Genomic DNA, 144,179 nt, shown 5'->3' with positions numbered 1-144,179 from the left:
TAATTGTCTTTCTACTAATTTTCCCAGCACCAGGATGAGTATTCCACTGGGCAGGGGAATGGGGAAAAAGAAAATAGAAATAAAATTGTAAGCACAGTTGCAGTCACATGATTTTCCACTTAGAGGATGCATCACTTAGCAACTATCCCAATCGTGATCACTAAACAAGGGTTGTAAGTCCCTGCTTCAGTTCATCCTATTATTCAAGATGTGTAAAGGAGTATGCCAGTTATCTTGAAGGAGGAATTCAACAATGGTTATGGAAACATCAACTTAACCTGAATAGATAGAAGGGGTGAGGATTTTATGTAAGAAGGGTGAAAGAGAATTTCTGACAGGCTTTCTAGATTCTATTATTATTCTCTGTGACAATAGAGTAGTTTTTGCAGTATCTGGTCTATCTCAAAAGGCTGACAAATAGTAGTTATTCTGACTGGGGGAAAAATGTAGGAATGATGGGCTATCCTCCAACTCATTGATCTTTGTCTTCCAAGCTTTCAGCAGCTGACATATTGTCAAGGTGAAATCTGCTTTATCTTTGAAAAATGGATGAACATAGTCCATCTATTGCAGGTGAGTGCCAGGACCCTATATCCTATATTTCCTATATAGGGGAGGGAAGCAGGTAGATTTGTTAAATTTCACATGCCATTACAGAAAAGTTTATTTGGTCCAGGAGATGGGGAAAAACTTGTCAAACAAACTCAGATTCCACCTTAATTATGCTAGGTATAAGTTGATCAGCAGAACTGTTTTGGCAGGCTTTCTAGATCCTGTTGCACTAGCCCACTAGCAATAAAGATCATTCTAAAAATCCAAGTGGTTCTTGTTCCCGTTTGTGCAAGTCTCAAATGACTTAATATCAGCAGGCATTTGGCAGCTGGCTTGAAATGGTCAGAAGTCCAACTACTCTAGAAGTGACTTCTTTTCCCTTCCCCATATATGCTAGAATACCCCTGTAAATATATAATACATCAATTGGTCCTCAGATCTTGTTTTTTTTTTTAAAAGACAGAAGTCATGGCATACACAAAAATGTTTTACTAGTTCTGTAAAAGAAAGAATATTTTGCATCTGATGAATGCAGTGTGAATACAACCTGTATCCCAAATATTTAGTACTGTAGCTAGTATTATCATAGCCAAAGCTATACGGTTTTCCAGTACACAGTTTAATGTGCACCTTTGAAAAAGCTCTCGGGATCAACAAATTGCAGTTCACTATGCCTTGAAATTGCCAAGCATATCCCATATTAATGATATAACTGGACAAGAAAGCTTAACCTTGCAAAGGGATTAATAGTAGTGAAGAAGATCAGCAGGATGTGGAGATTTCTAAACTAGATTTCCCTTGCCTATATTTGAAAAAATACTTTTTAAATAAGAAATGCCACAGATAAGAGTACATGAAGATGCCAAAGCATCCAAACCAATGAGTTTTATTGAAAGATTGGGGAGTTCGTGTCTGAATTCTGAAGGAGGCAGACTGTCTAGTTATGTGAACATAATTCATGAAAGATGCTGAAGCCAAAGTGCCAAATAGTAATTAGCCAAGCAATCATTAAAATTGGAGCTAAGTTGAAATTAGTGATTATATTTACATCCTGTCCCTTTCTCTAGAAATTCATAATGCTACAGTACATATTAAGAGCTCTCCTTTTTTAGTGTCAAAATAAACATGTAAAAGAGATAGTATTTACTGAATAAGCTCAGTAGTCAAGTGGAATTTGAACCTAGGTTCCCAGTTTTACATTTTAATTACACCGGCTTCTTTTTTAACAAAGCTTTATGTAGCAACTAAGCATTTTCCCCAATCTTATGCTTTCATCCTTCTAAGTATAGTACTAGAATATTTTAGTAGCACATATGAACTAGAGACCAGAACACATATATTGGTTTTATAGACAGTGCTGGAGATAAACATAGGTCTAGTGTTATAGACTCTCTTTATAGATCTATATGAATTAGAATTTGCATATGATTACACAGATCAAGTCGGCATTTCATTGGGTATAATACATCATGTGCCTAGTGAAATCAGTGAGGCCATTAGGATGTAACTACAGATGATCCTTACTTAATAACAGTAATTGAGACTGGAATTTCTGTTGCTAACCAATGAAGTAATAAATTGTGACATCACATCACCATACCATTTAAAGATGGTAATCCTGGCAGTCCCCATTACCATTGTTAAACAAGGATTGGGGTTGTTAAGCAAAGACCTCATGTGACCCTCATTTGTGACTTCCTGCTGGCTTCCCACAAGCAAAGTCAATAGGGAAGCAGGTAGGAAGTTGCCAGTTCCAGATAACTTGCAAGCAGGCCAGAGAGTCAGTGAATATTAAGCAGTGGGGTGGGGGGCGGGGGGGGGGAGATGTTGCAACAAGTGTGTTCTGTCTGGAGAGAGATTTTTGCACCACACCATGAGAGTGCAGATAGTCTGAAAAGGTTTTGCTGTGAAGTCAGAAGAGTGCATGTAGACTGGGGAAGGAATGTATGCAGATTTGAGTGCCCTGTGGAGCCATCAGGAAGTTGCACATCCTGGATAATTTGCAAGTGGGCCAGAAGGTTGGTAAATACTATCCAGTGAAGGGGGATGCTGCAGCGAGTGCATGCAGGCTGGGGACATTCTGCAGAGCCACACAGACTTGAGAAGGGGTGCTATGAAGCTGCATGTGTGCAGGTTGGGGAAAGGATGACGTGGTGCAATTGAATGCTACTAAAGATGAGATCCCTGAAATTCCTGGGATCACATACTCCTTAGCAGGACTCCTTGGGAGAACAAGCAGTGGGAGCAACTTGCAACATTTCCTGCAGGCTTCCCTATTGACATTGCTAGTGAGAAGCCACACAAAGGATGCATTGTAATCAGGAGATTATGAGGCAGTGCAACCATTTTAAGTACAAGCCGGTTGTAATCACATAGCCACAGGGATGTTGCCTATATGAGACAATGGAGCACCAGGTCATCAAAGATAATAGGGCTTTGAAAGAAGAAAGGCAGGATTTCATGAACATTGTGTCTTTCTAGGAACAAATTTTCTTCTACTTTCCCAGAGTCTTGCTTGTCTCCAATATATCAGGGTTCCCCCATCCACAGGCCATGGGCTGGTACTGAGCCTCAGGCCATTTGGAACCAGGCTGTGCAAGCAGTGGGCAAGTGCACTTGCACATGCAGCTCCACTTGTGGGAATGGTGGATGTGTGCGCTTACACGTGAAGCTCCATTTATGCAAGCAGCGGGTACGTGCACCTGCCACTTGCACACATGGAGCTGTGCAGGCAAGCGCATATGCCCGCTGCTCATGTAGAGCCATCCCCTCTGCCCCACCACCACCACCAATGCCACTGGGACTGCCTAGCTGGAAAGGTTGGGGGCCGCTACAGTATATTTTCCCAGCTTACACTATCAGCATTCCTTGGCCTTGGAAATGTTTTATGACTAAGCTGAAAGTATTAGCTTTCCTGAGAAGCTGTATATCGAGTAGGGGCTTTTAACTTGGCTCAACTTCTTATTTAGTTTCTTACACATTCTCCTTGAAATGTGTCAAATAATATATAAATACTTTTGAAATAAGGGTAAAAGGAAAAACAATAATAGGTCTGAGTACAGAAAAAGCCAAGGTGTTCCTTCAGTAATGACTACATTACAGGTATCTTAAGTCTGTTTTTAAAAAAAACCTGACAACAGTAACACAATTACATTTCTAAAGCCAAGTGAGATAGAAACAAATAATATCCTTTTTGAGCTCCTCAGATCTCAATATGGACTATCAGTTTTGTTCTCAAAGTGCCAGGTATACTGATCACACAGCAAGAAATATATTGTTTTATTTTATGATAATGAACATACTTTGATTAATTGTTCAGCTGAAGTTGTCTATTAAGATTCTTTCCATGTTTATTGAGACAAACAAAACTTTGCCTGTGGTAATTATATAAGTAAATGTCATGTAACTCTGTCCAAAGCAAAACACTATAGGTACTATGAAAAAGGGAGGGGTGGGATCAGCCGACTTTAAGTATTTTTTCAACTTTTTCTCTGAATTTGATCTGATTTCAACCCTTCAAAACAACAAAAGCACTGACTTCCTTTATGAGTTTTCCACACTAATCAATAACAGGCATAAATTAGACAACTTTTGATTTGAACCTAATTTTTTTTTTCTTATGTGCTAAAGAAGGCCCAAACCTGTGGCAAATGTATAAGCTTACTCGCTTTCATAGAGAAAAAAATAAAAATGAAACCTGAAAAACCATTTTTCCTTCATAGAAATTCACCTTTGAGATGAAGCAATCAGCTCTGAAAATAAGATTTATCCTCCAGCTTTTGCACATTTCCATGCAAAGCTCCCAAAAAGGGAAGCTGCATAGTGATCAACGAACTTGAGTGTAAGGTAAGGCCACCCAATAATTGCTTTGGCATAGATTCACTGTTCACTGCACCATTCAACCTGCAATTCTAAAAAGGTCATAAATCAGATCAAATATATATTTTTTCCTTGGGACTGTTCAATCATCAAGATAAACTGTAAACTCACATTATGTTCTCTCCTCCTCCAATGCAACCACAGAAAAGCAGAAGTTTCCCTTTAAAAAAAATCAACGGCACATTCTAGTTTTAACTTCAAACATTTTGTTGTTAGCTGCGAAGTCATGTCCGACCCATCGCGACCCTATGGACAACATTCCTCCAGGCCTTCCTGTCCTCTACCATCTTCTGGAGTCCATTTAAGCTCACGCTTACTGCTTCAGTGACTCCATCCAGCCACCTCATTCTCTGTCGTCCCCTTCTTCTATTGCCCTCGATCTTTCCCAGCATTAGGCTCTTCTCCAGTGAGTCCTTCCTTCTCATTAGGTGGCCAAAGTATTTGAGTTTTAGCTTCAGGATCTGGCCTTCTAAAGAGCAGTCGGGATTGATCTCCTCTAGGACTGACCGGTTTGATCGCCTTGCAGTCCAAGGGACTCGCAGGAGTCTTCTCCAGCACCATAGTTCAAAGGCCTCAATTCTTTGGCGCTCAGCCTTTCTTATGGTCCAACTTTCACTGCCATACATTGCAGCTGGGAAGACCATAGCCTTGACTATACGCACTTTTGTTGACAGGGTGATGTCTCTGCTTTTTAGTGTGCTGTCTAGATTTGCCATGGCTTTTCTCCCGAGGAGCAAGCATCTTTTAATTTCTTGGCTACAGTCCCCATCTGCAGTGATCTTGGAGCCCAGGAAAATAAAATCTGTCACTACCTCCATTTCTTCCCCATCTATTTGCCAGGAATTGAGAGGGCCGGATGCCATGATCTTGGTTTTCTTAATGTTAAGTTTCAAGCCCACTTTTGCACTCTCCTTCTTCACCCGCATCAAGAGGCTCTTTAGTTCTTCTTCACTTTCTGCCATTAGAGTGGTATCATCTGCATATCTTAGGTTGTTGATATTTCTTCCGGCAATCTTAATTCCAACTTTTGATTCATCTAGCCCTGCCTTTCTCATGATGTGCTCTGCATATAAGTTAAATAGGCAGGGTGACAGTATACAGCCTTGCCGGACTCCTTTCCCAATTTTGAACCAATCAGTGGTTCCGTGTCCAGTTCTCACTGTTGCTTCTTGGCCCACATATAGGTTTCTCAAGAGACAAATAAGATGGTCTGGTACTCCCATCTCTTTAAGAACTTGCCACAGTTTGTTGTGATCCACACAATCAAAGGCTTTAGCATAGTCAATGAAGCAGAAGTAGATGTTTTTCTGGAACTCCCTAGCTTTCTCCATGATCCAGCGTATGTTGGCAATTTGATCTCTAGTTCTTCTGCCTCTTCGAAATCCTGCCTGTACTTCTGGTAGTTCTCGATCCACATACTGCTGAAGTCTAGCTTGTAGGATTTTAAGCATAACTTTACTAGCATGAGAAATGAGTGCAATGATGCGATAGTTTGAACATTCTTTGGCACTGCCTTTCTTTGGAATTGGAATGTAAACTGATCTTTTCCAATCCTGTGGCCACTGTTGAGTTTTCCAAATTTGCTGGCAAATTGAGTGTAGCACTTTTACTGCATTGTCTTTTAAGATTTTGAATAGCTCAGCTGGAATACTGTCACCTCCACTAGCTTTATTGTTGCTCAGCTTTTCTAAGGCCCACTTCACTTCACATTCTAGGATGTCTGGCTCGAGGTCAGTGACCACCTCATTGTGATTATCAGGGACATTAAGCTCATACTTGTATAGTTCCTCTGTGTAATTTTGCCAAATCTCTTCTGCCTCTGTTAGGTCCCTGCCATTTTGGTCCTTTATCATGCCCATTTTTGCATTAAACATTCCCTTCACCTCTCCTTTTTCTTGAAAAGATCTCTGGTCCTCCCTATTCTATTGTTTTCTTCTATTTCTTTGCACTGTTCATTTAAGAAGGCATTCTTATCTCTTCTAGCTATTCTCTTGAATTCAATTGGGTGTATCTTTCTTTTTCTCCCTTGCCTTTCGCTTCCCTCCTGTCCTCAGCTATTTGCAAAGCTTCCTCAGACAGCCCTTTTGCTTTCTTGCATTTCTTTTTCTTTGGGATGGTTTTGGTTGCTACCTGTTGTACAATGTTGCAAACCTCTGTCCATAGTTCTTCAGGCACTCTATCAGATCTAATTCCTTAAATCTATTTGTCACCTCTACTGTATATTCAACAGGGATATCATTTAATTCATACCTGAGTGGCCTAGTGCTTTTCCCTACTTTCTTCAATTTAAGCCTAAACTTTGCAATGAGAAGCTCATGGTCTGAGCCATAGTCAGCTCCTGGTCTTGTTTTTACTGACTGTATAGAGCTTCTCCATCTTTGGCTGCAGAGCATATAGTCAATCTGATTTCTGTGCTGACCATCTGGTGATGTCCATGTGTAGAGCTGTCTCTTGGTTTGTTGGAAAAGAGTGTTTGCTATGACCATCGTATTCTCTTGACAGAATTCTATCAGACTGTGCCCTGCTTCATTTTGCACTCCAAGGCCAAACTTGCCTGTTATTCCGGTTATCTTTTGGCTTCCTACTTTAGCATTCCAATCCCCCATGATGATAAGGACATCATTTTTTGGTGTTAGTTCTATAAGGTGCTGTAGGGCTTCATAGAACCGGTCAATTTCATCCTCTTCAGCACTGGTGGTTGGGACATAGACTTGGACTACTGTGATATTGAATGGTTTGCCTTGGATTTGAACTGAGATCATTCTGTCATTTTGAGGATTGTATCCCAGTATTGCTTTTCCTACTCTTTTATTGACTATGAAGGCTACTCCATTTCTTCTGAGGGATTCTTGCCCGCAGTAGTATACCTGATGGTCATCTGAATTAAATTCACCCATTCCTGTCCATTTTAGTTCGCTGATTCCTAAGATGTTCATGTTCAGTCTTGTCATCTCTTTTTTGACTATGTCCAGCTTTCCTTGATTCATGGATCTTACATTCCAGGTTCCTATGGTGAATAAATCTTTACAGCATCGGACTTTCCTTTCACCACCAGATGCATCCACAACTGAGCATCCTTTTGGCTTTGGCCCAGTCACTTCATTCTTTCGGGCACTACTAGTAGTAGCCCTCTGCTCTTCCCCAGTAGCATATTGGACACCTTCTGACCTGAGGGGCTCATCTTCCAGCGTCATATCGTTTTGCCTTTTGGAACTGTCCATAGGGTTTTTATGGCAAAGATACTGGAGTGGGTTGCCATTTCCTTCTCCAGTGGATCACGTTTTGTCAGAACTCTCGGCTATGACCTGTCCGTCTTGGGTGGCCCTGCACGGCATAGCTCATAGCTTCATTGAATTACACAAGCCCCTTCGCCACGACAAGGCAGTAATCCATGAAGGGAGTTCAAACATTAAATGCTGGCAAATTATAGATTTTCAAATATACATCACCATTATTGAGAAAGTGCTGATAAGATGAGAAGTTGCATGGTCAAGATAACTAGCTAAAATTAACATCTCACGCAAACGCAAATATTTGATAGCTTCAAACAAGCCAATTTTTAAAAAAAACATAACCCCCTATTATGTTTGATTATAGTTTGCCTTCTTGCGAAATGATAAGCTATTATTTACTTTAAAAAGGAGCGAAATGTTCCCTTCTATTCCTTGTTGCCAAGATTACTTATAATTGGTCACTTAATGACCATTTGAAGTTCCAATAGACCTACCTAGGAGATATTTACAACCTGCATTTGAAGTTACAACAGCCACCCCTATAGTCACATGATCACTCTTCGTGTGCTTGGCAACCAGGCCATATTTACAGCCATTTGAAGTGTTCCACAATCACTTTATGTCAGTTTTCCTGAACACTGTCTTACTCCCAGTTTCTGGTAAAACCACACCCACAGCAAACCATTGGCTCATTTAACAACTGCAGATTTGCTTAACAACTGCTGATTCGCTTAACAAACACTGCAAGAAAGGTCATAAAACTGACTGGGAATTAGTGCCACAAATTATGACCATGGTGGGCAGGCTCTCTTTGATTCATAACTCATAACTGTATTCTTTAATATACACGTATAGCAAACCTCATCAAATAGGAACAGTTGGCCCATAAATTTGTCGAAAACAAAGCTAGGCATAGCACTTTTCTTTGCCTCACCCCTTTCTCCCTTATTTTTGGGGAGGGAGGAAGGGTAGTTAACAAGATGCTATTTCTGTGTAAATAATGCAAGTAGAATACAATACTAAGAGACAGCAAATACTGCTGAATAAGTTGTTTTGCTTGCATCCCATATTTATGTAATCTATCTATATACTATTAAAATTCTCCTCATGACCTTTAACTGGACAAAACATTGCATGATAGGGCAACAATTTTTGAATGAACCAACTCAAATAGGACAACTTACAGAATGTGTCCAAAATCTGGAACCCATGACTTCTAAGAGAATGTAATTTGGCAAAACCAAGTCTTCAGTACCTTTCTAAAGAGTGTCAAGGTGGGGGCCAATCTTTTTTCTGCAGGGATTATTTCCCACAGGGAGGGAACCACCATGGAAAAGGCCCGTCTTCTTGCTCCCACTGGATGGGTCTCCTTAAGAGAGGGAACACATAACATTCCATCTCCCCTCTCCAGTGCATCAGTGGATGTAACTGGAAAATTTTCTGCCAGATTCCCAACTGTCTTTCCACAAGCGAAGCAAATGGGGAAGCTGACAAGAATTGCAGGCAGGCAAGAATTTTAATAATTGCCAGGCTATTCACTATTGACAGAGTTCACACATAACACCAAGCTATAATGTACTACATTCATTTTTGGGTTAGCATGGGAAATGATTCCACTCTTTATAAAATAGCAGGTTGTGCAAATAAGATGAATATTTTTTTTGAATCACCTAGAAATTAAATGTTCTCTGAAACATTATCTTTTAACAGACATGTCTAGGAGTAAATAAAGTATTTGCTAGTCCTACTAACTAACCAGACTAGAGCTCAGAGTAGATTAAAGGTGGAGAGAAAGCAGATGAAAATCTACTGATAGAAATTTGGAAGGATTTCCACACTAGCGATTTATAATGTCATCCAAGCATCTCCATGATAACAAATCACTAATGCAGACAGGCTTTATATCACCATAGCGATGGAGGTGACGTTATAAATCACAAGTCAAGTAACAATTCTAGAGATTTGAAGCAGATCAGCAAGGATGTCTCACTCCCAATTATTTAACATGAGCAAAGGCAAAATTAATATTTTCTAAATATATACACAGAAGAAAGCTTGTAGCAATTAAAATTTCTATAGAACCGAGTTCTGCATTTTTTTCCTATGAGTTCTCATTCATTTTAATGAATGAATACTGTATACTATAGAAATTAATTCAAAAGAGAAGATAATTTTGCAGAAATACTTATACACGTGATTCTTGTTCTTTTATAACTATTAGGTAGTCAATCAGCAAATAGGAATGTTTTCTAAATCAAGTAATTTTCCATTAAACTGGATCCTCCCTGTCTTCCAACACTTTAAGCATACCCAAATAAAAAACATAAAATGATACTATGCCTCCTGTGTTTTTCACCCCCGGTAATGATACTCAGCGGTGGGATTCAAATAATTTAACAACGGGTTCTCTGCCCTGATGACCGTTTTAAGTATTAAAAAATATATATACCAAAAGGTAATTTGTTTGTTTGTTTGTTTATTTGTTTATTTATTTAGTTAGTTAGTTAGTTAGTTAGTTAGTTAGTTTATTTAGTTCGAGTCCCACCAGGCTCAAGGTTGACTCAGCCTTCCATCCTTCCGAGGTAGGTAAAATGAGGACCCAGATTGTTGGGGGCAATTAAGCTGACTTTGTAATAATGCCGCTTGGGGTGTGTGTGAAAGCCCTAATAAGCAGGCATATACATAGAATGAAGGCTACTGCTAAGCTTGTAAGTCGCCCTGAGTCTTCAGAGAAAGGCGGGATATAAATGGAATTAAAATAAAAATAAAAATAAAAATATTATTTCATGCAGTTAATACTTAAATAAGAACAATACAAGAGGTACACAAAAGTAGATTGTGTTGTAAGAAAGAGTTTTAAAATATTAATGAAAAAATATTAAATAATACCTGACAAAAAACAATAAAACTGTGATTTAAGATATTTCCATATTACTTCTTGATTGGCGTCCTCATTTGCAATTTTCTTTGCTTTTATCTGAGCATCATCAGCTGTGTGATTTATCCTTAACCATCTTTTCACTGTAGGAATACGATCCTGGTTGCGGTAGGAAGCCGCAAGGCTTGTTGCACTGATCGTGTCGGTGCCGCTGCTCACTGCAGGAGGCTGCACAGTGCATCATGGCAATCACACTGCTGCTCTCGTAGCAGGATGCCATGCAGTGCATCACACTGGTTGCACTGGTGCTGCTGCTCGTGGTAGGAAGCCGCACAGCGTATCACACCGATTGCACTGCTTCCACTACTTGTGGCAGGAGGCTGTGCGGTGCATCCCACCGATCACGCCAGTGCCACTGTTCATGCCAATCAGCACAACAAGCCTTGCGGCCTCCTGCAATGAACAAGAGCACCAGCACAATTGGTGCAAAGAGCCACATGGCATCCTGCCCAAGCACTAGCAGTAGTGCAATCAGCACAAATAGCAATGCGACGTCCTGGCATGAGCGGCAGCAGCAGCACAATGTGCCACATGGCATGTGGCCACAAGCTGCCACAGAAGAACTCAGATTTATCACAACCGGTTCACCTAACTCAACCAAAACTTAGGTATTGGTTCTGCTGAACCAGTATGAACCAGCTGAATCCCATCACTGATGATACTGTTTTCTAAGTTATCCTGGAAAAGTTGCTGAAGTTCTCTTTCCCATTGAAAAAATTAAGATAATTTTTTGATTTATTTTTTCTGGCCATGAATTTGGTAGAGAATGTTGAAAGCTCAATAAAAAACAAGTCAATGGGCTCAGATTACATGAATTCTAATTCAATTGCATCCAATTTTAATAATTAATTGATTATACAATCTAAAGTCTGTTCAGGCACAGACCCAATTTTAAAGAGGGATTTAAATAATTTCATTTCTTTAACTATGAGATGAATTTGAAAACAAGGTATTCTTTATTCTTTTTTTCTTTTCTTTCATTTTTGTTCCTTCAAATCACTATTGACTCTTGGCAACTGCCTGGACAAGTCCCTAGTTTCCTTGTTCAAGATTTTGGAAGTGGTTTATCCTTGCCTGATTCCCCAGACTGAGAAAGAGTGACTTGCTCAAGGTCATCCACCTGTCATTATGTGTAAGGTGAGACTAGAATTCATGGTCTCCCAGTTTCTAGCCAGATTCACCACACCAAACTGGCTCTCATTGCATGTTAGGAAATTTAACATCCCAGAGTAAACTATTAATAATAATAAAATAAAATTGAACAGTGGTTGTAGCTAGCCAACTTTGACTCCTCCTAAACCGAAAAATTAATCAGGTTTTGGCCTGTTTAGTACTTGAATAGGGGAACCACTTGGGAATGCCAGAGTGAAGGCTATATTGGTGAAATAAGAGGAGAGGAGAGGAGAGGAAATGAAAAGAAACTATATATCTACCCATACACCTATGTAACACACATGTACACATACTATATATACTGGTATTATACATGTGTGTATACACAGAGACATATGTATATTACTAGTATCTCCATACATACATACATATATATATATATAAAGGTAAAAGTTCCCCCGCACATGTGTGCTAGTCGTTTCCAACTCTAGGGGCCGGTGCTCATCTCCGTTTCAAAGCCGAAGAGCCAGCGCTTGTCCGAGGACTTCTCCGTGGTCATGTGGCCGGCATGACTAGACGCCAAAGGTGCACGGAACACTGTTACCTTCCCACCATAGTGGTCCCTATTTTTCTACTTGCATTTTTACGTGCTTTTGAACTGCTAGGTTGGCAGAAGCTGGGACGAGTAACAGGCGCTCACTCTGTTACGCGGCACTTGGGATTCGACCCACCAAACTGCCGACCTTCTGATCGACAGGCTCAGCGTCCTAACCCACTGAGCCACCGCATCCCTTATGCAGTATATGTATGTATATATGTATATATATATATATATATATATATATATATATATATATATATATATATATATATATATATATATATATAATATATATATATATATATATATATATAAATATATATATATATATATATATATATATATATATATATATATATATATATATATATATATATATATATAATAAAGTAAGAAAAAATCTTAGCAGAAAACAATAGCATAACAGTGATAAGAAAATATGCATAAATACAGCCCTGAAGAGGTGACGAAGAAGAAGGGGCCCTCCGATGATCATGGAATGACGGCAGTCGATCCATTTGATCTGGGGGAAGCCTTCCAATTCAACAGGAAAAAGGCTAGCTGCACTCTGGTGACTAGCCCAAGCTACTGGCATCTGAAGTCCAAAAGCACCAACTAAGAACAACTGTGAACAGCGTGTTGGGGCTGGGTGAGAATATTGATCTTCTTTTCTCTATTTTGAAACTGATTTCCTGGAAAAGATCCCCAAGAAGCAAAAAATCCTCCGAAAGTGAGAAGGAAGGGGAATATAACCCCACCCTTCCATAGATGGAATCAGCAATTTAATTTTTATGGGGGACAGAAATACATTAAAATGGACTAATGTAAAGCTATAATTTGGATAAAACTGAAAATTATGCAAATTGTTAAGATTTTCTACTTAAAACAATATTGACAGAATTACAAGAAAATAATGTTTTCATTTTCAAAGCTGGAAAATACACAGTGTTCCACACTGGCATCTAGTGGTGCAACAGAGTATAGACTTATAGCTGTCCTGCCTCAGAAATTGGCAAGATGCCTCCTAGAAGCAGAGTGCTTTTATCCCTTTGATCCTCAAGGACTACTAGCTAAACAGAGAACAGCTGGGAACAGAAGAAAGAAAACACACTGGGCTATCTATTGCAGAATGAGAAATATAATTGTTTATGAAAACAGCTGATCTTCTTGGATTGTAATTACTTACTGAGCTGTGATATTTAAGTTTAAGAATAGTCTGTAAAGAAAGAAAAAATTTGACCTTTTGGCTATTCTTCTAGGGGGGAAATTACTGGATTGTTTTTAAATGACTGAACATTTTGGATTGTTTATAAAGATACGAGATGTATAAGACTATAGTGCTTGGAATTTAAGACTGGTTGGTTTGATGAAAATGGAGGTTGCATATACAACTAAAAGTGGTAAGAAACAACATGCAATATTCTTTTCTAAAATCCCTAGTCTGGAACATCAGAGATCTGTAGGAGAAATACTTCAAGATAAGACAAATATTTTCCAGGAGGAAATGTATGCTATGATGCAACTAATTCAATCGACAATGGATTTAAATCATAATGAGATTAAAAATAAATAAACACATTTTTGACCTAAGCTTACAATTAAAAAATTCTGAGAAAATGGTGATAAAGAATTAACAAACAAATCAGAAAGTAGAATAAAAACTAGAGGAAAGTGATTCAAAGATGGAGGCTACAAATGAAGAAAACCACAACTTAACACAAAGAAAAATTTACAAGATTTTTCTATAATATTGGAAATGGAAAAGATATTTCATTTTTTCAGAACAACAAAACAAACCTGAAGACAAGAAAGAAGATTTGATAAAGTGGATAACAGAGCTGTCAGAATTACTAGAGTTTGCGAGACAAAAAATGGAAGGAGACACTGAGGGAGAAGAAAAGTGGAAGCTTCTTAATGAGTATAAATGGGTGAAACTCCCCCTCAAAAGCATCTGACTCAATTTGTTTTTCCCCTTCCTAACAACACCTATAAAAATACAGGAAGAATCATATGGCAAGCTAAGTACACTGACTTGGAAAGCTGCTAGAGAAGAAGGCGAGAGCCAAGAGAGATGATTTGACTTACCAGATGGAGTACTACATGACTAAACACTTGTTTGAATATTGTTAAAAGAACAGTTAAATTTGGGATACAAATGGGTTATATAGTAAGAGAGATGTGATTTATAAGTAGTGTAGTGTATAAGTGTGCAGTGGGGTGCCCCAGGGCTCTGTTCTGGGCCCAGTGCTCTTCAACATCTTCATCAACGATTTGGATGAGGGATAGATGGGGAACTCATCAAATTTGCAGACGACACCAAGCTGGCAGGAATAGCCAACACTCCAGAAGATAGGCTTAAGGTACAGGAGGATCTGGACAGACTCGAACACTGGGCACTATCTAACAAAATGAAATTCAATGGTGAAAAAAGTAAAGTTCTACATTTAGGCAGGGAAAATCAAATGCACAGGTATAGCATAGGTGGTACCTTGCTCAATAGTAGTAACTGTGAGAGGGATCTTGGAGTCCTAGTAGACAATCACTTCAATATGAGCCAGCAGTGTGCTGCAGCTGCCAAAAAAGCCAACACAGTGCTAGGCTGCATTAACAGAGGGACAGAATCAAGATCAAGTGAAGTACTAATACCACTTTACAATGCCTTGGTAAGGCCACACCTAGAATACTGCATCCAGTTTTGGTCACCACGATGTAAAAAAGATGTTGAGACTCTGGAAAGGGTACAGAGAAGAGCAACAAAGATGACTGGGGGACTGGAGGCTAAAACATATAGGGAACGGTTGCTGGAATTGGGTATGTGTAGTTTAACAAAGAGAAGGGTGAGGGATGACATGATAGCAGTGTTCCAATATCTCAGGGGCTGTCACAAAGAAGAGGGAGTCAAGCTATTCTCTAAAGCACCTGAAAGCAGGACAAGAAGCAACGGATGGAAACTAGTCAAGGAGAGAAGCAACCTAGAACTAAGGAGAAACTTCCTGACAGTTAGAACAATTAACCAGTGGAACAACCTGCCTCCAGAAGTGGTGAATGCTCCAACACTGGAGGTTTTTAAGACGAGACTGGACAGCCATTTGCCTGAAATGTTATAGGGTTTCCTGCCTGAGCAGGGGGTTGGACTAGATGACCTCCAAGGTCCCTTCCAACTTTATTAGTATTGTTGTTGTTGTTGTTGTTGTTGTTGTTGTTGTTGTTGTTGTTGTATAGTATTGCTTTGTGATATGGGAAATGTAAAAACAATGAGATGATTTAAACGAATGAAATGTTTGGATATTCAAATGTAATCAACTTGGAGAAACTTATAACTGATAAGAAATATTTTGAATACTGAAGGGAACCTAAGCTTTAACAAGAACAGATGAGAACCAGACTTAAGAGAGATGACTTGACATACCAGGTGGAATATCATATGACCAAGCACTTGTCTAATTATGGTTAAAAGAATAGTTAAATTTGGTAAATGGTTTTACAGTAAGAGAAATGTGATTTATAAGTAGTATAGTATTTTTTTTCTTTCTCTTTTCTTTCTTTTTTATGATATGGGAAATATAAAAATATTGGGATGATTTAAATATATGAAATATTTTTGATATTTAAATGTAATCAATTTTGAGAAACCATAACTGACAAGAAATGTTTTGATTGCTGAAGGGAAACTAAGCTTAAATAAGAGTTCTGAAAACAGGACCTATAGTGATTTACATAAGATGATTTTTTTGCAAATGCAACTGTAAAATAAGCTGATTAGAAAAGACATTACATACTGATGTTATTGTGAAATATTAGAAAAATGTTTATATTTAAATTTGTATGTATTGATAGTATTAAGAATTGTATTTGCTTAAAGTTGGTAAAAGGAGAACACTATTGGAAGAAGAGAGGACCAAGAAAAAGTATTTCTAGTTAATATGTTGATTATGAAAATACAAAAATTAACTACTATTGATTGTTGTTAAATATTGAACCCAGACAACACATTGTTTACTAAGCCCTAAGGATTATTATTCTAAAAAACTCAATAAAATATACTATAAAAAGGACGCATCATGGTCTATCATATAATTTAAGCTAATATTCTCTTTTCTATTTCTAAGAACACAAATTCCAAATGTAGTGAAGGAAACACAAAATTAAAGATTTATTTTTTTAATTCCATTTATATCCCGCCCTTCTCCGAAGACTCAGGGCGGCTTACAAGCTTAGCAGTAGCCTTCATTCTATGTATATGCCTGCTTATTAGGGCTTTCGGGGGGGCCCCTAAGCGGCATTATTACAAAGTCAGCTTAATTGCCCCCAACAATCTGGGTCCTCGTTTTACCTACCGCGGAAGGATGGAAGGCTGAGTCAACCTTGAGCCTGGTGGGATGCGAACCTGGACTAATTGCAGGCAGCTGGTGTTACTTAAGGAGGCATTAGACCCCTGCTCCACCAAGGCTCATAAAGAATGTCTCTGTTTGGGACTGGGTGGATAGCAGGAGGAAGGGAGAGGGAGGGCAGAGTGGAGTCACTGGCTTAAACACTGCTGGAATCATCCCCACGCCCCCCCCATCTCCAAGCCCGCCCCTGGACCACGACAACCATCGCAGCCATCCAGGGGGGGCCGGAAGCTCTGCTCTGCCCCGGCCCCCTGACCGGCTCCCGGGCGACGGCGGCAACATCTCTGCCCTGCCCCAACCCCCCCACCTGTTCGACTCCGGCGGCGTCCCCAAGCGACCAACGGAGGCGCTGCGGACCAGCTGGGTAGCGGAGGCGGCAGCATCGTCGGCAGCGGCGACGGCGAGTACCCCGCGGGGCCCTAGCCTGTCATCTCCCCACGGGCCCGAACACCGGCGGGGGCAGTGGCGATGGGGCGCCTCTAACCCGCCCCCAAGCCGCTGCAACTGCTACAGCCATCCGGAGTGGGGCCGGTGCCTCCACCCTCGGCTCCCTATTATGCCTCCCTGGGCAACAGCGTCGCCAGGGATGATCAGGAAAGACCCCGCGGGCACCACTAGATGCGGCGTGGCGTTCCCGGCCCGCACCCTAGGTGCCGACGGTATCTCCGCGCCGATCAACACCCCTAAAGACGCCAGGACGCAGCTGACCGTTGGAGATGACGGCGACTAGACCACCGAGGCCATCAACATCTGGCCTCCACCAGCTCCGAACCCCCCTGCCCTCCCTCGCCCCACAGGACATGATGGGCCTGGGTGCAAGCCACGGTGGCAGAGTGGCCTGTCCTACACCTGCAGCCCCATAGAGGTGAGAGCTCTATGGGGTATGCTTCACCCAGAGTGGGTCCTGGACCACCCCCAGAAGCAGAATCACAACTCATCGTGAGAGGATGGGGTGTGGCCTGCTTCTGGGGTTCACCCAACCAAGTGGCAGTGACTGGGTGACGGTCCAGATACCCACCTACCCAACTAGACCCTCCTTCTAATGCTCCACCCAGGGGACCGCCTTCCCAATGCTCCCCAATGCTCCCTATGCGTCTTCAATATTCTTGCATAGATCTACTCGCCCTCAGGAGTTCCCCCCTCTCCTGGGTTCGTCCTGCCTTCAATACATCAAACCTCGATGAGGGGCCCGACCATTGGGCCTCTGAGAGATGGCCAGGCAGGGTCAGGGGCCTCCATCACAAGACCAACAAGAGGCCCCTGGTTAAGTTTCTTGTTAAGTTTTTTGTCGGGTTAGGGAGGGGGGCGGGAAAAGAGTATGGCTGCTCGGGGAAGGCAGGCCTTCCGGGTACCATAACGCAGGCCAGGCCTACGACCATTCGCGATGGTGAGAAACGAGGACCAGTCGCCGACAATAACCAATGGCGTACTGACGAACATCCTATTCCCAGGATGGTGGGGAACGGCAGAAGGTGCACAAACAGAGGGCCGTATCGTCACCGGGAGTGTCATCTCCGCTCTGTACAAGCGGTGAGACGCTCCGACCCTCTGTACTTCCCCGGAGGACCCGGGAGCGAAGGTGTGCAGCCTCCTATGCTAAGGCTGGTCTACCTGAATGCCAGGTCCGTAGCTAACAAGGCACACCTTGTTCGTGACCTAGTGGAGAGCGAGCACGCGGACCTGGCTTGCATCACGGAAACCTGGCTGGGCCAAGAGGGTGGTGTCCCTCTGGTTGACCTCTGCCCGCCAGGTTTCCAGGTGCTGCACCAGCCTCGGACCCATGGGAGGGGCGGGGGAGTGGCAGTTATCATCAGGGAATCCCTTAGCCCGCGAGAGATCACCGTCCCTCAGATGGTCGGGTGTGAGTCTCTCCTACTGAGATACGGTCCGGGGGCGCAGTTGGGCCTGCTGCTGGCATACCTACCACCTAATCGTGCAGCGGCAGCCCTGCCCGAGCTACTCGATGTCCTCTCAGGGTTGGTGGTTGAATTCCCAAGACTCATGGTCTTGGGCGACTTTAACCTACCGTCCCTGGGAGGATCGTCCGATCTGGCTCGGGAGTTCATGGCTTCCATGGCGGCCATGGACCTGTCGCAAATAATTTCTGGACCGACTCATGAGAGAGGCCACACCCCAGACTTGGTGTTCTTGTCTGGACGGTGGCGCGATGATATCGGTGGGGGTGCCACGACTGTTATGCCCCTGCCATGGACCGATCATCACCTCGTGCGGCTAGACTTCCCCTTTGCCACCCCCCGCCGTGGGTGCGCGGTGCCAACCAGATGGTACCGCCCTAGGCACCTAATGGACCCTGATAGGTTCCAGGCAGCGCTTGGGGACGCACATGCACTCCCTGCTCACAGCTCGGCGGATGCCTTAGTGGAAGCCTGGGAAAAGGCAGCCACGGAGGCTCTGGACCGAGTTGTACCCTTGCGGCCTCTGACCCGGCGCAGATCCCAGCGAGCCCCATGGTTCACCGCGGAGCTCCGGGAGATGAAGCGTCGGAGACGGGGCCTAGAGAGCCGTTGGAGATCCAGTCGATCCGAATCCGACCGATTGCGATTAAGAATCCTCACCAGGTCTTATCTCGCTGCGATAAGGGTGGCAAAATCCAACTACTTTTTCACCCTCATCGCGTCCGCAGATAATCGCCCGGCTGCCTTGTTCAGGGTGACTCGCTCCCTACTGAACCAAGAGGTGAGGGAGGAACCCTTGCAGGGTCGAGCCGAGGAATTCGGTCAATATCTGCTGGATAAAATTGCTCGGATCCGAACCGGCCTGGACTCCAACTGGGCTGAGCTGGAAGAACAAGGCATGAACAGTCTTGTCGACGTCATCTGGGAGGAATTTGATCCTGTGACTCCTAAGGAAGTGGACAGGATTATGAGGAGGTTGAGCTCCTCCACATGCTTACTGGACCCGTGCCCTTCCTGGCTGGCATATGCAGCTCGAGAGGGGACACGAGGCTGGTTCCTGGCGGTCATCTCCGCTTCTCTGAGTGAGGGTCACTTCCCCACCGCCTTGAAGGAGGCGGTGGTGAGACCTCTCCTCAAGAAGCCCACCTTGGACCCATCCTCACTGAATAACTTTCGTCCAGTCTCCAATCTTCGCTTCCTTGCGAAGGTTGTTGAGAGCGTGGTGGCGCACCAACTCCCTCAGATCCTGGATGAAGCGGTTTATCTAGACCCGTACCAATCGGGCTTCAGGCCGGGCTACAGCACGGAGACGGCATTGGTCGCTCTGATAAATGATCTCTGGAGAGCCCAGGACAGGGGCCATTCCTCTGTCCTAGTCTTATTAGACCTCTCGGCGGCTTTCGATACCATCGACCATGGTATCTTACTGCGACGCCTCAGGGGACTGGGAGTGGGAGGCACGGTTCTGCGTTGGTTCTCCTCCTTTCTCCAGGGTCGCTCGCAGTCGGTGTTGGCAGGGGGACAGAGGTCGACCCTGAGGCCTCTCGCTTGCGGAGTCCCTCAGGGGTCGGTCCTCTCGCCTCTCCTGTTCAACATCTACATGAAACCGCTGGGCGAGATCATTCGCAGCTTTGGAGTAGGGTACCATCAGTATGCTGATGACACCCAGCTTTTCATCTCAACTCCAAACAACATCAGTGATGCCCTCGACGTGATGTCCCGCTGCCTGAAAGCGGTCCGGGAATGGATGGGGAGGAACAGGCTTCAACTGAACCCGGACAAGACTGAATGGCTGTACGTACCGGCAAGCCAGGACACTCAGAACATCCCATCCCTTAACATCGGAGACAAGTTACTACCCCCTGTTGATAGGGCCCGCAACCTGGGTGTCCTCCTTGACTCGCAGCTCTCCCTGGAAGATCACATAGGAGCTGTGACCAAGGGGGCCGTCTCCCGGGTTCGACTAGTTCGCCAATTACGGCCTTATCTGGACCTGGATGCCTTACGTACAGTCACCCATGCTCTTGTGACCTCTCGCCTAGACTATTGTAACGCTGTCTACATGGGGCTGCCCTTGAGATCCACTCGGAAGCTTCAACTGGTGCAAAGTGCAGCGGCACGGACACTCTTGGGAGCCTCCCGATACTCCCATATCACACCTCTCCTCCGTGCGCTGCACTGGCTTCCAGTTGCCTTCCGTGTGAAGTTCAAGGTGCTAACAATGACATACAAAGCCCTACATGGCATGGGTCCGGACTACCTACGGGAGCACCTTCTGCCAATGTCAGCACCCCACCGTCCTGTGCGCTCCCACAGAGAGGGCCTCCTCAGGGTGCCACCGCTCAAGGAATGTCGGCTGGTGGCCCCCAGGGGGAGGGCATTCTCAGTGGGTGCGCCAGCCCTCTGGAACAGCTTACCAACTGAAATCCGGATGGCCCCCGACCTCCGCACCTTCCGGCGCGAATTAAAAACTTACCTGTTCCAGCAATCCGGCCTGGCCTGATAGCTCTAATTGGGGTCCCAGTTTGTATTTTACTATTGTTTTTTTCACTATTGTTCATTCTGTATGCCTACCTTATTCTGTACACCGCCCCGAGTCCCTCGGGAGAAGGGCGGTTTATAAAAACAAATAAATAAATAAATAAATAAATAATTGCAGGCAGCTGGTGTTACTTAAGGAGGCATTAGCCCACTGCTCCACCAAGGCTCTGTTGAAATTCATATCACATAATGCTGTATTGCCATTACCGTACCCTTATATTTTATCTTTTTAAATTCATGCTACTTTGCTTTTGTGTATAATCATTCCTGAAAGCTAAGTATACCTGTATTAGATCATATGATTAAGTCAATAGCATGGGAAAAGAAAAATGCAACACACAATCAAAGAGCTAATTCCTACAATCATTTTCATAGCAATAAATGACAAGAATGTTAACATTTCATCTACCAAAAATAAATGGTTTCTGTTTCACTTTACTATTTTTAATAGCTTGTGTATGCCAATGTCTGGGTGTATAATCATTGTATTTCCGTTCTTACATTTCTGTTTTGTTTTTTGTTTTTTTGGTTTTTTTTAAAGAAACTTTTAGCTTGAAAAAAATACTGATGCCATGCTCTCAAGCCTTAAGGCTAAAATCACTTATACCACACTCTCATCTACTATGCAGGTCAACTCATGCTTTGTAAGTAATGCTTTAACATGGTTCTTATTATTGCTCATTGGTTTAACTCTAAGGAGACAAGTGTTTAAAATATGCGAAAATGGCTGGAAAATACCACCAAAAAAGTTGTACTGTCATGTTTGTCTTGATAAATGTGTTTGTTTGGTTTGTATATCTGGTTTAATCCACATTCGGGGTTCTTACAAATATACTGGACATGTCTGGATGTAACATTATACCACTGTTTAATCATGTTTTACTGAATAAACCAAGATCTGTTTTTTTTATTGAAAAGTTTTATCATACATTTTATCTTTGACAGTCCCCCCTACCCCTCCCCTATCCCTCCCTCCTTACCCCTCCCCCCTCCCCACCCCCCCCCCCGACTTCCCAGAGCTGAGTACAAGGTATAAAAAAGAAAAAAAGAATCATAAACAACCATATGCTAACAACCATAGACTCTAAAATCTATCACTCTCTAGCTCACATAGGATAACTACAAACACTATTAATATAGAATATATAAAAAAACAAAAAAAAATTCTCCTTATTCTCCTTATAAATCTCTAGCCAAACTGGGCTATGATCAGAAAACCAAGATCTGTTTTTCAAATGGTAGACTCTCATATGTGAAATAATTTGTTTCATAACAAGGTTGATGTAACCTTCACTCTCTCTCTCACGGCCTTCTCTGTACATACAAACCTTTGGCAATAGCCAGGGAGTTGTCACATTACATACTGTCTGGACACTCATCAGCTACAAAAATGAAAGAAGATGAATGCTTTGTTCCTCAGACTACCTTGGCTAATCTTGACACTGTTAAGCAATTGGGTGGTGGGTGGGGGGAAGGAGCAGTTTGAGAAAATGTTGCACATTAAATACTGAGGAAATTATTGCCGTTTGGGTCAGAAAGTACCAATACAGTATATACAAAATAACTTAAGTTAACATGTAACCTTTCAAATATTATTTATAAATTCTGGCTCTGCAGAAGCTGAAGAATTAGTTAGGGACCACAAAATATGTAACTGGAATGGTCCATGCATTTGGATTTTTGATGCTAACATTAAGTTGATTGTTATTAATTATATGTGTATTATACCAGCATCCTATAGAAGGAGGCAAAGAAATAGAGGTGTAAACTAATTTTTCTTCCTTCCACGGAAGTAAGCATCTTATCTCTCCCACATCTAGAGATTAAAATAAGTGAATTTTCGTGAACGACGGCAGAGAAAAGCATTTCTTCATGCCATTCTTCAAAAAAAAACTTAAGAACATTCATGTATGGAAGAGATTACCTTTTTTTTCAAGGTAGGTATCTACATAGGCTATCTGCCAAATTGTCAGTCATTTATGTTGAAAAGAACGAGGGTCATTTTAAAGAACAATAGAGAACACAGGCATTTTGTGTTTTCTTCTTTTTGTCTCATGTTATTACAGAACTACTACTTTGACAAAACACATAAGGAAAATGTACTGTGCTGTCATTTTAACCAATAAAGAAACTTATCAGATAGCAAAAATTTTCTGGTTAGCACTAGACCTCTGCCATTGGGAGGAAAAGGTTGAATTGTTCTCCTATAAAAATAAGTCTGGGCTCTGAATTTTAAATTGTTTAAGACAAAAAATACTATCAGGAAGGGTTAAGTGAGAAATCTGTCAGTTTGAGTGATTTATTCAAGATGAATAAACCATAGGCAACTTACTTAGAATTAGTTGTAACCACTTGTGATAATAGATTATATTTTTGACTGAGCCCTCCACTCATCCTAACATTACGTGTTTTAGTTTGCTCTGTTGTTCTTGTTAGAACAAACTTCAGGAAAATGTTACAAAAGGAACCATAGCCCATTCTAGAAAGGGTGCCAATGTAATTTACAAATATGACAGATATCAGGAGTAATCTGTTAGTACCTTTTCAGACTAACAAATGTTATTTTAAGGCATAACTTTTGTAAGTTATAGTTCACATCACCTAACACACCTTTATCAATCTATACTTTTTGATATCATTTGTTAGCTTAAAAAGCTGCTGCAAGACTTCCTTTTTGGGAACCAGAGGAATTGTTTAAGAAGTATAAAAATACTTCTAATTACTGTGGGAAATATGAAAAGCATGAAGGGACATTTGCTATACATGCTGGACTTGAGAACCCCCCCCCCAAAAAAAAAACAAAAATTGGATGAAAATATATGAAGTAAGATGATGAAGAGAATCATAAAATATTCAGCTGATACCAAACCTGCCTTTTTATTATAACCTTTGTACAGTCAACTAGAAAAGATTCATGAATTAGTTTTATATATAGAAACTGAAACAAGGCTACTAGTATATGCACAAAGATGGAAATTCACAGAATACCCAATGAAGGAGTGGATGTAAAGTTGAAAGAACTTGCTTAAATGACTAAAATGATTTGTCTGATTAAGGCAGGAACAGTGTTTGCTTTCAGAAAAGACTGGAAAATATTTATCAAATTTTTGTTGAAAATGAGTTGGTGGTCCCAGGATTTACTGATTCAAAATGGTTTGGGAAGATTCATATAGGAAGATGAATTTCCACTCATCAACGCATATTAATAGCTGTCATACGTTAAATAGGATACAGGAATAACCGGTGTTTTCTTTCATGTCTTATAATAATGCATTTTGTTCATTGGTTTTTCTGGTCAATTTCATTTTATTCTCATTTTCCCAAAAATAAAGCAGAAGTAAACAGTCTCAGGTTAATATCAGTCCATAGATTCAAAGTATCCCTGGTTTGCTTGTTAATTTTGATCTGAAGCAGTTACCTCTGTGAAAGGAAAAAAAAGTTCTTCCACATTATAAACATTATTCTGACAGTTATTTCACTCACTCTTTCTTTTTCGGATCTCTGGTAGGCCACCTTCCAAACCATTGTGTTCATATTGATTCATTTTGTTTTTCTATTTATCATGTCCAGCTTGTTAAAATCAGAGAGTAATGTACTACGAAATCAATGGATCTGGCTGCAATTATTCATGCCCTGATAACATCTAAACTATGCTACTGCAGTTGCACTCGATATAAAAGCTTCCTTTTAAAGAAATTTCAGAAGTTTCCATCAGTACAAAACACATCCGTCTGGATGCTTCTAGGGGCCCATTCTGTATAAACCACATGTTATTTTCAGTAGAAAGAGTTTATATTGAATTGGAAAGCATCAAGGACTGAGTTCAGGTTATCGAAAAGTTTATGTATACCTGTAAGAACCTACTCAGGTGTTATATTCAGCTAAAGTGACCCTGGGAAGTCAGTTCCATGTAATGGTTAAGACATCAAATTAAAAATCAAGAGACCTCAAGTTCTAGTCCTGCTTTAGGCCCAAAGCCCGCTGGGTGACCTTGAGCCAGTTATGGTTTCTCAGACCTAGGAAGTCAACACTGACCTGAAGGGGCATGCGCACACGCACATGTAGACATACACACACACACCACACAGGTGAAACCACATACACACACTTTCTATTATGATAAATTATATTACTATTCAAAAAAGCAAACCTCCTGGTCCATTATTAGTTTTTATTATCTCAATGCCTTTTTTGTACTGAAATAATGAGCTTGATTTTCTATTATTTCTGGATGCTTTTCATGGTAATATAATTTTTATTATCAGTATAATAAAATATATGACATATAATATGATATATGATTCTACTTCAAAATATGTTTTAAGATATTGGACCTGAATGGGAGTAGTGCAATTTTCTTTGTTCTTTTAGACCTTTCAGCAACTTTTGATACCATCAATCATGTATACTCAATGTGGGAGAAGTTAAACCAGCCACCAGACCTATTACAGAGGTCATTCCTCAACCCTCTGCTTTTTAACGTCTATATGAAACCACTAAGGGAAGCACAATTCTGGTATGCTGATAATACCCAACTATTCACTGGTATCCCTTACTAGTGGGAAAAAGCTGTTACATACCATGCCAATGCTGGAGGCTACATATGAGTTTTCTGTCCTGGCATGCTGACTGCCAGCCAAAGAGAAAGTAAGTTGGATGCCTGCCACAGTCCAGTAAAATGAAAGCTCTGGAAGAACTTTCAGAAGGAAAGAGTCTATTTTGCCTATATCTAAAAACAGCAACTGTAAACATAGTCAAAGGCTTGGCCCAGACTGAGACCAGGAATCCAATAAAACAAGCGACAAATCCAAGGGAAAACACAAGAATCTCAGTGGGCTGGAATCCAAAGCTCAAAGTGTGGCACGGCCAGGTAAACATGACAGGCTGAAGTTTGAAAAGTCTCTCAGTGTTTTCTTTCAGCCTAATAAGTAAGCCAAGCTGTGCTGAGGTGCACTACTCCTTAGGTCTACTGTTCTGCTGGCCTGCTTTTTGGTTGATCTATCTGACCTGCAGGACTCAACCTCTGCTGTTAGATTTTTATTTATTTTATTTATTTATTTTATTTTTATTACATTTATATCCCGCCCTTCTCTGAAGACTCAGGGCGGCTTACAAGCTTAGCAGTAGCCTTCATTCTATGTATATGCCTGCTTGTTAGGGCTTTCTCACACACCCCAAGCGGCATTATTACAAAGTCAGCTTAATTGCCCCCAACAATCTGGGTCCTCATTTTACCTACCTCGGAAGGATGGAAGGCTGAGTCAACCTTGAGCCTGGTGGGATGCGAACCTGCACTAATTGCAGGCAGCTGGTGTTACTTAAGGAGACATTAGCCCCCTGCTCCACCAAGGCTCATAAAGAATGTCTCTGTTTGGGACTGGGTGGATAGCAGGAGGAAGGGAGAGGGAGGGCAGAGTGGAGTCACTGGCTTAAACACTGCTGGAATCATCCCCACGCCCCCCCACACAGGACTATTATCCCTAGATGCAGTTGGCTCTATTTCTTCCTCCTTCTCCTCACAGAAAACAAGACCAGCAGGGTCGATGGAGATTCTCAGCCATCCAGCTTATGGTTGTCCCAAGGATGCTTTTTCAAAAAAGCAGCTGGGTTTTGTTTTTCCTTGAAGACCTTTTGCTTCTCTTCCAAAGGATGAACTGAACCGAAGAAGCTTCTTGGATCAGAAGCAAAACATCTTCATGGGAAAAACAAACTCCAGCTGCCTTTTGGGAAAAAAAAACATCTTTGGAGCAAGTCCAGCAGGGTCATTACAGTGAAGGTCTGTAGGGGTGAGAACAGGATCAAATTAAAACCAAGCAAGATGGAATTGCTGTTAATACATTGGGGTCCTCCTTTAGTCGGTATTATCCTTAGACAAGCACTACCACGGCAAGAGGAGGTTCATTATTTCGGGATCCTTCTGGACCTGTGGTTTGAACCACTGGAGGGGAAGAGGTGGCCAGCTTCAGCAATTGCACCTATTGCATCTTTATCTGAGGCAGGAAAATCTAGTGAATGTAATGCTCTCATCACCACCCACGTAAACTTCTGCATCTGTTTTCCATAGGGCTGCCTTTAAACTACCCAGAAAGTACAATTAATCCAGAATGTGGTGGATCGTGCATTAAGTAGCTCAGGCTGCTGAAGTTGCAAGCATATTACATCTGAATACAATAATAAAATATTGGGATGGGGTAACTAAATGGGAAAATTTGGATATTTAGATGACTAATATATGAAGAAATCGTGACTGATAAGAAATGGATTGAATATAAGGGAAATTAAGCTTAAACAAAAATTACAAAAATAGGATGCATGGTGAACTAATGAGATGATGGTTATAAGAATAACATAAGCTGGAAAAAAATGCTATACATAGAGATTATTATTATTTGTAGAAATATAAAAAATGCCTATATTTAATCATTTATATATTGAAAATATTAAGAATTACATTTTGTTCAAGGTTGAAGAAGGACAATATAAATGGGAGAAGGGAAGATCAAAGAAATATATTATTAATTAATATATTATGGAATTATCAACTTCAATCATTACTGACCTTCTCTGTGGGAGCGCCAGCCCTATGGAACCAACTTCCCCTTGAGCTCCGGATGGCCCCAGATTTCTGGTCCTTTCGCCACGGCCTTAAAACATTCCTTTTCCATCAGGCTGACCTGGACTGACGACAGGGATTTTAAAATGTTTTTTAATTTTTTATTTTAATTTTAATTTATTTTATTGGGGCTGTTAATTTAATTCTTTTTAACTTTTATATTGCTGTATTTTATTGTTGTTAGCCGCCCTGAGTCCTTCAGTAGATAGGGCGGCATATAAGTCCCAAAAATAAATAAATAAATAAATAAATAAATAAATAAATAAATAAATAAATAAATAAATAAATAAATAAATAAATAAATACTGATTATTAATTAATTATTGTTTTTTCTTATTAAAATATGCTGTACATCAGGCATTGGAGATTGTTATAGTTAGAAACCAATACAATATTTTTTTTAAAAAAATAACAGAGTGGAAGGGACCTCGGAGATCTTCTAGTCCAACCCCCTGCTCAGGCAGGAGGCCCTATACCATTTCAGACTAGTAGCTGTCCAGTCTCGTCTTAAAAACCTCCAATTTTGCAGTATTCAGAACTTCTGGAGGCAGGTTGTTCCACTGATTAATTGTTGTAACTGTCAGGAAATTTCTCCTTGGTTCTAGGTTGCTTCTCTCCTTGATTAGTTTCCAATTATAGCCCCTACCCTGGTTTCTGGTTCAGCTGTAAGAACAATTTAAAATGCTGGTACTAAGCTATAAACCCCTTCATGGCTTGGCATTTCAGAATGCCAAGAACTGTCTCCCCTAACTGGATTCAACCTAGCCTGTGATCATCATGTAGGAAAGAGGCTCCTTGTTGTCTCACATTTCTGGGATGTCAGCAGAACCAAATCAAGATGGCATTACTTCTTTGCAGCAGTGCTAACACTATGAAACAGGTTCCTCGACGAGATCAGATTGCCTTCCTCCCTAATAATTAACTATTCCTAATAATTAGGAATGTATTAAAATGGAGATTTTTTTTTCAAAAAACCTTTCACCTGCAACTATTGTTATTACTTTGCTCTCTACTTTCTACTGCTTCTACTGTCACTAACCAGATGGTACACTGTTCCAATTTGATTGTTGTTTTCATTAATATCTAATGGCAACAGGATAAAAATCAAATCAATAAATGGAAAGCATTCTTAAAATGAGTAGGGGAGGAGTAAACAACCTATAATAATTTAAGTATTTAACTTGTACTTTCCTATAGAATTCAGATCCTAAGTGCCTCCTGCTTCAGGATCACCACTACTCAGCTTAAGGAAACTTGTTTTGAAAGGTAGCATCAAGTCTCAGAAATAAAGAGCGGCTCATTTTTTTTCAGTCATTTGATGGATTTAAATGTTTCTGATTGCAACAGATTGATAAGGTGCCAGTGTTTTTTTCCTGAAATGGAAATATAAAGAAAAGGAAAATGTAGAAAACAGAAAATATTCGTAGATAGAATAAGAAATATTTAGGACAAACTATGAACACTGCATCCCATTCTCTTGTGATAGCTAAAAATAACCGTTTTCATAAAAACTTTATCTTTAAAAACTCTCCCCGAAACAGTGTCCAGCCTTCAGCCAAATGATGACAAGAAAATCTGACAGATTCCTATTCATATGCACCACAAAAATGGATTTATTATTCCAGTCAGAGAGCAAGAAAGATAATAAATACCATATGGCCGCTCACTAATAAAGAGACTGCAGAAGAGAAACTTCACAAGAGTACAGGTTCCTTTTATACTCATGGGATACTTCCTCCACAAAGAAACTGAACCCATATAACACAAATGACAGGGAGATTTAGGATTTAATGAGTACCTTCATTCAAAATATTCCAACAGCAGGGCATTTTAACAGAAATGATTACTGCTCCCATCCTGTCACTAACAAGTGCCAGTGGTGCTTTATATTATAATAGCTAAGCACCTAAAATATCTATGATTCAAAAAATCCCCATACATGGTTCTTTTAAGGCAGGACGTGGGATCTATTGCCCTTATGTCGTTGGACTCCAGTTCTAGCCTCATGGCTAGTTCTAAGTTAGCAACTGACAGCAAGTTTTCTAGCCTCTTTTTAATGCCTTCTGTCCACCTCAAAAACAACAAAAAAGACATAGCTTTTATATAATATTCAGATTTTTAAAATTTCACAGAGCAAACTCAAAATTCAATATTCTACAAAGTATTATATTCCATAACAACTTGTATATTATTACTATTAAATATTCTGGAAGAATATTTAAACTAAACAACAGGGACAGTGAGTTAATTGATACAGAACATCACTGTCCCCGGCAATCTAAGAAAATAGGGGAACTCAGGCACCACACAAGTTATGTAGCAAGTAAACACAGGGTCAGTCATAAAGGACTCAATTGTCTATACACCAATGTGCAGAGTATGAACAGTAAGCAGGGTGAACTAGAAATTCAGGTAAATAAGGGCGGATATGATATTGTTGCCATTACAGAAACATGGTGGGACGAAACCCACAAATAGAACACACAGCTAGAGGGATTTAAATTATTTAAAAGAAACAGACTAAACAAAAGAGGAGGTGGAGTTGCTCTATATATAAGAAATAACTTTATCTCTACAGAATAGAGCACAACAATGATGAAAACTGTAAACTTGAATGCATTTGGGTCAATATAAAAGGGGGGAAAATGACATTGCCATAGGTGTATACTATAGACTGCCCAACCAAGCAGAGGAAATAGATGAACTTTTTGCTAGTCAGCTAACTAAGGTATGTAGGAAGCACATCACAATAGTAATGGGGGACTTTAATTACCCTGATATCAACTGGGAGACAAACTCTAACAGATTCCTGACAAACCTAGCAGACAACTTTCTCTCCCACAAAGTAGAGAAGGGAACTAGGGGATTAAGCCATATTGGATCTAATTCTCACTAACAGAGATGAAATGATAGGTGTCGAAGCCACAGGAACCTTGGGGGGAAGTGATCATGCAATATTGGAATTCAACATTCTGGAAGCACAAGCAATAGAACACAGTCAAAGTAGAGTCTTGGACTTTAAAAGAGCTAATTTCAATAAACTTAGAGAGATCGTGGGAAGAATTCCATGGATGAGAAACCTAAAGGGGAAAACAACTCAAGAAGCTTGGGAAATTTTGAAAAGTGAGATAATAAAGGCCCAAGCTAGCACAATACCAACAAAGAAGAAAAATAACAGCTCTCAAAAGAAACCAGCATGGCTGCATAAAGAACTCTCTGATAAATTGAAAGATAAAAAGGACAAATATAAGAAGTGGAAAGAGGGGCACATAACTAAGGCAGAATATCAGCAAACAGCCCGTGCCTGCAAACATGAAGTGAGGGAAGTTAAGGCTCAAAATGAACTAAGGCTTGCGGCCAAAGTCAAAAATAAAAAAGCTTCTTTCAACATATAAAAACAAGCAAAAAGTTAAGGAAATGATTGGTCCATTAGTGGGGGAAAGTGGTAAGAAGGTGACAAGCAACAGGGAGAAAGCAGAACTATTTAACTCGTTTTTTTGCATCTGTCTTTACACAAAGGGAAAAAACAGTCCAACCTAACAAAACCAGTGCCATAAAAAACAGAATAGAAACGCAAGTTAAGATAGGCAAGAAAATGGTAAGTGAGCACCTGTCCAACCTAGACGAGTTCAAATCACCAGGACCAGATGGATTACACCCCAAGGTCCTCAATGAACTGGCAGGCGTGATCTCAGAACCACTTAACTATATTTTTTCAAAGATCCTGGAGCACTGGGGAACTACCAATGAGTGGAAGAGAGCTGATGTAGTTCCCATCTTCAAAAAAGGGGAAAAAACAGATCCAGGAAACTACAGACCTATCAGCCTGACATCAATACCTGGCAAGATTCTGGAAAAGATAATCAAACAACAAATCAGTGAACACCTTGATGCAAACAAAGTTATCACTAAAAGCCAACATGGGTTTGTCAAAAACAGATCATGCCAGACAATTATTATTGCATTCTTTGACCAAGTGACAAAATTAGTGGACCAGAGGAATGCTGTAGATATAATTTACTTGGACTTCAGTAAGGCATTTGACAAAGTAGATCACAACCTACTACTTGATAAGATAGAAAAATGTGGCTTAGATAGCATTACCACCAGATGGATTCGTAGCTGGCTGACAGGCCATACTCAGCGTGTGGTCCTCAATGGAACTGCATCTACATGGAAGGAAGTGTGTAGTGGGGTGCCCCAGGGCTCTGTTCTGGGCCCAGTGCTCTTCAACATCTTCATCAATGATTTGGATGAGGGGATAGATGAGGAACTCATCAAATTTGCAGACGACACCAAGCTGGCAGGGCCTTGGTGGAGCAGTGGGCTAATGCCTCCTTAAGTAACACCAGCTGCCTGCAATTAGTGCAGGTTCGCATCCCCCCAGGCTCAAGGTTGACTCAGCCTTCCATCCTTCCGAGGTAGGTAAAATGAGGACCCAGATTGTTGGGGGCAATAAGCTGACTTTGTAATAATGCCGCTTGGGGGGGGCGAAAGCCCTAATAAGCAGGCATATACATAGAATGAAGGCTATTGCTAAGCACATTGATTTGTGCTTAGATTGTAAGCCGCCCTGAGTCTTCGGAGAAGGGCGGGATATAAATGGGATTAAAAAAAATAGCCAATACTCCAGAAGATAGGCTTAAGATACAGGAGGATCTGGACAGACTCGAACACTGGGCACTATCTAACAAAATGAAATTCAATTGTGAAAAAAGTAAGGTTGTACATTTAGGCAGGAAAAATCAAATGCACAGGTATAGCATAGGTGGTACCTTGCTCAATAGTAGTAACTGTGAGAGGGATCTCGGAGTCCTAGTTGACAATCACTTCAATATGAGCCAGCAGTGTGCTGCAGCTGCCAAAAAAGCCAACACAGTGCTAGGCTGCATTAACAGAGGGATAGAATCAAGATCACATGAAGTACTAATGCCACTTTACAATGCCTTGGTAAGGCCACACCTGGAATACTGCATCCAGTTTTGATCACCAAGATGTAAAAAAGATGTTGAGACTCTAGAAAGAGTACAGAGAAGAGCAACAAAGATGATTGGGGGACTGGAGGCTAAAACATATAGGGAACGGTTGCTGGAATTGGGTATGTGTAGTTTAACAAAGAGAAGGGTGAGGGGTGACATGATAGCAGTGTTCCAATATCTCAGGGGCTGCCACAAAGAAGAGGGAGTCAAGCTATTCTCCAAAGCACCTGAAGGCAGGACAAGAAGCAACGGATGGAAACTAGTCAAGGAGAGAAGCAACCTAGAACTAAGGAGAAACTTCCTGACAGTTAGAACAATTAATCAGTGGAACAACCTGCCTCCAGAAGTAGTGAATGCTCTAACACTGGAAGTTTTTAAGAAGAGACTGGCCAGCCATTTGTCTGAAATGGTATAGGGTTTCCTGCCTGAGCAGGGAGTTGGACTAGATGACTTCCAAGGTCCCTTCCAACTACTACTACTACTTCTTCTTCTTCTTCTTCTTCTTCTTCTTCTTATTATTATTATTATTATTATTATTATTATTATTATTATTATTATTATTATTATTTGTCATTAAGTCGGTATCAATATGTAGTGACACAAAGATAGGTTTTCTCCAGGAGGCTCTGTCATTAACCTCTTCCTTCAGGGCTTACAAGGGAGTACCTATCACCACTAGAATTGAGCCCTTCTACATTAATACTAAACATTCTCTTCTTCTTTTTCCTTTTGCCTCTCACAACATTAGAGACTTCTCCAGAGAACAAGGTTTTGTATAATATGTCCGAAATAAGATAATTTGAGTCTGGTCATCTGTGCCTTGAGTGACAACACCAGACAGATTACTTTCACAATCCATTTGTTTGTTTTCCTGAGTAGTCATATATGTTCAACATCAAAGATCAAAAGCGTCAGTTTTTTTATCTTGCTTCTTCAAAGTTCAACCTTTGTTCCCAGGGACTGCTGCAAGGAAAAGCTTTTCCTGCACAATTTTGATCGTTGTATGAATAATCATGTCATGGCATCTGAATCTCTTTTCCAAAATCTTTATCACCGACCTACCAAGCTCTAATATGTGGCACATGTATTCAACTGCTGGTTCTTTTACTGGTAATAGTCAATCATAAAAGGCATGAGCTATCCACCTCTTCAATATCTTCATTGTTTCAAAGGGTGGTTTTTGTACTCGTCATTAATTTGGAGTTGTTATAGCTAGCTTTAGTGTCATTTTTTTTCCACTATGCTCCTTATTTTTAATTTTTACTGCTTGCAGGTCACTTGCATTTTCAACTATTAGAGTGGTATTATCAACATTACACAAGTTATTGATATTTTTTCCTTCAATTTTAAAACCATGCTCAACTTCTAATGCAGCCTCCCTCAATATATATTCAGCATATACAGGATTAATAAATAAGGAGAAAGTATACAGCATTTTTACCTCATTCCTTTGTTCACCTGGGATCAATCTGTTTTGCTATGTTCTGTCCTCACTGTAGCTTCCTTATCTCTATATAGATTTTGTATGAGAACAATTTGATGTTCTGGAATTCTCATTTTTCTAAGCATATTCCACAACTTGACATAGTAAGCACAATCAAAGGCTTTTCTATATCCAATGAAGTGCACATTTTTTTTGTTGCTCTTTGGCTTTTTCAAATACTGTATCCAGGGTCCATCAGTTTTAACATCACTTTTTTATTCTTTATTTTTTCTAAAATCAGCTTGAACATCTGGCATCTCCCTTCCCATTCAGGGCTTTAATCTCCATTAGATGATCCTAAGCATTATTGTGATAGCACATGAAATTAAAGATATTGTATATAGCTTGCGCAATCTGTTAAGTCCCTTTGGTATTGGTGTATTGGTTGACCTCTTCCAATCTATTGGTCACTGTGCAGTTCTCCAGACTTGCTGGCATAATTTGGTTAGAACAGTTACAGATTCTTCTTCTGCTGTATGCCTTATTTCTATGGATATTCCATCAACTCCTCTAGTCCTCTGACTTGGAAATGGCTTCATCTTCTACTATTAAGAGATTCTTTTAGATAGGGAATATCTTCAAAGGTATTGTGGATATTAACTTCACTGTACAGAACATCAGTATATTCCTTCCATCTTTCTTTGATCTTTTTTTAACCTGTTACCTTCTCTTTATTAGTATTCTCTAGCATGCCAAGGCTAAGATGTCCTTCTGAATTTGATCATCTTTTGGAAAACATTCATTTATTTCTGTTTCTATTTCCAGCTTTAATGTCTTTACAGATATCCTGAGTAGTAAACAGTATGATCTTCTGACTGCTGGGAGTAAAGTATATGCAGATAGACCTTGACTTACAGCAGTTTGTTTAGTGACCATTGAAAGTTACAATGGCACTGAAAAAAGTGACTTATGATTGTTTTTCCATACTTACAACCATTGCCGCATCTCCATGGTCACATGATGAAAATTTGGATGCTTGATAACTGGCATGTATTTATGACGGTTGCAGTATCCCATAGTTTTTGCGACCTTCTGATAAGCAAAGTCAATGGAAAATCCAGATTCATTTAACAACCACATTATTAACTTAACTATGGCAAGAAAGGGCAAAATTCCTTTAACTGTCTTGCTTAGCAATGTATATTTTGGGCTCAACTGTGATAATAAGTTGAGGTCTATCTGTACTCTTGGCAAACATTGCCACCATTTTTCATTCATCTCTTTCACGAACACCTCTTCCTTCAACAAATTGAGGTTGCCTGTATGCCTCTTTGAAGCTTCTCTTGTTTTCTGCTTGCACTGATTTTTAATTACAGTTATGTATTTTGTTTTCATGCTCGCATGTTCCCAAAGAATTGTTTTACAGGTGCAGCCTGTGGTACAACAATGGGTGATGAGTACATTGAAAATTTTATCTGTATATTTATAATATAAAATAATTCTTGGTTCCTGCAATAATTTTGGAAAAATGAAAGTGTCTCTTTTTTCAAATTACTTTTAAAATCCCCAGAAATAAGTGTTCCAACTGGAAATTATAGTTTGAGGTTTTCTTAGCAGAAGAACTGACTTCAGGAAAACCTAGTTCAGTTTTCTAGAAATAAGCATGTTGTTTTTTAAACCAGAAAACTATGGATTCAAAGAAATGTGTTGTCTTCTAATTTTCATTAATGTGTTCTTTTAAAGTGATTTTCTATTACAACTTTGTGATTCCCTCCCCAAAATAGCTATTTTGCAATGGCTCTCATAGCATTTTCTCAAGCATCCAAACATGTCCTCAGTCTCAAAAATACTAGAGATACTTTATGTTGAAGTTTTCTGATTCAAATTATCCAAAGGAAGAAAATATGTGCTCTTCATTTCTCATTATCTATCACATTCTGCTCCTCCATTTTTTTAAAAAAAAATCCCTCTGTACTCCACTTACATTCACATTTAGATGATCATGTACCTCATAATTGATTTCTGGTTATAGATGAAGGAAAGTGCAAATTAATTTGCACTTCTCAAATAAATGCATGAATCAGGCTACACTTCTTCATACTGTATACATCTAAGAATTCTGCTATACAGTATAATTCTTTAACATCAAAACTAATAGTTTCTTGATAATCTTTTCTGCCCTCCTCCCCAATCACTTTAAATTAATCTTATTCATTTTTCCTGAATTTGTCAAGAGATTCTCTTGGTTTTATTGGTGGAGATTAATATGTCTACTGTGCTTGTCAAAGATATTCAAAAAACCTTTGGATTCAGAAAAAGAAATAATCTATGCAGCTGGTTTTTTGTTGATTTTGTTTAGAAAGACACAAGTATTCATAATGCCTTATCAGACACATCCCAGTTACATTAATCAACCAGTGGCAAGTCTACTCCTTAACAACTACCATCTCATAAGTGAATTGCACTACCTAGATTTTACAGGGCTACTAGACTGAAAATGGCAGAACTGACTTGAACATCAGAAGTCACTAGATCACTGTTCAAAATTACTTTCAAAAGAACGTTCTTTCTTTCCAAAAGAAAAAGTTAAAGGCATACAAATGACCTCCTTGGCAGCAATAGCAGACATATAGTGTAAGTTCTTCAAAAGTACATGGCTCTTTTCTCTATTATTGTTCTTGTTGTCTGTGAGTAAGGTACAAGAGATAAAAGAAATAAAAAAGATACTAATTAGATAGAGGTGTTTCTTCCTCCATGAAAAAATACTTTCAGAAACTTAGCTTATCCTTGAGTATTGTTTGACTGACGTACTTACACTTCCCTAAGTTAGAGAATAAAATATTCTTGCCTATTATCAAAAAAGAGAGTTAATCATATTTCATTATAGAGGTAAATTAGATAGCTTTCATTTTCATACAACTAAGAAAAGAATGGCTTGATCTGACGTTATGCTAGAGCAGTGGTGGCGAACCTATGGCACACATGCCAGAGGTGGCGCTCAGAGCCCTCTCTGTTGGCACGCACGCTGCCGCCAACAGCAGGTCTATCAAGCCACCACCGCCCAGAGCAGGAGCCTTGCCCAGCACAAAGGAGGCGAAGCGGCCAAATAGCAAGCTCGAGTAGAGCAGAGGTCACCAACCATTGTTGATTGGCAAACTGGAAGAAAAGGGACGGGGAAGCATTTTAAATGCGTGCGTGAATGCACGGGGCGGTGAGCATGCACGTGCTGCAAATGTGGTGGGGCTAGTGCCTGCGTGATACTCACTAGCCCTGCCTCATTCTTGCGTGGTGCAGCGCCTTGTATCTGCACCCCACAGCGCTGCGGCAGCCGTATTTGCGCCTTGCAGCATGGTGGCCCATTTTTGCACCCCTGGTTTTTGCATGCCAGGGGTAGCACTCTCCCTGCCCACCCCTTGAAGGCACCACAATGCTGATGCGCCCCCTGGCATTTTGTGATAAATAAGTGGGGTTTGGGTTGCAGTTTGGGCACTCGGTCTCTAAAAGGTTCAGCATCACTGTGCTAGAGAATAGTTAACTAAAGTTGACAGAATTTGCATGACATATTGATCTACAAAGCACAATAGACGGGGTTAAAAAACAGTTGAGCCAAACCCAATAAACCACATTATGACAGTGCATAAGGCAAAATAAGACAGTGAGTTATGACATGCTCAACACTAATCTGATGAAAGCTTAAATTCAATAAAAAATATTCCCAAGAATGCAGTCACAGTCTGTCTGAGATAGAAACTGCAGGGGTGTTAAGACATATGGGACAGCTTTGGTTGAAAACTGTCTTTCAGGCATGCTGGTGCCAAATCACGAAAACATCAAAAACATTTCAGATTTGGCTCAAATACAGAATGGAAACCAGCACAGTCTGGGTTCTCATATTACGGTATGTTAAGTCATAAGGGGATTTGTTTGAATTTTATTTAATACATTATATGAAATTGCCCATTACATTTTAATCAACAAATCATGGTTGAACAATAGTTTAAATACCCAGGCCAGGTATTTAAATAAAGGATTTACATGCTTTCAGAAACAGCCTTGTTGGGAAGTTGCAGCGCTACTAAGATAAAGCAGTAGGACTGGAATTCATTTTCTCATACCTATTCCATTAACTATAGATCATATTCATTAAAAAAAAACATTCTATTTTTTTCACAGATAAATGCCCAGGATAGTTTATAACATTTAAACACAAAATAATAATGTATAATAAAAACAATGGGGAAAAAGCTTTCCCCCACTCCATATACAGATAATTTCCAAACTTAACAAATCACACTAAAATGATGCTTGAATAAGAATTTTTAAGCATTAATACATGACAAAAGAGAAGCAAATAGAGTATAATGAATTTCTTTTAGAAGAGTTTCGTAGTTTTTATGGATCCACTGGGAAGTATCCCTTAAGTATAGTGACTCACTACATAGACAGGAAGAAAACAATCTCTCACTGATCAAGCAATATTTATTTATTTACTTACTCAAGTTGCTATTTTAAACCACAATCAAGAAAAAAGGCAAGAAAAAATAAAAGAAAAAAACATACAAACAGTGTAGGATTGAATAAAAGTTTTAAAGTGATACTAATTTAATGTTGTACATTAAAATATCTTGTATTAAATTAAGATTTTAGAATCATTATTATTATTAACATCAATGCTTAGTAACTGACTAATGCAGTCAGCATAATATGAATGATTAGGAATAAAGTACAGAGATTTCTATCTTAATCCAAAAATTCTATCCTATTTAATAAATTAAATTTAAGCTAATATATTAAAACCTTGTGTTAGGAGAAATATAATAACCACGGAATTTAATTAAGAACACATTCTGGAAACTATCTGGAAAGAAAAATAGCCAAGAATTAGGTGTTCAGGGAATTTTTTGGCTAAATGAAAGAGAAAAATGGATCATAACAACTGAATGAAGAAACTGAAAAATTTGCAAGACATGGATATAAAATTATGTAAATACAATTTTCACAAAGCAAGCATGAAGTAACATGAAGATATTTGGAAATAATAATAATAATAATAATAATAATAATAATAATAATAATAATAATAATAATAATAATAATAATAATAATGTAGTAGTAGTAGTTGGAAGGGACCTTAAGCATATTGCAGTCTTAGATTGTTCTGATGATTACCAGAATGCTTATAGAAAACCCCAAATAAATAATATCAGAAAGTGCTAAAGGCTTACCAAACCAAACCACAACTAGGCATACTGAATTAAAACAAATTGTAACTAGAATATACTTTTTTCTTTCTTTCTGGATTAGGATTTTGTGTAAACTCAGGCACTGTAGGTTTGTCAATAGTATTTTAATATTTAGTGTGCTGTACAAATTCAGCTATTGTAGCTTATTCAATAAACAAATATTAAGCAATGAAACAAACCAGGACTTTGTATGCATTTTTAAATGCTTAACCAAGAACAGTATCTCAGAGAGGACAGCCGTGCATAAGCAGAGAATGCTTACTCTTCCTTTCATTTCAGATTCATATACTGCTCTATCAAAACACCAGAAACTGAGCTCAACGTAGAGGAGACTGTTCCTTTTTAATCTTAACATAAGGAAGCTGGTGGTAAAACACACACACACACACACACACACACACACACACAGAGAGAGAGAGAGAGATCTATAATACAAAAAAAATCATTATCAAAGAGAATATAACCATTATTAATTTGAAAAGTTATGTTAGGAGCTAAGAGCTCTATTGTCTCTTAGTAAAATTCTACCCACAAAGCAACAGCTCAGAAATCTTGATCTCCCTTTAAAATGGGGAGAAAAATAGGGTTACTGTGTTATTGAGTTTGCTTTGCTTTCCTCTTCGCATACTACTTTGAACATGTGATTGAAATATAGCAGCAGGAAGTCGCACATGTTCTGAAGTTACTGGACCTTAAATGTGGTTTAGTGTCAAAGACTTCAAAGGTTACAAATTGTTGGATAAACAGTTCAGTAGCAAAGCAAAAAAAAAAACACAAGGAAATTCTCATTGAAAGGTTGAATTAGAAATAAAATTCACCGAATTAAAAAGTTCACACTCTAAAAGCCTGGAGAAAGCCCCATTCACTAGTAATCACTTGTTACATCTGTTGCCAGCTAAGTAGGGTAAAGTGGAACAGGAGTTTCCTAGAAAATAAAGAGAAAAATTGATGCCCCTGAACATTTTAATTCCTTCTAACAGTTTTCTCCTGTGCATCTATTTCTTGGTTCACAAAACTCAAAAACTAGCAACATTTCTTATATCAAAAATCAGCATCCTTACTCCTCTGCTTACCAAATGCCTCTCCCATCATCACCTTTAAGCCAGGAAAAATGCCTGACTATGGAATACATTAAGCAGCACTTCCTCTAAACATTTGTAAATTTGCTCATAGAGCTATACTCTAAAGCACTGCCTCATTTTCTAAGATTGCTGAAGGGCAAATTTAGTAATACATAGATCAGCCCAAGCAGCAATTGTACTTGTGCACAGAAAGAAAAATTTTAGTCTGGTTACACTTTATGTTTTAACTACAAAGCTATATAGCTATTTCTATGTTGTATCTCAAGCATGCTACCTAACAACTTCGGAAATCTTTCTCTGAACAATCACTTAAGCTATTAAGTTTCTGAGAAGTGGAGTACTTTCCTATTTTAGCAAATGAAAATAAATTATGATGCAAAGGAGGACAATGAAGGATTAGCATATTTTTACCTGCCCCAAATTTTTGAAATAGATCAGGCTGAAAATAAACAAGGAGAGACCTAAACTCTGTTATGTTAATGAAGAGAGTTGGGCAATTCAAATTGTCAGTGATGTAATACAAATAAGAAAAAACTGTTTCCATGTATCCTGTTGCTACATATGTAATGAAGCCTCAGCTATGTTGGGGAATTCTAGGAGTTGAAGTCCACAAATCTTAAAAGTTGCTAAGGGTAAGAAACACTGGTATATACAGTCCACCTTCCCTTAAGCTTCAAGGCAACTATTATATTGTTATGCCGTCACATACAAGGTTCTATTATTTCCATTACTAGCTCTTGGACCATCACCACGTAAAATAGAGAAGTTCCCCTTTCCAAGCCACTGAAAGTATGAAGGTCTCTGAGTTCAATTTCTAATAGAGGATTTGAACCTTCCACATCTGGAGAATCCCTATAAAAAACAAAAATTGGTCACAAAGTACTTCCTGGTAGTCAATGTAATTGAACGAAATATTACAAGAGTCTCACCCTCCTCTTCCAATCTTCCTTTTGCCCTATTCTTTGATACCATCTACAATTCAACCTTTATACACAACTTATTGCTGTTCCCAGAGCATTGTAAACCCATTCTGCCTTTCCTTTGTTGTTACTGACAGGTCACAAATACTTCCAGAACCTCATTGAGTATGTGCAAAGGTAAGCAATGAGCAGTCTGTCTTTCCAACAAAAAAAGAAAGCACCACGACAGATATCTACGAATGTATTTTTCACCAATGCGAGAGCATAGAAGGAAGAAAAAAAGCTGGGTTTCCCCAAACTACAGAGAGTTGGTAGTTTTTAGTTTTTCTTGCTTTCAAAGTACCCTACTAGCATCCATCTAGTGCTGCATGATTGATAAGAACATGTTCTTAAGCAGACATGAGTGTAATTCTTCTGTGGTAAACCTCAATGACTTGCAATGAAAGCTAGTAGAAGGCTGCATATCAGATGCAGAATAAAAATGCAATTTATAGATCTGGATAAGACTGACAGCTTGCACAATACAATGCTTATTCAACGTAAGTAAGATGAAATACAGTACAGGTAGTCCTCAACTTATAACAGTTCATTTAGTGATCAAAGTTACAACAGCACTGAAAAAAGTGACTTAGGACCATTTTCCACAGTTACAGTAATGGCCAAAATTGTGGAAACCTTTTGGGAAAAGTGTATTTTTGAGGTTTGATGGCTAATAACATCAATTTTTTTGGAGTAGTACCATAAAATTATATATCAATGGAAAGATAATTTAATCAAGAATGTAATGCAACAAAGTTTGTTCAATTTATCTGTATTGTATTCTATGAAAATTTATAGCCAAATAACCAGAAAAAGGAAGCACACAACTTGCTTAGGTTGATATCAGGTAGCTTTCCTTCATCTGATTGTAGCCAATAAGCATGAGTGTTTAGAGCCAATCAGGTGCCATCTTGTTTTGGCAATGAGCCAATCAGATCACAGCAGGATCAATTATTGATGTCATGTATTGAAGCTGAGAGGAGGACATTTGTCAGTGTGTTTTGTGATCACTATCAAGTTGGGGGTTTTTGTGTTCTTTCATTTAGTGAGCTTGTAAAACGTAATTAAATTAATGTAATGGTGCAAAGAGTTGAGTGGTTGCCCAGAAAGTGATGTAAAATAGTATTATTAAGTGAACAAGGCTACAGTTATAAAGAAATTAGAGGAAAAATTAGTGGAAACTTAACCAAAGGTGGCATTTCTACTGTATACTTTTCCCAAGTTTTCCACAATTTTGGCCACTACCCTATGCCTGTTGCAGCATCTCCAAGATCATGTGATCAAAATTCAGATGCATGGCAACTGGTTCATATTTATGATGGTTGCAGGGTCCTGGGGTCATCATGTGGTGCATCTTTTGCAACCTTCTGACAAGAAAAGTCAATGGGACAGCCAGATTCACTTAACAACTGTACTTAACTGCAATGATTCACTTAACAACTGTGGCAAGAAAGATCATAAAACAGTGCAAAACTCACTTAACAACTGTCTCAGCAACATCAATTTTGGGCTCCGTTGTGTTTGTAACTTGAGGACTACCTGTATAAGAAAAAGGAGAGCAGGGAAAGTGAGATTTGCTAGGTTTATATTCTGCCTTTCAAAACTTCAAGGCACAATGCAGCAAACTGCATTTTATCCTATCAATTTGCCGGGATAAATTAAGACGAAAATGAGTGATTGCCTAAAGTCACCAGTGAATTTCCACAGCTGAGGGTGGAACTTGTAGCTGGATTTCCCATCCAGTCCTTTAACCACTATTCCTCATAGCAAGGTTCTCCAAAGTGGTCAATATAGATTCCCCCCCCACCAGGGGTAGGCAACCTTGGCTCTTTTGTGATTTGTGGATTTCATCTCCCAGAATTCCTGAGCCAGCCATGCTGGCTCAGGAATTCTGGGAGTTGAAGTCCACGAGTCATAAAAGAGCCAAGGTTGCCTACCCCTGCCCCCTCCCCACCCCAACAATTGATGGGACTATAGAGCTGTGGTGGCACAGTGGTTACAGTATTGCAGGCTAATTCTGCTGACTGCCAAAGTTTGATTCCCACCTACTCAAGGTTGACTCAGCCTTCCATCCTTCTGAGTTTGGTAAAACGAGGCCCCAGATTGTTGGGGACAATAGGCTGATTCTGTAAACTGCTTAGAGACCGCTCCAAAGCACTCTGAAGCAGTATATAAATCTAAGTGCTTTTGCTGCCCAAGGAGTCGACATTATTTGTAGTGCTGTTAATTAAGTAGCATTCTTTACATTATTTCATCTTATGATTTATGATGAATGTATTTTTGTGATGATTATGATCATGATTTATCACTTGTTGCTTGTATGTACACTGAGAGCTTATGCACCGGAGACAAATTCCTTGTGTGTCCAATCACACTTAGCCAATAAAGAATTCTATAAAATAAACGTTTGTGAGTCAATAAGCAGAAGACTTTGAGGCACCCTATTTTATAGCAAAGATAAAGAATCCCAGTTTTATAAAGTAGCTCTAATGTGCTTCATTGAGAATTCACCCCAGTAGGAGGAGATGCAGATTCCATGCATATTTACACAGCAGCGAAAGAAATAACTCAATATTTCACTTCCTGGCACACAACCTGCATCTTAACAACTCGTTTAGCGTTAGTACCCTTTTTTTTATAAGTGCCACGATGTTGCTAAAATAAAAGAGGTAAAACTTCGTGACCCTCCCATCCCGTGCATAAAACAGAAAGGAAAAGTCTTAAGCCTTTCCGTTCCCAAATACCAAGGTTTTCCCCCGAGTTTTGCGCGGTTAAACAAACGGCATTTGCGTATGAAAGGTTTCTCCACGGAGCACCGACAAAATTCGCCCGAATTAAGGAACGGGGAATGCCTCTGGCGTGACGGGCAACCCTGGGCAACACGAGGACTGTAGCGGCACCCTCAGTTCGCACGTTCCGATCCGGTGAAAGCGCCCGGAGCCTCCTCCGTTATTTCTAACGGAACGTCCCCACGCCCACGTCCCGCCCGCCTCGCCTTTTAAACCCCGCCCCCTTTTTTTTCCCCGTAACGTTTCCCTGCTCCGCCTGCTCTGTGATTGGCCCAGCTTTGCTCCTTCCCCGCCAAAGGGGCGCCTCGCCTTCTTTCCTCGGAGCTCTCTCGCCTGCTGCGCTGCTGCTCTCAGTTCCGCACTCCGTGAGCGGGCAAGCGATTCTTCTGGTCGGCGCGGGTCAGGCGGTGCCTCGGCGGGAGCCAAGGCTCTCCCTTCCTACGGTCGAGCGAGCGGGGCGCCTCCGGGGACCGCCTGCCCCGTCCTCTCGTCGGGGACCTGACAGCCAAGCCTTGGAGGCGCCAGCATGGCCAGTCCTAGAGAGAGCAACGGCGGCGGCTGCAGTAGCCGCCCCAGGAGCTGACGAGAGTTTGCCCTCCCATCACCCGTTCGCCGTCGGCCGCTTAACCACGGGTCGCCGTCGCCTGCCTCCATTCAGCCCGGGGCTCCAGCCGAGCGGGAGTCGTGGTTTTTGCGAAGAGGCGGCGGCCGTGGCGGCGGCAAGGGACTCGAGGAAACTTCCTGTCGCTGGGGAAGGACGACGAAGTCACCCCCGGCAGCGGCTGCCCGAGACGACGGGCGCGGGCTAGTCCCGCTCCTAGCCCGCTCTGAGTGGGGCGGCGGCGGCGGCGGGGGCGGCTGCTGCTGCCGCAGGGGAGCCTTGCGAACGGGGCCGCCCCGTGGTTTGTCCCGCGGCCGTCGTCCTCCTCTAGCCGGAACTTAGCAGCGGGGCTGTCATGCCAGCCGTCAGCCTGCTGCCGCTCTTCGGCAGCCCCGCCAGCCCGGGCGCTTTGGGGGGCTCCTTAGGCGGGGGGGCCTTGGGGGGCCCCGGCGGGCGAAAAGTGCCCGGCCCCAGCGGGGCGTTCCGGCTGACGGAAAAGTTCGTGCTGCTGTTGGTCTTCAGCGCCTTCATCACGCTTTGCTTCGGGGCCATCTTCTTCCTGCCGGACTCCCCCAAACTCTTCAGCAACGTCTTCTTCCACTCGACCACCCTCCAGCAGCCGCCGCCGCCGCCGCCTCCGCCGCCCGCCCAGGGCGATGCGCACCTCCCGCCGCCGGCGGGTGCGGGGAGTAGCAGCAGTTTCGGGGCCGGCGCGGCGGCGGAGGAAGCGGCGGAGAACTTGGCCAAGATCCGTGAGGATCACGAGCGCGCTTTGCGAGAGGCGAAAGAGACGCTGCAAAAGCTGCCCGACGAGATCCGCAGGGAGATCCACCAGGACAAAGTGAAGCTGCTCCTGCAGGGCAAGTTGGGCAGAGGAGAGACGGGGGCTCCCGGATTGCCCGACCTGCCTTTCCGCAAACCTATCGGGGCCGTGGGAACGGAACCCAGCGATCCCGCCGTCCAGCAGAAAAGAGAAAAGATCAGAGAGGTGAGTAACTTACTGCAGCGTTTCCCAACCTTAGGAACTTGAAGATGCGTGGACTTCAACTCCCAGAATTCCCCAGCCAGCTATGCTGGCTGGGGAATTCTGGGAGTTGAAGTCCACGCATCTTCAAGTTCCTAAGGTTGGGAAACGCTGACTTACTGCAAGCACTGAAATATAACAGCCCTTTGTGATTTCCACCACCACCCCTTCCCGACCTCTGGAGCGGTCGGTCACTTTTCTTTTTTCCCCCAAGGGTAAGTTGGTTTGTTTAGTTGCCCTCTTCTTAAAACCTTTCTCTTGCTATTCGCGACCTTCAAGACCTGCTTCCGCCCCTTGTTTGCAAGCGATTTAGCAGCTATTGTGCTTGGGCGCGGTCCTGTGATGGGCACCGGACATCTTTTGACGTGAGCAGGAACTTCTGATGGGGAATAGATGGGACACGTGTCGCTCTTGTAAAATTGACAACGTGGACAGTCTTTGGAGAAAGCAAATGGTACCAACCCTATTTCTCAAGCCCTTGGTCCAAAGCTGAAACATGGCGACAACTTACACTGATTTAGCTTTAATCTCTACAGTTGAGAAGCCAAGGCTAGAGAAGGTGTGGTGAGGAGAATGGTGTCAAAGCCAGAAGAAGGGAAAGAAAGAAAATGGCTTGTGTTTTTACGTTAATTTTGCTATGAGAAACAACTACTGCTAGAAAGTTGTGGGGGGTTTTTTTGGGGGGGAGGAAACAATACAATACAGTATAATATGACAAAATATTTCTGTGATCAATTGTCACTCAAGATTTCAATCCACAACTGTAACATTTAATGGATAATATGGGGGGGATTGTTGAAAAACATAGGAGCTTTACAAACTAATTACATTTGCATACCAGTCTCAGAACCAAATTTAATATTCCAAGACAAAATTAAAGAACTTAAACCTTAACTACATATTTTGAATTAACAGACTCATCCGTAACATGTTAACTGGTGGATATCATTAGCTAAGAAGGTAAATATTGCTAAAAATACAGTACTATTTGACAACTGGTAGTGTCCATTTTCTAATGCTGTAAACTTTAGAGCACTGTCCTCGTCACACCTTGGGATTCTTGGATGTCTTTCCCATAACTAATATGTTCCTATCTGAAATAAAGGAGGAGTGTGATATTGTTGGCCACCTTGAGTGAATTAGCTTGCTGGGGAAACAATGGTAGAATAGTCTTTTAAAATATTATTGGGAATTATACTGTACAGGTAGATCTCATGTTTGTTTATTGAGAGGGTACTAAAACCTTTAAAACTATAAAGAGTTTTTAGAAAGCCTTTATATGGAATAAAACACCTGCAAGTAAAGCAAGTTACGTAGCAGTGAATATGAAAAGAACAGGTAAGTGTTTACAGGCAAGAGTGATGAATACTGTAGAAATTATTTAGTGTGTCGTGTAGCCCACAAAAAGACTATCCTGCACTTTCAACAAGGTCTGTTTAGTGCAAGAGGATCTAGTTCTCACGATACATTAAGCAATATATTCCATAAAATATTTGTGCAATTAAGTACCACTTTATTCATGCTAGGAGTCAAAGGTGCTGAAACAGAAGAATTGGATGAGCTCCCAAAAAGGTATATCTAGGATCTAGAACAAATTGCCATGCAGAGTCTAGCTTGTGCTATCTATAAAGCTACGTCATATGTGACGATTCAAGGTATACTGTAGGGCATTTGACCTCTGATTTATAAGATACCTATTTTCTGAACTTTGGAATAGTAAATAGATCTGATAAAAATGTTCCAAAGGTTGCATGTAACATTAATGATGGATTACATGCATGCCTGCTCAGGTTTTCATTATTATTTTTTTAATTTGGGAAATTCAAGATAGTTAATCTGTACAGTTGGTTACATTTATGAGATTAAATTGTCCATTAAATCTGGAAAGTTTCAAATAAAAACTGCTACTGTTATCAGTGACTGTTCCATGAATCTGATATTATAGAATTGTAATACTATGCCTTGTGCTGCATATTTATATGATAAAAATAGCATTTTTCAGGCATTTCCTTCACCATCGGTGAAAGATGTTAAAGCTGCCTTCAAAGCTTTTAGAGACATTTTCAAAGAAGTTGATGAAATTGTATATACTTTATGTTCAACAATTTCTGCCTAGAACTTTTTATCTCTTGGAACAGATTTTCAGAGTAGTGTAGACTTCTTCATTTAGCTCTTTATCTCAGGAATAGGCAGTGTGCCAGTACTACATTGTACATTCTAAAATGCTACTATCATACTCTGTAGACATGCGGCCACTGTGAAGTTTACAAAAAGTAAAAAACATAAAAAGATGCAGCTGCTCTGTGGATGTGCATTTTAATTAAAGGTGAAAATACTGCATATTGACTTATGATATCGTCTAGAATCCTATCTGTAAAACTACAGTAGCAGGAGATTCCCCAAGTGTAAGAAAACAGTTCATTTGTTAGTTGTTATCTGGTAAGAAGCACAACTTATAAACAGAAGTATGCATAATTTGAGCCCTCATTGAATTTCATGAGGTCTCTTAATGAAGGTGGAAGAAGATATTATGTGACTTGTGGGGCAGTAAATTTTTTTTTGTTGCTCTAGGGACAGGCCAAAAAAAAAATTGCCTGAAGAAAATCCGTGCAGACTGTTGAAGGAATAAAAACATATTTAAAACAAATCAGAAACATTGTGTTGCCATTTCAGCTGGTTTTGTGGTCCTTCTACTGTTCATCAGGGGTTCCCAACCAGGGGTTCGAGACGATATTCCAGGGGGTGCAAAAACTTGGCTTTTCAAAACTATAGTCAGTGTATATGCATAATTCATTGCCGTTATTTCAAACGTTTGTAAGGGGTGCAGAAGCGTTCTAGGGGTGCGGGGTATAGAAAAGGTTGGGAACCTACTGGAGTAGATGAACACAAATGTAGATCTTCATGCATGTGCTGTCATCTACTGCAGAACGTTTTGCTTGTTCAACAAGTTCAACATTTTGTCATGAAGGCTTTCATTTTCTTGCCATCAGCATATTTTCCACTGGAAAAATGTAAACTGTATTTAAGCAGTTATCTAGCTTGAGTTCTCTTTAAGTGAAATCTCATGCAAAATCCTGAATAAGTGAACAAAAAGATAACCTCAACTTCAGCATTTTTGATGTCTATGTCCCTGAAGTTTCCTTTACTTTTTTGTCAGTTTTAGGGAAGTAATTTACACTGCTTTCTTTGGCATGGGGGATGGAGTTTTTTATAATCCGGAGTTGACTGTTGTAGAAGTTGTAGAAGTCCAAGGTATTCCCCATAGACTGTAAAGGTCTATACAATTTCCAGATCAAAGAAAAATACTTTTACATGTCCATCAATCTAAAGTCACTTTGTTACAATATGATTGCTATTTGAATAACAATGAAAACTAGTTTTAATGGATTAATTGGAAAGAGGGTTTGTCCATTATTCTCCACAGGGCTGGTCAATTGAAAAGCATGTCATTACAGCAATCCAGGTAGCTTCATTTGTGTCTGCATGATATCAACATATGTCAAGAATATCATTTCCATAATGCAATTATATAAAATGATGTAAACTGCTGCAGAATTTCATTCATTGCATTGACATCTGGAAAATGGACATTGCAGTGATTTTCTTTGGCCAGATTATCCTGTGTGTAATTGATCTATAGATTTAGTAGCATAATTGGATAAGTGATTTTGCAACAGTTAGAGTATAAAGCATTCAGGTTATAAAAAGGCTTCCCCACTGGTTTATGTATTTGACATAAAATTTTTCTTCCTGTGTAAATTACTACTTTATTTAAAAGTTGCCTTAAGTTCTGGGATCAGTGTAGTATTCTGCAGACAAAAGTATCTTATATTGAAATCTAGAACTAAGTATTTAGCTTTAGGACATTATCTAAAGAGGGGATATTCCATTAATATAGGCTCCTTTAACTTTCAGCTTTCTACCATGGCAGGGTTTTTTATGATTCAGTGGTAAAAGTAACTTTTTTCCAGATTTTGAATACATTTCACTAGTACTGCTTCCTTGCTGGGTTTTTTTCATGTAATTTTTGGTAACGTCTTTTTGAAATATATAATACAAGCATATGAATGCTCCAACACTGGAAGTTTTTAAGAAGAGACTGGACAGCCATTTGTCTGAAATGGTATAGGGTTTCCTGCCTTAGCAGGGGGTTGGACTAGATGACCTCCAAGGTCCCTTCCAACTTCTTCTTCTTCTTCTTCTTCTTCTTCTTCTTCTTCTTCTTCTTCTTCTTCTTCTTCTTCTTCTTCTTCTTATAATTATTATTATTATTATTATTATTATTATTATTATTATTATTATTATTATTATTATTATTATTCCATATTGCAATCTTGAACCCAATCATAATAAAGCTATATGATACAGTCTTATTCTGCTCATGTAAACTTTGAAAGTCTCACTTGTTCAACAAAACTTTTTAGAAAGGATGCATTGAATATACAGTAATTGAAGAATATTTTAGAGTACACTTCTTGAAGTATAGACTAGTAGTGCTAGCTGAGACAAAAAATATTTTGGGGCATTTCTTCAAGAACATAAAATTTTATTTTGATGTGCAGTCATACCAGAATTGTTAACTTATTAAAGCTGATAGTTCTTTTTTAATTATAAAAACAAAATAAAACTTCTTAAGTTTGCTTTCTAAAGGTTATTGTTTGGGCTACAGTTTTATAAGGTTGCTAAGGCTATGAAATTAATAGGGCTGCGCAGAACTAGGGGGGACACTTAAGTCATGGCAAGACTGCAGGTGAAAGGGGTTACTTTTCAAAACTTTGTGGCAGATCTCTGAATGAAAATTCGGAGCAGCCTTATGGAAAAACCTTCCAGCCCAGGTTATCTGTTTGTGTAACAGTTTACCAAATAAATTGTTGTTGTTAGTTACGAAGTTGTGTCCAACCCATTGCAACCCCATGGACAATGTTCCTTCAGACCTTCCTGTCCTCTACCATCTTCTGGAGTCCATTTAAGCTCACACGTACTGCTTCAGTGACTCCATCCATCCACCTCATTCTCTGTCGTCCCCACCAAATAAATAAATAAATAAATAAATATGGGCAAGTGCAATGAACGTCGCTGCTGAGGCTGCCAGTTTCTCCCTGAGGTGAAACAGCTTACCTCATCGCAGTCCCAGCCAATTCTCCCAAAGATTTGTACAGCCGTAGCATAAATGCCATAGCATTTGGAATCTTTAAAAAGAAGCTAATCTAATCTTGACAAAATAATAGTAAAAATAATTTAAGCTCTAGTAACAGAGTAATTTAAATTTCAAAATAGGATGTTTTATCATCAGAGCAAAATGAATTCTACATGTTTTGACCTGATTTGATATTGGCATGTGATAATGTAATTTACATTTCCATTTGACTAAGCCACCCCTCCCCCCCAAAAACCCATTAAAAATAATGTAGATACTTGACCCTCATTTTTAACTATGTGAATCTCTAGAAACAGTAGCGTAGCATCAAATACTTCATCACTCTAATAGTTCTTTGTTATATATATATATATATATATATATATATATATATATATATATATATATTCAAAACACACTCCCACCCAATCAGAACACAGCTAACCCCCCACCCAATCAGAGCACACCTCCACCCACAGAACACAACAGAACACACCCCCTCTGGCAGTTTAAAAAAGAGGAACAAACAGCCACTACCACACACTTCTCCCAGAAGAACGAAGCTGAAGCCACCAGCCTGAGGATGGAAAGATATTTGGAAAGTGGCATGCCATTGCCTTCTTTCTAGGGCAGAGAGAGTAGGAATGGCCTAAAGTCATCCAGCTGGCTTCTTGTCTAAGGCAGGACTAGAACTCATAGTCTCCCCATTTCTAGCTTGGTGCCTTAACTATCAGAGTGAGTCTCATAATACAGTTTAGGATGATGTTTTTTTAGGAGCTAGGTAAAATTACTTCTAAGCATATTTTAGACAAGAGTTTTACTCTACATTGAACCAAGTAAACCCCTTAATTATTAGAAATAAAATATCACAAGGTTATTGACAATGACATAATATTTCATTGACTAAACTTCATCTGCAGACATGTTTAAGTATTTTATAATATATTTCATTAGCTCTGGCTTTGCTAACTGCTGAACAATTATTAAAATACAGCTTTTCCAGAGCTGCTGTATAAAAGGAAGAGTTAGGCTTGCTTACATGGTTCTTGTTCTCCACCCATCTGCAGCTTTGAGAAATGCAGTGCATGTATAAGTTTACAAGATTAAAAGTAAAATATCAACATTATTATCACTGTTAAGCAATCGTTAACACATTTATAATGGAGGTTTATCTATGAAATTTATATATTTTGTATAATATTAAGACTCAAATTGCTAAAATAATTGGGTAACTTTAAAGTCTTGCTTAATTATAACAGTTTGCAGGAAAGGTTAAAACCATAACTAAATAATCCAAAAAATCAAATTCATAAAGTACTTCTTTACCAAGCACAAGAACCTTAGTTTTCATTCAGAAATGACAACTTTAGTTCATTGCTACATTATATTTTTCCAGCTGTAGGGTAGTTTCAATGTTCTATCCCTTGCTGTCAGTGTATTAATATCTTTATACGTCAAGAAAAATCATCTTACTTACTTCCTTTTCTTGACAATGCAACAGCTGATGTACCCAAGTCAGCAACTACCCATAGTTTACACATATTTGTTTCCACAAAATATTTCTATATAAATCATCCTTGAGTTGGTATTGACTTTGGATACCTATCAGTCATAACTGTATGTACTTGTCATACTATTCTTTTCCAAGATAATCAACACAATACACAGCCCAGAAAAAGAATAAAATAGGAGGCAACATTATTCAGTATACTTACCTGCATCATTTTTCCAAATTTTGCTCATTATTGTCATTTTTCAGATTACTGCTATGTACCTTTCCAGATGAAACCTCTAAACTAATCTGCCTGTGGTTTTTGTATCTAATCTTTTTCTATGATAATAATAGCATTGTTGGGAGAGAAGCAGTCTTCATAAATATGTTTAACATCATAAGTATAAGGAACCCACATTTGTATTTTAATATTTCTCCTGAGATGCCAACTACACCTGCAACTTTTTCTACATTCATGACTTCAGTTTTTTTCTTGGACATTATAATTTATAGAATATGCTTCAGTTCCATTCTTCAACATATATTTATTAGTCATATGCAGGTCTCTAAAATATACCTCCAGTATACCTTACGTAAGCTTCATTTCAAATAATTTAACCATTTTTGTTTTAATTCTCTTTATTTTGCCTTATTAACCCACTTTCAAAATCCCTTTTTCCCATCAAATTCTGCATTTTTGTGTCTTAATTTTAATCATTTTGTACTTGTCTATAGCCATATGTTTCTGTAGTTAATAAAACATTTATTTACATGGGTTTTTTTCCTAATCCTTAGTCTGTATATTCTTTTGTTAGCTGCGAAGTCGTGTCCGACTCATCGCGACCCTATGGACAACATTCCTCCAGGCCTTCCTGTCTTCTACCATCTTCTGGAGTCCATTTAAGCTCACGCCTACTGCTTCAGTGACTCCATCCAGCCACCTCATTCTCTGTCGTCCCCTACTTCTATTGCCCTCGATCTTTCCCAGCATTAGGCTCTTCTCCAGTGAGTCCTTCCTTCTCATTAGGTGGCCAAAGTATTTGAGTTTTAGCTTCAGGATCTGGCCTTCTAAAGAGCAGTCGGGATTGATCTCCTCTAGGACTGACCGGTTTGATCGCCTTGCAGTCCAAGGGACTCGCAGGAGTCTTCTCCAGCACCATAGTTCAAAGGCCTCAATTCTTTGGCGCTCAGCCTTTCTTATGGTCCAACTTTCACTGCCATACATTGCAACTGGGAAGACCATAGCCTTGACTATACGCACTTTTGTTGACAGGGTGATGTCTCTGCTTTTTAGTGTGCTGTCTAGATTTGCCATGGCTTTCCTTCCCAGGAGCAAGCGTCTTTTAATTTCTTGGCTACAGTCCCCATCTGCAGTGATCTTGGAGCCCAGGAAAACAAAATCTGTCACTACCTCCATTTCTTCCCTATCTATTTGCCAGGAATTGAGAGGGCCAGATGCCATGATCTTGGTTTTCTTAATGTTAAGTTTCAACCCAAGTTTTGCACTCTCCTTCTTCACCCGCAACAAGAGGCTCTTTAGTTCTTCTTCACTTTCTGCCATTAGAGTGGTATCATCTGCGTATCTTAGGTTGTTGATATTTCTTCCAGCAATCTTAATTCCAACTTTTGATTCATCTAGCCCTGCCTTTCTCATGATGTGCTCTGCATATAAGTTAAATAGGCAGGGCGACAGTATACAGCCTTGCCGGACTCCTTTCCCAATTTTGAACCAATCAGTGGTTCCGTGTCCAGTTCTCACTGTTGCTTCTTGACCCGCATATAGGTTTCTCAAGAGACAAATAAGATGGTCTGGTATGCCCATCTCTTTAAGGACTTGCCACAGTTTGTTATGATCCACACAATCAAAGGCTTTAGCATAGTCAATGAAGCAGAAGTAGATGTTTTTCTGGAACTCCCTAGCTTTCTCCATGATCCAGCGTATGTTAGCAATTTGATCTCTAGTTCCTCTGCCTCTTCGAAATCCTGCCTGTACTTCTGGTAGTTCTGGATCCACATACTGCGGGAGTCTAGCTTGTAGGATTTTAAGCATGACTTTACTAGCATGAGAAATGAGTGCAATGGTGCGATAGTTTGAACATTCTTTGGCACTGCCTTTCTTTGGAATTGGAATGTAAACTGATCTTTTCCAATCCTGTGGCCACTGTTGAGTTTTCCAAATTTGCTGGCAAATTGAGTGTAGCACTTTTACTGCACTGTCTTTTAAGATTTTGAATAGCTCAGCTGGAATACTGTCACCTCCACTAGCTTTGTTGTTGCTCAGCTTTTCTAAGGCCCACTTCACTTCACATTCTAGGATGTCTGGCTCGAGGTCAGTGACCACCTCATTGTGATTATCTGGGACGTTAAGCTCATTCTTGTATAGTTCTTCTGTGTAATTTTGCCACCTCTTCTTAATCTCTTCTGCCTCTGTTAGGTCCCTGCCATTTTGGTCCTTCATCATGCCCATTTTTGCATTAAACGTTCCCTTCATCTCTCCAATTTTCTTGAAAAGATCTCTGGTCCTCCCTATTCTATTGTTTTCTTCTATTTCTTTGCACTGTTCATTTAAGAAGGCATTCTTATCTCTTCTAGCTATTCTCTGGAATTCTGTATTCAATTGGGCATATCTATGTTTTTCTTCCTTGCCTTTCGCTTCCCTCCTTTCCTCAGCTATTTGCAAAGCTTCCTCAGACAGCCATTTTGCTTTCTTGCATTTCTTTTTCTTTGGGATGGTTTTGGTTGCTACCTGTTGTACAATGTCGCGAACCTCTGTCCATAGTTCTTCAGGCACTCTGTCTATCAGATCTAATTCCTTAAATCTATTTGTCACCTCTACTGTATATTCAACAGGGATATGATTTAATTCATACCTGAGTGGCCTAGTGCTTTTGCCTACTTTCTTCAGTTTAAGCCTAAACTTTGCAAGGAGAAGCTCATGGTCTGAGCCACAGTCAGCTCCTGGTCTTGTTTTTACCGACTGTATAGAGCTTCTCCATCTTTGGCTGCAGAGCATATAGTCAATCTGATTTCTGTGTTGACCGTCTGGTGATGTCCATGTGTAGAGCCGTCTCTTGGGTTGTTGGAAAAGAGTGTTTGCTATGACCATCGTATTCTCTTGACAAAATTCTATCAGCCTGTGCCCTGCTTCATTTTGTACTCCAAGGCCAAACTTGCCTGTTATTCCAGTTATCTTTTGGCTTCCTACTTTAGCATTCCAATCCCCCATGATGATAAGGACATCATTTTTTGGTGTTACTTCTATAAGGTGCTGTAGGGCTTCATAGAACCGGTCAATTTCATCCTCTTCAGCACTGGTGGTTGGGGCATAGACTTGGACTACTGTGATATTGAATGGTTTGCCTTGGATTTGAACTGAGATCATTCTGTCATTTTGAGGATTGTATCCCAGTATTGCTTTTCCTACTCTTTTATTGACTATGAAGGCTACTCCATTTCTTCTGAGGGATTCTTGCCCGCAGTAGTATACCTGATGGTCATCTGAATTAAATTCACCCATTCCTGTCCATTTTAGTTCGCTGATACCTAAGATGTCGATGTTCAGTCTTGTCATCTCTTGTTTGACCACGTCCAGCTTTCCTTGATTCATGGATCTTACATTCCAGGTTCCTATGGAGAAAAAATCTTTACAGCATCGGACTTTCCTTTCACCACCAGACACATCCACAGCTGAGCGTCCTTTCGGCTTTGGCCCAGTCGCTTCATTCTTTCTGGCGCTACTAGTACTAGCCCTCTGCTCTTCCCCAGTAGCATATTGGACGCCTTCCGACCTGAGGGGCTCATCTTCCAGCATCATATCGTTTTGCCTTTTGGTACTGTCCATAGGGTTTTCATGGCAAAGATACTGGAGTGGGTTGCCATTTCCTTCTCCAGTGGATCACGTTTTGTCAGAACTCTCAGCTATGACCTGTCCGTCTTGGGTGGCCCTGCACGGCATAGCTCATAGCTTCATTGAATTACGCAAGCCCCTTCGCCACGACAAGGCAGTAATCCATGAAGGGGCTGTATATTCTACTTTTACTCATTTCCTTTACTTTTTTATAAGTAGGGGAAACTTGTAAAAAGCCTTCCCAGTTATCCGAGATGCGTTGTAATGTGTGTAAAGCTATTTTTCTTTCTCATTTTATAAATCCATGTTCTTTACTACACACACCTTATACATTCCCAGCCTCATTCTTTATATGCCATGGTCATCAACAGATGGCCCTACGAATATTAACCTCCACTATCCGTCATTCCTCTGGTCAGCCAAGATTTTGACATATTTCTTCTCTCAACTCTTCCACACAGGAGGAGGAAAGCTAAGAAAACTAAATAGCATCATGCAGTTGTCACTTTTGTTATTGTTATTCTGCACCCACAGTCTCCTTTGTTTCTCTGTAAATAATTCTGAACCACTGTTATTGGTTCTCCACTTTGGTCCTAACTTGTTAAAAGAAGCAAATCTCAGTAGTGATAATAAACAAACCATGACCAGTGCCATCTGGGTTAATTACTCATAACCCACTGGGAAGCAGAGTCGAGTGAGACTGATTGAGTAGTATATAACAGCATACACTTTATTCCTGGGTAATCTAGAATCCTGTTTGACTTTTTGTGGAAACACTACCATTATCACCCCCTTGTTAATAAACATGAAATAGTATTATATGGTTGTATGTTAATAAATGTGATATAGCATTATATGATGGTACACGTACATTTTAAATCCAAAATGTTTTCTATTACTTATTTTGGAGTATTAGGTTAATTGTATTCTTCTATAGGGAATATGCAAAACCTAGCATGGATTAAAATTTACCTTCTTCCATTCCATACAATGCGTGTTACTGAGATATTTTTTGGGTGCCCAGACTCGGGAATCCTAACTACACATGTATAATTGGGCCTTTAGTTTTGATAGTACATACACTGCTATCTGCTATAAGAATGGAACAAGAAAGAAAAAAACAAAAAAAATTGATTTTTATGATATTTATTCATATGGATTTTTACATTTTATATCCATGGTTTTTTAATATTGCTCTTTCATCTCATTGTGCCCTACCCCAAGTTGCTTTTGGTGTTATAGATGGCTGTATAAATTTGAATAATAAATAGGTTAACCCAAGCTGTCCTTCTGCTCTATACCAATTATAAGGCAAAGGGCCTTTTCAGCACATTTTTGCTGCGTGCATTAAAAAAAAAGAGTTAATCCCTTTATTGCTATATTGATTAGGTCAGGACCCTGCGGCACAAATGAACAGAGTGTTATAAAAAGTTGGATTGTTACTAGATGGGATTCTTTGCCGTTGCCAGGAAAAGATCAGATATGGATAACCAGATAAAGTGTTCCTCTATTGATTTCCTTAAACTATTGGCCTTTGTGCTATTTAACAGCTGATGAATTATATTAGCTTTACCTCTTTGGATCACTGAGGACAATAATGTTAGAAAGTCATTTGATCCATTTTTTTTCTAATGGCACATATCTAGTATGCACACATGCACACAGTTTGATTTGAGTACAGTGTACTCAAGTACACTGAGTACTTGATAAAACAAAACAGTAACTTGTAAATAAAAGTAAAACTTGTCTCCATTGATCTTTATGCCACAACAGCCACAGTATAACAGTGCTGAGATATCATGGGGTAGGTTTCCTGAGAATTTCTGAACTTTCAGCAAGTTCAATGGATTGGCTTTCGATTTTTATCTTCCTTTACAACAGAGGTCTTCAAACTTGGCCCTTTTATGACTTGTGGACTTCAACTCCCAGAATTCCTCAGCCAGGCACACTGGCTGAGGAATTCTGGGAGTTGAAGTCCACAAGTCATAAAAAGGCCAAGTTTGAAGACCCCTGCTTTACAACTTCCACCAGATGAAATGGCCGCTGTTTGTTGGCTATTGAGGGAACAGCCTGTTGGGCTTAGTTTTTTCTTTTCTTTTCTTTTGCTTTTTTGGCAGTACTTGTAGAATGTTCCTGCCTCCTTTCCCATCATTTTCTACCCTTCAATGGCTGAAATTTAATCCCTGCAGCAAGAGGAGATCTGGGAAAAAGAAGTAGATGACTTTGCTTCAGGTTGTCTTTAAGAAATAAGGAAATGTTTTAGACAGAAACTGCATTTACATTTTAATTTCTTTGGTCTGTTCTTGTACTATGATGATGCCCTTGCACTTCTAACCATCTGCTGAGTCTCCTGATTAGAGCAGCATATAAACCACATCAAGTAAGCAGGTAAATAATAAACAAGTCAATGATATTATATATACTTTAGTCTTTTATGCACATGTGAGGTTTGCGTGAAGACACTTTTTTTGCTTCCAAATCACTTGTAACAATTTTTCCTGAGAAATTCTTAGAGGTCAGTAAAACTCAGAACCTGTGGTAGAAAGTGCAGTTGGAGAAGGAGTTAGGGGCAATCTCAGCAATCACACTGTGGTTTCCCAGGAAGGAGACAGCATGCATTCAAGAGAACAGTCCAGGATAAGAGAGGAGGAGAAGGCTCATAGTAGTCACACCCTAGAACAGATATGTCAAACTCACGACGTCACGTGACGTTTTGCCATTGCTAGCAATGGGGTGGGCGTGGCTTCCGCATGACACATCTGGCCCGCGGGCCAGCAGTTTGACACCCCTGCAGAATCTCCCAGGGTATATCTATTAAAGTTAGAGAGCTATAGCTTTAGCCTGACAAGATTCTATTAGGTGTAAAAAAAAATAAAGAATAGGGCTTAATTGGATTTGGGCTTAGGCCTGACAGAAACTGATGGAATTGAAACAGCCCAGTGCTACCTTATGATCTTTGGATTTTTGTTCTTATTGTTAAGCCAATTTTCCAGCTGCTGTATATTGTAAATTGGTTCAGCTCTATATTTTCGGTCCTGCATATTTACAACTGTGTAAGTTTTAAAAGTTTTTTTCCTAGTAAAGTGTGATCTTGCCTGCCTGCTTGTGAGATTGGGAGTGGGACAAAAGCTGATATCTCTACTTTGCACTTCTCAATGCTACATGATAAGGAGGCAATGCTGTAGCAACTATTTCATTATTTCTCTCTTATCTTCCAACTAATCAGAAAAACACTGGTTAATAGAGAAGACACTAGGGAGTGTCCTCTTGGAAGATAGGTGATAAAATGGCTGCCGAGCTGCTACTTCTAAGAAGGAGGCAGGACCACAATAATGAGAATCCCTCAGAGAGTTGATTTGTATTCTTATTTTCATGCATTTTTTTAAAAAGTCTATTTCAGATAAGTTTAATTTGGATCCCAGGAGGATGCCATTAATAACTTAAACAATGTTATTTATTAGAGCAACAAACAAAACTTAGAAAAAGCAGAGTAAATAACCACACATCCACACAGATACTTCATAATTTTAGCATCTGGCAAAGCAATAAAGGCACACATCTGCAATATATTTAAGTGTTCTGGAGATTACTGCCTGCACGAAGAATGAGCAGTGATAATATGCCTGCAGCTTGTTTAATGTTGGCAAATCCTCCTTCCTTTTTTCCTAATCTCCATTTAGCTGTGGTTTATTCTTCATTGTGAAAAAGACAAAAGCTGTGTTTGTGTTATTAGAGCCAAGCTGAAATGTGCCTCCTTTACAGCTAGTTCACCTGTGAAAAGCAGCCTGACAATTATTCAAAAAGCCACAAAGTTTTGTAGAATGCTGTACCTCTACCTACACACACACACACACACAGACACACAAACATCTCTACCTCCCACAGAACGTTTGGGTGGCAATAACAATCCATGATGCTTGCCTTCATTTGTAGGATTGACTGTTGCTACTGTTACATTATTATTAAAAAGTATCTCCCTTGAGGAAGGGATATAGGAGTTAATGTCATTAAGCACAAGTAAAGATAGTTCAGAGATAAGAAAATGCTTTCTATTTTGATTAAAAAGTATTCTGCTCGCCTTTGATTAACTTCTGTGATGTCATTATACAGTCACAATTTGGTATGATGCTTTGCTGACATTAATGATGCTATAATTTTGTTGTTGTTGTTGTTGTGAAGTCGTGCCCGACCCATCGCAACCCCATGGACAACGTTCCCCCAAGCCTTCCTGTCCTCTACCATCTTCTGGAGTCCATTTAAGCTCACACCTACTGCTTCAGTGACTCCATCCAGCCACCTCATTCTCTGTCGTCCCCTCTTACCCTCAGCCTTTCCCAGCATTAGGCTCTTCTCCAGTGAGTCCTTCCTTCTCATTAGGTGGCCAAAGTATTTGAGTTTCAGCTTCAGGATCTGGCCTTCTAAAGAGCAGTCAGGGTAGATCTCTTCTAGGACTGACCGGTTTGATCGCCTTGCAGTCCAAGGGACTCGCAGGAGTCTTCTCCAGCACCATAGTTCAAAGGCCTCAATTCTTTGGCGCTCAGACTTTCTTATGGTCCAACTTTCACAGCCATACATTGCAACTGGGAAGACCATAGCCTTGACTATATGCACTTTTGTTGACAGGGTGATGTCTCTGCTTTTTAGTGTGCTGTCTAGATTTCCCATGGCTTTCCTCCCCAGGAGCAAGCGTCTTTTAATTTCTTGGCTACAGTCCCCATCTGCAGTGATCTTGGAGCCCAGGAAAATAAAATCTGTCACTACCTCCATTTCTTCCCCATCTATTTGCCAGGAATTGAGAGGGCCAAATGCCATGATCTTGGTTTTGTAATTGATCTTGTAATTTTAGTATATCTTTATTACAAAGGTTCTTCAGATTTGGAAAAATTCTTTTTTAATAGCATAAATATTTATCTTCAAATATTTAGTGTAGATTGATTATGTTGCCTCAAGTGTTCTGGGTTTTTTGGGGGAGGGGGGTTCTGCTTTATTTTTGCCAACTTATTTTGAACTTAATTTTTACAACTAACGATGATGAATTTCAGTGTTAGCATTTCAGATATAATACATTCACCATTTGCCATACTTATTTTGGGGTGTAGTGCCTTTAATATTTTGTGCAGTCCTTAATAGCCCATGTGGCATCATTTAACAGACCTTGATTGTTCTAAAATAGCTGAGCAGGTTTAGTACTTACTTGGGAGACTATCAGGGAATCACAGGTTGGTAAGATAGACCGGAAGGCAAAAAAGCATCCCAGAAATAATAACATCTGCAGTCACCTGGAGATAGTATATAATTAAGAAACTTGACTTTCCCTTATTCCATAATCATTCATGAAAGGAAGAGTAATATATCTCTTCAAAAACTTTTGTATATTCTGTGAAAGACATTCTTATTGAAATAAGATAATAGGTGGAATTCAGCGATATATTGCTTTTAATCAGCAGAACAAAAGAAAGGCAACTCTCCCTGCCCAAATCCTGTTCTAAAAAAGAATTCCAACCTCTTTGGTAGGATTTTAATATTTCATTGGATAATGATTGTAGAGGGAAAAAGCATCCCATTAAATGTAGTCTTTATTTAGAGGCTGCTTCGTTTAGCAGCTGTCCCATGTAACAACTGTTTGCAGTTATGACAATGATGGAAAAGTAATTTTATGAACAATCCTCACATTTACAACCTTTGCAGGCCTCTGAAGCAAAAGAAACTAGAAATAAGATCATAAGCACAGATGGCTTTCACTTAACAACTGCTTTATTTAATGACAAAGTTTTCAGTCCCAATTGTGGTCACTAAATGAGAACTGCTTGTATAGCTACAGTTAGATGGACTCCAACATTGATCCATAGCTGGAGTCCATCTAAAGTACTCTACAATTGTTTCTTCTCCTGCTACAACATAGCGAACTCTCACAAAATAAGTCTGATATCATAACCAAATCTTCAACTTCTTGCTGCCTCATATCCTTCACGTATGTTGGTTATGCTTCTCACACTTAAGACAATTTTTCAATAACATATAAGCTACCAGTATGCCCTACCTTGTTCTATCTCTTGTTTGAGGAAAAAATGGAAGCTGTAGCTGATCTGGTGCCTTCCCCATTGGGGAAAGTTGCCGTAATGTGTTATCCTTTATGACAGTGGTTCTTAACTACAGAGCCTGGTGGGGTGGCACGATGTCATCACATGGGGTCCGCAAAGGTTTGGAAAAAAATTATTTTAATCCTGAGAAGTCTTGGGAGTCCATGACCACAAAAGGTATTTAAAGGGGTTCTTGATGAAGAAACTACTGCCTTATGACATTGTAAGATATGACTGGTGGGAATTGCACAATGTGATGTAAGGGATATGAGAGTTCAAGAGTTCTACAAGATTTATTCTGGTTCCAAACACTTACATTATGTTAGAAACACAAATCATTTGTCTAAAACCTCACTAGAAACAGTGGAGATATGGTTCTTGTCAGTCTGAAATAAATCCTTTATCAGCTCTTCTTGCCACTACTACTATTGAGTGGCAAGCAAGGAAAGGCCATAAATTTGCAGTTTTAAGTATGGAGAAGACATTGGACTTGGCACTTACTGAGATAATTGCAGTGGCTTGTTTGGTCTGTAAGACTCTTTTCTGTTCATTAGAACAGACAATAAAATAACTTTTTGGTTCTCTTGAAAGCTACTACTTGATGGCACGTAATCAGTCAATAGACTAAAATTGCAAATAATGTTATGCACAAAACCTCAGTGAAAGGCAGAATAATTCAACAGACTAAAGAAATGCACAGTAAATAACCAGCTATAAAAGCAGTACAAAAGAGAGATTTTGGTTCTTGTTTTCTGAACAGTTAATTAAGATTGAATCCATTTGCATTTTTAAATCAAGTGGAAAGGAGAAAATTAGCTTATAGTTCACAATTTTAAATGGACGATCTCCTCAAAGGTCATCTCCAGAATAGTTGCTGGGGTGTGACCAGACAGCTTCAAATTGTCTTTGGCAGGCTGTGTAAGCATAGATTGTAAAGGAATATAAGCTAGGTTCTAGGAAATGAGCCACTGAGCCTGTAAATGGGAAAGTAAATGGGAATTGCAGGTCAACTTCAGCAGGCAAGTTTAAAGGGAATAGTACAAATGTAGAATTGAAAATGACCAGAAGGATCACCTTAAACCAGCTTCCAGCAGTTTGCACACAAGCCAATTAAAATATTCACAAGAAGTGATTAGCCTCTTTTAAAAGCCTGCAGAATTGGAAAATCCACAATCTCCTTAAGTAGACTGCCTATTGTGGCACAAATCATTGATTGTCAGGACATTTTGGCTTATAATTCAACTAAATTTTGATAATTGCTGCTTATACCCAGTATTTCTGGTTCTAGTTGCTGTGGGCTCTTGAAAACATGAATTGGAGCTGGAATTCTGAGTTGAAAACAAGACAAAATAAAAGCTGGCTGCTCTTGATTGCTTGAGGGGAGGGGGGGAGGGGAGGGGAAAAAATGAACGGAACCTGTGGTTACACCTGCAAGCCAGTATGTTTGGGTTTCCGCCTGAGAACATCCTGGTATATATAAATAGCAATTATACAATTGTGACACTCATTCCAAAAAAAAATATAACAGGGGAGTGGAGCAACAAGCAACCATACCTCAAAAAACCAACAGTGAAAAGAACAGTAAGGCAAAGAAGCAAGCCCGGCGAATAAGAACAATACAGTAATGGATACAAGAGATGTAGAAGATATTCTGCCACACAGGAACCCAGAAACAGAAGAAAATACTGTAAAACCTTGTGAAGGTACTTTGCTCTCCAAGGACCTGCACATGTCATAGTATAGTGTAATAAATATATATAGAACTTACTTTATTACAAAACACATCTTCCCCAAATTACAGGGTTATCTCCACACTTCTAGGCTTTACAAGGTGATGTTGTCACATGAATATGTCTTCGGTCCTTTAATACTTAGTCTTTTAATACTCAGTTCAAACTAAAGTCTCAAAGTCTTTAAAGTAACATACAGCTTTTTGCCTTTCTCCAAACGGTCTTGTACGATTTGGGATGAGGTGCTGTTTCACTGTTGTTGCTCTTTTTCTTACTGCTGGAAAGCTCCAGGCACGACTTCTACCAGGATAGGCTGTTCAGCATAGCTTATGGGCCCAGCAGGTCCCTCTTGCCTGCTTGCCTCTGGCCAATCTATAGACATCGCCTCCATTTCCTTGTCTAGGCTGTGTGTGTTTACCTTTCTTGCTACACACACCTTTCTCTCCACTCTTATCTTAGCATTTGCTCTGGTATGCTCAAACGACCGAGTAGGGAAAGCTGCCCTTGGAGGGTCTGCACGTCCTTGAAAACACCAGGGCATAAGTGTATGAGTGCATGTCTGAATGGATGAGGGAAGTGCAGGGAAAGTGTTTCTGCCTGGCTGCAGCTGCTTTTTCCAAAACATAGGCAGCAATCCCAACTTCACTCCCTCCCTGTCCTAAGCCTTCTGAGCAGAAAGGAAAAAAAAACACTGCAGAACAGGAGACAAATTAACAAATCCATAAGTGGCAGAAAGGATGCAATTGTTCCTTGCAAAATGGGTAGGAAAATAGGTATGCAAGATGGTGACTCACTAGCACAAATGTGTTCAAAGTGAAACCAGAGGCTTAATATATATTCTCAGGTAGGAGCAAAGGTTATACAGCAATTTAATGCAATGGTTAAGGCATCAAGCTAGAGACCAGGAGACCAAAGGCATGAAGCCAGGTGGTGGGTGACTTTGGGCCACTCTCTCTTTCAGCCCTAGGAAGGAACAACGGCAAAACATTTCTTAAAATCTTGCCAAGAAAACAACAGAGATACGTCCAGGAAGTTGCCAGCAGCCAGCACCGACTTTTGACCTTAACCTGTATTAGCATTGTAGTCTCCTGGCTAACATGACATTGCCGTGTGCTAAATAAATAAGCACTGACTTGAAGGCATTAAAAAAGGACCAAGGATCAGGGATGTCTGAACCCCTCCTAAAACATGCCAAAGCCACTGATGATTTTTCAAATGTGCAGCATTAGGGGAAAAAAGTGTTTCAAAGTGCATGGGAACATGAACAAAGCATCTCTTATCAGATTGCTAAAGCAGCCATGTCTTTTCAGAAGCGAATGTGCTCTGAAAGCTGTTCCCAGATGTTTTGTATTTACTTTGTTAAGAGAAAAAGGAAGATACATGGTCCATAGACTAGCCAGCCTGCCCTCAATACAAAAGAAAGTGATTCTTATTTCTGGTGAAAAGATTCTTTTGGTCAAAGCTTTTTTCCTCCCCACCCTCACCCCCAACCTCAATTATAGTGCCTTTTTTGAGCTCTGCAATTTAAGATTCAGGGAAACTTAAACCAGGTTGAAAGAAATTGGGTCTGTCTACCATTGAAAAAAAGAAAACTGAAACACCATATTTATTTATTTTGTTTATTTTATTAGATTTATATACCGCCCTTTCCCGAAGGACTCAGGGTGGTTTACAGGGTATTTAAAACAACCAGTAGAAAAGTTAAAAACAAATTTAAAAAGATTAAATCATCCCTAAAATTAAAAAAACCCAGTTAAAAATTCTCAGCCTGGGCCGGAGAGCTCAAAGAGCCAGGTCTTCAGGTCCCGGCGAAATGTGCGAAGGTCGGGGGCAGTCCTAAGCTCCACGGGCAGCTGGTTCCAGAGGGCAGGCGCACCCACAGAGAAGGCCCTCCCCCTGGGTGTTATCCGCCGACAGTCTTTTATCGGCGGCACCCTGAGAAGACCCTCCCTGTGGGAGCGCACTGGACGAAGGGAGCTTGATGCCGGCAGCAGGTGTTCCCTCAGATATCCTGGACCCATCCATTCAGGGCTTTATAGGTCATCACCAGCACCTTGAATCTCACCCGGAGGGCAACCGGAAGCCAATGCAGCTCGTGGAGTAGAGGTGTTACATGGGAGTATCGGGAAACACCCATCACAACTCGCGCGGCTGACACTATTCAAATATGCAAATGGGTATAACCCCAAAGACTGTTCTGTATCATCCCAGAATACAAGACAGAAAAAAATGGATCCTCACTATCAGAACATTAAAAAAAACCTCCTAATTTGACAGGAGGATCCATTATACACCAAAATGATTGTCTGCCTTTCATTAGTACATGAGTATATTCATGTAGAGGCTAGGCAGACATCTGATCTAGATAATCAGATGTTCGGATTGGTTTAATTTGAATTTCTGTACTCAGCAGGACAGTCAAGTTTAATATTCTAGCTGAATATTTCTGATTCTGTCACTCTAGATAATTAGTTCTTCAGTCAAACACTTCACTTAGATGTTTCATTCAAATACATTTCCTAAATGAGACGTTGCGGAGTATTCTTGAAATCCAGCAACAGTATAATATTTCTGACTAGCTGATTTTGTACTGGAATATTTTATCTGAATCCAAACTTTTACTGCAGAATGACTTAACAGAGTGTATACATTGCCAGTTTCAAATATAATATGCATACCATTTTCCCTCCAAATTCAAGCAGAAGCAGGAAATTATATATATATGAGTTCAAAATAGCCAAACCTTCTCTGAAACACAGTTTAATAGACTTTAAGAATATATAAGCATGGAAGATTAGATTTGATTTATGGAAATAATCTTATCTAACGTCTTTTTGAGAAAACATTTTTTTAAAAAACCTACTTTGGTACTCCATTAAAGTTGCTTTCTGCTAAGTTGGAAATCAATTTAATTAGCTTGAATTAGAATGCCAGGGTGTTTGGGAGAACAGCACCTGATCACTTAACTGATTCACTTCTCAGATTATTTTGTTAATTCAGTATTCCTTAGCTTGCTGCCCTCTAACATATAACTTTAATTTATAGAATTCCCAGAATAATAAGAGGACACCACAATCAGAAACTTTGCCTTGGTTATTTAAAAATTAACTTGAGTGAGATAATCTCTGTACTATTGAGCTGTTTTAGCTGTAGCTTCATATCATTTGGGACAGTTTAGCCCAAATGATATAGCTTAGTCCCAACTGATATATAATGCTTGAATAAGCACACCTTTAAAATACAACATGTGTATGCATCTGTGCTGTGAGGTACATGCAGGGAAACAATATGTACTTTAGAAATGGAAAGATAATACTTGAAATAAGAACACAATTCTAGTGAGGAAGCTTAGGTTTTAGGATTAAAGCCATCCCAGTTTTTCCCAAGTGCTAGGAAGCTGTTGCTTCATATCCTATCAGTGCTCCTTTCCCTGCTAAGGAAAAACAAAATTAAATTAATCTTGGGAGAATGGGAACTGATGGCAGAGGGCTCCCTTCAAGAAGAGAGATCTTTCAGAGGGCAAGTGATACATTTACACCAAAGTGTGGTGAATCATGATAAGACTCTAAAATATATTCCTTTATGGAAAGGAATGCACAGAGGAAGCATGCACTTCTACTCTCTGGTTTGTGAGAGGAAATGAGAGTGGTGGCTATATTTAAATATGAACATTCATATCTGTTATTCAACACATTCCAAAGGCAGCAGTATGAATTCTAACCTATATATGAAAAATAAATATTTAGGGGATGCAATAGGGGGATTGAGGTGGAAATTGCAAGCATTCTGGTATCTGTATCTGGCCTGTGCATTGTCAAATTTATTAAGCATTCTTTCCAAAATCTTGGGATTTAAGCATCTCAGTAGATTGCAGATATTTAAATTATTATTTAAAAATATTTTCATTTAGTATCAGTCTGGTGAGGGCATACATCTTTGAGCCAACATATGCCATCTTGCTGATTCCTAATTTACACAATAATACTCAAAAGTTTGTGACAATGATGTAGGAACTTATAGATTGGGAACTACTGATTCATGAAATGATGTAAAATAATTATTTCTGCTTATAAAAGGATGCCATCCAAGTCTCTGCCTGTGTTGTGAATTAAACAGCTATGAATTTACTGGGGGTATCCATTGATTTTTCTTTTACATTGCTAAATTATTTCACTAAATTCTGCTATGTTTGCTAGAGTTTGGATTTGCTTTATGTCATTATATGCTGTAGATGAATAAAATATCAGAATGTTATTGTTTATTGGTTTTAGCTAAGAGTTAAACAGAAATTCTGTTTTCCATCTGTTAGCTGAACTGGGAATATATGATTCTCCATTATATATTTCTAAGTAAGAATTGGGATGAGAATGGAATTAAAGCAGGTCCCTGTATAATTGAGTAACTAAAATAGCAAACATCAATATGATGTTTCTGCTAATATTGTTTAACATTAGAATATATTTATAATATAATAGGTGTTTAATTAACCATTGAATGAGCACATTGATCTTTGGTTATATTTCCTGCTAGTTTTCTTGCCAATTCCAAATTATAATCCTGCTTTCATGTCCCACCAGATGATGAAACATGCCTGGGATAATTACAAACATTATGCCTGGGGATTAAATGAACTGAAACCCATATCAAAACAAGGACACTCAAGCAATTTATTTGGTAAGTAATATGTGCTTTCTATTTAATGACATCAGCTGATTTACTATTCTGAAGTTAAAAGATTATATTAGAAGCGGTGTTTTTGACTAGCTGCTGTGATGTGTTATTGAAAATGTGTGTTTCTTTATCAAAGTTTAATTCTCTGGTTGTATCATGTTTACTGTTAAGAAAATTAGCAGGACTTGCAGAAAGAGTGAGAGGCAATGTTACTTTATGTTCCAGAGTTGGCAGAAGAATCTCTTACCTGCTACATCTTTCCCCTTACAGATTTGGCTACAAGTTTTTATACATTCACTATGCATAAGTAAACTTTAAATTAGTAAGATAATGCAAACAAAGGAATTGATAGAAACAGAGTTCCTGATAAGTTTTAGTGATCAAAAGGTTGAGTTCTTAACAGCATTCAAGGACAGGACTACATGCAATGAATGTATTTGTTAACAAAGTCTTAAGTGTAAAAAGAAGAATTTTTAACAATGCATGTTTTTGATCAGGTAAAATCAGTCTTAGCTGAACTCCGTCTGAGAGACTTAAGTCATTTCACTGATGGAAGAAATTATATATTTTTTTTAATTCCATTTATATCCCGCCCTTCTCCGAAGACTCAGGGCGGCTTACAAGCTTAGCAGTAGCCTTCATTCTATGTATATGCCTGCTTATTAGGGCTTTCACACACACCCCCAAGCGGCATTATTACAAAGTCAGCTTAATTGCCCCCAACAATCTGGGTCCTCATTTTACCTACCTCGGAAGGATGGAAGCCTGAGTCAACCTTGAGCCTGGTGGGACTCGAACCTGCACTAATTGCAGGCAGCTGGTGTTACTTAAGGAGGCATTAGCCCACTGCTCCACCAAGGCTCTGTGTTCAGATCATGCGTATAGTAAGAGACCATTACCAGAAATTGTTACCATGTACTATGCACCTGAACAAAATCTATGTTGAAGTACACAAAAGGTCAAAATGGTGATGGATGAAGGGCTTTCCTAGTTTCTGCTGGGCATCATGAGTTATAGGCTAGGTAAACTGGGTGGCTTCTACAGTACTGCTTCTTTGCAGTAGTAAATCCTGGTGTAAACTACAATTTTTCATCAAAGATTTCATTCTCCCTCTGCTCATATGTCCAATTCCATGGGCTAAATTAACAAAATATGGAAGCAGTACCTTAGGGGCCACTGAGTATCCATCAGAGGAAGCCTATTGACTGAGAGTATTAATAAGCATCTATGAGAATTCTAAGCATGCTTTCTCGATTTGGATTTCTGAAGAGACATCCAGGATCTGGGACGGCCTCTGTCAAGTCTGGGAAGCATTTAAGTGAGCACAAAACAGTTGTGTTTTGAGATGGACGGCATATTTGGCAGAGATATCTGTCAATACATTTCTAATAGCATCAGAAATACTCCGATGAGACAGAGAATGCAGAGAAGAGCAAGGCTTCTAGGAGACTTTTTACCAAGGAGACATGCTTAATAGGTGAACCTAAATTAGTTAGAAACTGTCTGAGTTTCCATAAAGCTCAATTTATGCATAACTCCAGAGACATATCAAGAATCTACATAAATACCAGCAGATTTCCCTTTGGCTAATTAAAGGCACATGTTAGCACAACTAGCTACTTGAGTCTGGCATTTAAGCAAGAGAGAAGAAATAGCATGTGATAACAAAAAGCTGATGGCCCAGGGCAAAGATCCACAGATTAAAGTGGAGCAGCTACTGTGCCCAAGCATGGAGGAAAAGCAAGAGCAATGAGATCTAACACATTTGCTGTAGCAGGCCAGTGATCCATTTTGTTCCCTGTGCTTTGGTGTTGATAGATTGAGCAAAGGTACAGAGTGGCCAAAGAAGGTGCAAGTCTTAAAGCAGTCGGGAATTTCTACAGCAAAAATAGAAACAAGCACAAATGTTAAAGCCAGAAAAGAGGATTTTGGAGCTTCAGAGCCACGAAAGGGAGTAGCAGAAGTTTTCAGAGGAGTTGGTTAACTGCTAAGTTGAATATCCACTGGCAGCAATAACCCATTCTCCAAAAGTGTACACTTCCGGGACAGAAGTAGGCAAGAGAAATTTAAAATGGGATTAATGCCTTGTGAAATACCATGACCTAGATAAGGCACAGAGGTTTTTCAGAGCTACAGCTTGGTGTTACAGACCTGGTCCTTTCTCAGCAATAACAGATTGTCCTGGTCAGTCTGGCAAATTTCCAGGAGAAAGAAAGCCACAAGGAGATCATCAACATACTGAATTAGAGCAGAAGATGCAGGACATGATCAAACAGACTATAAAGGTACTATGCATACAAAACAAAGCTGATTATTAGGATGAAAAGGAACAGAAAAGAAAAGTTTACAAAGACTGGTGATTGAAAAGTTAGGAGTATAAAAACAAGAATGCTGACCAATGAATAGTATTGGGGTTTGGAACTACAGGAAAGGTGGGTATCATAAGTCTATTTGTCATTCTTAGATGCTACACAAAGTGCCACTTATTACTCTACCACCATTTTTAAATGAGGAAGATTCAAGAGTTGCTTCTAGTGATTACAATTATACCCTGCTTCAAGAATACGTTAGTTACTGGTTTAATTCCTTCCTTAGCTTCTGGGTTTAAGGGATATTGCATTTTCCTGGTTAATCGGGGGTGGGGGGGAGGTATTTGAATCAATTAAAATTAAAATTTTAACAGGCTGGACTGCAAGTAGATAACTCATTTCATTAGAATGTTTTGTCCACAAAATATCTGTGACTTGCTTCAACTTGTATTCATCTAAAACGTGAGTCTGGCTTTCCTCCCGAAGAGGCATTGCCAATAGAACCACTGTTGCTTCTTCGTGCTGGGAAAGTATATGTAAACAAAGTCCATTTGGTATGAAATATGTAATGGTTGTTAATTCGCAAAGCCAGTCCCAATTGTAAGGCCCATTTACTACAGAGAAATATTGGGAATTCTGATATCTTGAGAGTAGAATAAAGAGTATCTAGAAGTATCTAGAAGCGATAGTTTTTCCTCCTGTAGTGCAATCAGCAAATGGCTCAGAGACAGAAAGAGACAAGAGGAGGTAAGATGCTATTACTTTCACCCGCACACATCCTTGGGCTATTTTTAGGACAATTTGTTTCCAAAGCCCAGGATTTCCATAGGAGCAATGTGATCCTGGGGACTTTGACCCTGAAAGGATAAGTCTGAAGGCTTGTTTCAGATTTTGTTGCTTGCTACATTTAGAGGTGTCCTTCCTTTTCTTGTCTATTAGTTGGAAAGTGGAGAGCCTACAGTTGACTCACTTGAAGAGCCATCAGCAGTGTCTTTAGCTTTTTCTTTAGTTATCTAGAAATTTTTGAGTTTGAGTGGCTGTTGTAATAATCTTATTAAGGTGTTTTCCTTCCAGCCCAGTAAGACATTTTAAATGCAACCTCTACAGAAATGTTACTAAAATTTGGGCAAATTGCTTTAAGTTAGAGTCTCCAGGCTGCTGTTGGATCATAGTTCTTAAGCAATCCAGGAAATCAGCTGAGCCTTCCCCTTTTTCCTGCCTAAACTCTGTATTTTGTGCCAATCTTTATTAAGGGCACAGATGATCAAAATCTAAAATGGTTTTTCTGTTTTCAGGGGGAAGCTTTGAATGAACCTTTATTGTCAAAGTACAACCATGTATACATTGAGATTGGCTGAGCCTCCCTTCGTGCCCCTACCCCCAACTTACAGTGACACAAACCTTCCATCTTATTACACCATGTGAGCTAATTGCACAACACACCGGCCTCGCAAGTCAATTCTGCATAAAATTTATAAAAAATATTTCCTGTTCAAAAGCCTAACAGCCCACAGATAAAAGCTGTTTTTCAGCCTGTTGGTGTGGCTGGCTATACTCCTATATCTCCTACCCTATGGTAGGAGAGTAAAGAGATACCGTCCAGGGTGTGAGTCATCCCTGAGAATTTTCCTCACTCTTCCAAGGCAACGAGCCCTGGTGATGTCATCCAGTGGTGTCAGGGGACAGCCCACAATGTCTTGTGCTGTGCTCACCACCCTCTGTAATACTTTCCTATCCACAGCTGTCAGACCAGCATACCAAACCACAATACCATACGAGAGGACGCTCTCTATAGTAGACCGGTAAAAGAGGGTCATTAGCTGTTGTTCTACCCTATTCTTCCGCAAGACCCTGAGAAAGTGAAGCCTCTGTTGGGCCTTTCTAGCCACCTAGGTTGTATAAACTTTCCAGGTCAGATCTTCGCAGAGGTAGACTCCTAGAAATTTAAAGGAGGAAACTCTCTCCACACAGTCCTCCCCGATGTAAAGTGGGGCAGGTTCCTCCTTTTTTCTCCAGATGTCTAGCACCATCTCTTTCGTCTTGCCGGTGTTCAGGTGCAAGTTGTTGTTACTACACCATATGGATAGTTTTTGTACCTCCGCCCTGTATGCTGTATCATCCCCACCTGTAATAAGACCCACCACAGTCGTATCATCTGTGAACATAATTATCACAGTGGATGGGTCAGATGATACACAGTCATATGTGTACAAAGAGTACAGGTAGGGGCTAAGCACGCAGCCCTGTGGTGAGCCGGTGCAAAGCTTCAGGGGGGGTGGACAAAGCAGACCTGACCCTCACTGTTTGTAACCGGTCCCTAAGAAAGTCTTGAATCCAGTCGCAGATGGCGGGGGAGAATTTCAAGTCAGTCAGCTTCTCGATGAGAATGCTCGGCAAAATGGTGTTGAAAGCTGAGCTATAATCAACAAAAAGGGAGGAGGGTGTTCCATAAGGCAAGCAGCACAGTAGAGAAGGCCCACCTCTTGGGACTCGCCAAGTGAGCCCTCCCAGTTTGCTAATGTCACACAACATGGAGGTGTGCAAAGGCCTTCCTAGGCATGACTGCAACCTGCTCTTTGAGCAGGAGTGATAAATCCAGAAGGACCCCCAGATCGCTCACTTTCTAGGACAGTGCAACTCCACCCAGAACCAAAGATGGTACAAGCATAACTGGCAGGTCTCAAAACCTCATCCTTACATGAACTCACCCAGCAGCCTCATGTACTGTAGATGTTGAATAAGAGCAGAGAGAATTCTGAATTCTGCAGTGCCCCCATGTTCACATTATCAATATTTAGATATTTGGCAGCCCACCTTTGGCATGCTTTGTTAGCAGCAGGAGCAAGAAAATGGCAAAGATGAGCTGGGACAGCAGGACAGTACAGGGCCAAAAGGACACAGAGGTGGGAGAGATAGGTGAGTGGGGGAACTTGATGTGCCCCCTGCAGTTGTAAGTGCAGTCGGGCTGCCAAGAACCCAAATTGTGACCACAGGAGCAGCTGCTGCAACTGTAACTTTGAGCATGAGTCATAAGTTGATTTTTTTTTCAGTACTGTAGTAACTTCAAATGGTCATTGAATGAATGGTTGTAAGTCAAGGGCTACCTGTATTTTAATTCTGGAATTGGGAAGAGCATATTTCTCTTCACCATGCCATAACCCCCATCCCCCTACAGCATGTTGGTATAGGTTTTGTGTATTTCTTGTGCATTTAGTCTGATAAACATCTGAGAAGATTTCTGCATGTTATAATTGTAACTAGTTTCATTGGCTCATGTACAAAGACCATTAACAAAAGGTTTTTACCATGGTTTAGTTCATTCCTAATGCGAACTCATAATTATGGATGACATTATGAGTCAGTATTATATGAGAATCAGGCTGTTTAATTCTTACTATCTGATTATAAATAATATCTTTATACTTTATATTAATTTTGTACAACATTTCTAATATGTATAATACTTCTAAAATTAGAATTCATAGTTACATAACAAATAATTTAGTTTTTTTTATCTCGCTTTTTTTAAATAACTAAAGGCAGCATACATAGCTAATACCCCTTCCTCCTCCTATTTTCCCCACAACAGCAACCCTGTTAGGCTGAGAGAGAGATTAGTTACCCAGCCAATTTTCACGCCTAAAGTTTTCATGCCTCACAGTCTCTCGGTTTCTAGCCTGGAGCCCCAACCACTAGACCAGGGGTAGGCAACCTTGGCTCTTTTATGACTCGTGGACCTCAACTCCCAGAATTCCTGAGCCACCTGGCTCAGGAATTCTGGGAGTTGAAGTCCACGAGTCATAAAAGAGCCAAGGTTGCCTATCCCTGCATTAGACCAATGATGCAATATTATTAAGGGAAAAGAATATCACTGAGTGAGCGTCATAAATGTTTATGTTTCAGTTTTTATTTGTTTTATCTTTAACAATAGCCACTGAATTTAAAGCATTTTTTTATACAATTGTGTACTGTCATTCTATGTCAGAAGATGAAAAGCTGAATCTTTGTAAGCTTAGTGTTTGAAATATATATTGTCTAATACTTCATAGGGTTCTCCTATTACCCATCCTATTACCCTTGCTGAAATTATTAAATATCATAATTACCGTAAATTAATTGTAGTGGATGACTTTCGATTAGCAATTCAGAACTGCTACTTTCCCGCTTACTTTAGAACTACAGTCTGAAATGTCAAGGTTGAAAATTAAATATCAGCCTCTTTTTGGTCAGGCCTTCCTTAAAATGACCTTCATACACATCATTCATTTTTGGCAACACAACAAGGAAACAAACCAATAAGGTTCAATACCATGAGGGGTCCTTGATGTTCTCTGAGCTTGCTTGTTTTCTTGCAGATGTTTCATTACCCAAACTAGGTAACATCATCAGTGCTAGACTGCTAGTAAGGAGTGCTGTTGACTGTCCATTTATATTCTAGTGGCTTGCCTGTCGTTGGGGGTAGTCTTAGAAATTCTTTGATTAGGCTGTTTGCTGTTGGCTTCTTTGGCAGTTTCTTGATTGGGGTATTGTTTACTTGATTGTTGGTCTGATGTTAACTTTGGAGTTAATTTATTCTGATCTTGGGTCTTTTTGTTCCTTTTTGGACTGGGTGATATAGTGTGTATAGTTCATAGTCCATAGATGATGTTAATGTCTTTGTGTCTATTGATGGCTGATTTGTCAGAGTGCCTGGCTTCTAGAAATTCCCTGGCATTTTTGGATTTGGCTTGGTCTAGAATGGTCACATTTTCCCGATTGAAACTATGGTTAAATTTGTCTATATGCTGAGAAATTAAAGAATTTCCATCATGTCTTCTGACTGCTAATTGGTTTTCGTGGATGTATTCTGCCAGTCTTCTGCCTGCTGCCTGTTTGTCCTACATAGTGGTTGTTGCAATCCTTACATTGTATGTTGTGAATGACTCCTGTTTTTTTTCTTCTGGGGTCTTTTGGTATGCTTAGATGCTTTGAAAGGCTTTAGTTGTCTTGTGTGCTATGCTGATTCCGTGTGCTTATAGTTGCCTGTTGGTGTTTTTTGAGATATTCTTGATATATAGAGTTTGTGTTGGTTGTCCTATATTGGGTTGAATGGTCAGGGAATTTTTGATAAAGTTGCATGGATATCTATTTTGTTGGAATATGTTGTATGGATGCTCCATTTCTCTCTTCTGTTGTTCCTGGTTGCTGCAGTGTGTTTAGACTCGTCTAAAGTCCTAATGCAGCTTCTCTTGTGGGAGGTTGGATTGTTGCTTTGGTAGTGGAGCACCTGGTTAGTATAGGTGGTTTTTCTGTAGACTTGTGTTTCTAGTTTGCTGTTGTGGTCTTTGCTGATCAGGATGTCCAGGAAGGGTAGCGAGTTGTCATTTTCCTCTTCTCTGATAAACTGGATTCCTTTAAAAATAAAATTTAATATTTTTTTTTAAAAAAAATTAATTTAAAAATGTTATTAAAAATTACTATTAATTTCAGTGCTGCTTTCTGGTTTTTTGGAAGGAGCCTGCTCATACCTTGAGCCTGCTCAAGGTTGACTCAGCCTTCCATCCTTCCGAGGTAGGTAAAATGAGGACCCAGATTGTTGGGGGCAATAAGCTGACTTTGTAATAATGCCGCTTGGGGGTGTGTGAAAGCCCTAATAAGCAGGCATATACATAGAATGAAGGCTACTGCTAAGCTTGTAAGCCGCCCTGAGTCTTCGGAGAAGAGCGGGATATAAATGGAATAAAAATAAAATAAAATAAAATAAAATACTAGTTGGGAACAAATGTTGGCAAAGTGTTTCCAAATTTGCCAGCTTTTAATTTTATAAAGAAACATTTTTAGAGCAAAATTGCCGCAGCCCCATTGGAGAAGTGCCAACATTAATCACAGAATCATAGCACTGGAAAGAGCCTTTTAAGTATATTGAGACCAAGCTCAGTTTGAAAATCCAGATTAAGGCATCTCTGACAGATGTCTCTCCAGCCTTTGCTGGAACACACCCAGCAGCAGGAAGATCACTTTATTTTCAAACAACTCTTACTGTTAGGTAACTTCTCTATCTCCCCAATTTATGGAACACAGAACAAACAGGGAAATTCCAGTTAAATGTTACCGAACATTTCCTAATAGTGTTACCAGTTGATTGAATTAACTAACCTGCATTGATGTAGCTAATTCTGTCTTCTTTATCCAGCAAACGCTGCCAGAATATTAGCTAGGCAGTAAACTTTGTTGCACAGTGTAATTTGCTGCAACATTTAACAAGTAGTAGATAATCAGACTAAAGTTAGATACCTATTCTTAGTTATTTGGGTGTGTAAAATTTTAAAAAGATAACTGAGTTAGTAAAAGGAATGGAAACCTAAAGTTTTACATAATCCTGGACCAGAAATGCTTTGCATGTTATCTGTTTATCATCAGTTCACCCCACCTTTCAAGATGACTAATCATTGTGCAAAACAAATAATTGTCATTGAATAAGTGTCAGGATAAAAGGCACTAAAAAGGCAACTCCTCAGCCATTTTTTTCAAAGCACCAGCATTTCAACAGTTGGGTTCTCATGGAGTGTCCTGCAGGCACTCTCCTGCAGGACATTCTGATAAGAGCAGGTGTAACAACACAGCCAGCTAACTTAGTCATGAAGTCTAGCAGCAACCAAGACACTTGGGTGTGAACTTAACTCTGGGGGTAGCCTAGGGAAGTGCTGAAAGACTTCGAAGTAGCTGCCCCTAGGTATATCTGCATGTCTTCCAGAGAGAGCAGAACTCTCTGAACCAAATTAAGAAAGAATAAAGGGGAGTGGAAGAAGAGGAAACCATATTACATCTATGTCATTGCTCTCCCCAGCTGTACTCTAGTGAAGATAAAATCATTATTCTTTTATTGGTGTGGGATTAATTTAGAATTTAGAATTGGAATAAAATCTTAAAAGTGCTCATTTTCAGAGTCCCACTTCCCATACGTATCTTGAGATGGGTATGTTGAGATTTAAGAGGAGAAGGTTGAAAATGGACACAGAGTATAACATCATAGAAAAATACAGTGGAAAATAGGGCTCTTGCTTTCTTCTTAATTTCTAGAAATAGAGGAAGCCGCCTTATACCAGTATTCCAAGTAGCAGCTCAGTCTACTTTACTTGGCTTCAGCTCTTCAAAATAATTGCTTCCAAATGTGATTATTTTATCCATGAAACTGCCGAGTCCCTGATTTTTCTTTTGCTAAATAGTGGCATATGCAACCAGTGCTATATAGCTACTAAATATAATAAAATAACATTAAATCATTGTATTTTGTGGTTCCACAACACATTTGGTTTTTAAAATAATTTTAAATGAAGATTGAAGATTCTACAGAAATACATTTAAAGAATTACAAATTTGAAAAAGTGCAGATAAAAAAGATAGAATAAGTTACTTCTCCCTTCATCTCCAGCAAGCATAGTCAACCTTAACAACGTATCACTCTATTAAAATACAACCTTTCATATTTTTTATTTATTTATTTATTTTAATTCCATTTATACCCCGCCCTTCTCCGAAGACTCAGGGCAGCTTACAAGCTTAGCAGTTGCCTTCATTCTATGTATATGCCTGCTTATTAGGGCTTATCTCTAGATTTTCATCTCTTCATATTAGTCAAAAAAAGTCCAGTGAAAGTAAGAACGCAAGTATTATGAACTATATTTATTACACCCAGTTTGAATCCTCCCATTTATATTTATATCTATTTCTATTTAAACAAATCCCCCTTTCCTCTGTTCATAGTCCAATCCCAGTAAAAAAGACAAAATGAAACATTACAAAAAATCATCATCTAGTCCCAATCAAAGGAACTAATAAACTACTGTAATATAGTTTAAATATCTTACTCAAACAAATTGAGAGCTTTTTAAAATTTCTTTAATTGAAATGTTTGTAAATATTTATTGAGAAATTAACATTCTTTGCATGCCAGAGATCCAGACAGCATGAATGACCCTTCCTCACATTTTTAGTAGTTTCCTATATTATTTAGATCCTAATAATATAAATCTTATATATGTTTATTTAATAATAAGTCTTACAGAATGCAGTGGAATTCATTACCTAGTAAGTATGATCTGGATCCAGCCTTAGGAGAGGGACTGGAAATACTTAAAATTAAGACATTAAATATTAATATGCTCATCTATCATGCCAGCTGTTGGCATATATATGTGCTTCCTAGCAGTAGGTGCCTGGAAAAAAATAGATTTCATTAATATTGGTTCCTTTCCAGTTACTCAATTTATCTTGTGTAATGTTCAATCGTTGTAATGAACAATTAGCTAGTATAATTAAATTTCTATTTTCAGGACTGTGAGTTTCTAATGTCTGAAAACCATTCGGTATAAAAAGTACAGTACTGTACTGATTTTTTTGCACATAATATTGCTCTGCATAAGCTTTCTCTTGTCATTTTACTATTAGAAAGCCTATAATTCTTTATCTACATATGGCAGTATAATATAAGAAATGCCTTTCATAGATAAGCACTTCTGTCTTTCCATATGTTTAGTATCTTCCCTAATGATGTCAGCTTTCTAGCTAATCTGTGCTCAGCTGTGCCTTCTTCTATGTTACTCTTTACCCTCTGTCCTTTCAACTTTGATCTCAGTGCATCAGGAACATGCAAGTTTTCTACTTCCAGAATACAATGGGTTTTGGGGGGGATGTGGGGGTTTTTTACAGGCAGTTGTGTGTTCAACAGATATTGTGAGTTAGGAATGATTAAGATTGTCACTTAAATAGCATCTGTTTAAAAAGCTGAAGTCAGGGCCAAAAGAGATGTGATTTCTGCTCAGCATGACACAGTTAAAGATCAGATGACATTTAGTTCTTTGCAGACTATCACTGCTTTTAAAAATGATTAAGGAATGGTCAGTAAACTGAATTGTTTACTGGCGCCATAAACTGAAGTTTGCATTTATAACCTTTATAAACTACTTAAAATCCAGTAACATTTCCTTTTGACAGCTTAGAGAGATTCTAAGATTCATTGGTAAAGCAAATAATTTTGTTTGCTTAATAATTTTATTCTATGTTCATTTTAAATAGAGTTTTTTCAGGTAGCAAATATGTTTCGTGGATAAATTTTTTTTTTACTTTGTTTGAACTATGATGTGAGATGTTTTTTGAAGAGCAGAAGTAATCAGTATCTACTTTCCCAACATATCTTTAGGAAGGATTACATATTTGTGAATAAAATAATTACATGACGATATTTTCCCAGTTTTCACTCCAAATTGTTACAAACTATTTTATTGAGTACAGTATAGGAAAACAAATTTGATGTGAAGCAACTCTGGGCTTATACCCAGAATAAATGGTAGATTAATAAAATGCATATGGATTGATCAGTAAGAGTTACTTCTGTATAAATATGTACAAGATTTAAACAGAACATATATATATATATTGCATAATATACCGAATAGCCTACATTTGTTTTTACATGAATTGCAGTATTCTCTTTGCTCAGTATGCGTTGATCTCAATATTTTACTTCCTACTTCAATTAATATATCATTGCTCAACTAACAACACAACTGTTTTCTCATAAATATTAGTCATGCTTTCTACTTGAAGAGAATGTGCAATGACTCAGTGGTTAAAGATGCTGAGCTTCCAGCTGACAACCCAGGTTTGAGATCCAAGTGCTGTGTGATGGGGTGAGCTCCTGTTAATGCCCCAGCTCCACCCACCTAGCAGTTTAAAAGTAGTAGATAAATAGGTACCACTTCAGTGGGACGGTAACAGCATTCCATGCACCTCAACGTATAGGCATGCTGGCCACATGACCGAGGAAATGTCTTTGAACAATGCTGGTTCCCTCAGCTAAGAAACGGAGATAAACATGGCCCCCTAGAGCTGAACATGACTGGACAGGGGAAAACTTTACCTTTTCTACTTGAATCTTTGATAACTCATTTAGGTTTTCCCTTATTCAAATTTAAGGTATTATTGAGAAATTGAAAGTTTCACGTACACGACAGGTCTGGAACAGTGTAGTATTCTTTATTTTTGAGGTATTGGTGTAAGATATTTGCATAATGTTATTGTTGCCAGTGGGGGCCCAATTAACTTGAATAATACTGCCAGAGAAATAATACTCATCATTTCTAGACATTTTATTGTATCCGTATTGCCACAGAGGTATTTTAGATGTATTTTATCAACCATTGAATGTTTTATCATCAATCATTGAGAAGCTTTGATAATTTAACAAACAAATGAGGTAATAGAATTTGTTAATCAAAATTAACTAGAACTTTTCTTCCTAGAACTGATGGTTAAACAATTAGAAAAGAGCCATGGAACTTTGTTTTTATATATGAGATTATTGAAGACATAAGCATGGAAAAATTTGGCAATACCTACAACAGAGGAATGGTTGCTGAAAATAATAGAACTTGCAAAATGTTGGTGGAGATTCTCAGTCATCCCGGTCATAGTTGTCTCAAAGATGCTTTTTCAAAAGTTTTTTCCCCTGTTTTTTTTTTCTTTTTGAAAAAAACACCTTTGGAATAACTCGGTGAAATGTTTAAACTTGTTAAGGAATTTGTTGTGCAGAGGTCTCCTTGTGCTACCAAAGAGTTGCACAGACAAGGAAGGGTATTGAGAGCAGTAAGAGTCACACAGTAACCACAAGAGTACACTGAGTTGTAAAAGCAAAAAGTAGTTTACTTTTGAGGTGGTGTAAAAAAAATGCACAGTCAAAAATAAACAGTCCAGGTCATACACAATAGCAACAGTCCAAGTAGCAATCCAAATACAAAGTCTTCTTACTGGTCCAGAGGTCAATACACAGTTCAGGTTATCACAGTAACAGAGCAAAAAACAGTAATAGTAGAGAGCAGTGAATTCAGAGAGAGAAAGAAGCTATGTTACTAGCTCCCTCTTATGGCCATGAGAACACTTACACACCCATTGGCCAATTAACATCTTAAAGACATAACATCATGGTTAATATATTTTCAACCCAACATTGTAGGCTAACACCATATGCCTAACAAAACTGATGTTTGGTTAAGGAAAACACAATAGCTACATTTATTGATAACTGGAAACCCATTATGGGCTTTTTCTGTAAAAATAAAAAATGAACCTATGATTTATGGTTTTGATATCAAATAAGATAGATTATAGAAAGAAGAGATATAACTACTATGAAGAAGATCAGAGGCTTTTCATATTTTTTTTCTTCAACCTTTTTCTTTCTGCACTTTTAGCTTTTTCTTTTTTCTTTTTCTGTTTTTTTCATTCTATTTCAATTTTTGTTAGTTCTCATTACTATTGTTAATAGTATCAATACAAATTATACTAATGGACTAAAACAGTTAACTAATGATCTACAAATTTAAGCATGAACACTGCTATATCTTCTCTCTTCACAAAGAAGAATAAAAGGACCTCATCAATAAAATTGCTGACTCTCTTTCAGGTAATATTCAAGGAGCAACTATCGTTGATGCCTTAGATACACTGTATATCATGGAAATGAAAGAAGAATTCAAAGAAGCCAAAGAGTGGGTAGAAAAGAATCTTAATTTCAATGTGGTGAGTATTAACCTGTAATGTTGCTTCTGTACACACAGTTTGCTGATGTGACTAGAAGAATGTTCATTTGTCTGCATTTGTTATAATTCTTAAGAGACACAGGCAAGTTCTGTCAAAACTGATAACAAGGTTAAAAAAAATTAAAAATGAAAAAGATTAAACTAAAAACTAAAAACCAGGATAATAGGCAATGTGGGGATTATCTCTATCCCATCAACCACTTCTAGTTTAGAGCGCCCCTGTCACCACCCGGCAGCCAGCAGAACCAGATTTAAGTCTTTTCTGGAAGGCCAGGTATATGGAAGCCACCCTCATCTCCAGTGGGAAAATATTTTTAGCTTCTCTTCTGATTCTGCAGACATTTATTTATTTAGAATGTCAATTCCTTTCTGCTGCTTGAAGTATAATATACAGATAGGCGACTGGATCATTTTTAAATGAAAAGTTACAAACTGCTTTAATTAGTGTCAGATTATGCAACTACTATTCTGGAAAAAGTTTGTGAATGGGAAAACAGAATATGAAAAATAATTGTGCTGACACAAGACTTGACAGCAGCTATCATCAGTTCAAAATTTCTAATCTTGCATATGTCTTAAAAAATCAGTGTTGCCCACACATTTCAGAACACTTAAATTGGCAGAATATCCTTCTCGCAGAAATAAAGCAATGCTGACTTGCCTGATTTATTTCCTACATGATTTTTATGAAAATATATTTTTGTCATTATTATTATAAACATAGCATTTATAATTATAAATGATCTTTGTATGCTTAACAGTGCAATCCAACTGGGTTCAATAGGGTTAACTCATGGAGGGTATATGTAAAATTATAGCTATAACAGTGTTTATCTTCTTATTCATTCATAAAATTTCTTGGCTTCCAAATATCTACTTGGGCAGCTTTAAAATAAAAAGGGAAAAGGAAAAAAAATCATCTTAAAAAACAGTACACACCCAGAGAGAGCAAATTCAAAAAGCACTCACTTCATCCTGCAATTAAAGAAATCCAATCACAGATTAATCCAATGCCTGGGAGAAGGAGGGTTTTCAGGCTTGTTTCAAGACAGTTGGGTGGGGGGTCGTATAAAACTCCATACCATAGCAAATGTAATGGGATATATAACCCCAGCTGTATTGGTATGGCTTCCTCCTAAAAGAAATGTTTTGAGATAAACAAGAACAGCCAATTCAGTTTGCAAATTAAGTGAGAAAAAGAGTAAGTCTCACAATAATCTTTTTATAAAAAATCGGTTTTGCTCCATCAGTCTCTACTGTAGTGTATGTAATAGCAAGTACTTGAGGTCTAGAAAGAGTACAATCATTAAAAATAGCCCTCCTTGTATAGACTCAGTTATAGTGATGATGAGTGCTCCATTAAAAGACCTTAAAGTCCAGATTAATGGCAGGTTATCATGGAGTAAATCTATGCCAGACATGTCAAACTGCCGGCCCGCAGGCTGGATGCGTCATGCCGAAACCACACCCAGCCCATTGCCGGCAATGGGGAAAAAGTCCCAATATGTTGCGCGACGTCGCAAGTTTGACATGATTGATCTATGTGGTCACTAAGTGTTGACAATAATGACACATAGTCAGTCAATAATTTACACACAGGCACACGGACATATGTGTGTGTGCGTGCACGTCTGTGTATGTGTGTATCCAATATGAAGTATTTAATTTGAGCCCAGATTTTGCTTGAAACAAAATGGTGCCGGTTTACTGTGAGGAGTGAGGATGTGCAGCCTCCTGAGCTCCGGCTGGTGTACTTGAATGCCAGGTCTGTCGTTAATAAAGCTCCTCTCGTCCGTGACTTGGTCGAGGGTGAGCAGGCGGACCTGGCTTGCATTACGGAAACTTGGTTGGGCCCAGAGGGCGGTATTCCTCTGGTTGATCTTTGTCCACCAGGTTTCCGGGTGCTACACCGGCCTCGGGCTCAGGGTAGGGGTGGGGGAGTGGCTGTTGTTATGAGGGAGACCTTGTGTCCACGGGAGGCCACCGTTCCCCAGATAGTCGGGTGTGAGTCTCTCTTCTTGAGATGCGGCCCTGGTGCGCAGTTGGGCTTGCTGCTGGTGTACCTTTCGCCTAGTCACGCAGCAGCAGCCCTGCCTGAGCTTCTCGATGTCCTCTCTGGGCTGGTGATTGAGTTCCCGAAACTTATAGTTTTGGGGGACTTCAATCTACCATCTCTGGGAGGATCATCTGAGTTGGCTCGGGAGTTCATGGCTTCCATGACGGCCATGGACCTGACGCAAGTAATTTCGGGACCGACTCATGAGGGAGGCCACACCCTTGACCTAGTTTTCTTATCTGGACGGTGGTTAGATGATCTTGGTGGGGGCTCCCCAATTGTTATGCCCCTGTCATGGACCGATCATCATCTCCTGCGGCTGGTCTTCCGTTTTGCCACCCCCCGCCGTGGGTGTGTGGAACCTATCAAATGGTACCGCCCCAGACGCTTAATGGATCCCCAGAGGTTCCAGGCAGCGCTGGGGTCCCCACCTGCCTCCCTTGCTCACAGCTCGGCAGACGCCTTAGTGGAAGCCTGGGAAAGGGCGGCCACTGAGGCTCTTGACCGAGTTGTACCCCTGCGGCCCCTGACCCGGTGCAGATCCCGTCGAGCCCCATGGTTCTCCATGGAGCTCCGGGAGATGAAGCGTCGGAGACGGGGCCTAGAGAGCGGTTGGAGATCCAGCCGATCCGAATCCGATCGATTGCGACTAAGAACCTACACTAGGTCTTATCTCGCTGCGATAAGGGAGGCGAAGTCTAACCACTTCGCCACCCTTATCGCGTCCGCAGATAATCGCCCGGCCGCCCTGTTTAGGGTGACTCGCTCCCTCCTGAATCAGGAGGTGAGGGAGGATCCCTTGCAGGGTCGTGCCGAGGAGTTTAACCAGCATCTGTCGGACAAAATCGCTCGGATTCGGACCGGTCTGGACTCTGACTGGGCAGAGTCTGTCGAGCAGGACACGGGTGGTCTTGTCGATATCACCTGGGAGGAGTTTGATTCTGTGACTCCGGAGGAAGTGGACAGGATCATGGGGAGGCTGAGCACCACCACATGTTTATTGGACCCGTGCCCTTCCTGGCTGGTCTATGCAGCCCGGGAGAGGACACGCAGCTGGTTCCAGGCAGTTATATCGGCTTCTTTGAGTGAGGGTAGCTTCCCCGCCGTCTTGAAAGAGGCGGTGGTGAGGCCTCTCCTCAAGAAGCCTGCCTTGGACCCAGCTGTATTGAACAACTTTCGTCCTGTCTCCAACCTTCGCTTTCTTGCGAAGGTTGTTGAGAGTGTGGTGGCACATCAGCTCCCTCTGGTCCTGGATGAAGCGGATTATCTAGACCCGTACCAATCGGGTTTCAGGCCCGGGTACAGCACGGAGACGGCATTGGTCGCGCTGGTGAATGATCTCTGGAGGGCCCGGGACAGGGGGCATTCCTCTGTTCTGGTCCTATTAGACCTCTCAGCGGCTTTCGATACCATCGACCATGGTATCTTGCTGCGGCGTCTTGGGGGATTGGGAGTGGGAGGCACGGTTTTACAGTGGTTCTCCTCCTATCTCCAGGGACGCTCGCAGTCGGTGTTGGCAGGAGGGCAGAGGTCGACCGCGAGGTCTCTCATTTGTGGAGTTCCTCAGGGGTCGGTCCTCTCGCCTCTCCTGTTCAACATCTATATGAAACCGCTGGGTGAGATCATTCGTGGTTTTGGAGTTGGGTATCATCAGTATGCTGATGATACCCAGCTTTTCTTTTCGACCCCAAACCACCCCAGTGATGCCCTCACCGTGATGTCCCGTTGCCTGGAGGCGGTTCGGGTCTGGATGGGGAGGAACAGACTTCAACTCAACCCCGACAAGACCGAGTGGCTTTGCATACCTTCATCCCGGGTTTATTCGGACATTCCACCTCTTACTATGGGGGGCGAATTGTTACCCCCCGTAGATAGGGCTCGCAACTTGGGAGTCCTCCTAGATTCACGGCTCACCCTGGAAGACCACATAGGAGCTGTGACTAGGGGGGCTTTCGCCCAGGTTCGCCTGGTGCGCCAGTTGCGGCCCTATCTAAGCCGGGATGATCTATGCACAGTCACTCACGCGCTCGTGACCTCTCGACTAGACTACTGCAACGCTCTCTACATGGGGCTGCCCTTGAGGACCACCCGGAGGCTCCAACTGGCACAGAATGCAGCCGCGAGAGTTGTGTTGGGAGTTTCCCGATACTCCCATGTCACACCTCTGCTCCGTGAGCTGCATTGGTTGCCAGTTGTCTTCCGGGTGAGATTCAAGGTACTAGTCATGGTGTTTAAAGCCCTACATGGCAGGGGTCCGGAGTACCTCAGGGAACACCTGCTGCCGGCGTCAACTTCCCTCCGCCCTGTGCGTTCCCACAGAGAGGGCCTCCTCAGGGTGCCACCGGTCAGAGAATGTAGATTGGCGGCCCCCAGGGGGAGGTCTTTCTCTGTGGGCGCCCCGGAGCTATGGAACCAGTTACCGGTTGAGCTCCGGACGGCGCCCGATCTTCGCTCCTTTCGCCGCGATCTGAAAACATACCTGTTCGAACAAGCCGGCCTGGCCTGAGGGGGGATTGGTGGGGTTTTTACTATCATTTTATTGGGGTTTTATTAATGTATTTATTGTTTTTTATGGGCATGTATTTAATTACTTTTTAATTTTTGTAGCTTTGTGTTTTATTCTTGCCCTGTACACCGCCCTGAGTCCTTCGGGAGAAGGGCGGTATAGAAATATTAATAAATTAAATTAAATTAAATATAACTTCACAAAAGCAATAGATGAGTTTTAAATTGATCCCTGGGAGAAGGCTGAATTTTGAAAAAGGTATACAGTCCTTGAGTTGCAACCATTCATTTAATGAGCATTAGAAGTTATGATGGTGGCGGAAAAAGTGACTTCTGGCCAGTCTTTGCATTTATGATTATTACAATGTCCCTGGAATCATATTATCAAAATTCAGGTGCTTGGCAACGAGTATGTATTTACAATGGTTATAGCATTCCGGGGTCAATGTGATCACAATTTACGACCATCCCCAGTGAGCTTCTGATTAGCAAAGTCAATGCGGGGGAGCCAGATTCACTTAAAGATGTCGTAAAAAAGGTCATAAAATTGGGAGGTACTTAACGATCACACACTTGGCAATGGAAGTTCCCATCTGATTTGTGGTTGTAAGTCGAGGACTATGTAGATATTTCAGGAAAGGTTATAAAGATTTAACTATTACATTGGCAAACCTGGTAAAAATATAGACGGTGATCTTTAGGTGTTAAAAGAAACCAGGGAAGCATAGAAGGGAGACTCAGAGTTGGTACATTTAAACTTAGCTCATAATAAAGAAATCATTTTTGATACCCTAAATAGTTATGCTTCAAAAAAGCTAGATTTGGCATCAATTGGCTACAAATCCTAGACCAATTTATTTAGTTTATATATAATCAAAATCCCTATGGACTTTTTATGATCAACAACAATAAAATTATATAACACCAAAACAATAATATAATAACTCAGGTGGTGCCCACATCACCTGCTTTCCCTCTGGAAAAGCTCATTTATGTTTCTTGAGGAAATACCATCCAACAACCACATTTGCTTATCCTACCTTCTTGGGAAGGACTCAATACATAAATAAAAATGCCAGATCCAGCCTAAGCATTTGACTGACTACAAACTCTCCACCCCCAATAATATTCAGGATGGTAAAAGCTGGTTGAATTATTATTATTATTATTATTATTATTATTATTATTATTATTATTATTATTATTATTATTATTATTATCATCATCATCATCATTATCATTATCATCATCATTATCATCATCATCATTATTATTATTATTATTATTAGGATTAAAAATAATAAATTATTATTATTATTATTATTATTATTATTATTATTATTATTATTATTATTATTATTATTATTATTATTATTATTAATTATCCCTTGGTGGAGCAATGGGCTAATGCCTCCTTAAGTAACACCAGCTGCCTGCAATTAGTGCAGGTTCGAGTCCCACCAGGCTCAAGGTTGACTCAGCCTTCCATCCTTCCGAGGTAGGTAAAATGAGGACCCAGATTGTTGGGGGCAATTAAGCTGACTTTGTAATAATGCCGCTGGGGGGGCAAAAGCCCTAATAAGCAGGCATATACATAGAATGAAGGCTATTGCTAAGCACATTGATTTGTGCTTCTTAGATTGTAAGCCGCCCTGAGTCTTCGGAGAAGGGTGGGATATAAATGGGATTTTTAAAAAAAAAGTTGGAAGGGACCCTGGAGGTCATCTAGTCCAACCCCCTGCTCAGGCAGGAAACCCTATACCATTTCAGGCAAATGGCTGTCCAGTCTCCTCTTAAAAACTTCCAGTGTTGGAGCATTCACCAGTTCTGGAAGCAGGTTGGTAAATGGCAGATGCAAGTAAATATGAAATCATATACATGAGGCTAAAACCTCTAACTTTACATACACACTAATGGAGTCTTGCTGTGGGCTTGTTTGATGAATCTGAGTGTGCTGAAGGAGCAGCTTCTAATTCGGAAGAGGAGGAGATGATGATGATGTGATCCATAGTCCTTTTACAAAGGGAACAAAGAACAAAGGCCTCTCACAGAAAAAGACATGACTCAAGAAATTAAGCATGTCTCAATCAGAGCTATAAAAAAAGAGCTTTGACTTCTATTGTTAAACAGCTTTCCAATCTCAGACCTAACCTGTATGGAACTTTAGCATCTAAAGTCAGCTTGTTTGTTTTCCTACCTTCTCACATTCCTGCACTCCAATAAAGTGCATAGCTGCCATAAAGTAATCTATTAGGTCTGACCAGTGTTTTTTTTTATAAAAGAAAAAGGTGCCGGAACTCACACATGTCATACAACCCGCCTTGCTTACCCTACAAGGTTCCATCCCAAAAAGGTGCCAGAACTCCGTTCTGAGCGTTCTATGACAAAGAAAGCCCTGTGTCTGACCTCCTGTACTTGTAATTACTGACACAGGACAGTTTTGAACTCTCTGTAACTTATCATAGAAAATGTCTTCAAATTATAGTAGATAGTTCACTGGTGATGTCAACTCATTGTATATGGCTGCTGTGGGGGGAAAAATCATGCTAGGGGTTCCTTACGAAAGTGATCAACAATAAAACTGTATTGTTAACACTGTAATATCCTTACACAAATATGAGTTGTATGTCTGTATCTGAAGTATTTCATAAAGTCTGGTTGCCACAGCTGGAAAGAAAAAGGATATAAGAAAATATAGAAAAAAGAGAGTAACTAAAATCATCAAGGGTTCAAAATCTTCCATATGGGAAAAACCAAGACTGTCTGGCTTTCTTTAGCTTGAAAAACAACAACTGAGCAAGGACAGAGCCATCTAATGAAGCTGATTCAAAGAAGCTTTAGAATTAACAGGGAAGGAAAAGTTATTCATACAGCACATAACAAACCTATGTAATTCATTAAGGGGAAAGTTGATGATTATCATGTAATTACCTTTACATGGTGATTTAAATGGCTTTTAAAAGGCTTTGGATAAATTCATGAAGAATAGGTCTAGCCAGAGCTACTGTTATTGAAGATACAGTGCTAATTCTCAGCAGATACCTCCAATTACTGGTTGCTGGGAAAGTGATGGGGGGGTGTCTGCTGCTTGAGAACGGCCGAGAAACATTATGTTGGCCATTGTGGGAAATAAAAACAGAAATAAAAGACCTGGCTAAGAGTTGTTTGTATGTACATGCAATATTCAGGCAGTGAGAATAGAGTTAAGGCTCTTCAAGCTGCAATAAATGCTTTTTTTCATACAAAATAAGACATGACACTGTCATATAACTTATTGTGAGTAATATATCAAAAGTTTTGTTTGGAATAAGTGAGGATCTATTTGAGAAGCAGAAGTTGCCAATTCTGAGAACAATTTTCATTAAATGTGTCCTTTTCTAAAGCATAGTGATAATTGTTTTCAAAATCTGATATGAGTAAAACAGCATAATTTTGAATTAAGTACACATTGATTTCTTAAAATTGCTGATGGCAGCTCCATGTCTGGTGTTACATATTATATTTATTTATTATTTATTTATTTATTATTATTCTAAGATTCCAACTTAGTGCATTCACAATACCTAACAACAGAAACAGTTAAAACAGCAACCAGTATAATCATTAACCTTAGAACAATCATTCAACTCAAAAGAATCTTGAGGGATTCCATAATTCAGATGTTATGAGGAAACAGCCATTTAAATAGAATTGGAAGCCTCTAATACAGTGATCCCCTCATCTTATTTCCAACCACCTATCCAGAAGGATACCACCATTGATGGAATCAAAAGTTGTTAAGTCCAGCAGAACTAACAGAGATCCACTTCCCCTAGCTTGGGTTAGGTTATGTTGGGTCTTTTATGGCACAGGTGATCCCACAGAATCCTAATCCTAATCCTCCCCCCACTGGACAGGGACAGTCAAAGGGCCAAATGTGGCCCATGGACCGTAAAATGCCCACGTCTGCCACAGAGCAAGAAGAAAGTCTGCTGAAGATGTTACCTAGTAACAAAATGTTACCTGGTAACAAAATGTTCAGAAACCAAACCACAAGCTCAGAGAACAAACCTTCACCTTCGTCCTATACCCGAGCTACAGATATTTCACCACCATTGCAAAATAGTTTCTGTTCCATAACCAGACTTCAACCCACATTGAAAAAGATCTTGAAAATCTGTATCATCCGAGAGAGCCTGGAGTTGATTGGCCACCAATGAGGAAGAAAGAAGGAAGAGCATATTAGCCACTGATCTAGGGTTGTTTTCATCGTCTGGGACCACATTTGATGTCTTCAGAAATGGCCTGAGAATTGCCTCTTTTGCATCCATCTCACTGAGGCATTTATAGCTTTTTGGCGCTGGCCGAACACGCCCTCCCTATTAAATTAAATAAGCTGAGAAGGGCCAGGATTGAGTACGTGCTGGTATTTCAAACACTTCAGCTCAACAATAGAAACTCATGCAATAAAAAAGAACAGAGTGGTGCTCTGGACACTTCCGCTTCTGGAGTTGCCTTAAATGCAGAGACTGCGTGCTGTATGTTGTACTGGAATCAAGAATAGGGAGCTGGCAGTGAACACAGTTCTTTTACCACAATTAATATTAAAATTCTATCACCCTAATGTTTTATATCATAGTTTTAATGTATACATTGTATACATAACAATACATAATAATTTATGTATGCAAATATATTTCTTAGATTTTTGAACATGTTCCTTATGCTAGATTCTGCCCAAACTTTTTAGTCTCAAAGAGAGAATATATTCACCTTTCACCTGCATTCCAAGATCCAAAGTATTTCATTTCTGAAATTTAGTTCATTATTAATAGGTATGGCAATCTGAGTATTCATTGGATTCCTCTTCCTTTTAACGCTACTAACCTAATATTATACCTTTCTGATACAGATTTTCTAGGTATAAGATGATTTTTTTTCCCCACCCACATCGTTTCCCATGGCCCTTCTAATGGGTTTGAGGATACCTGTGCTAAAGATAAAAGTTTTCATGTCAGCCCTGGATGCTATCTTTTTTCTATGAGTCTCAGCAAACTGTAGAACATATTGTGCCAGAATTGAGATTGAAACAATTATTATTAGCTTCAGGAAACTGGCTAAAATTCAGAGGTAAAATTTAAAATGGTAGTATCTTCAAATGATTCCATAATTCATTTCAGTACTCATAATCATTTAACCTATGATAAAGGGTAGTAACATCTAATTATCTGTTAGAGGAGGAGGAATTGTTTTCCATAATTTTCTTGAGGATTATATTAAATTATATAATATACAAAATTTTTCAAAGTGCAGAGAAAAATCAAAACAAAAGGAAGTAAAAAAGAAAAGTGAAACAAATTCTCAGCAAGCATAATCAACATTAACAATTTTACTCTGCCTTAAAATGTAACCAAATATTTCCATACCTCACCCCTTTTTCTATAAGCCCGTCTCTACATATTTGGCTCTCATTCTTAATCAAGAAAAGTCCAGAAAGGGTTACCAGAAATAACAAATATTATATCTCTATTTCCATTCAAACAAATTCCCCCTAATCCCTCTCTTCAAATAGGCAAAGTCCAGTCCTAATTAAAAACAAACATAACAAACATCTAGTCCCAATCAAAAAAGCATTAAACATCACCAGAAATAGTAATCCATTATTAATGTATAAAAATAACTTATTACAAATAAATCCATTGCAGCAAATTAAACATTACCTTAAGTAATTATCATTTTCCTGTCCCAGTAAAAAAATAGATATCACCAGAGATAGCAATCCATTATTTTAACCATAATTAAGTGAACCAATTTTCTATTTTTCTTTCAGCAAATAAATTTCTCACATCTGATTTCTCGTATTCTCTTTGACTCTTGACTCGAAATTTTTATCTTTGACAAAGTCCTTTTGTAAGTCCAATATAGTAAATCTCTCATATTCCAATATAAGAAAATAATCCACATTATTTCTTATTATTTGTATATATTTTTTAATTTTTAAATCATCGTCCAATTCCATTTATTAATCCAATATTTTCATCTCTTTCTTGAAACTTTTAGTTTTTGAATCCACCTTAAAGTTCATTTCAGGTTTTTTTTCAATGAGATTTATTCCTCTTCAATAATTCCTTTTGACTTCTTTCTAAAGAAAAATAACTCCAAAACCTCTTGGACCCAAACATAAATATTTCCAGTGTCCATCTTTCAAAATTTTCTTGGCAGTTCAAAATATAAACAAAAGAGTTCTTCCCAGGAGAGAGGATCCTTTTAATTAACTTTAAAGTCTTTCTTTAATTCAAATTCACCTGAACCTTTAATCCATTTAAAAACTTTTTGAAATCAGCACTTTACTCATCCTTTTGCTGTAGTAAATTGCAAAGAAAAAATACTTATAAAACCTGAACACATAATTTTCTTCTAAATGGATTGAAGAGGAACTCAACGAATTCCACAGTTCTGAAGCTTTTTAAATCTTTAAAAACCATAATGAAAAAACGCTCCAAAGTGATTCAAAAGGTAATGTTTGGGGGAACTTTGAGTCCATAAAAGGCTACATTAGTAGCTCTGAGCATGATGGATTCCTGTGACACATAACTGATAGCAAGAGACTACAAAAACATCAGTTTCTGCTGTCTGCTCACAGAAAAAAATTGTCCAGAGTACATAAGGGTAATCCCAAGATCTCTTCTTGATCCAGAGACAGTCTGGATGCAATATCCATCTGCGTTTTTGGCCACAATATTTCTCACAATCCAATAAATGTCAGTTTGCCATTCCTCACCAAAAGTGACTCTTGAGAGAAGGAGGAATTGATAATTCATCTTGTGAAAAGTGTGGGTGTTTCTGGAAGCCAATAGGGAAAGGTAAAGGTTTCCCCACACATGTGTGCTAGTTGTTTCCAGCTCTAGGGGACACGGTGGCTCAGTGGGTTAGGACGCTGAGCTTGTCGATCAGAAAGTCGGCAGTTTGGCGGGTCGAATCCCAAGTGCTGCATAACAGAGTGAGCGCCTGTTACTCGTCCCAGCTTCTGCCAACGTAGCAGTTCGAAAGCACGTAAAAATGCAAGTAGAAAAATAGGGACCACTACGGTGGGAAGGTAACAGCGTTCCGTGCGCCTTTGGCGTCTAGTCATGCTGGCCACATGACCACGCAGACGTCCTTGGACAAGCGCTGGCTCTTCGGCTTTGAAACGGAGATAAGCACCAGCCCCTAGAGAGTTGGAAGCCAATAGTATACGCAAATTTACATTTTATATTAAACATGATTTTAAAAATTACCTTACTATAGAAGATGACTAGGCTAAGGCTGAGGGAGGGATCATACGCATCATAAATCATGAGTCCCTGTGCACCTGCAAGTTCAGCTCACCCTGAATGCCTTCTTAATTTCCGCTTATTTTCCTTGACCTTCCATTAGTAGCTCAGAGTTTTGTAGAGAGCTTAAGCTTGCAATAAATCTTTATACTCATTTGAACTGTCTGGATCTTCTGATTTCTCTGGCATTTGACAGTTTCTCTTTTTTTAAGGAATATGAGGATAAGCATATGAGAATAGGAGCAAAGGACACAGCTGCCAGTTTTCCACTGAAAATCTTGCAGCTGATAAATAGTAGATGGGAAGATTCATGGAGCAACAGATGATGAACCCCATTTATATCAAGAATATGTTCTGAACATCTTGGATATGTTGGTTGCCAAAATTATAAGGAAAATTGTGTACCTTATTTGCAACAGTGGATTCTGTGTGTCTGTGTCTGTGTGTATGTGTTTGTCTGTGTGTGTGAGTATTTGAGTATCTATTGGAGAGGTTAACTGGTAAAATAAAAGTTTCTAAATCAAGACTCCACATAGCCTCTTTTCCCATTTTTTTTTAAATCCAAGTATCCTTGAGTTACGGTTGCAGCTGGGAATGGGATTGCCATCACTAAACAAAGTGGTCATAAAGTGCAGTGTCACATGACTGCATCTGTTAGTGATAGCAGTCCAGGCAGTCCCAGTTATCACCATCACCCCAAGACACGTGGGTCATTAAACAGGAGGCAGAAGAAGTCCCAGGTAAAGAATGCATGGGTGCCACAGAGAGAGGGGGGAGGCACTGGGACCACAGGCCATACATGGGTTGAGGGGGGTGCAGTGGTGCAGCACAAACTCAGGAAGGCAGGGGAAGGAGAGTAAAAGGTGGGTCAGTATAGGTGAGTCACAATAGTCTTTGGGTCAGAATCAGTTGCACATTCTGTATGGAACTGGAAGCAAGGGAGAAGTGAGAGAATAATTCAGGTGCAGAAAATTATAAACACACATAGCCGTAAATCTCAGATTACTTGATTGAATTCCCTTTAGATGAGATATTCTTTTAATCTCATTTTCATAGACTAATATTCCATAAAGAAGTTTGTAACAGTCTTTAGAGGAATGAAGCATAACTTCCCTCAGTATTATGCAAAATACAGATACTAACCGTATTAAGAACAATAAGAGAAAGTTATTACATGTTTTGTGTTCACATTAATTTATAGTTTAAAATATATTTATATTTCCAGAATGCAGAAATCTCAGTTTTTGAAGTAAACATCCGTTTTGTTGGAGGATTACTTTCAGCATACTATCTTTCTGGAGAAGAGGTAAGATTGGATGTGTTTGTTTGCTTGTTTGGTGCCTTTGAATCAGTATTGACCCCTGGCATTTGCCTGACTAGTCCCTTAAGTCTTTTTGCCCAGATTTGCTCTTGTCTCATTCCTATGGCTGAGAAAGAGTGAGTGTCGCCCAGCTGACTTTGTGCCTAAGGCAGGACTAGAACTCACAATGTCCCAGTTTCTAGCCTCAACCCTTGTTTCTTCTGTTTTATTAAAATAATCCTGTTTTTCTCTGTGTTGTGAGTTTGTTAGCTGACAGGCAAGTCTAATTCATAACAGTTTGAAGTGTCATCTCATGCTCACCCTTATTCCCATCAAAAAATGTTTTTTAAAAAATAAAAGTGTAATTAATGTTTTGTATTAACAGAATCTGATTTAGCCAAATTGCCAAATATTTCTAAAATGTTTTGGAAAAATATTCTGAGTTTTATCTGAAATTTCAGATTAAAATATAAGAAACCTTGTTTTCATTTTCTCCTGTGTTGCATAACTCTTACTTATTTCCATTTTTAGATATTCCGAAGAAAAGCAGTAGAACTAGGAGAGAAGTTGCTTCCAGCTTTTAATACCCCCACAGGAATCCCTTGGGCATTATTAAATATCAAAAGGTAAAAGCTTACCATTTAACCTATCCTGAATAAGTTAATTTTGCAGACCAACTTTCCTGTATTCTTTGTCACTTAAGTTCCTTGATCCCCTGAATTGCTACCAGGTAGTCATTTCTCCTATGTTTTGTTGCAAGTTGCAGGCACAGCTAATTTTCAGTGTAAGTCAACAGGAGCAGCAGGGAGCAAGTCAGAGGCTTTCCATTACTAGCAAAATCAGTCAAGCCATTAAACTTAATATTTCCAGCTTTCAAACCAGGGATCATTGAGATAAATATTTGGAAAATCTTGCATATATCTCAATCCATGATTGTTTTTTAGAACTGGAAGCAATGGTGGATATTCCAGTCTTCCATGATACTAAGTCTGATCCAGGTCTTGTTGCCATACTGAAGTTAAGATGTATGAATGGAAACATTAACAGCTTTTGGTTCTGAAAACAAACCATGAACATGTGCTGTAAAGGTCACAATTAAGCATACAAACTGGAACCTTTTCTTTCCCAAATCATTGTTCCCGAAACATCACTCATATCTGCAGAATCATCTCAAATCAAAGCTGTTTCTAAATCTTCTTTCTTAGAATTTTGAGTCAACCTTTTTTTTTTCATACTGATCAGCTATATTTTCTCAGAATCAATGTTGTTCAATTAACAAAATGTCTAAAATCAGCAGTCTGGCCTATAGCTCAGGTATATTAACTCCACCAGAATAAAAACAAGTCACATCAAGAAAGTTTTAAAAAGTCAACATATTAAAAAAAAATTTTTTCACATACAATAATATGAATTAGAATGAGAAAGATGCTACTTTCTTAAGTAATGAAGGAGGAGGGTTTTAGTAACCTACATAATTAGTAATCCAGACCTGGAGTAGGAGCTCTTTCGGTATTGGGTGGTATTTCCTGCACAACCCCCTATAGTTTTAGTATATAGCTCCTATGCAGTTTTGGACGAACAATCACAGGTTTTGAATTGGTGGAATCATAAGGCTACCCTATCAAAGTAGCTCTCTAATTATAGAACTCCTTGTTAAGAGAAGGGGATTAGCTCCTTCCTTACTCTTCTTTGCACTGACAATATTTTTATACAATGTCTTGGCATACTCGGATTTTAATTGTCTTCTCAGATTTTATTGTATGAGTTTTGCACCTGTGTTTCTTAGTTCTATAATGTTTAATTAATGTGTCTGCTTTGGTTGGGAGTATTCAAACATTTAATTAATAGCCTGGGCACCCTTCTTCCATTAATCAGATGAAAGATATATACTTATATACTTATTTTTCAAAATAACGTTCATGGAAATCTCATCAGAAGTGTGTGGTCTTGAAGCAAAACAAAAACATTCCTGGCTCCAGAATTTCCTAAATAATACGGACGATACTATATTGGTGGGCCTTATTCAGAATGATAGTGAGGGTGATTACCAGGAGGCGGCAGAGAGTTTGATGAACTGGTATAATAAGAACAGCCTGGCTTTAAATGTAGGACAGTATCTGAGGGTCTGCCATAAAGAAGAGGGGACCAGTTTGTTCACCAGAGCACCAGAGGAAAGGATGAGAAACAATGGTTGGAAGCTGATCAAAGAGAGAAGTAACCTGGAATTAAGGAGAAACTTCCTGACAGTGAGGACAATCAACCAGTGGAACAGCTTGCCTTCAGAAATTGTGGGTGCTCCATCGCTGGAAGTTTTTAAAAAGAGACTGGACAATCACCTGTCTGAGATGGTATAGGTTCTCCTGCTTGAGCAGGGGCTAGACGAGAAGACCTCCAAGGTCCCTTCCAGCTTCTGTTCTGTTCTGTTCTGTTCTGTTCTGTTCTATTCAACAAACCAAAGAGATCACTGTTGATTTCAGAAAAGGCAGGCTTAGCCATACACCTCTGTATTAATGATTCAACTGTGGAGGTGGTTAGTAGTATCAAGTTTCTGGGTGTGCAACTGATGAACAGGTTAGTTTGGTCGCTCAACAGTGAAACACCGGTGAAGTGGGCACAGCGGTGCCTGCGTTTTCTGAGTTGTATGAGTAGAGCACATCTTCCTTCCCCTATCCTTATCATTTTTTATAGAGGTACAATTGAAAGCATCCTGCCATATTGTATTAGTGCATGGGAATATTACTGTTTCACACAGGAAAGCTGTGCAGAGAGTAGTGAGAATAGCAGAAAAGATTATTGGTAGTTCACTTCCTTTTATCCATATAAGCGCCGTTTGACCAGAGTCTGCAGTATTGTCAGTGACGCTACACATCTTCATGAGCAGTTTTCTTTATTACTTTCTGAGAGGAGGCTTTGTGGTATCCAAAGCAAAACAACTAGATTCTGTAATAGCTTTGTACCGTATAATATCAACCTTGTTAACTGTCAAGACTCTTTTTTCTGCTATGTATTCAAAATGGAATGTGATGTGTGTGTGTGTGTGTGTGTGTGTGTGGTTTGTGTGTTTGTGTAATTATTTTAATCACATAATCATATTAATATGTAATCACATTAAGCATATACATATACATTCTCTGAGCGGGCATCAGAATTTCATTTTTTAACGTGTGCCATTGTGTTCACAGAAAAACGTGACAATAAAGGTTACCTATTTCCCACCCATTTTTCTAAGTTCAAATATTGTGGTCAGAAAAGTGCCTAAGGTATAGCTATTTATAATTTTAAAAAATCCAGGAAGATAGAAAAAGAAAGAAATTTTTAGATACCAAGAAGTAACTAAGAATAATTTTTTTTCCAGAGGAAACCCATTCAAGTGCTTTCACATTCTGTGGTCTTTTGAACATTAATATGTGAATGTATAATGGTTTTTCAAATTAAAATTATTGTTAACAAAATTCTTTGGTTTACTCTATTTGTATATACGGACTTCATTCATTAGGGTATTCATAATCACAAAAAATGATGTAACAGTACAATTGCCCTGAGAGTATTGATGAAACTAGATTCTTAAGTAATGATCTTCTCGGGCTAATTAACTAACAATACTGATAGGGAAGAAAAAGCAAAAGAAGATAATGCTGAAATGTTCAAAAGAGAAATTCCTTTTGAGCTCCTGACAGTTAAATTGCTTCAACAAATACTAAAATATAGATGTTGGACTCCAGTTTCCTTCAACCTCATTTGATTCAAGGATGAAGAAAGCTGGGAGTTCTAAACCAGAAGAAACGTAGACAACATTCAATTTCACACTACTTTAAATTAAATTTCTCCACCTCACTTAACTTTACCCTACCTTTTTTTTAGTGGCATTGGTCGAAACTGGCCCTGGGCTTCAGGTGGAAGCAGTATTTTGGCAGAATTTGGAACACTGCATTTGGAGTTCATACATTTAAGCTACTTATCTGGAAATCCGCTGTTTGCTGAAAAGGTTAGATTTCTATTTTAATATCAATTGCTAACCAAATATCTGGAATTTATACATTTTTTTATTTAAGTACAGATCCTCTAGACATAATAGTTTCAAAGCGCACTTTCAGTAAGGTTCAAGAACTTTCTTGAAATTGTTTATAGTGACCTTGACCTTGTACTACTAACAAATGAAACTTTGAGAAAGTATTCATGTAACCCTAAAACAAGCTTAGCATTAAAGTAAAATCTCAGATTCACATGTTTCTCTCTTCTACCCTTGCAGCTAAAAGAATTAACTCTTTGCCTTTCTTGGAGATCTTATTCAACAAGAGACTAGTTTAATTCAAATATTGATTAGACCAAAGATTTTGTACAATAATTTCAGTTTTTAAAAATTGATGTTTTATTTACTTGCCTTTATGTTTCAGTTATAGAAACATCTTTCTCTATTATATATTTTATTTTAGCCGTCTCCCATCTTATTTAATAGTGGACATAAATAAATACTGCTAAAGTAAAATAAACCAGAAAAAGAATTTGGCTGGGGGTTGTCTTCAGATAAAAGGGACGCGGTGGCTCAGTGGCTTAGGATGCTGAGCTTGTCGATCAGAAGGTCGGCAGTTTGGCGGGTCGAATCCCAAGTGCCGCATAACAGAGTGAGCGCCTGTTACTCGTTCCAGCTCCTGCCAACCTAGCAGTTCGAAAGCACGTAAAAATGCAAGTAGAAAAATAGGGACCACTACGGTGGGAAGGTAACAGCGCTCCGTGTGCCTTTGGCGTCTAGTCATGCCGGCCACATGACCACGAAGACGTCCTCGGACAAGCGCTGGCTCTCCGGCTTTGAAACGGAGATGAGCACCGGTCCCTAGAGTTGGAAACGGCTAGCACGCATGTGTGGGGGAACCTTTACCTTTACCTGTCTTCAGATGGTTGGTTTGAGCACAGACAAGCCAAGGTTTGCTGAAAATGAAACTAAACTCAAGAGCTGTCCTATTAGTTACATGGGAGGAAAGCACAGGAATGGTAAGGCTCAGTATGGTGGGGTATGGTAATCAATTGACCGTAGCCATGAGCTATAATAAGACACAGTTAAATGAAATAAGGTAAGATACAGTGAAGTGTGATAAAATAGCCCATGGTGGGATAAAATAGATTAAAATATAGGATAAAATAAAGATAAAAGAATAAGGTAACATAGTATTGAAATACTATAAGGTAAAATAGAGTGCAAAGATATAAAATGACAAAGTTCAAAAACAGTGTGTGCTTAAGCGAACTCATCACCATTGCATGCAACTCCAGTGTGTTCAACAAAACATGTTTTTTTATTGAACAGGCCTGACTATAAATGTAACAGTTCTAGTGACTTTTAACAAAAGTCCCAGTGTGCGGTCCAGTCAAATAATGTATATAAGTACAGGGCCCTTGCTGTGGCATATAATTGACAATTGAACAGAACATGTGCAATATCTTCTATTTCTAATGCTCCACACACACGTTCTCTCAAGACATGGCACTTGATGGAATTGTCCATATTTAACCATAGTACATAGATGCTAAAATCTTACTCTAGTAAGGGCTATCCTGTGTTATTGGAAAGCACAGGAAAAAGACAAGAGGCAGCCAAGGATTCTCTTAGGCTCATTCCACATTCATGTATTAGATCTTTATATTCATAAGCAGCATCTTCCCTGTGCTTCCATAATACTTGTTATGGACAATAGTCTATTCCAGTCACTGAGCCTATTATAGCTTTAAATATGCTTTGTATGTAATCATAGATGTGGCTGATACCGTAAAAGATACCGTAAAAGATACAGCAAAATGAGATAACTTCCCCAAATGGAACTAAGCTATGTATTAAGTATTGATCTATTTTTACATTTCCATCCATGTCAGATAGGTTTCCTTTAAAAATATTGTTGATAAAGATGTGCTTTGGGCAGATCCATTCCAGTGGAATATGTATCATGAAGGAAGCTGTTGTTTGAGTTCTTAATTAGTACCTTAAAGGAATACTTAATTTTAAGTTAGAATAATATTATGACCAATATTTAAAGAATGATTTTTATGAAAATGTATTATATGCATAGGTTTATGTTAAAAAACTTCCCTTTTTTTGGAAATAGGTTATGAACATTCGAAAAGTGTTAAATAGATTAGATAAACCAGAAGGACTTTATCCTAATTATCTAAACCCCAACAGTGGTCAATGGGGCCAGCGTAAGTACTTCTGTTTAATATAGTATGCACAAAAGAAAAATATGTTTTCTAAGTTAGTTGAATTACACAGTCAGTTTGGGTATTTCTCCTTGAATGATTGCCACAAAGGTTAGTATTTTGTGTTCTGAACATTTGAAGGTATTTATTTTATGTATTGGGTATCGTGGCATTTTAAGTAATGGATTTTCTTGTGCTAATTGTGGTAGAAAGCTTGTCCAATAAAGCCAACAAGTAGAGAGGATTCCAAATTATTGCTTATTTCATTAAGCTAGCAGATTGCAATGAGTCATTGATCTATTACACCCTGAAGATCCAAGAGCAAAAGCTACAGTATTACATCAATTTTGTATAAAATGTTGATAAACAACATCCCTATGCCTGCATATACATTAGTAAAAGACCTCAGTTGAGAAAGAATTATTTTGTAACTCATAAGGATACTAGGCAACAGAAGAGACAGGTACTGTATTCTTAATAGTATGGAAACTTCTTTGAAAGGAAACAGAATCACTATATTATACTGTACAAGTTGTACCAATTCTCTGTTATTCTAACTGGCTGTACTGTACTTTACTGCAGGAGAGATAAGGAAATACAGCATTATGCTTCCTTAGAAGTGTGGACTTTAGAGCCAGTTAGTAACAGGCACAGATTAGCACAGTAGTAAAACCAAGTAACATCAACCCCAAACACTTGCATAACCAAGAAGCTTGTCCCTGAACACTTTCAGGGCCCCGGACCCAGAAGAAAATCAGGTTTTCAGGGGCTTATGAAAGGCCAGCAAGGTCAAGACCATTTTGATTTCTGGATCTGGAGCACACCCATCCTGCCTGACTGAAGTGGATGGGTGAAAACAAGTGGGAGAGATGAGCCCTCAGGTAGCCCAGCTCTAGGTCTGGAAGAAGTTTAAAGATGACAACCAGCGCCTTGAATTTTTTTTTAATCCCCTTTATATCCCACCCTTCTCCAAAGACTCAGGGCAACTTACAATTTTAAGCACAAACCAATGTGCTTAGCAATAGCCTTCATTCTATGTATATGCCTGCTTATTAGGGCTTTCGTCCCCCCCCCAAGCGGCATTATTACAAAGTCAGCTTATTGCCCCCAACAATCTGGGTCCTCATTTTACCTACCTCGGAAGGATGGAAGGCTTAGTCAACCTTGAGCCTGGTGGGACTTGAACCTGCACTAATTGCAGGCAGCTGGTGTTACTTAAGGAGGCATTAGCCTACTGCTCCACCAAGGCTCTTGTACCCAGAAGCACAATGACAACCAATACAGCTCATGGAATAGTGGTGTTACATCCACAAAATAACTGGTCATGTTGCTGCATTTTGTACCAACTTTGATAGAACATTTTGAGAATTATTAAAATCTCCAAAACATTATCACGGCAACTTATAAATATTGAATTGGGAGAGAAGAACATACTTAATGAGGCATTTAGGAATATGTTACTGTGAAACCAGCAAGCTACTGTATATCTTTGGGAGTCTACTCTGGTTTTATTGTTATTTTTTCTGTCCCAGAGCTAGGCTTTTTTTTTAACTTTAGAAATAAATTGAAAGTGATTTGCAGCATCACAGGTCAATTAGATTTGTTTCAAGCAACAGTGGCTATAATAATAGGCCTTGTTATTGATGAGTCTCTGCGTGTGCTATTTAATTTGCAAATGTCAGGATTTTCTTAGGTAATTTATTTAGGAAACTGTAAAGGTCATTTATATGGTGTTATTCAGAGATAAACCTTCACCCTAAAAATACATTTTTTATATAATTTGTTTGTTGGAGCTCTCATTTTTCTATTAATTGAATTCATGAAATGTTCTTTACAGTGGAGAAACCACTCTATCTTCTTATCACATAAGGTTTCTTTGGGAAGGGAAAGCAAAAGTAGTATTTTTAAAAACAAAATGCCAAGTCACAGGCTGTTAGGCATGAAAACTTTCTTTAAAGAAGAAAATTTAATAAGGAAAAAAATTGTGCATGTCTGTCCTTTTTTAGAGGACAACCTACCTGTCTTCATTTTTAATGGCCATAATTTGAGGACTTTTAATGTATAATAAGTTGTTCTTTTTCTCCTCTCCCCAAATAGCATGCATATAATTTCCTTTAATTTAAAGCTATATTCAGTTTGCAAAAAAAAAATCAAAACCCATTTTTGAGTTATACCATTTTTAGGGATCACCAAAGTAACACAAAAGTAAGTGTTGAGTTCTCCAGAATTCTTAACAGGCCAATTGTTATAAAAATCAATGAATAGCAGAAAAGGGAGAAAACATCTCATTATACCAGCAGCTTAAATTATTCACAAGTAGAAAATGAATGAATCCAAACAAAATAGGTTTGTTGGGAATTAGGAATTGCTTGTTTCAACATGGGAGGAATTGGACCACAAATTTAACCCTTGTTATGACTACAGAGCATCATATTTTGAAATAGTGTAGTCTAATGGAATAGATATATCAAAGAAGATACAGTAGAGCTTGATAATGTGGCTTTTCTGTAGTATTTTGCCATTAATTTTTTGCCTTTGGGATTGTGTGTTTATAATGTTACCAGATTGCTCTTGCACTTTTTTCCCCAGATCATGTCTCTGTTGGAGGTCTTGGGGATAGTTTTTATGAATATTTGCTGAAAGCATGGTTGATGTCTGATAAGACAGATGAAGAAGCCAAGGAAATGTATTATAATGCTGTTCAGGTAAACACTATACAGAACTTGGGACACTATTATATGTAACTGTGAAAGCAAATATTATGATAGGGTTTTTTAAAAAATGTTTTGACTATATATACTCCTTTTATAAATATTTTTATGATACCACTCTAATGGCAGAAAGTGAAGAAGAACTAAAGAGCCTCTTGTTGTGGGTGAAGAAGGAGAGTGCAAAACTTGGTTGGAAACTTAACATTAAGAAAACCAAGATCATGGCATCTGGCCCTCTCAATTCCTGGCAAATAGATGGGGAAGAAATGTAGGTAGTGACAGATTTTATTTTCCTGGGCTCCAAGATCACTGCAGATGGGGACTGTAGCCAAGAAATTAAAAGACACTTGCTCCTCGGGAGGAAAGCCATGGCAAATCTAGACAGCACGCTAAAAAGCAGAGACATCACCCTGTCAACAAAAGTGTGTATAGTCAAGGCTATGGTCTTCCCAGCTGCAATGTATGGCAGTGAAAACTGGACCATAAAAAAGGCTGAGTGCCAAACAATTGAGGCCTTTGAACTATGGTGCTGGAGAAGACTCCTGCGAGACCCGTGGACTGCAAGGCGATCAAACCTGTCAGTCCTAGACGAGATCAACCCTGACTGTTCTTTAGAAGGCCAGATCCTGAAGCTAAAACTCAAATACTTTGGCCACCTAATGAGAAGGAAGGACTCACTGGAGAAGAGCCTAATGCTGGGAAAGATTAAGGGCAATAGAAGAAGGGGACAACAGAGAATGAGGTGAATGGATGGAGTCACTGAAGCAGTAGGCATGAGCTTAAATGGACTCTAGAAGATGGTAGAGGACAGGAAGGCCTGGAGGAATGTTGTCCATGGGGTGGCGATGGGTCAGACATGACTTTGCAGCTAACAACAACAACTTCACCTAAAGATTTAGTATACTTTTCTGTAAATGACAATGTTATAGAGAAGCAACTTTTTAAATAGCAAGCAAATTAAAACAATTTTATTTTTATAGTGAACATAGAAGTTGCGGGTTGTTGGAGATATTTAGGTTTAGTTCATATCTTTAAATAAATCAATTTAACGAGTTGGGCTATTGCTTCTTAAAACAGTTGAATCAAATCACCTAAAGCCAGTCTCCAAAGGAATATTGCATTGACAAAGCAGTTCTTCCCTTTACTTGTGGCAGCTATTCCATTACATGTAGTGGCTTTTTAGGCATTTCATGCTTTAGAAATGGAGAAGAGAAGGTGTGAGAAGACAGTTTCCTGATCACCCATTACCCAGTGGAAAATGAATTAGGATTTTGTTTTGTCCCAATGTGCCAATAGTTTACATTTACCCCACATTTCCTTTTATTTACCATTCTATTCAAAAATCTTTTTTGTTGCAAGACTAACCTGATTTTTCCACCCTCACCTGGGCCAGCTCACTCATCATTTTGAACTCCAAATCATGTTTGAACAAGTTCCTTGTTCAACTAATAAGTTCAAGCATCTCCTTAGAAATTTCCATTTCAACAAAGTCCACTGATTCTGTTTGCTTTTCTTAAAAAAAAATAGAAAAATCAACAAGAGGATCTCTTTTCCTATCCCACATCTAAATCTGCTCAGAAACCTTTGCTTAAGGGCTTTGTCATACATTTTGGGCTGGGTTGGGTAGGCTTTGTTTTGAAAGTTTAAATTTACTTGACTGGGTTTACATATCACAGTATGCCGTGATATTTTAGCCATGTTCCTTGAATGAATTATATTTGACTAAATTCACACAACACTACTCCAAGCAAGCCATATTATCGCTTACTATAATGTATGACTTAGCTATTGTCTACCAAATCACCCCATTCTAGATACTTGTTAATACATTCAAATTTAATTCAAAGGTTTTTGAGACACTGATTCTCTTTGTCCAAGTTGTATTAATTCTTCTATAACAACAATTGCATTCTGTGTTCACTAATCATGTTTTCTATACTTTGGCTGGAATAGAGATAAAAGCAGTCTATAACAAAATGGGCAATCCCCCAACTCATTTTAAGTATTATGTTTGGTGCTTTCAAGTATGTGAAAAATATTCAAATATGTGAAAAATAATATTTATATTATTGTAATTATTTATTATAGATTAATAACAGTTTTTTTAACAATTCTAGTCCATAGAAACCCATCTAATCAGGAAATCCAGCAATGGTTTAATGTACATTGCTGAGTGGAAAGGTGGCCTCCTTGAACACAAAATGGGTCATCTTACTTGTTTTGCTGGAGGGATGTTTGTTCTGGGTGCAGATGGAGCACCAGCTGATCAAACTGGACATCACATTGAACTTGGAGCTGAAATTGCCCGCACATGTCATGAATCTTATGACCGTACAGGTAATTATAAATTGTTGAGTGTTGTTGTTCTGACTTTAAAATGTTGCTTGTTCCTGTTCTTGAATTCAGGGCAATGTATTTGGCTTTTTTCCAATCAAACTGATATCAATTGTGTAAGACATTTTTATTACATGTAGTTCCTGCCTTTACATATTATAGAGTTAGAAGTATCCTTATAAAGTTTTCCATCTGTAATGTACTTTATGTTTGTAGGGGAAGTAGTTGGATTGCTTATAACAGAAATGAGAATATATGGCCCTTCAAATTTGCTGAGTTACAGCTCCATTAATCCCAGCTAGCATAACCAATGTTGAGAGAGCTTTAATTGGATAATACCTAGAGAGCCAAGTGTTACCCTCCCTTGCCTGTGACAGTGTTGTGCTTCGAATTAACAGTCTGATGTAAAGATTAGTATTAAAATTTTCCAGGATGCTGTCTAAAAACACTTGGTTAATATGTTCAGAAACAGAGTAATACTATGTAGCAGAGAAATGGAGCAATTTTCTTAAATGGCTAATCGTGTGCACTGAAACGTAAAGGGAGATACTCTACGGACTGTAACACAACTGGAATCTTAGTAGATCAGAGTACCCAGAGTAAAGAGGCAGGGGAATTTTTTTGCCCTTCCCATTCTGATTGTTTTTCTTTTTAAATTCTTCCCATGGGAGTTAATGGGGAAAAAAATAATGGACTAAGAATAACCAATTTGAGGGCCTATCATCAGACATCTGCCAATTTAGGTATCAGTCCATAGATCTTAATGAAGGTGAACCCAACTCCTTTATTGTGTATATATTGTCACAAAGCTGTTCTTCATCAGTGGTGCAACATACCCATATCATTCTAATCTTTTCCAGCCAGAATTTTAAGTAACAGGGAAAATCTATCACAGTATGAAACCTAGGTTTGCCACTGTTGAACAAATTTCACAACCATCAATAAAATAAATACATGTCCAAGTCCATGTGTTTGAACATGAAAACATTCATGACAATGGGCATGCATGATATATTTCAACTCCATATATCTAAACATTTTTTTAAATTTGGGGGTCTGCAGGTGCCATGTTGGGTTGTTGGGAATTCTGTGTTACCAGCTCCTGCCCTACAGCTGTCACATAGTTTCTTTTTTTTAAATGCAATGTATTTCCCAAAAATTTTTGTTATATTTTGATATCTGAGTTTGATTTTCCTTGTTTTTGTTTTAGTTTGATTGTGTAAAACTTAAAAGAAATTGATTCAACAAAAATATGTTTTGAATACAATAAAACAATGTTTAGGAACATTTCGTGATTCTAGATACCATTACACAATTTTGTAAAGTGTTCCAGCTAAAGCTCCCAAAAACATTTTGCTGTATTAGACCCTACCACTAGAAAAAGTATTTACGATTGCTTCAAATATTGTTTTTCTGATATTTGGATATTTCTCAGGTATTAAATGCCAGAGCACAAACATCACACAATTTCCTATCATGTTGAGGCAAGAATCCCATTAAAGCTACTGTATAATGTAAAGCTTGACAGAGTTTTTCCTCTTCAAATTAAGTAGAACTGATCTACTCTCTTTTCATCATTTTTCTGCCTACTGTGGCCCTTCAGATTCCAAAACTGTTGAGTGGCTAACAAATGTTTTACCAACCTCCTTGTACAGCAGGACAATCCTGTACTTTGGAGTTCTAAATTACAAGATGTTATATAGTAATAAGGTAATTCACATATATTAAGATATTGTTCTTTACTAACACTTTTGAAAGGGCTTCATACCAGCACTGATAAAGCTGAATACTTTAATATTGTGTGTAGGTATGAAATTGGGGCCAGAAGCTTTCCGATTTGATGGTGGAGTTGAGGCAATTGCTACCAGACAGAATGAAAAATATTACATCTTACGACCTGAAGTTATAGAAACCTATATGTATATGTGGCGATTCACTCATGATCCCAAGTACCGGCAGTGGGGTTGGGAAGCTGTAGAGGTAACAACATTTAAGTTATTTCTTTGAAGTATCTCATAATTTATGTATTTTCCATTTTAAAGAGTTATTTGAATTTAGTACATGCAGCAATATGCTGTTTAAATGGATTAGAAATATAATTGGTAGGCTGTGATTTATCTCAGGCGGATAAAAGCCATTTGAAAGATTTCAACCATTTCCCATTTTTTATATCTACTGTTTAAGAAAAAAGAAAGAAAATGATAATTTATTAAAACATAATTAGCCATAGTTAATACAATTTTCATTTTTAATTTCATTTTTTTCCTCTGTTTTTATCTTTAAAATCCAATAATCCAATCCAAAGGAACAAGACGGGGAAAAACATTTGATTAGTATAGGATTTTCCCCCTAGTATTTGTAATCTCCAGACATTTCAGTAGTTTCAGCTATTATTGATATAAGATGTCTAGACAAGATGATCAAGTCAACTTTGAGTACAAACAGAATCCTTCCTATCTAACAGAATTAAAATATCAAATGAATCCTCACCCTTTTTCTATCATCAGAAACCTTTTTCATCTTGAATTGTAACCAGGATTTAAAGCTTCATGGTTCCTCAAGAGGGATTATAGTCACTTTCTTGATCAGCATCAGTGTGGGGTTTGTGGCTCGGAATTTATTTTTCCAGTTGTTGCAATGGACCCTGCTATGAAAAAGACAGCTCCTACTAAAGACTATCCATCTGTCAGTTCCTCATCCCAATCCCAGTTAGAATTGTTCTTATTATTATCTTAATTATTTACATGTGTTTTTATTTTCATTTAAATTAATGCTACCACTTGTTCTACCAAAAGGGATGCTTTGTCAAAACTGGAATAAAATTACCAATTTAAAAGGATAAAACCGATATGAGAATAAACATTTATCAAGGTGTTTAAATAATGCCGTATAAAAATATGCATCAGTTAAGATCTGTGTAGGGCAAGAGGTACTTAACGGAAACAATACCACACAACATAATTTATTATTGTTGTTTATTCAAACAAGTCAGTTTCTGAATTAGAAAAAGGCAATTTCTTTGTTTGCAATAAAAATAATGGGAGTTGTAGTAAGATTCTTACATTAATTTGACTCCAGATTTCAGCGCAGCATGACTGAGGTGATTTATGCAGAATATGCTATTATTGTGATAATTGCTTTAAGTTTAAAATTATGAAGTGGTATTATAGTGCAAATTACCCTACAATGTTTTGCACTGAGAAAGTTACTTATAAAATACCCTATTTTTTCTATTTTTTTAAATTCAGGCATTGGAAAAATATTGCAGAGTAGATGGTGGCTATTCTGGCCTTAGGGATGTTTACAGCAATCGTAAAAGCCATGATGATGTACAACAGAGTTTCTTCCTTTCAGAAACGCTCAAGTAAGCAATTGAACAGATTTTTAAGTGAGTTATGAATTAATACTTTGCTAGGTTGGAGCAGTAAGTAGCTCAAACATCATAATTAAAATACAATCACCCTCTCTTTTTCCAGTGGAAGTTTGGATGCTTCTCAATGAAATACTAAGCAAATTCTTAATATAATAAAGTCTCAGTATAAATAAAATAAATATGCTATATCTGCTATGTACTTCTAATTTTATAATGTATTAATAATGCATTTTGTTCTTTTCTAGGTACTTATATTTATTATTCTCTGAAGATGATATTCTTCCATTTGAACATTGGGTCTTTAACACAGAGGCACACCCTTTCCCAATTATTAAAAGAGAAAAAGAGGAAAAAGAAAGCAAATAAAGCTGTTTTGAATTTTCTTTGGGCATATTATATGGCTGTTAATGTTCTAGTCTTCAACCAGGTTCTGTTTCACGTTTTGTTTGTTTTTTGCAGTCTGCTATCAACCTGGCAATTTTTCTCAAAGGACCTAATATTATTAATTTTAATTATTAATATTTATGTTTTCCCAGCATGTCATGTGTCATCTCTAGATTTTGTTGACCATCAGTATAATAAGTATGTGGTCAAACAGAATACAGAATTCATTGTGTTACTTACTTTTTCACTTTATGTTTAGACTGCAAAATTGTTTTCTCCTCTGTGAGGAGATGTCTGCTTTAAGCCGTAATACTTTGCTGTGTTGCAAAAAGCCATAAAGAATTAAGTACGAAGAGCTTTTTTCTTTTTAAATCTGGTCCAGTGGGATTTGTCTGATCAGTGGAGACAAATCTAACTGTGACAGCCTCTTCTTATGCGGGTCTATCATTAATTGGTAATCAGAATACTTAGAAAGAAGTACTATTCATATAAACCAGATATAGTTTTATCTTATCTGTATATACCATTACATTGAACTGTGGCTTGTCTTAGAAGCCTGGATTATGAATTCTTTTTCACTTATTTGCATATCAAGCCTAACCACAGATAATTTTGGAGCCCATCTATTTCTTTGCCTCTGAATTTGTTTCATGAACAACTGTGAAATTGGGTTGGCTTTTGGACATGGTTTCACAGATACCCTTTGAGACTGCACAGTTCTCAAAGCCTGTCTTGGTGAAAATAGAGTTTCAGCAGTGTTTTCTCAGAAAGGAAAAATCTGTTTCCTGTAAAACTTTAGTTGTTATGCAAGATGAACTATTCTAATGAGCGATATCCTTTTTTGTGCTTTGAGATTTATCCTATTTGGAGATTGGTTAGTCCTATTCTACGAGTCTGTTATTGCTATTTCCAACATTCCATTAACTTCATCTTCCACTTGACAGACATTGGGCACAATGATGTGGAAAGAGGAGGATAATATACCTCAGAGGTACCTACCATGTTTTAGAAGTTCACACTGTGGCTCTAATTCCCTTTTGAAAGAATTGACCACAGTACTTTAATGCTTTACTGCAGGGGGCAGGGGGAACCTAAACTGTTTATCAAAGTGATAATGTTGACTGATTTAGTTTAGTTCAGTTTTGTTTTGTTTTGTTTTGGAATGGTCCTTTTTCCTGTTTACATTTGGGATGCTTCTGTAAATATTATAGTTTTAATAAGCAACATTAAACAATGCGAGTAGGGATTAATTTTATATGATACGCCATGTTTAGCAGCCTTCATGTAACAGAGCAAAATTTTGTTGAAAAGAAAGCTGGGGATTGGTGTACAACAGAAGGGAACTTGTTGTGGTAGCCTTTCTTCATTATGTAGCTTTTAAAACTGAATTTTGGCTACCCTCTAGTCCTAAAAGTTTCATTGCAGTCCTAAAAATTGTATTTACTATACCGTGACACAGCCTCCTATCTGGACGCTCAGATTAGTTAGTGCAAGCACGTTTATGCTATGAAATTTAGCTATCTTAAGTTTTGAACCAAGATAAGATGAAAAATTGCATAAACTTATTCCCTGATCCACAGACAACCTGATGATATATAACGTTGTGAGTGTCTGCACTGAGGTGAGGCTTTTCAGAACTTGCTACATCTCAGTACAAATCGTTTCCTCTGCAGTATGGCTCAGTCATCTTCCAGTGCTGCTGCAACATCACATCTCTATTTATGAACCCTGTGGATGATCATATTGTGCTGGGTTCTAGGTTTGGCCATAATGATGATCTGCTAGTTTGAATAGGGTGAACCACAAGCAATAATTCCCTTTCATGCCCCTGCCCTCCCAATTTTACCGGGATCTTTTTCTGTGCCTCTCTGTGCCAGCTTGCATATTAAGTTTCACACACCCTCCAAATCTTAAAAGCTATTCTGAAAATCAAACATGGCAACTGAAAAAAAATCAGCAAATAAAATTATTGGAGGAACAAGGACGTTCATGTATATTTGGAACAGGACTGTTACAGCTAGCAAATCATTATTATTAAGACATTTTTTGTACAAAATGATGTCATTTCTCGATTATATAGACTACTACTAACATGCATATAATTTTGAGTAACAAATTGGAAAAAAATGCTTCTCATTTGTTGGGCCCTTGTATTTTCTGTTTGGTTCTCTACGTCCTGAACTACCTTCACATTAAGTTTTTCAAATGCTGATTTACAGAAAAGCAAATACAATTTCTATTATGGAACATTGGGGGAAATTAATTTCTGCTTTGTTTTTAGATTCAATGCCAATATGTATGACTTGGGGGGCGGGATACAAATTACATCACAACCTGTTTTTACATAGGGACAGTTGATTTTCTTGCCATAATAATGGAATAAGTAGTAAAGTTTATTTTGGATTGCAGTATTATATTACAGATGTAACATAAAATTAATTACCAAATAACATTAACCTGTTTTATCAGCAAAGAAAGATAACTTCTGTAGCTGCTCAGCATGTTAACTAGTAAGACATATATGCAGTATATAATTACATAGAGTGAGAATCAAACTATATACTGCTGTACAGGATTTATTATTAATATTATTCATCCTGTTACAAATCTACTGGTATTGATTGACCAAAATACTTTTAAAGTCAATGCACTTTCTGCAAGTAAGTGTAGTAGGGCAGCAATCATTTGTGTAGCTAATAACGTGCAATATTATCGGTTCAGAGGCATCAAATTTGTTAAAAATAAAAATTATGTAGCAGTTTTAATGTAAAAATACAGTTGATTTCCAGTTCTTTATTTTTTTCAACTAAAATGCCATTTTTACTTTCTTTGGGAGCCACCCTTGATGGTAAAAGTCTTATTATGGCCTCTAACCTTGAAATCCTTTTCACAAAACAACACTGTAAGTTATTATTCCTCCTTGTGATGCTGTGCACTGCCATGACTTGCCTTGCATCATCCAACAAATGATAATTAAATTCTTAGTCCTGTTCAAGACCTTTTGAAGAACACATTTTGTTAAAACTTTTTAATTTCCTAAGAATAAACTGATAAAACCAGAAATGGTTACCTGGTATGACTATCTCTGATGCAGTACTTCATGTTTGTTTGTTTTGTCAGTTGTTCTCCAAGACTCTTATTTTTTTGTAGGACCATCAGTAGTCCTTCATTGTTTATCTTCCACCTACAGTATATCACGAACATATCATATCCTCATTGTTATGTTTACATGAAAATATTTGGAATAGCAAATAATTTGTTCCCCCTGTTTAAGGCTATAATCCAAAGGTTTGCTTTTTTGTTGTTCTTGTGGGATTTTTTTGTTAATATAACTGTTTCAAGACTATATATTATTGGATTCAAATATCCTTCACAGAAATGCTGTGTTAGACATCCAGCAATCCACTTCCAATACTATACCAGCTTGCTCCCCAAAATGTGCCAGTTTTAAAAAAAATAAATACAAGGGAATCATTTCACTTATTCTTTTTAATCATTATATTTAATTTGTGAAGCTGATATTGGCTCATGTGGCATTTCCCCTCCTCTTTTCGCTGCCACTCCTCCAGCATATACTGCATCTGGGTGTCATTTGGGGTAAATTGGACTCTGACCTGCTCCTATATAACCTTAAGGTCTGATTTCAAGTTCCCATATTGTGTGAACTTAACCATTGTGATTTATTTAATAAATCATAGGCCAGTGATCCATGGCTTAATGTCTGTGAAGTTAATATTTTCTTGTAGTCATCTTTGTCTGCTTCTATAAATCAAATGAAAAATGATTTTAAAAATTATGCCCACCCCCCTTTCCATTCTTTAGAGGCAATTAATTGTGCATAATCTCCTCAAACGCAGTGACTCAAGTGTTTTTATCAATTTCATATTTCTTTTTAAAGAGAGTTGTAATTTTCTCATGGGGGTTATTATTTAAAAGAGCACAAAGTTTCTATAGTTCTATAACTTAGAGGTAATCAGGTTATATGTACAAGCTGCACTAATGTATCTTTTTTGTAAAGTGATGTAAGTAGACAAGAAGATTGTATGTCCCTTAGAATTGCTAACTATAAAAGAAACGTTTTATATCTTCAAAACAGCAAAGTCGAGTTTTGCAGAAAACTGCCAAAGTATAAAGTTTCAGATTGATTGCCATTTTAAAAGTTATTGCTAAAACCCTGAAATTATTTACAATGGTGTGAATAGCTTCAGATTATTTTTTTTTAGAATTTACTAGCAACGTCACACAAGCAACTTTGGGGTTCTCTTTTATCCTACCAGAAATGACTGAATTAATGCTGATCACTCTGTATATAGTTTAAGAATAAAGTAACTCTATTTTTTTTAAGTGTCTTTTCCAGATTAGACAGCGTCTAAATTTCATTGCTTTTTAGCAAAAAAGCTAAATCAACCACATTGATATGCACAATATACAAAACCCTGGAATTTCTTAATTTAAGTGCTATGTGTGTTGTATGACAGCTTTGTGATCCCAAATGACACTTCGTTGCTAAAGTGAACTGACCATGCAGTCATTTTGTTATAATGTTTTTGTTTGCGCATATTCCACTTAGTCTTTTTCCACCTTTATAGAAATATCTGGTTACAAGAGATCAAAATGCTTAATTTTTAAGAACTATATTTGTAAAAAAAATCAATTGTGAATAAAGTCTTTTAATAAATGCTTTCATTTGGCAATGTGTTCATGTACGTACGGTTATTGAAGAGGCACAAATAATAAATGCAATAAGTGGAGGAAGATCTGGGCTGATTACATAGAGGATAATGTGTCTGGTTTGAAAGGTCTGTTTTGACACTAGATAAGGGTAAAGTGAATTCAAGAGGGGTTGGACTTAGTTTTGTGGCTACGTAGAGATTCTAGGCTGATTCCCCATTTGACTCCACCCCCAGGTTCTGCCACTGCTACACAAAAGTAGGTTTGCTGGTTGATCATTTCACTAAAACACATAAAAAATGAACATATAAACTTCCTAATCCATGACACACAGTCAACAATGTAAAACAAATATTGCAAATATATTTTACTGCATTCATCCAGAATCTTAAGTGTCAAAGGAGAAAATCAAAAACTCCTTATCATAAGTCGATGAACCGTGGTTCATTTGACGCATGGTGAATAACAGGTAAAAGAAAGAAAACCCGAAACATATTCTACTGTAAAAACTTTAATCAGAAAATAAAAGAAAGACTCTTAACTGACTACATGCTCACCAGACAGCAAAGAGAGAAAGAAAAAGAAGAAACTCTTGTTTGGACATGCGCACAGTAGTAGAACCAGACATAAAACCAAAACATGGTTGAACATGTGACACTCACCATGGTTACAATGATAAGATAACAGCACAGCTGCAGAGCAGACTGCAACATGCTTAACTGGCAAACACATAAAAACGCAGTGACAACCCCTTCTTTGTCAGTAAAGCAGAACTCAGATAAGACACATTTTCTTACGCAGATACTCATGCTGGGCTGCAGGAAGTGGCTTGTTAAGCATATCAGCAATCTGATCATGTGTAGGCACATACTGCAATTCCACAAAACCCTGTTTAACTACTTGTCTTATATTTTGATAACGGATGTCAATGTGTCTAGACCTTGACCCTGTAAACCGTGTTTCAGATATATAAACCACAGATTCATTATCTTCCATCACAGTGATTGGTCGAATCGGATGTGTCCAGATATCTGCGACTAAAGCATCAAACCACGTTAGAGAATTACATGCATCTGAAACACAAGCATATTCAGCTTCAGTAGATGAACAAGAAACAAAATTCTGTTTACGCACATGCCAGTACACAGGACATCCATTTAAGAATATCATATAACCTGAAGTACTCTTACGTGATTTCTTATCGCTCACCCAATCAGAATCAGCATAACAACATAACTGCATAATCAGTATATGTCGGTTCTAATAATAACTATGTTCTTAGTGTGCTTTTAAGTATCTGAATACTTTTTTAACACATGTCCAATGAAACTGTTTTGCCTTGCCTACGTGTCGTGATAAGAGATTAAGACTAAGTGCAATGTTGGGTCTAGTCCAACTACTAATATACAGCAGCGACCCAATTACTGAGCGATAAAGTGCTTGATCTTCGAACTCAGGACTTGGTTCATGTGCCAAGTTGTGAAAATCGGTTTTCATGGGTATACTCACTGTCTTAGCATCCTTCATATTGCAGTGATGCAACAGTTGTTCAATTTTATCTTCTTGTGTAAGACTAAACCCCTTCTGAGTTTTGACAACCTGAACACCCAAATAAGTGTTAATATATCCTAAAGCCTTCAACGTGAAATACTTTTGTAAAGCTTTAGCAAAATCCTCACTCATCTGCTTATTTGGACCAATATAAACAATATCATCAACATAAACAAGAACTATCTCATACCATTATCAGATCTTTTAGTAAACACGCATTCGTCCGTTTCGGACTTAATAAAGCCCATTGAATTTAGTTTGTCAGTAAGACATAAGTACCACATTAAACCAGACTGTTTCAGACCATAAAGACTCTTGTGTAGAAACCATGTATCTCCTTCTTGTTGTCGGAACCCTGGAGGACCTTTCACATAGATTTCTTCATCTAGGTCAGCATGTAGATAAGCCGTTTCAACATCGAACTGGAAAACCTCTAAACCAAGGATAGTTGCAGTGGCTAAGGCGATTTTCACACTCTCGGTCTGAACTGTGGGTAAGTGTTTGTATAGTCCTCAGGATAACGAGCGAAACCCTGAGCTACAAGTCTGGCCTTATACAACGACTCACCATTTGGCTTCTTTTAAATTCTGTAGACCCACCGAGTGCCAATAACTTTCTTGTTTTCTGGAGGGCTTGCAGGCGTAAACACTTGAAGTTTCTTTAGACTGTCCATTTCAGCCTGCATTGCCTCATACCATTTATCTTGCTCAGATTCAGGAAGATGTTTGATTTGAGTGAACTTATCAGGAGGAAGAGTAACATTACAAATCAAAGGTAAAGGTGCATTTGTTACATGCCACGAATACCGTTTTGGAGGGATTCCCTTTGTGGCCCTCTTGGAACGTCCAGAACGACCGTCTGTTCTTCCGTTTCGTCCTCGTCTCCATCATCATTGCTAGTGGCAGCATCGGTGGCTTGCAAAGATGGAACAGTAGGTTGAGAAGAACTCATGGAAGGAACATTTGCCTGTGAATCTTGAGCATCAGGCTGCGTGGCATTAGCAGCAGCATCTCTAGGAAAATAAACTCCAGGATCATTAGAATGAATCCTGGACCAGTCAGCATCCTCCTCAAAAGCAGCAGATTGGGAAATCACAATTACATGAGTGGAATCAATGTATTTGCTCCATTTTGAATTATCATCAATACCCATAAACTCATTCTTTTTGCTGCAGGACCTCCTTTCTTTCTTTGAGCTAAAGGAATATTCACCATAGCGTATGAACCAAAAATATGGAGATGCGAGAGATCAGGCTTGTATCCATATAACATGAAGTAAGGGGTCTGATCTATTACACTACTCCATGTACGGTTGATGATATGATTAGCATATTTAATAGCCTCACCCCAGTATGGGAGACCGAGGTTAGCATCTTCAAGGAGGCAATGCATCATGGTTTGCAGTACCCCATTTCTGCATTCTGCCACTCCATTCTCAGCCAGAGTGTAAGGAGCTGAGGTCTGGTGTAGTATGCCATTCTTACGCATCCAGTCCTGAAAACGCTATGAATTCAGCACCGCAATCACTCTGAATTCTAGCAATGTTAACATCGTGTTGGGTATAGACAAGAGCGGCAAAGTCTTTAAAGATCCGAAAGGTCTCAGATCTTTCTTTCATAGGAAATACATATCCATATCTAGACTAATTATCAACAATTGTCAAGAAATATTTTTTACCACCAATTGTTGGTGGAAAAGGACCCACTATGTCAGTGTGTACCAAATCAAAAATGTGTGTTGACAGGCGTGTAGCACGCTTTGGAATTGCTGCTGCTTTGGATTTGGATTTTTTACAGACAGCACAATCCAAGAATACCTTACACCCCTTTAGATCCAAACCTCTCGCGAACTCTGAGATAATAAAAGAAAGACTCTTAACTGACTACATGCTCACCAGACAGCAAAGAGAGAAAGAAAAAGAAGAAACTTTTGTTTGGACGTGCGCACAGTAATTTAATTTTAATTTAATTTTAATTTTAATATTTCTATACCGCCCTTCTCCCGAAGGACTCAGGGCGGTGTACAGGGCAAGAATAAAACACAGAAATTACAAAAGATAAAAAGTAATTAAATACATGCCCAATTAAAAAATACAGTTAATACATACTAAAAACCCCAATAAAAATAATAAAAACCCCACCAATCCCCCCTCAGGCCAGGCCAGCTTGCTCGAACATGTTTTTAGATCGCGGTGAAAGGAGCGAAGATCGGGCGCCGTCCGGAGCTCAACCGGTAACTGGTTCCATAGCTCCGGGGCGCCCACAGAGAAGGATCTCCCCCTGGGGGCCACCAGTCGACATTCTCTGACCGGTGGCACCCTGAGGAGGCCCTCTCTGTGGGAACGCACAGGGCGGAGGGAAGTAGACGCCGGCAGCAGGTGTTCCCTAAGGTATTCCGGACCCCTGCCATGTAGGGCTTTAAACACCATTACTAGTACCTTGAATCTCACCCGGAAGACAACTGGTAACCAATGCAGCTCACGGAGCAGAGGTGTGACATGGGAGTATCGGGAGACTCCCAACACAACTCTCGCGGCTGCATTCTGTACCAGTTGGAGCCTCCGGGTGGTCCTCAAGGGAAGCCCCATGTAGAGAGCGTTGCAGTAGTCTAGACGAGAGGTCACGAGCGCGTGAGTGACCGTGCATAAATCATCCCGGCTTAGATTCTACAGTAGTAGAACCAGACATGAAACCAAAACATGGTTGAACATGTGACACTCACCATGGTTACAATGATAAGATAACAGCACAGCTGCAGAGCAGACTGCAACATGCTTAACTGGCAAACACATAACAATGCGGTGACACTAAGAACAGGTTTTTCAAACATACTACCTGAACATTTTCATTTCACAATTGTATTGTTGAACTATTTAATCACTCTGGAGGCCTCCTGAAGATGCTCCATGCAACAATCCATTTGGGTTGTTCAGTATAGAGTGATAATCCAGCATTCTGTTTCCAACAATTGTATATTTATTAGCTGATGCTTTGTTTGTTGTATGATTAGTTGTGATGTTTCTCTGGGGTTAACTGTGGTATTGAAAGGAAACTTGAGAAATGTTGCAGAAAGGAATCTGACAACTTTTATTTTCTCAAAAAATTCTGAAGCTACGGAAAGAGCTGATGGGAAATAAATACCAACATAATATATACCAATTGCTCCCTCGTTAATGGTTAAGTTGGCCTGTGGTATACAGGGAAGATATAAGTAGAGCCGGGGAGAAAAAAAATCAAAACTCAATTTTGTCTCATTTCATTTAAATGAAATGTAATTGCAATTAAACCCAGTTAATATGAGTAGTTATACATGTTTAATAATTTTACTCTGCTATTCAATTTAAAAAAATGGAATGTGAGGGTGGGGATAATATGTGGCCTTACAGTCTTACATTTTACATTTCTGTGTTAAATGATATCAGCTAATAGAGCTACCTTCCAAAGAAAAAGAATGATCATTATCTTAATTAGTAGTAAAATGAAACAGTTAAAATCTGCCTATTTGATAAATGCAGCACTCAGATATTCCAGCCAAGACACTGCTCTCCCAAATCATAGAGTAAAGTCATAAGCTAGGTTACTAATTAACATAAATCAGTCAACATTTTCTCTGACCCATAAAATCATTACAAATATGAGATTGCTATTTACAAGCCTGCTAGCTATTTCAGCAGGCTTGCTTCAGTAGAGAGCTGCTTATCAGATTCCAAAACAATAATTTTTAACTTCAAATAAAAAGAGCCCTTTATAAATTGTGATGCGGATACAAATCTTCAAGGCTTGCTCAGGACCCATGGATTTGGTGGTATGTAGGGGACACAATGGCTTAGCGGTTAAGATGCTGGGCTTGTCGACCAGAAGGTAGGCAGTTCAAGACCTAGGTATATTTGATGTGGTGAGTTCCCATGAATGTCCCACTCCTGCTAACATACCGGTAGCAGTTTGCAAGCATGCACATTGGAAGTAGATAATATGTACCACTTCAGTGAGAAGACAACAATGTTCTGTGAGCCTCAGCATATAGTCATGACAGCCACATGACCACGGAAGCATCTTCAGACAATGCTGGTTCCCTTGGCTAGGAAACAGGGATGAGCACCACCCCCTAGAGTCAGATATGACTGGACAGGGAAAACCTTTTTTTATCTCTTAAATATGGGTGAAAATGGGTCTCCACACAATGCATCAATAATTGCAAATAAGAGGTCTGTACCTGTGTATGTGAAAACCTCCTTTTTAAAAACACAGATACATCATATGCAATATTTTGGAAGCTATAGCTGCAGGCACACATAGTGGAACCCCTAGCAAGGCATGGTTCTCCCGTATCCCTTTTCCTTTTTGTGAAAAAGGACTCCTGATTTCTAGGATTTGTGTTATAGCAATAGCAATGGCACTTAGACTTATATACCACTTCACAGTGCTTTTACAGCCCTCTCCAAACGTCATATTACAGAATCAGCGTATTGCCCCCAACAATCTGGGTCCTCATTTTTCCGACCTTGGAAGGATGGAAGGCTGAGTCAACCTTGAGCCAGTCAGAATCGAACTCCTGGCAGTGAGCAGTGAGTTTAGCCTGCAGTACTGCATTCTAACTACTGCACCACCACAGCTCCTATTTTCTGTATCTTAGACTGTATGATTGTTTGGTTATGGTCAGGACGAAATCCTCACCCATGAAACTCTGCAGATGAGCGTAGTACAGTCACCATTTTTCATTTTACTCTATCTTACGCAGATGATAAAGAGATGAAAGAACTGCTTTAAAAAATGCACTAAAAACAGGGTTTTTTTTAAAAAAAATGCTGAAATAACAGCGACTCAGACGACTGCATCAATTTCCCCTTCAGCAGTCATTTTATATATATCAATATCCTTTTACCTGTCATTTTCTTGTATTAAATCCCACTCTTTGAAAGTCTTAACCTTTAAACAACTGTTACTGATTTCCAACAACTACAATCACATCATTGCTTTCACATCACTGAGCATTGAAAAGCTTAAGTTCTCCCAAGGGGATGTTGACTTGGCCAACCTTGATTTTACATTTCTTGGCCTAGAATGAATTAAATTTTTTTTATAAAGGATGAGATCCCTTTCAGCTATTGTCCAAAAAGGCTGAACTTAATCAAAAATTTGGAATGAATCACAGGATAGACTCAACATTTCAAAATCTTATTGCTCAGGGGGGCTGCCAGGAAAAAGAACAAAAGCTCTTTTTGGTATTCTCTAAATTCTCACAAGGTTCCTCCAGGTTGCTTTTATATTTCTGTATATGGAATCAACAGAGGTGTTAGGAGTACAGATGCTGACAGGACAGAGGGGAAGAATGGGGCTTTACAAGAATAAGGAATTAATTGGAAAATGTAAATGGAACAAATAGCCGAACAGATGGGACGGAGTTGGAACTCCTTTTTAGGTTATATATCCCCAAACATTTAGTTTCAAAAGCAATTTTGTTTATATAACACAAAGGTTATAACACAAAGGTCCGGACTACCTACGGGAGCACCTTCTGCCAATGTCAGCACCCCACCGTCCTGTGCGCTCCCACAGAGAGGGCCTCCTCAGGGTGCCACCGCTCAAGGAATGTCGGCTGGTGGCCCCCAGGGGGAGGGCATTCTCAGTGGGTGCGCCAGCCCTCTGGAACAGCTTGCCAACCGAAATCCGGATGGCCCCCGACCTCCGCACCTTCCGGCGCGACTTAAAAACTTACCTGTTCCAGCAGTCCGGCCTGGCCTGATAACTCTAATTGGGGTCCCAGTTTGTTTTTACTATTGTCTTTTCACTATTGTTCAATCTGTATACCTACCTTATTCTGTACACCGCCCCGAGTCCCTCGGGAGAAGGGTGGTTTATAAAAACAAATAAATAAATAAATAAATAAATAAAAATTATGTACTAGGCAATGCTGCATTAAGAGAAGATACACAAATAATGTACAATGAGAAGACTTACATTGTTAATATAATCCCTTCTTTTTTTCTGGAAATTCAGTTTAATCTTAAGAAACAGTGCTTTCAAGTCATGCATCAGGTTAAACTACTACCCATCAGCCATGAGGGTTCCCTAGCTTTCATCTGTTGTGAGATCATGCAACTTGTGTGGGAGAAGTTGAACACTGGTAATTAAGAGATGTGTAAGATTCCACCCTAAAAGTTCTCTACTGGGGCTTCAACTGCACAACCATTGGTGGGTGAGCAGGGTAGTGGAATGGGACAACTCGCTGAGGCCAACTCACCATGGCCAACTTGCTGTGGGACAAGTTGCCGTGAAGCAATTTAACAATTCAATTCAATTATTTAACATAAATTGTTGTCATTCACATTTCATTCTGTCCCTGTTTTTGCATCCCTTCTTTAATGATTCTGTTCCACCATTTCTTTGCTATTAGTGTAACTCTTGTCCTGAGGCAAGTTGACCATGGCAAGTTATCCTACAGTGTGTTGGCCATAGCAAGTTGGCTGTGGTGGACTGGTTGTGGTGAATTGTCATAGACCCAACTGTAGTGGGGAGGAAGGGAGGAATGGTTGCTTTAACTTAAAAAAAAAAAAGAAAAAGTGACAGCTGGCAAGTTCCTGCACAGCAACTGGAAGAACTAAAACAATTACAGCCCAGACCCTGTCAACCCAAGTAGTGTGCTTCAACACTTCACAAAGATGAACGTCTGACCAGAAGAGGGGGTTATTGAATTGTTTATTTTGTGGGGATGGAGATTTTCTGGAAGAACAATGCAAGGGGACGTTGATGTTGTGCTTCATATTAACACAATGGCGTATTGTTTATGGATTCTCCTACATCTGATCAGTCAGCTGATTTATAGCAATTATTTGGACAAAGGAGAAAATGGGAAAAAAATTCCAACCTGATACTGAATAACTACCTTAGTTCTGACAATAAACATTGATTTTTTAAAAAAAAAACTTTTTTTCTACTGCTGATCTTAATTTTGCTGCAGTTACGGGTGAAAGAAATAACTATGAAGATCAGGACCCTGGACACAATTATTTTCCCTTCCAGCAATCTTTTGATATATGAAGAAATTCACCTTTCTTTTTATACTCATTTCAGTCAGGTAAAATATTGTATCCTTTTAATATAGGTAAAGGTAAAGGTTCCCCTGCACATGTGTGCTAGTCGTTTCTGATTCTAGGGGCCGGTGCTCATGTCTGTTTCAAAGCCGAAGAGCCAGCGCTTGTCCGAGGACGTCTCCGTGGTCATGTGGCTGGCATGACTAGACACCAAAGGCGCATGGAACACTGTTACCTTCCCACCGTAGTGGTCCCTATTTTTCTACTTGCATTTTTACGTGCTTTCGAACTGCTAGGTTGGCAGAAGCTGGGACGAGTAACAGGCGCTCACTCTGCTACACGGCACTCGGGATTCAACCCGCCAAACTGCCGACCTTCTGATCGACAAGCTCAGCGTCCTAACCCACTGAGCCACCGCGTCCCTCCTTTTAATATACTAAGATATAAATAAGCATTTCCCAAAATAAACAGCTTTTTCAAAAATATAGAGATTAATGAGTTTATTGAGCAAATAAGAAACTATGGGTAGCAACCAAGGAAGAAGGCTGGATGTTAAACACAATCATTATCTAATCAGTTCATGCATATTAGTTTATTAAATTAAGATAAGATTGATTGGACAGAGGCAAAATCATGCTCAATCCTTGATATTTTTAATACCACTGGGTAATCCATTAGGGTGACATTTCTCCAAAGGAAGCAGTGATTGTATATGGTGTAAAGTCGGGCTATCAAATCTGAACTTCAAACATCTGGATGACTCCTAGGTGCCAGGAAAGAGATACAAGAACCTTGATTTTTGCAGCCCAGATGTAAAAGACAAGGGAAAAAATTGACCAGGATATCTGAGCTAGAATATTAGCCCCCAAAAGTCAGACATAAGATAAGCAATGAACAATTTGTGCAGAAATCTAAACTTTTCTCCATGTGCTAAGTTATTAATAATTTAGCTATTTTTACTGCTTCAGTTTCTCAGCTGTCAGTGTGACATTTCTTGTCAGACCCAGAAGTCAACGGGCCTAACAATTCATCACACACAAATGAACAAATCCCATACTGAAACTTAATGCTTTTCATACAGTGAAGGTTCATTTTTAAAAAACCAGCCATTCCTATATATATATCCTATATTCACTAAAATAAAATCACTGTTTTTCTTTTAGGGGAACAAATCTTGTACCATTAACCAGATTTTTAAAAAACAACAACAGTATTTTCAGCAAAGCAGACTTCCCAACAACTGTTGGAAAATATTGATCCTATCTAGTTTCTGGGAATAGACTGAAACCTGAAATAAAGATTGAGATATTTTTTTTAACACCAAAAAGAATTTAAACAGTTTAATTTATTTGGGGTAGTAATAGTATTCATTACTATAGTTATAATAGTAAATTTTCCTACAAACTTTTGAGGGTTAAGAGAACTGATCTGGCTTAGCCTTAATGATATTCTGCAAGATTTTCTTTTATTTGGTTATAGTTATCTCAAGAAATATCTAACTTAGTTTACAGTAGTAGCAACAGAGCGCAAAGCTAGGTCATTTGGTTAAAAAGAAACAGCAATGTTCTGCAAGAAGCCAAGAGATTAAAAAATGTTTTGCATAGGACTTGATGCATGTTGTGGTTAAAAATCAGTATGTTGAAGGACATTGAAAAGAATGGAGGCATGCAAAATATTGTATATAAGTCCTAATATATGTCCTAAGTCCACTGCTGTTCACCCTGTTGACCCATGACTGTTGTGCTAGGTTTGCCACCAACCATATTGTGAAGTTTGCATATACAACAACAACAACTTTATTGATTAGCCCTTCGGCCATATCAAAGTGCAAAGTTCCAGCAACAAATTGTTACTAAAATTTGATAAAGGCAATTTAAAATGGAATTTGATAAAATACAATTTAAAATGGAATTTGATAAAATACAATTTAAAATGGAATTAAAATAAAATACAATTTAAGATAAAATAGTAATAAAATACAATCTAAAATGAAATTGTAATAACGTACAATAATTTAAGATATAGATAAAATATGATAACATTATATTTCGGAGTCACCCTTGCAATCTACCCCAATCAGTCCCACATATGCAGATCTCAACAGGATCATTTTGTTTAAGTACTGTGATACGTTAAATGTTATTTTCAAGTTCTCGCCGGACATAAGGTAAGTTATTTTGATGTGGGGATCCCAATGGGTCATTCGTTTGGTATATAGACCAAGATACCTGTCTCTCACCCTCTTATACAGACAACAGTCAAATAGGATGTGAGCCAGGTCCTCTACCTCTGCCGCTCCGCAAATGCAGAGACGCACATTGTACGGTATAGCATGAAATCTCCCATATCTGACCATTGTGACAAGCTGTTCAAATCTCGCTCTCGTAAATATCTCCCTAAGATGTTTTGGGAGTTGTAACTTCAAATAACTGTCTACTTGAAAAGTACGTTTGTATTTACTCAGCCATTTCAATTTACCCACCTTACTAAGGATAGCTATATCAGTTTGTGCTTCTATATCCTTAATTCTTTGGGCAACTCTTTTTTTAGATTGTTCTCCTGTTACGCAAGAGACAGGAAGGCCACAGCTTTTTACAAAATTTGTTAGTTTGGTGATCCAGGAGATTTGTGATTGTAGTTTTATTTGCTCTAGTAGGCATAATTTGGGGAGTCTATCAGTCTCCATTTCATTAACTTTGCACCAGTAGTTATAAGCGTGAAGTTTGCATATGATACAACAGTAGTGGGCCTTATTCATGGTGACAATGAGGATGCTTACCGCAGGGAAGTTGAGGGTTTGGTGAACTAGTATAAGGAAAACAGCCTAGTTTTAAATACTGGAAAAACCAAAGAGATCATTGTCGATTTCAGAAAAGGCAGGCACAGCCACACTTCTCTATGCATTAATGATTCACCTGTTACCAGCATCAAATTCCTGGGTGTGCAGTTAACAAGTAAGCTGGCTTGGTTGCTCAACAGAGAGACACTGGTGAAGTCGACACAGCAGCGCCTGCATTTTCTGCATCACATGAGAAAAACACATCTTCCTTTTCCTGTCCTTACCACGTTTTACAGAGGGATGATCAAGAGCATCCTGTCATACAGCATCACAGTCTGGTTTGGAAGCATCACTGCATCAGAAGGAAGGCGGTACAGAAAGTGGTGAAGATGGCTGAAAAGACCATTGGCAGTTCCCTGCCTCCCATCCAGGACATAGCACGGAAGCGTTGTTTGAACAAGGTCCATAAGATTGTCTGGGACACTACGCATCCTCTTCACAACCTGTTTTCTTTGTTACCTTCTGGGAGGAGGCTCCGTGGTATCTGAAGCAGAACATCCAAAGTCAGTCACAGTTTTGTTCCATACAGTATTAACTTTGTGAACTCTCAAGCTTCCTCTTTCAGTTATGTATTCAAGATGGACAGTGGTTAATATTTATATGTATTTATATGTAAGGGTACAGGTCTATACATATGTTGTATATAGTATGTTTAAATGTGTGTTATGTATGCGTACACTTCGAGAGCAAGCAACTAAATTTCATTTTTAATGTGTGCCATTGTGCTCACAGTAAAAAAAATGATAATAAAGGTTACCTAAAACTAAATATAAACCTGAAGGGATCTGATTAACCCCTGATTGGGACTAAAAACAATCCACGTCAAGGGCCTCTGCTAGCAGCATGCACAAAAGTCAGTCATAGTTGTGTGAGATGATTCTATATAATGAAAATGAGATTTAATTCATGCAGATGCATACTCAAGTGGGTAGACAGCTGGCAGATCAGAGCCTGTCTCCTCATTGCAACCTCTTTTTTTCTAAGGGAGAAGAACAAGGCAACTCTTTTGCATAGGAGCAGAAGCCTGATGGCAGTGGGTGCAGCCTACAAGTTTGCCCACCCAACCAGCCTAATCAGGGCTAGCATATAAACAGACAAGCTAGTCCCTGATGCCATTGACAGTGGTACTGTGTGGTTCAAGCTTCAATGGGAACATGCGTATAGTCACAAGAATGGCTCTTCCAAGGCTTCCAGGGCAGATCCTGATGATGCACTTGCATATTGATTCTAGGCAGCTTGAGCATACTTGGTATCCCATCATGAGGCATTATTCTCCTCAAAAAACAGAAGACTATATCATGGCACCACAAAGTTGGAGAACCTCTGCTTTTCAATACAGTAGGCAGTGATGTGATCATCAGAATTAAACCAGAAAACCATCTGGTATTTCTTCCATTGAGAACAAAAATACATGGGCATTGATGAGAATAAGGGACATTTTTATTCAGTTTGCATTTTTATGGTAACCTACTCAATTGTACAGTTTTAAACCACACATAACTGAAACAATAAGGGGACGCGGTGGCTCAGCGGGTTAGGACGCTGAGCTTGTCGATCAGAAGGTCGGCAGTTTGGCGGGTCGAATCCCGAGTGCCGTGTAGCAGAGTGAGCGCCTGTTACTTGTCCCAGCTTCTGCCAACCTAGCAGTTCGAAAGCACGTAAAAATGCAAGTAGAAAAATAGGGACCACTACGGTGGGAAGGTAACAGCGTTCCGTGCGCCTTTGGCGTCTAGTCATGCCGGCCACATGACCACGGAGACGTCCTCGGACAAGCGCTGACTCTTCGGCTTTGAAACGGAGATGAGCACCGGCCCCTAGAGTCGGAAACGACTAGCACGCATGTGCGGGGGAACCTTTACCTTTACCTTTAACTGAAACAATAGTGATCTTTTCAATGCATACTTCTCCAAATATAATTATGCTGTGTTTTTTTTTAAAAAATGCTCATAATACTGTATATATTGGGAAAAGTTGCTGGCAGCTTGGAAAAAAACATGTACTAAAAGATGAAGGTGTATACATATTTTCACATGGATATATCTCCACACACTCTCATAAACTGCACATTAATGTGGAAACTGAAACCGTCAAACTGAAGATAAAAAAAATGAAAAAACTGAAATGGATAAATTTCTCTTTTGAGTCATGACTACATCACTAAAAAGGGGAAAAAATGAATAACCACACATGCTCTTGTAGTTTATAATTCACTGAATTATTCAAATGGGTAGCTCTTTGCTGCCATCACCTGACTTTGTGAAATTATTCAAACCTTCTATTCTGTAAAACACTGTTGACTTTCATATCCATGTTAGAACAGCTGGATTAAGCCTCTGCAGAGATCATCAAAAGTACAAGATTTTAAGATGTTTCTATGTCTTCATCAGCAAACAAGATGATACAAGAGGCAGATGAGGGGGAAGAATTGTGATATTAGAGTCATGAAGTCTATATGATTGAAAGTCTTATCACTTATGCAATTATCTTCTTTTGGCTGTTTCCTTCTTCTTTGGGGTGATGAATTAGTTCATGCCAACATACCTCTTTCTCAACCTCTGCTAGTTTGGACCCATTCAATACAAACAATTAATGATTGCCATACTTAGCTTTTATTTTCCTAATCATGTCGTTTTATTCGTGTGCGTGATAAATCTTTACTTACTCAGGTCAATTTGGGAAAGTCCATCCTTATGAAAACAGTTGCTTGGGATTTCTCTGAAATGATGTGTCATGCTCAAATGAACACTGAGCTAGAGGTCTGACTGAAACTACAATTAATTCTTGCTTGGGACTTTTTTTAACAGATCGTGATTCTCTTCTCTCTGCTGAGAGTGAGGCTGGCTTTAGGCTAAGGCTGAGTAGGCATTGGCCTAGGCAAGGGGTGGGAAACCTTGGCTCTTTTATGACTTGTGGACTTCAACTCCCAGAATTCCTGAGCCAGCAAGGCTGGCTCAGGAATTCTGGGAGTTGAAGTCCACAAGTCATAAAAGAGTTCCCCACCCCTGGCCTAGGATGTCAAAACTTAATGCTGCACCTCTTCCCAAAAACAAAGGCTATTTTAACAATGTAAACTTTCAACTGGCAAGAAATGGCACAGAAGGAAGACCCCCCTACTAAAATGATCAGAGGATCCAAGCTGCTGCTTTCGTCGAACAGTCAGCAAGCGATATCCGGGGGGGGGGGGGGCATTTTCACAGAATCGTCTCTAACTGGCCCACTTTAGATCAGTAAAAGACATTTTGACCACATACCTGATGGGAGTAGCAATAGCACCACAAGCCATCACTAATGACACCAAGTTAAGATGGTTTCCACTCACAGCCTCATATTCCAATATTGGGGCCCCAGTGCAGACATAAAAGACAACAGCATGTATATATTGCAGATGGCAGCTATAACCCAAGCAGCTACCTGCTTCACACTGACAGGATGCCACGTGCTTAAGGTCTCAAATTGTTATAACCTCACTAACACTGAATTAGCCTGTACTTAATACATAGATCTTTTTAAAATAGCATCAAGTGGAGACCATAAATACAAGATTAAATGCAGGATACTGTTTGGCAGGCTGTTTAATGCAGAGATATAACAGTGTATATTTGACCTTTGAGCATTAGAAAGCTGCAGTGACCTCCTTTGTCAATGAATGCAGCAAAAGACTAATACAGGTAGTCCTCAGCTTATGACCACAATTGAGCCCAAAATTTCTGTTGCTAAGTAAGGCATTTCTTAAGTGAGTTTACAACTTTTTTTGCCACAGTTGTTAAGTGTATCACTGCAGTTGTTAAGTTAATAACCCGGCTGTTGAGTGAATCTGGTTTCCCCATTGACTTTGCTTGTCAGAAGGTCGCAAAAGGTGATCACATGATCTCAGGACACAGCAACGGTCATAAATATGAACCAGTTGTCAAGCATCTGAATTTTGATCATGTGACCATGGGGGGGGGAATGCTACAACAGTGTGACAAAAAGTGATGTTACTTTTTTTAGTATTGTTGTAACTTCAGTCACTAAATGAACTGTTGTAAGTCAAGGACTAACTGTAGGGCAAAATAGAGGCATTTGTACCTTTTTCCTTTTCCTGTTCTGTACCAGCCTGCTACCGGCCCTGCAGAAAAGGCAGGGACAACCCCTTTACAAGAAGGCAAGAGGCTGGAATTAAGCCTGCCAAATTTATTAACATAAAAACACAGAGCAAAGAGAGCAAACACGAACCATGAAACAGGAGCTTTTCAAGTGGTTGCCTTCAGCAAACCAGCCCTCCCACGCATTCCCCTTTTATACAGTTCAGGGCGTGGCTTCTCTCTGCCTCCTTCTGAGGTACCCCATTGCCTTCCTCTGTTTACTCCTGATTGACTGCCTCCTGCGTCGGACGTCCTTGAACAGGGCCAGCTGTGGGTCATCTTCATCCACGCTGTCAGGCTCACACAGCTGGGTCTCCGTCGTGACCAGGTGGGAGGGGCCTGGCTGAGGGCTCTGTGGAGCCTCAATATTATTCTCAGCAAGCTCTTCAACACCCCCCTCCTCCTCCTCTGAGTCGTCCGACCCAACTGCCGAACCCACAGGCTGACCCTGAATCACAACATTTCCCTCCAATTTATATTTATGCAGAAAAACAATGGAAGACGTTGAAAACCAAATGGAGGGTTTTTTTCATGAGCTTTCAGGATGTTCAACCTTTTCTACAGGGGGAAAGGCAATGTGTTTGGAAATTATTTCAGGCTGTGTGAGTCAAAGCAATAGAATGTTTCATTATGTCACCAGCACAAATACCTAAAGAGCAGTTTCATAAAGTATCATTTAAAAGTACATTTCAGTTATAAATGGCATCAAGACATTCTTGCAAGTCATCCAGAATGTGCTAGTCTTCTCATTTTACTTACTTTCTTCCACTCTCCTTGGTTGTGATCAGTTTTTATCCTCATCTTTGTTTTTAACTTGCCTGGTTTTCACGGAGCACTTTCTTTGCCTTACGATATTTGTAAGCAGGGCTTTTTTTCTCATAGAACGCTCAGAACGGAGTTCCGGCACCTTTTTTGGATGGAACCTTGTAGCGTACGCAAGGCGGGTTGTATGACATGTGTGAGTTCCGGCACCTTTTTCTTTTACAAAAAAAGCACTGTTTGTAAGTCTAATGTGCCCTCTTGTATTCATTCAGCTCTCAGCAGAAAATTGCTTTAAGTATTAAATCACTCAATTTGCCAAAGTGCCCAGTGCAGGAGACAAAAACCTGGCAGAAGTGCAAGGAAATAGTGAGGGGACTGTTAAATGCCAACTCTCCCTTCACAGGGCTGGAGTGTTAGGCCACAGGTTCCCACAACAGGTTAATACAAAATTATCTTCAACTCTTAACTGAAAGAAGTTTTAAAAGATGGTCATTCCTCAAGCTCTCTAACAAAACAAAGCATGATGCAGAAGCAATAAGCAGCTGTCGTCCTTCAGCTGTTGTTGAACCACAATTCCCAGCATACCTCACTGTTGGTTATAGACTTCAGCCTGATCAGGAACACCTTAACAACCTCTATTAATGGAAAGCAAGTTATTGGTGTGTATAGTATTGTTGTGCAATCCAGTGGTTGTAACAAAGTTTGTGCACGCTAGGAAATTTTTAAAATGTGAGACTGATAAGATTGCAGAATGCAGGAAAGAGAAACAGATTGCCTTTGCCGTTAAAGAATGTGACAATCACAAATTACAGTTTAATTACCCTTTAAATGTCAGGAGTAGGGTGACAGAAAATAATGGAGAGGGGCGAAAGCTGGTTCTGGAATTAAACAGAACTAGCTCAGAGCTGTTGAAAAACAAATAAATTTTAGGTGCAGCAAGAACAAACATAGAAGAAGAAAAATAACAAAAAAGGGTGTTGAGACCAGTAAGGCAGGGAACTGCTTCTCCTTTGCCTAACTCACTAAAGGACTACTTGTGAGTAAGCAAGGAAGAAAGCATTTCTCCTTAAGCTCTTTGCGGTTGACATTCTACTCTTTAGAGTGATTTTTTACATTTATATTGCCTAATTGTTCAGAAATTCAAGATTGCATACATAGAGCTCCCTCCACTTATTTTTCCCTTAATAGCAACCCTGTAGGATCAGTTGGACTGTAAAAGTGACTGGCCTAAATTCATCCAGTGAGCTTCTGAGACGGAGTACACTAGCACACAGGTCTTCCTGCATCCAGTACAACCTACTGTGGTTTTCACATGTACTATACCTTACTGGAGAAATTCCCAAGAGTTTGTTCAAAAGCAGAAACCAGCACACAGTTCCACTGAAGCAGAGGTTGCTTGTTATGATACTGGAGGCAATAGAACAACCTTAAAGGCTAGCAATTCAACTACTCTATATAGATATATTGATTAAATGTATATTATAATTTGCACATATCAAGTCATTGATCGGACGATGGTGGGTCTGTTAATATAGGTGGAATACTGGAGCAAATATAATGGCTTTTTGAGGTGATGTTTTAAGAAAAATGTTTACTGAGTGCTTATAGAAGTGTTCATTATCTACTTTCTCCCAGATATTATCTAATGTCTTTGGTTCACAATTTTTACTAACCCTTAGTGTCTCAATCATCACGCCTTTGTGTCTTAAGTGTTTTGTGGGTTAGCTAATAGTTTATTTTCCCTGAAAAAATATATTTGGGGTTTGGGTGATTTATCTAACGTAATGCCACTTTCCTACTGTGTGTGTGTCTATATGCAGTTTCTTAAAAAAAATACTACAAAAAGTTCATAGCAAGATATAGGATATTTTTCTTATTGTAATACCCCACCCCAAAAAAGAGGGAAATCATGCCATTGAGCCTCCTGTTAAATGAAAGATTTGCCAATAGGATGTGGTAAACTAAATTCTATAGAAGCTGAAAGAGATCCAGTTAAGAAAACTCTAGGGGGAAATCAGCTCCTTGCACATAGCACCGTGGGCTAAATGTTGCATCATATATCTATTTATTTATATTTCATATTTCTAAACTGCCAATCTGTCTCAAGGAGGGGGACCTGGAGTATTTAGCTGGAATAAGCCCACTTGAACTTAATTACAGGTAAATTTTATAGGAAACAGCCTACCATTGTTTCCAAACAGATGAATTGTAGCATTAATGATCACTGATGTTCTGCAACAAGTTACAAGCGGGTTTATTATAACCTTCTAGGTGAGCGAATCAAAATCTGTCATTTGCTGTGTTCTATCCATGCTAATGTCCGTAGAGATGCAGAAGAGAAAACCCAGGTCACATTTAAAAAGGCACTATAAGAATCTATATGGTCCTTTTTAGGACATATACAAATGCTATATTTTGTTTAGTCTGAACTAATGCTAATGATAAGAATGATTGTCCATTTGTTTCTGTTGTGGACAGGGCTACTATGTTTTGCATCAGATATGCAGTGTGGAATAGGGTTGTTTAAAAAAGATTGGTCCCCTTCCGTATATTTTAAATTTAATATTGCAGCATTATATAATAGACTTTTCAGCCACGTTAATGTTCCGTAACATTTCTGGGAATTTTCTAAAAGGGTTACAAAAGCAAATCATTGGTTTTTTAAATAAAATTTAATTAATGGTTTCAATTCCTTCAGATGCTTTGTGATTCATATTGTACATAATAATTTCAATTAATAATTATGATTTTCAGTGAGAGTCAGTTTGGTGTAATGCTTAAGGTGTGGGCCTAGACCATGAGTTCTAGTCCTGCCTTAAGGATGAAAGCCAGCTGGGTGACTTTGGGCCAGTCACTTTCTCTCACCCAACTCACCTCACAAGGGTTGCTGTTGTGGGGAAAATAGGAGGAGGAAAGAGAATTATGTATGCTACCTTGAATTACTTATAAAGTAATAAAATGGGGGAAATCTAATAAATAAATCAAAGCTAAATGGGTGTGCAATGTACTTAAAAATTCTAATAATGTTGCTTCTGAGAAAAGGTTGTCTGTCTAAAGGAATATTAAAAATGTAAAATTAGAACTCCTCCCTTTTTCTCTCCGTAAACTTAAAACTGGCAAATCAGATGACAGTCCTGCATGTAGTACTACCCCGTTTTGTGCAGGTAATGTGTGCCACAATGTGTAATGCGAATTAAAAGAAACTGAATTGAATAAAACTGGATTTAGCAGCCATAGAAAAGGATGTCATACAAAACACAGGCAACTAGCCTTCCTCTAAGTACTAATTGCAGTTAATCCTAAACACAGTGGTGATGGGGATGATGGAAACAGATCTTCTTGAGAAACAACAGAGTGCTTTTCTTCTTTGCTGAGGGCATTACACGGGATTTCCACAAAAGTGCCTCTTTTTTTTGCCATTGTCTCACAAAACAAATAGCAGGCAGCAAAAGGCAAGCCCAGACTGTGTTCTTTGATTTCAGTAACATTTGCCTGACATAGTTCACACCAATATTCTAGAGAGATGAAGAAATTAGAATGTCTAAAGAAAAAAGAATGTTAAACTGATTTCTGAGCTGAATATTATATACTTTAAAGAAGTACACTTACCAGAGTTTATAGTTTTTTATAATGTTTTCAGCCTTTTAGCCTTGTTCTGAGAATCTCAGCAGATACTTTTTCTTTATTAAATAATGTGTGGCTGCAGCTTCAGATCTGCTGATGTTAATGGAACTAGAGAGGCTTACAACCAGTGGCGTAGCGTGGGTTGTCAGCACCCAGGGCAAGGCAAGTAATTTGCGCCCCCTAACCCGCACCGCACGCCTGGCACCCCCCCCCTCCACAGTGGGCGGCGACCCGGCGGCTCGGCTCGGATTCGCACAGCCAGCACTGCAGTGAGAGAGAGTGAGTGAGCCAGGCAGGGGCAGAGAGCTGCGAGTGCGAGCGCGCCCCCCCAGATGTTGCGCCTGGTGCGGCCGGCCCCCCCTGCACCCCCCACGCTACGCCACTGCTTACAACTTCACAGGAATGATAGATCACATGCTTGTCTACAAAACCACAGGTTCAGGCTGCATTATCTAGAAAACTGGTGGGAGAAAGAAAGAGGGAGGAATTGAAATATAGATAGTCCTTGACTTACAATCACCAATGACCCCAGAATTTCTGTTGCTAAACAAGAGAGTTGTTTAGTTTTGCCCCATTTTACAACCTTTTTTGTCACAATTGATAAGTTGTTAAGTTAGTAACACAGTTATTAAGTGAATCTGGCTTCCTCATTGACTTTGCTTGTCAAAAGGTCATAAAAGGTGATCACATGACCCCACAACACTGCAACCGTCATCAATATGAAGCCAGCTGCCATGGGTCACATGATCTGAATTTTGATCATGGGACCCTGGGAATGCTGCAATGGTTGTATGTATGAAAAATGGTCATAAGTCACTTTTTTCAGTGCTGTTGTAACTTCAAACAATCACTAAATGGTTGTAGGTCAAGGACTACCTATAAAGCAAGATTTTCCCATCTGAAGCAAACAACAAGACAAATCTCATATCCACTTTTGCTTCCACCCTTGGGGGAGGAGCTAATTGTCCTAAAAATGGAATTTTATCTCAACAGAGCTGATAGGACCAGATCCAACATACCTGAAGGAGCAGCTCTTTTGATGATGGAGAACAAACTGTATGTTAAAAGATGCTGTGTGCACACCTTGCCATAAGGTCTATTGTAAAGGCAGATTTGGAAAGATCCCTACATCCAACCCTATAGTCAAATAATATGGGCAGTACTCAGCTACCTCGATCAGTGGTGGAATTTGGTATACAGTAATGCAGTGTGGTTTTGATACAGCCTTCTCCAGAAAGGCTCAACCTTAGCTCATATAGAATGCCTTCAGGTCAGTGTTGATTCCTGGCAACTGCTTGTACTAATCCCTGCAGATTTTCTTGCAAGATTTTCAGAAGTGGCCAGCCATTGCCTTCTTCCTGGGGCTAGGAGGGGGTGATTGGTTCATGGTCACCCAGTTGGTTTTTGTGGCTAAAGTGGGATTAGGCCCATTCCATTCCTAGTCCTTAATTTCTTGACTGATTGATTGATTGATTGAGTTTATTCCTTAAGCACTAGATCAAACTGGCTTGCTGCATGAAATAGCAAATATTAATTTTTCACTGGATTCAAATATGAAATCTATCGATTTTGATATAGGACAAGGTTTGTTAGAACCCACAAAACACAAGAGCCAAGGAAATAAATAACTTTGTTTTTTCCTCCTCATTTGTGGCTCACCAAATTCCATTACACATATTTGTTTAGAAAATATCTTTGAAATAAGATTCCTTGAGAATGTGATTTCTTAAATTTAACACTTAGAGTATGTATAGCATACAGCTTGTGCATAAGAACATTTGGCAAAAGAAGCATCAGATGCTGGCAGCAATTATTTTTAGAGGCAATCATTTAAATTTCTCATCACAGAAAACAGATTTGAACTCTAACCTCATAATTTGTCTATTTACTGCACTTTGAGAGGAGTTAGCCATTCAAGGAGACCTCCCTATTACTAACAGGCCATTTGTCAATGTTTTTAAAGTTAAAGACTGCCTCCAGAAAAGATGACAGAAACAGCAGGAAATGGTGACTAATGCTGGTAATTTTATTTTGCATATTCAAAAACAATGTCATTTAGTGGCTAATAAGCAGCCTCTTAAATAAAATCTTGATTCCCCTGGCAACTAGATTAACACAATTTCATCTGAGATTACTGGAGGTAGTAGTGATTAAATATTGTAAGTATCGTCTTCAGACTGTTTCATCTTGTTAGGAATTTGATGGAAATTTTATGAATGCCTTTGTCGTTTCTGGTACATGAGATAGAAACCGTCAGCCTGTCCTGAACATGGCTGGCTCTACATAATTTTCCTGAGCAATTAGGTTCTTTTACATTTCACCAGGGCAGAAAAATAAACAAAAATAAGGGTAATATTTTTTCCCCAATTAGTCATCAAATGGTTAGGATGGTGAAAAAGAAATGTCTATGAGCAAAAAAAAATTCAGCTGTGAGAATCATAATAAATCTTAGTATCTCCTACAAAAATACCCTGAATCACTGCCATCTGAAGCCCTTCCCTCCCAAAATCCTGCTGAGCAAAAGTCTTTATCTTTATCCCGCAGAGTCTACAAGTATAGCCTTATGCATTTTTATATTGAGGAGGAAGGTGCAGACCTGGCATGCATTACTGAAACCTGGTTGGGCCCGGAAGGAGGGGTCCCTTTGATTGAGTTATGCCCACCAGGTTTCCGTGTGCTTCATCAGCCTCGGGCTCAGGGTAGGGGCGGGGGGGGTGGCAGTTGTTATTAAGGAGGCCCTTTGTCCGCGGGAGACCACTGCCCCTCAGATTGGCGGATGTGAGTCCCTTCTCCTGAGGTGGGGTCCTGGGGGTCTGTTGCTCACGTACCTTTCTCCCAGCTGCGTGGCAACGGCCCTGCCCGGGCTACTTGACACTCTCTCGGGGTTGGCGGTTGAGTTTCCCAGGCTTATGGTTCTGGGAGATTTTAACCTGCCTTCCCTGGGTGGTGCGTCAGGGGTGGCCCGAGAGTTCATGGCTTCCATGATAGCCATGGACCTGACCCAGATTATTCAGGGTCTGACTCACGAGGGGGGAAACACGCCCGACCTTATTTTTAACTCTGGGCAGTGGCTTAATGGTCTGGGTGGGGTTACTCCAACATCTCAACCCCTTTCATGGACAGACCATTATCTCCTGCAGTTGGGCCTCCGTCATGCCACTCCCCGCTGCTGGGAGGCGGAATCGACCAGGTGGTTCCGCCCCAGGTGCCTGATGGACCCAGATAGGTTCCAGACGGCTCTTGGATTGATTCCTTCCTCCCTTTCCCACAGCCTTAGTTGATGCCTGGCAACGGGCTGCTTCAGAGGCTCTCGACCGTGTTGTGCCTTTGCGGCCCCTGACCCAGCGCAGATCCCGGCTCGCTCCTTGGTTCTCCACAGACCTGCGGGAGATGAAGCGCCGGAGAAGGGGCCTAGAGAGCATTTGGAGGTCCAGTCAGTCCGAGTCTGACCGAACACAGTTAAGATCCTTTTCTAGATCTTATCTTGTGACAATGGAGGTAGCGAAGCGTGCTCACTTTGCCACCCTCATTGCATCCGCAGATAACCGCCCGGCCACCCTGTTTAGGGTGACCCGTTCCCTTTTAAATCAGGGGATGGGAGAGGACCCCTTGCAGGGACGGGCCAAGGAGTTTAGTGAGTATCTGGTGGATAAAATTGCTCAGATTCTGGCTGGCTTGGACTCCGACTGGGCAGTATCTGACGAGGGGGAATCGATGGGTTTGGCCGATAATATTTGGGAAGAGTTTGATCCTGTGACTCTGGATGAAGTGGACAGGATCATGGGGAAATTAAGAGCCGTCATGTGTTTGTTGGACCCGTGTCCCTCCTGGCTGGTTTATGTGGCTCGGGAGGTTACATGAGGCTGGCTCCTGGCAGTTATCAATGCTTCCTTGAGTGAGGGGTGCTTCCCTGCCGCCTTGAAAGAGGCGGTGGTAAGGCCCCTCCTCAAGAAACCTGTCTTGGATCCAGCTATTTTAAATAACTTCCGTCCTGTCTCCAACCTTCGCTTTCTTGCGAAGGTTGTTGAGAGCGTGGTGGCACGGCAGCTCCCTTTGGTCCTGGAGGAAACTGAGTATCTGGATCCATACCAATCGGGTTTCAGGCCCGGGTACAGCACGGAGACGGCATTGGTCACGCTGGTGGATGATCTCTGGTGGGCCCGAGACACGGGTTATTCCTCTGTCCTGGTCCTTTTAGACCTCTTAGCGGCTTTTGATACCATCGACCATGGTATCTTGCTGCGACGTCTTGAGGGGTTGGGAGTGGGAGGCACCGTTTTACGGTGGTTCTCCTCCTACCACTCGGGCCGTTCGCAGACGGTGTTGGCAGGAGGGCAGAGGTCAACCCCTAGGCCCCTTAGTTGTGGGGTGCCTCAGGGGTCGGTACTCTCACCCCTCCTGTTCAACATCTATATATAGCCGCTGGGTGAGATCATCCATGGTTTCGGGGTGAGGTATCATCAATATGCTGATGATACCCAGCTTTTTATCTCCACCCCGAACCAACCCAGCGATGCCCTCGATGTGATGTCCCGTTGCCTGGAAGCGGTACGGATTTGGATGGGGAAGAACAGGCTCCAGCTCAACCCGGCCAAGACTGAGTGGCTTTACGTACCGGCATCTCGACTTGTCCAAGAGGTTCCATCTTTGGTTATGGGAGGAGAGGTGTTACCTCCTGTTGATAGGGCATGCAATTTAGGCGTCCTCCTGGACTCATGACTCAGTTTTGAAGATCATATTGGAGTCGTGGCCAGGGGGGCATTTGCCCAGGTTCGCCTAGTGCACCAGTTTTGCCCCTATCTGGACCGAGATGCCCTACGTACGGTCACTCATGCACTCGTTACCTCCCAGATAGATTACTGCAATGCTCTCTACATGGGGCTGCCCTTGAAGACCACCCGGAGTCTCCAGCTGGTGCAGAATGCAGCCACGTGGGTAGTGATGGGAGCATCCCGATACTCCCATATTACACCCCTCCTGCGTGAGCTGCATTGGTTACCGGTTGTCTTCCGGGTGAGATTTAAGATGCTGGTACTTGCCTTTAAAGCCCTACATGGCCTAGGCCCGGGATATTTGCAGGACCGTCTGCTGCCAGGGACGACTTCCCATCGCCCAGTGCGCTCACACAGAGAGGGCCTCTTCAGGGTGCCGTCGGCTAGACAATGTCAGCTGGCAACCCCCAGGGGGAGGGCCTTCTCTGTGGGAGCGCCAGCCCTGTGGAACCAACTCCCCCTTGAGCTCCGGATGGCCCCGGATCTCCGATCCTTTCACTGCGACCTCAAAACTTTCCTTTTTCATCAGGCTGACCTGGATTGATGATGGGTTTTTAAAATGTTTTAATTTTTAATTGTTTAGTTAATTTATTTTGGCGCTGTTTATTTAATTTCTTTTAACTTTTGTATTGTTGCTTTTATTGTTGTTAGCCGCCCTGAGTCCTTCGGGAGATAGGGCGGCATATAAGTCCCAAAAATAAATAAATAATAAAATAAAATATGATTCAAAGGCAAACATTCCCCTATGTTGAAGTATGCAAAAGTGTGAATTTGGCAAAATCAGACAAAAGATCTATCTTTTTTTCCCCATTTAAATCCTATCCTAAACTGGTAGTTCTCCACTTGCAACTACAATTGGGATCAGAACTTCCATTGCTACGCCAGGCAAATGTTAGTCGTGCTTAACTTTACAGCCTTTCCTCTCCACCATCGTTAAACGCAAAGACCAATTGTAAGTCACTTATTTTGGTGCTGTTGTAACTTCAAATGGTCACTAAACAAGTGGCTGTAAGTTGAGGACTACCTGTAGTGATATAAAAATACAGAACACACAGATACCAGAACATCAGCTGCAAACTATCTTTCCAGACATTGCACAATTTTCTTCTAGGAGGCAAGGAGCACTTTAATGCCACTGAAATTGCGTAGAAAAATCTTTTCCGCAGCCCCAGAAAATTGCTAGCTATACATAAAGTTTCAGGAGCACAGCAACCCTCAGCTCCTTAGAAACATAATATTTTTGCAGTTTCCCAGATGTTTTACCAACAAGTCTTACTGCTGAAAGTTTTCTTTCCTTAAAATCACTTAATGAAATAAGCCCCTTGGAGCTGCACCAATGTGAATGTATTTTTAACTGGAGTGACTCCAAGTACTTAGCTGTTCATTGGAAATGCTTTGCACATATATCATTTGATGACTAATTAGAACATGATGTGGTGATTTGCACAGAATGAATGAATGAAATCATATAGATGAAATCCAGTCACAGAAATTGCTTCTTTCCTAGATGTGATGCTTTTTTCACTTCAAACACTTATTACTTAGTCATAAAATGCAGAACAATGAAACTATTAAAAAAGCAAAAAAAACAAAACAAAGGGATTTAAGAATTCTATGTAGTTCTATAAATTGGCCCATAGCTTATGGACATTGTAGTTTGCTAGATTCCAATTTTTGGTTTCTAACATAGCCATGGCTAAGCCTTCTCCTCTGTGGTCCAATCTGAATAAGAACTAAAACTCTCAAGCTGTGAAACAAGGATATTGAGAACGACGGCGTTGACCCTGAGGAAAATAGACAAGAACCCAGTATATAGGGATTGAAACATTTCTTAAGTCCTGGAAATCAAGATAATGTTCAGAAAAGACTCAAACATGTTCCTCCTTGATGTACTCGCTATAAAAGAAAAGGGAGGTAACGCTCAACCAGGTTTATAAGATTCTGCTATAGACTGTCTCAATATAGTCTAGCTCTAAACTTCCTATGCAGTCAGCTTCCAGATCTGATTCCCCTTGTAAGGCTTACAAATGCTGCATTTTGCTGGTTTGTGGTTTTTGTTTTTTTGGTTTTTTTGCTCTGGTTAGGTCCAATAAAGTTAATCAAGAAGTGCTTTGCATCATACCCAATTGCCATGCTATGAGGTTACTTAGCTCTAATAAATTTAGATTCCAAACACCATCCCTGGAAATGGGAAACTCTTCTTGTTATGTATCCAGGTGCAGGCATCTGCATAGCAGTGGCCACTAGGGGGCGTTGGCCTGGACGGTTTTGGCGGGAAACCTAGTTTTGGCGGGAAACCTAGGGCCAACCCCATTGGCTAGCCGTCTACCTGGCCAGGTATATAAGGAGGCCAGGTAGCCCTTGTTCTTCAGTACGGTCCCCCCCCACAATAAAGAGCTGAACACGTACTCCAGCTGGTGTCTCTTCCTTGCGTCGGACCCACTACATTATACTTCTTTCTTGGAGATATTTAGAAAAGCTGGATGGCCATCTGTCAGGAATACACTAGTAATGGATTCCTGCATTGAATAGAGAACTGGGCTAGAATCTCTCCCATTCCATTCCTTGGGTTTTTTGTTCCCAAAGACAGCCATTGTGAATATCAGAAAGTGATACTAAAGAAATCTATGTATTACCAAAGAGTGTTTACAGGAACAGTGTGAAAAAAGTCAATCTACTACTAGTAGATAGTGGCATATATTTTTAAATATTATTCTGTTTCATCCTCTTTTGGTAAAGAAAACGTTTGGGAAATTGGCATTTGTTATTGTTTGCAATATACAGATTGCTATGTAACTTTTTCTAATATATAGAATTTCAGATACAAACTTCTCTAGCATAGCTTTTTAAAAAGCATATACTGTACACTTCTTTAAATGTACAATTTCCCTGAATACTTGATTTTTAAATATATATAATTTCCCCAAATGTATGCTAAATCTAGACCTCAAGATATGCTTTTTACAGCGATGGTGATTTTGAACAAAATGTTAGAGGAACAGAAAATGTTCCTAAGACTCCTAGGAAGCAATGATTCTACCTGTCCTGTCTCCCACAGCAATTCCTAAAAGTGTCAGTGGGCTTTTCATTTCATTACTTTAAAAAAATGCTTCCAGGTCTCTGGAGTTAATACATGCTTAATTCAGATTTCACCTGAGGCCACATATATGGATGGCTTGCTATAGTCTTTGTTATCCAAGCTGAAATATTTATAGAAATCATGTTTTGACTTGCTCTTGACAGCAGTCTGGCTACCTTGTGTTCATCCTGTCTTAAGTTGTTTCATTGTGTTGTCCTAATTTACCTGTTGATATATCTACCACATTTCTAGAAAGGTCAAATGGCACAAGGGCACCTGTGGTGCTCTTCGAAACCTCCCATTCTCTTAGAGAAAGGACTGTAGCTCAGGTGGGCTGGTTTATTTAGCATTTTCTTCAGTTTATTATTTTTCAATCTAGCCTACAACCATGGTGTTTCCTGACTGGTCTCCCTTCCAGGTCCAGTTTTACTTAGTTTGCTCAAGGAACTAGAATGAGTAAATTGGTCACCTAATTTGATCAAAGCTGTAGACAATTTTTAAATAAACTAGCTCCCAGCTTGTACTCTTACATGTAGCTGTATTGTCTATTATCCATGTACAATTTTTAAAGGTGCAGTCTTAAAGAAATTTACTATGGAAACTTTCTTCTAAATACCTTCACCTAAAATTATGCAAATCTTTCTTCATAAAACCTGAGCACTTGCCACATTTTGGAACTTCATTCCCCTGGAGCAGGTGTAGGCAACCTTGGCTCTTTTATTCCAGCTGGCTCAGGAATTCCAGCTGGCTCAGGAATTCCAGCTGGCTCAGGAATTCTGGGAGTTGAAGTCCACGAGTCATAAAAGAGCCAAGGTTGCCTACCCCTTCCCTGGAGCTTAGATTGGCACCAACCCTCCTGGCTTTTAGG

The 144,179-nt window shown here is 39.3% G+C and overlaps 1 protein-coding gene across 1 annotated transcript; it reads left to right on the top strand.

Moving 5' to 3' along the window:
* Positions 1–45,208: 45,208 nt before the first annotated feature.
* On the top strand, positions 45,209–115,541 carry MAN1A1 (mannosidase alpha class 1A member 1; the record flags this gene model as incomplete). The annotated part of the gene is made up of 12 exons (XM_081313054.1): positions 45,209–45,841; positions 68,741–68,837; positions 82,584–82,699; positions 95,798–95,878; positions 96,404–96,498; positions 99,734–99,857; positions 101,968–102,061; positions 104,648–104,763; positions 106,887–107,106; positions 108,911–109,083; positions 110,352–110,467; positions 110,722–115,541. The coding sequence occupies 12 exons, from the start codon at positions 45,209–45,211 to the stop codon at positions 110,840–110,842; spliced, it is 1,986 nt and encodes a 661-aa protein (XP_081169180.1). The 3' UTR covers positions 110,843–115,541.
* Between the last annotated feature and the right edge of the window lie 28,638 nt (positions 115,542–144,179).

Source organism: Vipera berus (assembly GCF_964194415.1).
Source record: "Vipera berus genome assembly, chromosome: 1".
Lineage (NCBI taxonomy): Eukaryota > Metazoa > Chordata > Lepidosauria > Squamata > Viperidae > Vipera > Vipera berus.
Note: the sequence above shows the minus strand (reverse complement) of the source record. Positions and strands in the feature narration are given on the sequence as shown.